At 54.2% G+C, this 129,206-nt stretch overlaps 1 protein-coding gene across 4 annotated transcripts; it reads right to left on the bottom strand.

Annotated features, from left to right (window-relative positions):
• Positions 1 to 7,800: 7,800 nt before the first annotated feature.
• Positions 7,801 to 124,365, bottom strand: PARVB (parvin beta). 4 transcript variants are annotated; one of them, XM_061418809.1, is made up of 13 exons: positions 124,160 to 124,365; positions 64,164 to 64,253; positions 60,622 to 60,692; positions 46,963 to 47,065; positions 40,275 to 40,415; positions 38,452 to 38,567; positions 35,370 to 35,428; positions 32,144 to 32,163; positions 24,498 to 24,559; positions 21,647 to 21,715; positions 17,651 to 17,752; positions 12,167 to 12,239; positions 7,801 to 10,944 (listed from the first exon to the last, which is right to left on the bottom strand). In XM_061418809.1, exons 1-13 carry the CDS (start codon positions 124,272 to 124,274, stop codon positions 10,868 to 10,870), a joined length of 1,098 nt encoding a protein of 365 aa, XP_061274793.1. In that variant the 5' UTR covers positions 124,275 to 124,365; the 3' UTR covers positions 7,801 to 10,867. The 4 variants fall into 4 exon arrangements, with proteins under 4 accessions (XP_061274793.1, XP_061274797.1, XP_061274794.1 ...); XM_061418813.1 differs by lacking the exon at positions 124,160 to 124,365 and adding an exon at positions 119,561 to 119,696; XM_061418810.1 differs by lacking the exon at positions 124,160 to 124,365 and adding an exon at positions 118,211 to 118,387.
• Positions 124,366 to 129,206: the final 4,841 nt, after the last annotated feature.

Genomic DNA, 129,206 nt, shown 5'->3' with positions numbered 1-129,206 from the left:
ATCCAGTCTTCCCGGCCCAGCCCAAGGTCCTCATGGGACCTGCCGGCTTCCTCTCCATTCTCATCTCCTGACCTCTCCTATCCTCACGCCCTCCCAGCCTCGACAACCCTTCTGTTGCCTGAAAGAGCCACCTACCTTCCTGCATTGGGGTGGTCACACTTACTGTGCCCTCTACCTAGCTTTTAAAATGGCTGAGTCTGCATCGTTTTCATCAGCTTAAGTGCCTCCTCCTTCAGGAAGCCTTCTGTAACTGCCTTATCTAAGAAGCAGATCCTCTCATGATCCCATACCACAGCCCCTTAAGGCTCCTGAGTCCTAGTGCCTAGAGCAATGCCTGGCACGAAGTGGGCTCATTGGATAAACATTGACGGCTGTCGTTGCCTAAGGGGATCAGGAAGTTTTTTCGAGGAGATGTGGGCTTTGATGGATGAATAAGAGTTTGCCAGTTGAAGAAAGATGGGTAAGAATGTTCCAGGTGGAGGGAATAGCCTGTGCAAAGGACTAGAGGAACACAAGAAGGCGAGGTCCCAGGACAGCGGGGCGGACTCAAGCTGGTCTCTTGAGCTTGAGTCTTTACGAGCCAGGCTGAAATTGAGAGTTTCCATAGCAACAGGTGACAGCGCTGGATGACCAGAGACTAACCAGCCTTTCTCTGCTGACAGATGCTGCAGAAAAGGGGGCAGAGCACGTGGGACGCAGGCGAGCAGGTAAGTGGGGCTGCTCATGAAAGGTCATGAAAATGACAAAAGGTATCACTGATGCTAGTATTTGCTGAGTGACTGATGATGAAGCAAGGATAATGGTCAGGGCTTTAATTTCACTAGGACCCAGCTTCGCAGGCAGATGCTCTTACATCCGTACATTACAGAAGAAGACACAGAGATGCATGGTCTAGTTTGCCGCTCTGTCCCACCTGTATGAGACTGGGGTTTGTCACAAAATGCAGTGAGAAAAAGGCTGTCACTCAATACGATTTTTAAAATTTGAATTTCATATAGAAAACTATATAATTATTTTATATAACTATATTAGAGTTATCTCTCATAGCTTGGACATCCCCGGTGTCTCAGCAGGTAAAGAATTCACTGCAGTGCAAAAGATACAGGTTCGATTCCTGTGTGGGGAAGATCCCCTGGAAGAGAGCATGGCAACCCACTCCAGTATTCTTGCCTGGAAAACCCCATGGACAGAGGAGCCTGGGGGGCTACAGTTCACGGGGTTGCAAAGAGTTGGATACAACTGAGTAACTCAGTATACATACACATCATAGCTTAATTTTCCTTAAATAATCCCATGGACAGAGGAGCCTGGCAGGCCACAGTCCACGGTGTCCTGAGAGTCGGACACGACTTAGCACTAAACGATGACCATGAACTATATAAAGGATGTAAATTACATTGCTGAATCTCAAGAAGGTTTGCTTGTTATTTTTTTTTTTTTTTGACATCTTACTACATTTGCTTTTTCTTTCACTTTTTTTCTGAACCATTTAAAAATAAATTCCAAGGAGGGATTGTGAAATGTCATCTCCAAATATTTCAGAATTTATCTCCTAGAAACAAACATATTCTTCCATAGGACACTCTAGAGAATTAACACTGAAATAGTAATATTTTCATTCACACTCAAATTTCCCCAAATGTTATTATGCTGTTTACAGGGGTTTTGTTTGTATGATTTTTACTCCAAGATCCACTCGGAATCATAGGTTTCTCTTGGTTGCACTCGGCCGTCATGTCTTGTCAGGCTTTTAATCTGGAACAGTCTTCTATAACATGAATATTTTTAAAGCACCCAGGTTGGTTGTCTTGTAGAATGCTAATTTCACCATCTCTGTCATTTCCTGGTCTGCTTCTACTGACTGATTCTTCTTCTGGTTAGGGTTCACATTTTTCTGCCCTGTATTTCTAGTCATTTTTTAAACTGAATGCTAGATATCAAGGATTTTACGTTATTGGGCAAGTTTTGTTGCGTTCCTTTGAAGAGTGTTGGCGTTCCTTTGAAGAGTCGCTCAGTCGTGTCCGACTCTTTGTGACCCCGTGGACTGCAGCACGCCGGACTTCCCTGTCCTTCACTATCTCCCAGAGCTTGCTCAAACTCATGCCTGTTGAGTCGGTAAGGCCATCCAACCATCTCATCCTCTGTCACCCCCTTCTCCTCCTGCCCTCTTCTTTCCCAGCATCAGGGTCTTTTTCAATGAATCAGTTCTTTGCATCAGGTGGCCAAAGTATTGAAGCTTCAGCTTCAGCATCAGTCCTTCCAACGAATATTCAGTGTTGATTTCCTTTAGGATGGACTGGTTTGATCTTGCTGTCCAAGGGACTCTCAAGAGTCTTCCCTGGCACCGTGGTTTGAAAGAAGTTTTCTGGCAGGCAGTTAATTGTGAATTACTCTGATACTTTTAAATTGCTTTTAACCTTGACCTCCTCAAACTCTGAGCTCTGTCTCCTCAACTCCGTGAGACCACTGAGCTCGCTTTAAGTTGCACCCCAGTCCAGGACTCACGTCCAGGCAGGGAGCATAGGTGATGGTAGGGTTCACCTCATTTGTGTCCCTTTTATTAAGGTTCACAGACCTGCTTTGCCTCTATTCTAATGTTGAAAATAGTGGTTTCCTACATTTTCCCCAGTTTTCCAGTTATTTCTGCTGGAAAGGTAACTCTAAACATAGAAATCCTTCTCCCATGAGATACTTAATTAGAAAGAAGAGGTACATTTTCAGTGGACAAACATGATCAACATCAGTTTAACTAAATAATTAAAATAAATTAATATACTGAGAAATGGGAGGGATCCAGGCATTATGTCTCCTGAGAAGATGCACTGAGAAGAACACCTGGCTTCTGCCAAAAATGCAGAACCCGAATCTCTTTTTTTTTTTCTTTTTTTTCTTTTTCTTTTTTTAAACTTTATACAATTGTATTAGTTTTGCCAAATATCAAAATGAATCCGCCACAGGTATACATGTCATGAGGGAAACATCAGACAAAGGCACGTTGAGAGACATTCCAGGCGATAACTGACCTGCATTCTTCTCCATCAACGTCACGAAGGGTAAAGAAAGACTGAAGAATTGCTCCAGATTAAAGGAGGCTGCAGAGATGTGACAAGATGTCAGTGCATTTCTTTGGGTAAAAGGACATTACTGGGACAGCTGGAGAAATAGAATTTAGGCCGGTGGGTTAGATAATGCTATTGTATCAATGTCATTTCCGGTAATGACACTTGTACTGAAATTACGGAAGAGAATGTTTTGGTTTTTAGAAAACATACCTCAACATACTTAGAAATAGAAGGGCATAATATATGCGACTTATTCTCAAGGATTCAGGAAAGAGATAATTATCTAGATAGATAGACAGATGCTTGATATCCACATGACCGACCAACATCTAAATATCTGCATTTATATCTATATTGAGAAGGTAGAAAGGATAAAGCAAATATGGTAAAACGTTCATGTTTATGGGGATCAGGATAAATATAGGAATTCCTTATACCACTGCAACAATTTATTCTAGGTCTGAAATTCAGTTCAGTTCAGTTCAGTCACTCAGTTGTGTCCGACCCTTTGCGACCCCATGGACTGCAGCACGCCAGGCCTCCCTCCCTGTCCATCACCAACTCCTGGAGTTTACTCAAACTCATGTCCATTGAGTCAGTGATGCCATGCAACCATCTCATCCTCTGTTGTCCCCTTCTCCTCCCACCTTCAATCTTTCCCAGCATCAGGGTCTTTCCAAATGAATCAGTTCTTCGCATCAGGTGGTCAAAGGATTGAAGTTTCAGCTTCAGCATCAGTCCTTCCAATGAATATTCAGGACTGATTTCCTTTAGGATGGACTGGTCAGATCTCCTTGAAGTCCAAGGGACTCTCTGAAATTATGTAAGCACAAAATGTTAAATGAGGGACTTCCCTGGTGGCCCAGTGGTTGACTCTGCTCTCCCTTTGCAGATAGCACAGGTTGCATCCCTTGTCAGAGAACTTAAGATCCCACATGCACACGGCAAGGCCACATGGCAAGATGGGGAAACAATGGAAACAGTGTCAGAGTTTATATTTTTGGGCTCCAAAATCACTGCAGATGGTGACTGCAGCCATAAAATTAAAAGACGCTTACTGCTTGGAAGAAAAGCTATGCCCAACCTAGACAGTATATTAAAAAGCAGAGACATGACTTTTCCAACAAAGGTCCGTCTAGACAATGCTATGGTTTTTCCAGTGGTCATGTATGGATGTGAGAGTTGGACTATAAAGAAAGCTGAGCGCCAAAGAATTGATGCTTTTGAATTGTGGTGTTGGAGAGGACTCTTGAGAGTCCCTTGGACTGCAAGGAGATCCAACCAGTCCATTCTAAAGGAGATCAGTCCTGAATATTCATTGGAAGGACTGATGCTGAAGCTGAAACTTCAATCCTTTGACCACCTGATGCGAAGAACTGATTCATCTGAAAAGACCCTGAGGCTGGGAAAGATTGGAGATGGGAGGAGAAGGGGACAACAGAGGATGAGATGGTTGGATGGCATCACCGACTCAATGGACATCAGTTTGAGTGAACTCCGGGAGTCAGTGATGGACAGGAGGCCTGGCGTGCTGTGGTTCATAGGGTTCCAAAGAGTTGGACACGACTGAGCGACTGAACTGAACTGATACGTTCTGATGGTCACCTGTCCACTGTGTGGACAGGCTATCAGGCAGCTCCTGGGCCCCGTGAAGCGTCCCATCGTTCTTTGCGTGCTCCTTCAGGCCGTCTGGCGCAATGCCGGTGCATTTAAACAACCTTAAAGTTAGTATTGATTGAGGGCCCACTGTGTGCCAAGCTGAGTCCTGAGGATGCAGCAGGGAGCAGGGTAGACACCAGCCCTGCCTCGGGAGCTGAAGTGTGGATTGATGTGCAGCTGTGGGAGGAAACGTGATGTGGGAGGAGATCCTGAACCGTATTCTACATATGCAGAAAATCAGCATCCTGCACACGTGTTAGGGAAGGCGCGCCTATGTCAGCAAGGGAGCTGTGGTCTTAAACGTACAATGTGACTTCAAAGTTTCACTTTACGAGACCCTATCTGGTTGTCCTCAGCCCATTGCTGGGCCGAGCCATGGGGCCCTCCCAGGTCCACAGGGATGGGGGACATGGGCCAAATCCCTCTGCCTCCAAAGTCTCCCACCCCTCCTGCATCTTTCTAGTACATCACGGCCTTATTTTCTGCCCAGAACTTGCCCTGTCTGCACTGACTTTGCCCACTCCACCCTAGCTGCACACCTTTCCACACTTCAGCTCCCGAGGCAGGGCTGGTGTCTACCCTGCTCCCTGCTGCATCCTCAGGACTGAGCTTGGCACACAGTAGGCCCTCAATAAGTACTGAGTAAATAAGGTTCTTTATCGGCTCTTCCCTGTAGCTCAGACGGTAAAGAATCTGCCTGCAATGAAGAAGACCCAGGTTCGATCCCTGGGTCGGAAAGATCCTCTGGAGAAGGGCATGGCAACTCACTCCAGTATTCTTGCCTGGAGAATCCCATGGACAGAGGAGCCTGGCGGGCCACAGTCTGTGGGGTTGCGGAGAGTCAGACACGACTGAGCGACTAACGCTGCTGCTACTAAATATGGTTCAGGCTTCCCAGGTGGGGCCAGTGGTAAAGAACCCACCTGCCAGGGCAGGAGACGCGGGCTCGATCCCTGGGTTGGGAGATCCCCTGGAGGGGTGTGGCAACCCACTCCAGTATTCTTGCCTGGAGAATCACGTGGACAGAGGTGCCTGGAGGGCTACAGTCTAGAGGGTCATAGAGTTGGACATGACAGGAGCAACAGCATGCACTCACACTCACGTGAACACAGTTGAAATCCCTATTGTGCTGAGCCTGTGGAGGGCCCCACATCCCACCCCAGGGCAAGGGCTAACCCTGGCCGCTAGTGAGGGAAACAAGGATTCATTGAATCAAATTATGCCCACAGGAGCAGATTTCCACTTGAAACGAAACCACACAGAATCTGAGCTTCCCAAGCATAAGATGCTGTCCTTGCAGAAGGAACCATCCCCGCCCCTGCAGTGTGCATGACCCGAGCTTGTCAGCCTGGGAAAGGCTTAAACCAGATGACCTCAGGAGGTCCCTTCCTGCTCTGAGTTCTCAGGGTACTACACATTCTGCTGAGGTCAGGTGGCCACGCAATGTCATGGTTCCCCAAAGACTGACCACAAGGCAGAGACCCTGATGGGAACAGAGGTCCTGCCCCCAACACCCAGCAACAGCCCCGTGGGGAAGGATGGCTGGATGTGGAGGCTTTCCACTGATGCCATGGGGCCAGCCGGAAAGAAGGGGGAGAGAACTCAGAAAAGACGCCAACCAGAGCGAGCCCACCCCTACTCCAGGCGGACCCGAGGAACTCCATCCTTTTCCAGGAGTGCTCACTGCCTCTCCCCAGACAGCGTTTCACCTCGCCCAGCCACACCCTAGGCCCCTCCGTCATTGTGCTTGCTTCTCCCTGGGAATGATCCACTCACTTGTCTCTCTCTCTCCATGGCTGTTGTCCCTGGCCACTCGGACAAGCCTTTGAGGAACGTCCCCGGAACAAGACCAACCAGAAGACCCCTCCTGGGAGATAGGGCACCGTTGCTGGCCTGAAGAACGGTTGCAGGACGAAGCTTTAGCCTCATCAGTATTAATAGATAATCCCATCCAAGAAAACCACCAGAAAGACAGGAGCTGGCGAGTCACAGCAGGTTTCTCACGCTCAGCACCGGTGGACCTTTTGAGCTGGGGGAGCCTTCCTGTGTGTCCTGGCTTGCTGACCAGCCCCCTGGGACCACAGCCACCACCTGCACCTCCCCACCTCCTTCCATTCCACAACCCAAACTGGGCGCTCTTGTTGCCAAGTGTGAGGGCTGGGGTGGCGGAGAGCCACCCTCATCAGTATTTTAAGGAACGGAGCAGTAAATATGGCGACAGTCGGGGGCTTGCTTCCGTGGCAGAGAATCCGCCTGCCAACGCAGAAGACGTGGGTTCGATCCCTGGGTTGGGAAGGTTGCCCTGCAGAAGGAAATGGCAGCCCATTCCAGGATTCTTTCTGGGAAAATCCCGTGGTCAGAGGAGCCTGGTGGGGTGCTGGTCCACGTGGTCACAAAGAGTTGGACACATCTGAGCGACTGAGCACACGTGCCCTCTGGAAGACTGTGGGTCCGTGACCTCGCCAGCAGTCGCGTGGGAACAAAGCCAAGCGTGAGCTCAGGGCTTTCTCCAAAGCCCCGGGTCTTTCCGGCAACTTTGTCCTTTTCAGCATGTTTAAATAGTGCTGTTGCCTCACCCCCAGGCTAGCCGCACGTTCACAGTCACCGTTTTAATTCTGACGTGGAGAAAAGTTTGATATACCTGAAGTGTCCCGCAACTTCTGCGGGGGAGGGTTGATGGCAAGGCCAGCGTGGAACCCCAAAGATCTGGCCCCGTCAGGGGTCACCTCAGGGTCCCTGGCCCCAAAGGGTAGGGAGGGGACCAGGGCCCTGTAGCAGCTCATGCCACTGGCCACTGGCATCTCTCGCTCGGGTTTGGAACCAGGCGCCTGGGCAGACTCGCCCGCTCTGTTCAGTAGTGTGACTTAGCCGCTGTGAGCCGCCAGCCTCTGCTCCCGCCCAGGAAATCCTCGGTGCAGCGCCCCCTCCCCGGGGACCCTTCCCCCCAGGATGCAAGCTGTCTCTTCCCTCGTCCATCAGCAGCCCCGCGGGAAGCAGGGCTGCCCTGGCATCATGGGGCCAGTGCCGAGCACAGGGTGGCCCAGGCATGGTGGCTAAAGGCATGAAAGAAAGCCTGGCATGCAGACAGCGGCAGCGGCCTTTATTGGGATAAACCACCGCACACTGTCCAGAAAGCCGGCTCCCGCCGTCCACCCGCGGGGCAGGTAACAACACAGCCAGGGTCGCAGTGGCTTTTATTTAATACCCAGAAATCCAAAGTAAACACTGCTTAAAACAAATCAAGGACACGAAGATACTGGCACACAAATTGGGCAAGAGAATTTGGCTGCTTTAAAACAACACAGCTCTTGTGTCACATCCAGTTAGGACCTCAGGGCACGTGGGGCTCTGGGCTCAGCACTTTGTGATGCCATGTTCGAGGGGGAACCAGAGCTGCAAGCAGGCGACCCAAAACCAGGGGAGGGGAGGGCGTTCAAAGACAGGCCACCCGAACAGTAAGAGGAGGCATGTCATGACCTATACCCATCACTGCATGGCTACCGATGACCTTGTCTTCACTTACTTCCTGTGGATGAAGGTCCCTCTTCGGGGCAAAGGTGGGGAGGTCATTCACTACAAATGGGAATCAGTGGAGGAGGACGGGTTCTAGAACTTTCCCGAGTTAAGGACTAAGAGGGAAGCTTTGCATTGCAAGGAGCTCCCAGCAAGTGTCAGAACAAAGTTGCTTCTGTTGCCACAGTTACCCAAGAAGATGCTGCAGCATGTGGACCTCCACAGCGGGGAGGTCCCCGGCCCCGACACTCGTGTCCTGACAGCTGTTGTCCCCGAGCCACCAGGGATGATGGGCGGATCCCGAGAGGAGGAATCTAGCCACTGCAGAGGTCACCCTGGCTTTGGCCTCAAAACTGCTTCCCAGCCCTCACCACACATGCGCTTTCAATTCTGGTTCCGTCCAGACAGCAAAGGGAGGAAAGTGATGCAGACGGCCCGAGGGGTCCTGCACAGGTGGGCAGAAGGCACACCCACGCCTTCGCGCCAGTTTGAGAAAAAGTAATTTGGAGACCAGGGCTTTAAAGAGTCAGCATTATGAGATAAAAGTGCCTGTCTATAGTTTTCCCATATATTTATCATTCCTGTTACTCTCCTGCTTGAAACACAAGTGGGCTTGAAGTGGGCTCACTGCCCTGGGAGCTGAACCCCACCACCACCTCCCTCCCTAGAAGAACCAATGCCCCTCACTCCGACCTTCAGGACGTGGAACAGGCCAGGGGAGCTGCCCACCTGGGCTGAAGACCCCAGGCTGCTTTCCAAACCCAGGCCTCCCCTCCTTCACCCCCACTCCCACCCCTACCCCCTCAGGTCCCCAGGAACTGGCAGCGCCCCACCAGGCCCATGAGTGCCCACAGTAGGTGGAGGGGCCTCGCCTCCCTGGCACCGTGGTTCCACGCGTGTAATGAAGGCAGCACAGAATGTTCCAGCCTCAGCAATTTTGTCAACGTGGATCTTTAATGTCACCGCCTCCCGCAGGAGATGCTGTAATGCCGTTTTAATTATTTCTTTCCCCTGCTGGGTAACCTCCTCCATCAAATTGGCTATTCTGAACCCAGCCCCAGGCTGGCAGCCGCCCGAGCCCAGGCAGAACAGGCAGCTGTTCTTTAAGTCCTGAGCACTGGTACGTGATGTAATATTAATGACGTGCTCAACAGCTCTGACCTACAGCGGGAAGGTGAATATCACAGAAGAGAAAGGCCCATGTTTCTGGGGTGCTGAGCAAACTCGGGGGTCCAGGTGTCATGAAAACCCCGACTCCGCAGGGAGGTGGGGGTGGGGGTGACCTAGTGGAAGACCCGCCTGAGACCCAGCCTAGGGGTGCCCCTTTCTCTCCCGAGATGAGTCGGGCGAGGGGTGAAGGGCACACAAATGAGGGATCACATTTCTTTCGACAGGGCGCCCCAAGGATGCCACAGGCTGCAGAAAGCTGGGACTCGCGGAGGACAGAGGTGAACACTTTGCCTTCCCTCTTTCGGCTGAGCTGTGCCCCACCCCCGACCCCACGTATTGAAGTCCTAACCCCCAGGACCTCAGCAGGTGACGGTATTTAGGGACAGGGGTCTTCACAGAGGTAATTAAGGTACTGTGAGGTCATTAGGGTCCACCCCAATCTGTTCTGCCTGGTGTCCTTATAAGAGATGAGACACAGACTCACAGACGGGGGAGAAGCATAGGAAGCGAGGGAAGACGGTGCCCGTCTACAAGCCCAGGAGGCTCCGAAGGCACCAGCTCCGCTGATACCACCGTCTCGACTTCCAGCCTCTGGAACTGAGACAATAAACGTCTGTGCTCTAACTCACCCCCCAACCCGTGGCACTCTGTTACGGCAGCCCCTGCAAACTGAAACACCCTGCTTTCCAAAGGTTTTTGGAAAGGCATCCATCCTCAAACAGGGCCTCTGGGATTGGAGACTTCCCAGCAGAGCTGTCTCCAGCTGCCTTTTAGAGCCAGCTCCAACACAGCCCACTCAGCCGCAGCAAGAGATGAAGAAACACCTCAGAAACCCTTCCTCCCACGGACCGTGGCCGCTGGGTCCACTGGGTCCCAGATGTCTGCGCAAAAGCGAAATGCAAGCCACACGGAGCAGACAAGGAGTGAGGATGCGAGTGGACACTCCGGTCACAGCTGAGGCTTCCAAGAGCTCAGAGGGAATTTTTTTTTCAAACTGAAAAATGCTTTTTTTTGGTAAAAAGGCCTGGCTGCCCAGGAGAGTCCTGCCCAGGAGATGCCACCAGGGGAGCCGAGCCATCGCCCTGCTGCAAGGCTGCAGCGTGTTTCTGATGACTTGTGATCACTGACAGCTGTCAGCTGGAAGGCCAGGCACCCCACCCCCGCCTCCCAGGGGCTGAGGGTCGGGGTTCCGGTTTTTTTTTTTCTTTTCCATCTTTTGATCAACAATTGACTTGGCCCCTGTGGCACCCCAGGTGAGGCGAGGCTGCAAACTCGCAAAGCATTGGTGTGGGGAACCTGCATTTCTAAGGATGCCGCCCGCTGTGGAATTACAAGGAAAGGAGGTGAAGAGAATCTACCAGAAAAAAAAAGTGGGGTGGGGTGGGGAGCAACCACGGGCTGGGAGGGGAGGCCAGGGCACCTCCCGAAGCACGGTCCCCGCTGAGGTCACTGGCTCCACGCTGTCACTCCAGGTGCTTGTACTTGGTGAACAGGTTGTAAAGAACCCGCAGGGTGGATTTGAGATCCAGGTTTACCACATCTGCAGAAGGAAAACAGAGAAACCACTGCGGGTGAGAGGAGCTGCCCCAAGTCCTGGTGCCAGCACCTGGGAGACGCGGGGACACCCTCTACGTCCCCCGCAGAGCACTCTTGCTGTCCCCGCCACTCGCAGGCCACTTCCCGAGCCCCCAGGCCGCCACCCCGTGGGATGAGCACTGGAATGGCGAGGATTCTCCTTCATCCCTTCCAGGACGGGCCCAGACAAGTCTGCGTGGTACGGGGTCTAGGACAGCCAAGGACACGTACTGGGGACGGCGGGCCATCCTGCGGGCCTCCTGGGGCAGGGCAGGCGGGAGCCATGGTCCTACCCCCTCGAGGTCAGGACCAAGGGGTGGCCCAGGAAGTCCAAGCACCTAGTTTGGTGGGAAGGGGCCCTGTCCCCCTGGGGGTTGAGGCACCTGGTTCTGCTCCTCCCTTGCTCTCTGAGCTCCGACAAGGGCTTGGGGAGGGCTGTGGTCATGGGTCACGGGACAGAGTTCCTGTCCTCGGATGGGTGTTCGGCAGTGACCGCTGAGCCTCCCAGGGGGCGTGGGTGGCGGGTAATGAGAACACCCCACCCAGGATTCACGCTGTTACTGTCGGGCGGGGATCCAGGAGCACTGGCGTCACCTGCAAACCTGTTATAATCGGGACCTGGAGGGCCCGTTCCACAGCCCCTGAGTTGGAAGATGCTTTGAGAAGCACGCCCTCCACCCCACTCACCCACCCCAGGGCTTCAGTTGTCCGCTCAAGTTAAGAGACTCCTGGTAGAGGTCATTTAACACAGGAGGCGGGTGCGGCAGCGAGGAGGCCTCTAGCTGGGGATCTGCTGGCCTCCACTGCCACTCAGACCTCACAGGCCAAGATCGAGCCACGGCCCTGCTCACAGGCACCACTGGGCCATCAGGACAGTGACCCGACAGGCATCAAACTGCAGCCAACCTTAAATATCGTCTCAAGACATGAAGCAGCGTCTCAGTCTGAGCAAGGGCACCTGGTGGGCAATCGAACCCTGAGCCTGTGGGGCAGAGGCCGCGTCCTCCAAGTCAAGTGGTTGCTGAAGAACTGGCCTTGGTGGCTTCACCAGCACAGGACTCTAGGTCCCCGAAGCCCCGAGGGCAACAGGGAGCTGGGGTCGGCAGAGCCTGGCCTTTGAGCCACACACTCGGGGCCTGATGGGAGAGACACGGCCGGTCACCCAGCCCCTCAAAGACCTGGATTACCTTCGGGGCGAGCCTTGGGCTTCTTAAGGCCTCCGTCCAGCATCAGCTCAAAGGCAAACGACACGTTGTGGACCTGCCAAGGAAGCCAGAGTTAGCGTCGGGGCTGCAACTGGTCCCAAGCCTGCCCACTGCCCCCCATCTCCACCAATTTTCTTCTAAGGGGATGGAAGCAAGCATGGACAGGGGAACCTTTGGAATAACTCGGCCCACAAGGACCAGGGGTGCCCAGGGCAGGACAGAGGGTGGGGAGAGGGAGGAGGAGGGAGTCTGCGGAGCGCAACACACACCCGCCAGGTGGGCCTCACTCCCCTTCCCAGGGGGGTTGGGAGACGTGGGAAGGAGTGGGGGTCCCCAGGCTCCGACACGCCCTCATGAAGACAAGTGACGGCAGCTTCTTTTCACAACTGAGGAACTGAGGCTCAGAAAGGGCGAGTCACCTCCCGAAGGTGCCCAGCCCTGGGCCCTGTCCCCAGCACACAGCAGTCACCTGCTGTCTGTCAGAAGGGCCTCAAGCCAGCTGAGCACGATGGCGTGCCCTCGGCAGGGGTATATCGGTAGCCCTGACCCAGAGCAGGTGCCGTGGACCCTGCTGGACCTGAAGTCAGGCCCCTGGTGGATGCTGCACAGCCTGGTCCTGACCCTCGACCTGCTCGATGCCCTGGAAACGTAGGCACATCTGCATTCAGCCCCCAAGGATGCTCGCAGTTTGCTCACTTCTGTTAATGGCTGCTGCAGAGGTTAGACACAGAGCCACCTCCGCTGAGTTTCAAGTCCACCTGAACCACGGAGATACTGGTGAGCAACCAAATCACAGCCAGCCAGATGTCTGCATCGAGTGAAGGCTGGCGGGGGCTGGGGGAAGGAGGAGGGCAGGGAAACCAAAAAGTAAAATAAATCACAGATGTCAGAGCTGGAAAGGACTTTAGGGCTCTCCTGTCATCAAACACCCTTTAAACAGCAACAGTTTCATGATTTCCCTGCCAATGAATCAGAAACACCACAAGTTTGCCTGCAAAGTGGTTTAATGATTAACCAGGAAAAAGACACTTGGCAAAATACTCCTCCGTTAGTCAAGACCACGAGAGCTCGGGGCACAGCAGAGAAGCTTCCAGGCCACGGAGGCACTGGGTGGGCAGCACTCAGAGACGCAGAGAAGGCCACCGTCCGCTGAGTATCAAACAGGAGCCCGGCCCTGGCATGGGGGACACGCCCCAGAGTGGGTGCAGGACACACACCCAGACCTGGGTGAGCTGCAAATGACCTGAGGCTCGCGGGCCACGCCGAGGGGAGACAGGACGCAGGCTGTCAGAGTTCCACCTGCAGGGCCCGGAGCCAGCCCGGAGAGAGGGCTGAACCCAGCTGGGCCTTGGAGCAGGGACACGCAAGGGAGATGACCAGAGGGTCTTAATCTCCCACTTCCCAAAGGAGGTCCTGGGTGAGATGGGTGAGACCATCTATCATCTGTGCTGAGAAAGTCCCTAAGCTCCGAGAGGCGGGGCCGGGCTTCAGCCCACACAAGTCTGGATCGGAACCTGTGCCCTGCCTCTGGGAGCATCCTGCCTCTTCCACCATCCTCTGAGATCCGGATCCCTGAGTCATACACACAACAGGTTTGGAGTCGAGACAGAGCCAGGACAGCCAAGAGGGAGAAACAGGGTAACGGTCGGGTTAGACCATCAGCCCAACGTGGGAAGAGACGTCTTCCGTAGCCCCCAGGCTGGCAGGATGCGCCCCCATCACGGGTGTGGAGCATGGTCAAGTCCACGAGGCCCCTCCCTGCCCCAGGGAAAGACTGGCTGGCAGGGGGATGGGGGTGTGGGAGGCGGGGAGGGGCAGGGGTCGGGCGAGCATCCTTTCAAGGCCCACCTCTCTGCAGCTGCTCGGCCTGACCAGTGATAGGTTTTGAGCAAGACTTTCCTCTGCTTTCTTCTCCGTCCGAGGAAACCAGCAGACAGGAAGCTGCCCCTTCCCCTTCCGTTCTCTTGCAGACCCAAGCCTCAACCCCACAACCTCGCTGCCCCTGCAGAGAAGCACCCTCGGAGCCCGGCTCCACGGACCTGGCACAAAGAACAGCAGACACCTCCCGACAGGACGTGGGGCCAGTACCTTGACCGTGATCCCCAAGAGTGAGACCCCACCCCAGGCCACACTCTGAACCCCAAAGCCCCCCACTGCTCCCAGGAGGCAGTCCACGGCCGGACCCCCAAAGTGCTTTCTCTCTGTGCTGCAAAGGAATTTCAAAAAACCAGGTGGGGAGAGAGAAGGGCAGAGGGTCCCAGAAAGGAATAGGGTCTCTTGGTTCCGCCCCTGCTGATGATCCATCTGCACCCCGAGGACCACTTTCCTCCCTGGGGACAGGGACTCCGATGAGGAAGCAAATGGGAAAGCACCCTGAAACTGCAAAGCCCTTTCTGGGATTTGTTTCCAGGAATAACCTTCAAGTCTCCAGAACACAGGCCACCCCCCCAGAGAGATAGGGACACTGTGGAATCTTCCAGAAGATGACCACAGGCCCAAGGTACCCAGCAAAGTGACCAGCACAGAGCAAGGCTCAATGGTGGGGCTCAAACAAGAAGCGTGGGTGGCACCCACACCTCTGAGATAGCTCGATGGGGCTGCTCAGTTGTTTGCAGGAACCTCAGGGTCGGAGACGTCCCATCTCATCTTTCTAAACTCCAGTGTGATCGTTTAAAAGCACGTGCCCATGATGCATCTCGGATTTTGCTCACTGATCTGTCTCCCATCACTGCTACAAGGACTCTCAGTGCCTGGCAGAGTCTGGGGTCCCGAGGATGCTTCGAGAGGGTCTCTCAGCGTGTGTCACCACTGCCCAGCCACACTGGGGACGAGGTGCCCGGCCCCAGCCAGAAGCGGGTTCAGGTCGGTGTAGCAGGGAAAGGCCATCATCTGCGAGGTGGTTGGAGGACCTGGAGGTTAGGAAGCCCCATGGCTAACGAGGAACCTCCCAGTGGTACCATGAGGCCATCACTCGTGGGGAGGAAGGCAGAGAATCCAGGGGTGGGGCTGGGGGCTAACACGGCTGGAGAAAGACCCTCCAGAACAACGGCTTCCAGCCAGGAGAGCTCTGGAGGCCACCAGGCCACCACTGGACTCTACAAGCATTGATGGTCTCACACCGTGCGGGATGCTGTCCCCTACAGCAGCTACCCGCCTCCCGCTCAGAGGTGAAGGTGGACCGAATAGGCCTTGAGCCTCCCAGGCCAGAGGGTGATGGACAGAGACTCGTCTCATCTCAGAGAGAAGGAGGCCGGGGCTGGGAGGCGCCACCCCTGCTACTGCGCAGAGCCTGTCCCGGAAAGAAGCCCAGCTCCAGTCGGCCTGGCTGACTTCACCCTTCTCACCAGCCTTCGTGCTCGTTTTTGTTCAGCTCTTTGTTCAGCCTCATGAACAAAGAAAAGATCTCTCCGGAACAATGCTTCTGGAAACTTCCCTGGTGGTTCAGTGGCTGAGACTTCTGGGAACCTCCCTGGCGGTTCAATGGTTAAGACTTTGCCTACCAGCGCAGGGGACATGGGTTCAAAAGATCCCATATGCTTTGCAGCCAAAAAAATCAACACATCAAACAGAAGCAATATTGTAACACATTCCATAAGGACTTTAGAAATGGTTCAGGTCAAAAAACAAACAGAAATCCTTCTGCAGCCGGCCACATGGGCAGGAAATGCAAGATGAACTCCGTGACCAAGCTGTCTGTCTTCCTGCCTCCTGACCTGCCCCATGAAGCCCCGAGCACCCCCTCACCCACTCTGTGCACCGAGGAGGGGAATGTGCCAGAACCTCGCTGATCTGCTCTGATCCATCTCAGCAGGCCAGACGGCAGCGACATTTGGCCGCGAGCAAGCCGCCCTCGCGATGCCAGAAGCAGGCTGATTGGTAAACACTGGCCCGGCTTCCGGATGCATCTCTGGCTGCCGCGCCCGCTTGCCTCGTCTGCCTCCCTGACTCACGGGTCTAGCACTTTGGGAAAATAAAATGACAGATGCTCTCGAGTTCAAGCCATACGGTGAGTCCACAAGCCAGGTTTCTAAAGGTGAGGACTAAACACTGCTGGGATGGCTGGGCCTGCGGAAGCCCTTGGCAGGAGGCAAACACCCGGTCACAAGAGTGTCCCAAATGTGAAGGCCATGCCCTTTGACCCAAACAATCCTCTTTGAGGATTTTCCTAGAAAACAATCCACAGGAATGGAAACATATATTTACATTTACATATTCATGATCGTGGCATCCAGTCCCATCACTTCATGGCAAATAGATGGGGAAAAAGTAGAAACAATAAGAGATTTTATTTTCTTGGGTTCCAAAATCGCTGTGGATGGTGACTGCACAGCCATGAAATTAAAAGGCACTTGCTCCTTGGAAAGAAAGCTATGACCAACCTAGACAGCATATTAGAAAGCAGAGACATCATTGTGCCAACAAAGGTCCATATAGTCAAAGCTATGGTTTTTCCACGTATGGATGTGAGAGTTGGACCATAAGGAAGGCAGCTGCTGCTAAGTCGCTTCAGTTGTGTCTGACCCAGTGCAACCCCATAGACGGCAGCCCATCAGGCTCCTCCGTCCCTGGGATTCTCCAGGCAAGAACACTGGAGTGGGTTGTCATTTCCTTCTCCAAGGAAGGCTGAATGCCAAAGAATTGATGTTTTTTTCTCCAACTGAGGTGTTGGAGAAGACTCTTCAGAGTCCTTTGGACAGCAAGGAGATCAAACCAGTCAATTCTAAAGGAAATCAATCCTGAATATTCATTGGAAGGACTAATGCTTATGCTGAAGCTGAAGCTCCAATACTTTGGTCACCTGATGTGAAGAGCCGACTCATTTGAAAAGACCCTGATGCTGGGAAAGATTGAGGGCAGGAGGAGAAGTGGGCAGCAGAGGATGAGATGGTTGGATGGCATCACCGACTCAATGAATATGAGCTTGGGCAAGCTCTGGGAGTTAGTGAAGGACAGGGAAGCCTGGCATGTTGCAGTCCATGGGGGTCAAACATTCGGACATGACTTAGCGACCGGACAACAATATATTCACAAGGATACCTTATTGTTTTAATAGCCAAAAAGAAACAAATGAACTGCCCTAGAGTGGAAAACAGGGAGACTGGCATCAGAGCTGCTCCATGGACATTGTGCAGCCACTGAAGATGGCGTCTAGGAAGCTCATGAAGCAGCAGGCAGACCACGCGGCACAAACAGGGGAAGGATTTGCAACTCTACTGACATTCGGCCACAATTATGAAGACCAGCATCGTCCCAGGGAAAGAGTCCAACGAGAACGTGGCACACGTCCCCTGGATTCGTTAGGCACTGCCCACAGGGCTCCTTCCTTTCCTGAGGGTCACATGTCATCACCACACCATTTTCTAGGCAGGCTGGACTTCACAAAGAGCGGCCCAGGGATTCTACACTGCTCACTGGGATGCGCGTGTCCCGGGCCACTCCCAGGATGGAGACCGCGCACACACGTACCTTCTGATCGAAGCTGTCGGGGGTCAGGTAGAAGTTGTGCAGGGGTACGAAGTAATCTTCCAGGAGCCCCATTAGCAGCACCAGGTACACGCCATCTGCAAACTACAGAGGAGCACACGTCACGTTCTGGGCCGTGCACGGAGTCAGCAAAGGCTCTGCAGCCCCTCAAACGGGGGAAAAGTGCTTAGAGTTAAAAAAAAAATCCATCTCTTGTTGAGGAACTCGGGCCTGCAGTCAGGTGAAGGGCCAGGGTGCAAAGCGGGCACTTGAGACTGTATGTGATCACACGAAGTGTGGCCAAGTGGGGAGGACCAGACCACTGACCTTGGGGATAACGCTGGGTCCCACATCTCTGGGTTGTCGTGGGGACCCTGTGAGGAGGGGGGCAGGGAGCACCGGACACGCAGGGAGTGCTCCACCTGTGCCAGCAGTGGGCACAGTTAATCCACAGCCTGCAGGGTGCCCTAGGCTTTGGTTTGGGGTTTGCTGCCCTGTTCTGCTTGCTCACTTGGTAAGCTGCCTGGGTGCCTTCTTCTAGAGGCATTCACAGCGGGACAAGACTTTCCCATGCCCTGTGATGGAGGGCTTTTGTGTGCACCCAGCACGCAGGTCCATCCGAGCTGGGTCCTAATTGGTAGGCTACAGTCTCTCCCCAAATCCCAGCCTCTTGACCTGCTACATGGCCCAGCAGTACCTCCCATGCACAGGAAGCGGCCAGGAATCTAGATCCAAAGACTTTGTTCTTTGCCTGGGCTCCCCCGCTCCCAATAAGCCAGGACAGGGGGCAACTGCTCCTTTTACAGTAAACCAGTGGAGACCAATGAAGGCAGAGCAACTTGCCCAGGGGGAGGAGAGGACCAAGGTGCAGGAGGCGGGGCCTGATCTCTGGGACATGGACCAGCACGCGGGGCGGGGAGGGGGCAGGACCTGCCCGCCCACCCTCCCAGAGGGCATCTGCTGCAGATCAAGGACTCGTGACGAACCCAGCCTCCAGATTCTAAAGCTGTGTGGTCCAATTCAGTTTCCACTGGCCACATGTGCCCGCTGAAAATTTCCACAGGCTTTTGAATGATACTGACTTATTTTAAGTTTAAACATGTGGGGAGAAGCTCAGAGAGGTTGAGGAAGTGGCTCAGTGTCACAGAGCTAGGAAGCTGCCCTACAATCTAAAGTGGTTTTAAAAAGAAAGGAAAACACACACATACACACACCCAGAGCAAGAACCGGAGCCGTTTGCTTTGACTTCCAGGACATCAGAAGTTTAACAACGAACATATTTATGAAAATACTCAGAGCCCTTTGCAACAACAAAATCTGTATTTTGGGGGCCGGGTATCTCTTTTGGTGGATCACTGGCTCAAAATATTTTTAAGATATTACCTCATGTGTGTTTGCTAAGTCACTCCAGTCGTGTCCAATTCTTTGTGACCCTATGGACTGTAGCCCAGCAGGCTCCTCTGTCCATGGGATTCTCTAGGCAAGAATACTGGAGTGGGTTGCCATACCCTCCTCCAGGGGATCTTCCCCGCCCAGGGATCGAGCCCAGGGCTCTCATGTCTCCTGCACTGGCGGGCGCGTTCTTTACCTCTAGCACCATTTGGGAAGCCCCATTACTTCCTACTGTGCAGTGACAGAAAAAAATAATGGACACACAGAGCAGACAGAGATCAATGCAAATTTAAGCTTAGAATCAGCCTAAGATGCGTGGCTGTTGATACCAGCAGGCAGAGCCATCTGGGCAGTGACCATCAGGGACAGCTGGCGAGGATGTGGGTTCTCACCACCGCCGATGAGAGTTTCAGGCGGGCAAAGCTTCCGGGCCCTCCATGTAACTACCCACCTCTGCTCTAACAGCCCCATTTGTAGGAGTTTATCCTGAGGAAGCAGATAAAGGTATAAACAGCTGTGTCCAAAGATACTGGACACGGTATGTATCTACCAGATCAGGAAACGTCCTGTCACAAGGACTGGATTTAATGACACGCAGAATAGGAGGCAGGTACTAAAGCGATGAACACACACAGGCCAGACAACACGAAAGGCATGCGACGAAACCCACTCACTCACACAAAAAGAGGCCCACACTATTAAGTAACACTTTACAAAACAGCTGTTTTGCAAAAAAAAAAAAAAAAACACCTGACCCACAGCCATTTCAAAAAACACACTCATGCATACAAACCATCTAGCAAAAGGCACACCCAACCGTTAACTGCAGTTGGTTACCTCTGGAGAGAATGGTGAGGGAGCTGGGGCAGGGGCAGACTAAAAGGATGGATCCTTTTCAAATGAGTACACTTCTGGACTGTTAATACATCAGGCCGCAAATAATCAGGCTAAACGCGTGATATTAGTAAACTGCTAAAAAAAGAAAAAAGTGTTCTTGCAAATAACACACAAATAAATATATACGTTAGAAAATGGGCCATTCAAACATAGAGCAAGCTGCCCACGAGGAGCCATCCGTGTGGAGAAATGATCTGGAGTAAACCCCCAGCGCCGTTATCTCTGGGTGAGGGGATTACGGGGGATTTTTATTTGTTTTGCTTATCTGCATTTTCAGACGTTTCTACAATGAACCTGAATTACTTTTTTAATTAGAAAAGCAAATGAGAAAAGTTAAAGAAAGAGAAAGGAATGAATGCAATCACCCAGGGGTTTAAGAAGGATCAGCTGCACATTAGAGAAACGGGCACCGAGAACGCGAAAGACGTCAAACTCAAGCACCCAGCTAATCCCGGGGAAATTATATTTTGTCTTTAATGCTTGCCAAGTGCTCAAAACATATTTTCACGCCGCAGCTTTCGCTCTGAGTCAGGGTGGGGAGGTATACTTTCTATACTTGCGGCGGGAGAAATATGTGGTGTGTATTCACTAGAGGGACGCCAGCCAGCAGTTGCTGGCTAAGCACTAAGGGTAGGACGGCCACGGACAGCAGAAGCAGAGGCGGCCAGGGATATCCCTGGTGATCCAGAGGTTAAGACTCCTCGCTGTCACTGCAGGGGGCTGGGGTTCGATCCCTGGTCGGGGAAATAGATTCCACATGCTGTGCAGGCAAAACAATTTTAGAAAAATTAAAAAAAAAAAAGAAGCAGAGGCAGAGGCAGCCACATATTCTAGTCTGAGGGACACGCACACGCAGAGGCTCCTTGGTGGGGGTGCCGGCACCTTGGAGGGCGCAGTGGTTGAATTGCATCCCTGCACCAAAAAAGACACCGATGCTGGGAAGGATTGAGGGCAGGAGGAGAAGTGGGCAGCAGAGGACCAGAAGGTTGGAGGGCATCACCGACCCAGTGACACGAGTGTGACCAACCTCCGGGAGTCGGTGATGGACAGGGAGGCCTGGCGTGCTGCAGTCTATGGGGTCATAAAGAGTCTGACACAACTGAGCGACTGAACAATAACAACAACCAAAAAAGATGTGTTGGAATCCTGACCCCCCTCTCGAACCTGTGAGTGTAAATTTACTTGGAAATAGGGTCTTGGCAGAGGTAAGCGCGTTAGGGTGGGCTTTAATCCAACACGATTGTGTTTTTACCAAAAAAGGGGGGAAATTTGAATACAGATCCATGTGAAAGCCAAGATGGAGACAATACATCTGATGACTCAAGAAAGGCCCAAAGTTGCCAGCAAGCCACCAGAAGCTGGGGGAGGGGCCTGGCACTGACCACCTCCCTGCCCCCCACCCCACCCCCTCCCAGAGCCTCGGAAGGAACAGCCCTGTAGACACCCTGATCTGGGATTTCTGGCTTCCAGAACTGTGAGGTTATATGTGTTGTTTAATGGGCTTTGTTCCAGGAGCCCCAGGAATTAAAACAGAGGGTGTGGGAGAAGGTCCAGGAGGCTGGGGCTGGGACTATTTCAACTGCGTGATGGACATTCTCTGTATGACGAACACAACGCTGTCTGATTTTGTTCACGCAGCCCACCGAAGATCAGAGAGCTGGCTGGAAACCACACCAGACAAAGGATGCTTCAACCCCGAACGCGGCTCACCTGGGTCTCCAGTTCCGTCACCTCCAGATTCAGCTTGTTGAGGTGCTTGTTCACAAACGTGATGAGAGACTGCAAGGCAAAGAGACACGGGAAACGTGAGCACGAGATTCGGCTCCCACGTCATGGGAAGGTCGAGACAGGTGCCATCTCTGGCTCTGTGAGACGCTTCCGTAACCTCCCCTGTTGGCTGGAATGAAAGGCTCGAGTCAAAAATGAAATGTTCTTACAATCACCCTTGGTTTTAATGAGATAAAACCTAAATCTACCCCAGCTGGTAAAGAAACGCACAACTCTGTCCACCAGCCCACGTGCACACGTACCATACTTAACAACCCTGCAGAAGAGTGATCTGCGCCCCCAAGATGGATGTGCCGACTCCCACTCAGGGGGAGATACTTAATTGCTTCAACGTAGGCTAGCTGTAGCCTTGAACTACAAAAGACTGAGACAGAAAGGCTGCCCGGGGCCACCTCCGTCAGAGTTTCAGTAAACGAAGAGACCTCAGAGACTTGCTGAGTCCTGGTGTGTATCTACACAGGGCCACTGGCTTCTCCTCTTTGGTGAAAGTTTAAAACTTGTCGCCTGCAACTTGTCTCAGTAATCAAACCCAACTTTCATGGAATCTCAGTGTCAACCCCATCTCTCCCTGCCCTGGACATGATGTCATTTCCTATTCATTTAACCCAGATATACTATGTGCCCAGCACTCTGATTGGTGCTGGGGATGCAAGGCAGTAAGACAGAGCCCCATCCTGACATCTGGGGCACGATTCTCCATACATACACCCAGTGGAGGCAATGGGGAATCCAGAGACGCAGCAAAGCAGATGAAACTCAAATGTCAGGGTGGTGGTGGGGTGTCGACGAGAAGCACGTGGATCCCTGGAAGATGAGGGCACAGGGGAGCATCTCAGCTGGGGGGTGGAGTGGGCGGAGCAGCCACCCAGGCCGTGTATACCTGTGGGAGCCCTCCAGCACCTTCCAGCGGGGGGCTGGAGGTGGGTGGGATGGGAGAGAGGAGTCGGGCGTGATCTTGGAGGGACCTGGAGAGCTGGACAGGGTCCCCCTGCTTTTATTCTGGGATTCAGGAGACACTAACACGACACCCAGTGTGGGGGTGGGGAAGGGCCAGGCTGGAAGCAGGAAGGTGTCAGGGAAACAAAAGGATTCTTCCTTGGTCATTGCTGGGATCCCCACAATACGCCTTCTCAAAGAATGAATCAGATCTTCTGCAAGCCAGGGCTTCCCTGGTGGCTCAGCGGTCGATAATCCACCCGCCAATGCAGGAGAGGGTGGGTTTGATCCCTGGGTAGGGAAGATCCCCTGGAGAAGGAAGTGGCAACCCAGTCCAGTATTCTTGCCTGGAAAGTCTCATGGACAGGGAGGTCTGGCATGCTGCAGGCCGTGGGGTCGCAGAGCCGGACATGACTGAGCTAGGGAACAACAAGTTGTGCGTGCACTGGACGGAGTCCAGGGGCCGGGTGTGGCCGGGGTTGGGCTGGGGGCACTGCTCCGAGGGCCCAGAGTACGCTGCTTGTTATCCAAGCACGTTCAGTAGGCTTCGCCCCGAAGGCCCACTTCCGCAAAGTGCTTCAAGAACTAACAGTCTCATCATCCCAGCCTGGACCAACACGCTCCAAACGCGAGTTCCATGGGAATGTAATGTGTTCTGTCTATCCCGATACATTTAAGTCAACAGATCTCACTGCAGACAAACACGCCTGGGGAAATGCACCCCACCAAGCCCCCTCTTAGTGAAGTGAAAGTCGCTCAGTCGTGTCCGACTCTTTGCGACCCCATGGACCATCCAGTCCATGGAATTCTCCAGGCCAGAATACTGGAGTGGGTAGTCTTTCCCTTCTCCAAGGGATCTTCCCAACCCAGGGATCAAACCCAGGTCTCCTGCATTGCAGGTGGATTCTTTACCATCTGAGCCACAAGGGAAGTCCAAGAATACTGGAGTGGGTAGCCTATCTCTTCTCCAGGGGATCTTTCCCACCCAGGAATCAAAACGGGGTCTCCTGCATTGCAGGCAGATTTGTTGCCAGCTGAGCTACCAGGGAAGCCCAAGCCCCCTCTTGGAGAACTGCAAAGCATGTCAGCATATTACAGACTCTGAGAAGTCCTGCATGAAGCAACCTGTGTGGGAAAACTATTCAAGATCGAGAGCCGTCTGCGCAGAGTTGAGGGCTTAGATTTTACAAGCGGAGATCCGTCCCACCATTGCCTTCCTGAGCATTCTGCAGGCACTCAAATAACTTGATGTGTACTGAGTCTTGATTCCTCCGGGGGGAGAGAAAGCCATCCGCCTGGAAGCTCGCCATTCCCCAGCCCCTGACTCCAAAGCCTTGTTCACACGGTTTCTTCCATCAGAGGCTGACCAGCAGGCTGCGTCCCCTTTGCGCTCCCAGCTGGGGAGACAGGCCAAATGGAGCTCAGAACAGCTCTGCCAACAGCGCCTGCTTGTTTACCAGGCACGTGGTGGCTGCAGCTTCGCGGTAACGAGGCCAGCACAAGCCAGCAGGCTGACATGCTGAAAAACATTTACACACTGAAAAAAAGCCTTGATTCGGAATGAACTGCCCCCCAGCACTGGCAGGGTAATTCACTCCACAGCAGTGGCGGGGAGGGTGGCCAGGAAGATACCCAGGAGCAGAGATGCTGAGTTAAAAAGGTGCTAATTTTATGCACCGCAGTTACGCTTTTGACTATAATTACACTTCAATCCATGTGGCAAACATTTCAGAGATTTCAAACATTTTCCCACCTCCTTCCCAGCACGGAGTTCATGCTGTTAAAAAAAAAAAAAAGCACCCAGAGATGGAGGGAAACACCCTGACTAAGAACTCACCTTCTTCACAACACTGAGCTTGTCGGGGGCGTGGTCGAAGAGCGTGTCGAAGGCGTCCCGCTCTGCAGAGACACGAGAAGGGTTTAAGGAGACGCGGGCGCTGCTCTGATCATCTCTGCATATCCCCGGAACCAAGCAGTGTCTAATCCCCCGGCATGTTCCACCTGCCTGGAAGCCTTTGCACTCCTGCCAGAGCCAAGAGGCAGGTGCTGACAAGGAGCAAAATCAAGGGAAAGACGCTTTGAAGGGTCCCTTTAACTCAGTTTCTGCCTCTGAACACAGAATACAGGGGAAGCACTCAGACATCACATCCTAGTCTCTCTCCATTTTCCCCACACACCTTGTTGATACATCTCGTGGATAAATCTGACCACCTCCCCAGGTAATCGTGGCTGCCACCCCCAAACAAGCCCTCACCTAGGGATGGTGGCTACAACTTCCTGCTGAATGGGTTCTACTCCTGCACTCCCAACTCCTCTGATCCATTCTCCCCTGAAGGCCCAGTAAGTCCTTTAAAGTTTTGCTGTTCAGTCGCTAAGCTGTGTCCGATTCTTTGGGACCCCGTGGGCTGCAGTATGCCAGGCTTCCCACTTTAAAGTGTTAATTGGATCATTTCTTTCCCCCTCCCCACCCCTGCTTTCTTTCTATGAAGAAAGCTGAGCGCCGAAGAATTGATGCTTTTGAACTGTGGTGTTGGAGAAGACTCTTGAGAGTCCCTTGGACTGCAAGGAGATCCAACCAGTCCATTCTAAAGGAGATCAGTCCTGGGTGTTCATTGGAAGGACAGATGCTGAAGCTGAAACTCCAATACTTTGGCCACCTCATTCGAAGAGTTGACTCATTGGAAAAGACCTTAATGTTGGGAAAGATTAAAGGCAGAAGGAGAAGGGAATGATAGAGGATGAGATGGTTGGATGGCATCACCAACTCAATGGACATGAGTTTGGGTAAACTCTGGGAGTCAGTGATGGACAGGGATGGATGGCGTGCTGCAGTCCATGGGGTCGCCAAGAGTTGGACATGACTGAGTGACTGAACTGAACTGGACCCCATCCCTGTGGGGACTAAAACTCTCCATCACTCTCTCATCACTCTTATAATAAAATTCTCTCTCTCTCCCATGGGCCCACAGGGTCCACAAGTTCAGCATCACCTCCCAACACCCACCCACCCCCAACCTCATTCCACCCACTGGTACCTCCCTCTGTCGCATGCCCACCAGCGGGCCTCTGCACCTGTTCCTCACCAGCCTCACCTCCCTGAGGTCGTCTGGGGGGACTTCTACAACCACCTGTCTCTAAAAGAGCACCGCACTTCCACTCTCTGTCCTCTCACCCTGGTGCAACTTTCCTAGCGATTACTCACGGCTGTCAGTAAAGAATCTGCCTGCAAGGCAAGAGACCCAGGTTTAATCCTTGGGTTGGGAAGATCCCCCAAAGGAGGAGATGGCAACCCACTCCAGTATTCTTTCCTGGAGAATCTCATGGACGGAGGAGCCTGGTGGGCTATGGGGTCTATGGGGTCGCAAGACTCGGACACCTCCACCATCACTCTGTGCGAGCACGTTCTGTTTTTCCTTCTTTGCTGGACTGTCTGCTCCTTGCAGCCCGGGACCACTGTCTCACTTCTTCACTGCACCATCACTGGCTCCAGAACCGTGAAGGGCCTGCAGCCAGTGCTCAGAACAAAGGAAAAGGGCCAGGAAATCCTGCTCAGAACCCCTCGCCAGCTGCTCTTCCCCAGGGTATCTGCCTCCATGGGAAGACCCCCGGGGCCGGAAGGGACCTATCCTGCCACGTCCCAGGGACCCCGACCCATTCTACCTGCCTGCCACTCATGGGCCCAGCCATGCCTTCCAAATTAACACAGAATCAACCCTTCTCTTTCAGTTGCAAGGCAACCAGAGGCTGGGGCGACGTGGCCGTCAGTGGACCAGACTGTCTGGGCCAGGGGCCTGCTTCCAGCCTGACACTGCCATGGCCGGTCACACGGAGGCAGACAGAGCCCACTGCCGCCTGGAGCCCAGGCAGGGGGGCGGAGGTCTCAGGGTGGGACCCAGGGCTGCAGGGGAGTCGCTGCCAGGACAGAAGGGGTGGGGATGAGGGAATCTGGAGGCCTGGGGGCCCCCCTTCGGTCCTCAAGGATACCCGGTCCCCCAAGGTGTCTGGGGGTGGTCAATGCTCAGAGAACCTCAACCAGCAGAGAGGCCCTCTATCCAAGCTGGGGCTGGGACTCAAACCCCCTGCATGGAGTCTGGGGGAGGGCTGGGGTAGGAAGAGCCCTGAACCTGTCTGGAGGGGGCTGGAACCTGGAGCTAGAGATGACCCAGGGCCTGCTTCAGGATCGCATCAACTGAGAGAGGGGAGAAATGAGAAAAAGGCAGGTCATGACCGAGGGAGCCAGAGCCTGCGCCTCTCCTGGAGGAAGCATCCCAGCTACTCCCCCGAGGCCACCCCAACGGCAGGCACTCAGCACCCACAGGCCAGGGCCCCCGAAGGCAGCTGGCCCAGCCCAGGTAGCCTCCGCCTTGGCCTTGGGGGCAGGCAGCAGGAAGGAAGGTGACAGGCAAAGAGGAAGGTGCGTATGCATGGTGTGTGTTTGTGTGTGGTGTGTACACACACGTGTGCACAGGGCTGGGGAGTGTGTCTGCGGAGGGGCACCCCGCTTTTTTCACCTAAAGGCCAACAGTGACCCAAAGGCCTGACCCTGCAGGTTTTCCTCCCCCCAGCTTTTCTACTGCGGCAGCTGTAAATTATTTTTATAATCATTTAAGTCCGATTATACTCAACAAGACAGTCTGCTAAGAGGGAGGGAAAAGAAAGAAAAAAAAGCTAAATCTTCACAAAGCAAAACACAAACTTTAAATGCAGCTTAAGAAAACCCCCAGGAGCAGAACAGCCTTGACGTCAGCCGGATATATTTAGCCGAGCCACCGCTGGGCCAGCAGAGGCAGGGCGGCAGGGGGGCCATCGCGGGGCCTGGAGGCCGGGGCCCCCAGGCCCGCTCGCCTGCCCCTGGGGGGCGGATGGCGTCACGGCCGAGGCCTGGGGAATGACAACTAATCTGGCAGAGAGCCTGGGGCCCGTGACTTAGGCAAAGCGTCTCCCTCCAGGAGGTGGGGGTGAAAACAGACCCCAGCTCACCACCGGTGTTAAGGATTAAGCGAGGTAATGAATCAAGGGCTTCCCAAGTGGCGCTAGTGGTAAAGAACCGGAATGCCGAAGCAGGAGACATAAGAGACGTGGGTTCGATCCCTGGGTTGGGAAGAGCCCCTGGAGCAGGGCATGGCAAACCACTCCAGTGTTCTTGCTTGGAAAATCCCATGGACAGAGGACCCTGGGGGGGGGGGCTACAGTCCATAGAATCGCAAAGAGACAGACACGAATGAAGCGACTTAGCACCCAGCACGCACAGAGAAACGGACTTCCCTGGTGGCTCAGACGGTAAAGCATCTGCCTACAGTGAGGGAGACCCGGGTTCAATCCCTGGGTCGGGAAGATCTGGAGAAGGAAATGGCAACCCACTCCAGGATTCTTGCTGGAAGATCCCATGGGTGGAGGAGCCTGATAGGCAACGGTCCTTAGGGTCGCAAAGAGTCGGACATGACTGAGCAACTTCACTTTCACTTTCACGCACAGGGTATAAAGGGAGAAGCAAGCGTGTCACTGATGTCCTCTCGTCCTGCCCCCACCCTGACCTCTCCGTAGGCTCTGGGGACAGTCACAGGGATGAACGAACAGGGGGCAGCCCTGCCCCCAGGAAGGGCACAGGCAGTCCACAGATGGGTACCAATAAAGCCAGAAAGATGCAGGAAGCAGCTGCATCAGCCAGAGCCTCAGTGTCCACCAAAGTTCAACTTCCAAAGATGCTCGGCTTACTCCAGAAGAAGTGGGCCCTGTCTGAGTCTACGTTTTTGAAATCAGAAGGGTGTCCAAAAGTCCTGAATTTCTGGCTTCTCTTGAAGAAATGGGAGCCGAGGCAAGAGTGAACTTCCATTCGCCCTCCCCTACTCCCAGCATTGATGAGCCCCCCGTGGAAGTGGGGGCACAGACTCCCCTGTTCGCCCCCAGGCACCAGCACTCCCCGCCACACACAGCACAGAGGTGGCAGGGGTGGGGGCAGCCCTTCATCATTCAGTGTTCTCACCACTTCCCTCTTTCATGAGACCCGTCTGGTCCCTGGGGCCCCGGAGCCTGGGGACGTGGACACAGGCCCGGGGTCAGAGGAGCCCTGATGTTCGAGTCCAGGCTCGCTAGGGCAAGAAGAGGAGGGTGTTCTGGGCAGAGGGAACAGAGAGCCAAGAGTGGGTTCCTGATGGTGTGGCCTGGGCAGGCGGTGGGGTGGTGGGGGAGGGTGTTGGCTAAGAGGGCTGGGTCCCTTGAGGGTAAAAGGAGTGGTGGAGGGCGGAGACCAGGAATGGTGTGATCCAGCTGCAGTGTCGGAAGCAATGGGGAGATGTGAAGGGGAGAGACCAGGGGCTGCAAGGAGTCCTGGAAGAAAAGGAAGAAAGCTTCTCCATCCTTCTCTCCAACTTCCTGAAGCCCGGGATGGGGAGGGGCGCCTGCGGAGAAGAGGCAGCCAGCAAGCCCGTTACCATGGAGACCGGGCTGCAGCTCCCCAGCTCCCCCGGGGAGAGAAGGGCCTCCCATCCACCCCAGCTGGGACAGCGGAGCCCACAGAAAGCGGGTGGGGGGGGTGTCCCAGGGCAGGTGCAGCGCGCCCTCCCACCCCCTACCTCGCTCAGAGTGCTAAGGTGAGAAACTGAGGCCAAGAACTGGGCTCCCTGTGAAGCCTGCGCCACCCCACGCACTGCCCCAGGGCAGACACGAGCCAAGGAGGGCCTGCCTGGTGTTCCTGGAACATGTGTGGTCAGCGCTGGCGATGCACGCAGGGGACACATGCCCCAGCCTGCAGGAGGCTCACAGCTCAAGGCACGTGTGCATGCTCAGTTGCATCCCACTCTGACCCCCATGGACCGGAGCCCGCCAGGCTCCTCTGTCCGTGGGATTCTCCAGGCCAGAATCCTGGAGGGGGTTGCCATTTTCTCTTCCAGGGGAGCCTCCCGACCCAGGGATCAAACCCGAGTCTCTGATATCGGCAGGTGGATCCTTTACCACTGGGCCAACCAGGAAGTCCATGACTCAAGGAGCCACGTGCCAAGGGAAAGAGGGCAGGGCCAAGCGGGGGTCCTTGACCGTCCAGGCGCCCCCATGCCTGTCAGGCATGGAGCAAAAGCGTTCCCAGCGGGCAGAGGTGAGTAAAGAGATAATGGGGGGGAGAAAGGTCAGAGGATGGGCAGGGGTTCGGGCAGCGGCATCAAGGAGGGCCTCCCTGGAGGAGGTGAGACACACGGGAATCTAGAGGGGGAGCATTTCAGGCCAGGGTACTGCGTGTACAAGAGCCAGAAGGGGAGTGCTGGGGTGAGGGGCTGCTGAGGGTGCAAAGTAGGGGGCCAGGAGGCCAGAGCAGAGAATAGGGGTGTCCAGAGGGTGGTCTAAGGGGGCCTTGGAAGCCCCTGCGAGGGCTGCAAGGCTTTAGCTTTCGGCAAGCTGGGGGTGAGCGGAGGGAGGGGTTAAGGAGTGCAGAGGAGCCAACTCAAGGGGCCAGTGGCGGGAGGTGATGGGGTCTTGGGGCCGCAGGGCCCGAGGGCTCCCGCGGGACACGGGCTGGTGGAAGCTGCTGCATCTCGGGGTAACCAGGAGACCCGGGGACCTGCATCAGCAGGAGCCGGAGCTGGGGGTGGGAGAGTTGCCTGTCACCCACTAATGGTCTGTTTTGCATTTCAGGAGCACAGGCAGCCCTGGACGTGACGAGGGCGACGACTCCAGGCTCCTCGGCCTCTCGAGTGCCACGGCGCACCCCCCACCACACTCAGCCATCCCCGGGGACTCTCAGCCACCATCCAGTCCACCAGACCCCCGAGCGCCCCTTCTCAGGGCTGCCAGGGCCTTCCTGACTGAGCGTCTAGCCCCTTCTAGCATGGGAGGCTGCACACAGACCCCAGCGGAAACGATCCCCCCTGAAGCCCCCCGACTAGTCCAGGCCCCCTGGTCCTGTCCCCCACACTGAAGTGAAAACACAGGAAACCAAGGCAACCCTTGAAGATGCTCGGAGGCCCCACTTGAATCCCCTCTGCCCTCGACAAGCCCGAAGGCTCAGGGAGGGGACAGCAGGGTGCCCTGCGCCCACCCCCTGCGCACCCAGGGCAGGGCCAGGCGCCCCCACACCTGGAGCTGCACTCCCCACCCTATTCTGCAGCCTCAGCAACTGAACACAGGAGGATTCCTTTTCACTCCCTTTTTCTTTTAACGTTTTTTAATAATATAGACATAAAAAAGACCTCCAGTGCTACTTAAAAAAAAAAAAAAGTGAAGACTGAATTTCCCCAGCACAGCTCAAGGACTACTTAAGGACACTTAAGGACATATAATTGCTGCATTTTCTCTGGTTCAAGACCTCTGGGAACTGAAGAGCCGCTTGTCCTATTTGCACCCGAGTGGCAGGGGTACCTCTGGTCCCCATAATCACCGTGAGGCCGCAGAGGCCAAGCCCGGGGGTGCCCCCGAGGCGCACCCCTCACCCCGAGGCCCCCAGCCACAGCTAGGGACAAGCTCCCGTGGCCGGCTCACAAGGCACGCAGAAAACTTCTATTTGGTCTCTATTTTCCTCCTAACGTCTGTACTCCCCTCTCTGCTCGCTGGAGAACACGGCATTTGGGGAGTGCTGAGGGCTTCTCGATTTGAAATATCACCAAAGCGGGGAGCCTGGCTCCAGCTGCCTCTGGCTGTGACTAAGAGCTGGGGGCTCCCCTCCCGGAGGGCTGAGACGCTGCCATGAGCTGCCCTTGCATCTGCCACCCCTCCCCGAGATGAAGATGGGATGGTGGGGCTTTCATGGGGCAGGGGACAGCTCTATGGGAACAGCCACTGAAAACCAATAGAGAAAGAGTCGGGCCCTGGGCCAAGCAGACTGAACGTCTGTTATCTCACAAAATCCACCAACAACTCCGAGGACCCATTTTACAGATGGGGAAGAGTGAGGTGAAGGAGGAGGCCAAAGGTCACCCAGCCGTGACTACAGTCAGTGCTGCCTGACTCTAAGGTCTGTTAAGCCGGAGATTTTAAGGCGGAAAGCTATCTACGAAAGTACATCCCAGGACGTCCCTGGTGGTCCAGTGGCTAAGACTCTGCGCTCCCAACGCAGAGGGCTCCGATTCCACCCCTGGTCAGAGATCTAGGTCCTTCCTGCATGACGCAACTAAGAGCTCGAACGCCGCAACTAAAGGTTCCACGGGCCGCAACTGAGACCCAGCACAGCCCAATAAATTAAATAAATGATCCATTTGGTAAAAAGTACATCCCATAAGGAACCTCTGAACCTCTGGCTAGCTAATGACGCTCTGTATTCACAGGGACATCCGCCCTCCCCCTTCTCCTGGTTCACTCCCGCCCACCTCACTTTTCTAATCCCCCCGCCCAGCCTCCCAACAGCTGTGAGAAGCAAACCACACTCCAAAACCCACCCTGGGCCCTGCGGCCTCTGAGTGACCGTGTGAACCCTGGGGGCTTCCTGGGGCAGCCCCACAGTGCCCAGTGACCTCAGACGCCCCATGCCCTCCCCACCCGCTCCCCCACCCAGTTACTTACCAAAGCGCCCCATCATCATCCTGCAAAGAAGAGCAGAGAGAAGCATCAGACGGTCCACAGAGCTGAGTGAGCCGCAGGGCAGAGGGTGGTAGGGATGCCCCACGGGCCCCCAGCTGGCCAGTCAGAGACGGAGTTATAAAAATGTGAGTCCCACTTGGATAAGTTCTCTCCCACTCTAATTACAAACAGGAGGTGCTTCTGTGGATTCTAAATGTTTGCACAAGACCGGCAGCAAATAGACATCTCTAAACCATCCTTTTAATGCCATTTGTTGTGAGGGGGAAGCGGGCATTTAATCGAGGGCGTAGTTAACACGGATAACATTTCAGCAGAAAACGGGTCTTTTGGCACCTTGAGCTTAAACTTTATTTATTTTTTTTTTGAGCTTAAACTTTAAAATAAAATGACTGTAATCCATCACATGCTCAGTCATGTCCGACTCTTGTGACGCCATGGACTGCAGCCCACCAGGCTCCTCTGTCCGTGGGATTCTCCAGGCAAGAATACTGGAGTGGGTTGCCATTTCCTCCTCCAGGGGAACTTCCCGACCCAGGGATGGAACCCGGGTCTCCTGAATTACAGGCGGATTCTTTACCACTTGAGCCATCGAGGAAGCCGCAAGTTTAACCTTTAAAATACAAGGGTGCAGACTACCCAGAGGTCACGTTCTGGAGAGTGAGGACAACGCACTTCCGGGGAAGCGGGAGACTAAAGGGTCCTGGAGAAACACAGGCTGGGCCCTGACTCGAGGCCAGAGCTGAAGCCACGAAGGATGGGCGGCTGGTTCCTCCCGGAGGATCTGAGAGCACAAACGCACAGGTGTTTCTGTGCACCAGCTTCCTGAGAGGCAAAGAGACCTCAGCCTCACCCCCAAACCCCTCTAGACTCAAGTCCTTGCCTCCACCTTATTTAACAAGTAGTCTCTGCAGCGCCTACTATGCACAGGCCATAGAGATATGGAAATAAACACCCCATGGCCCTGCCGCAGGACACCTGATGGTGAGCGAGACTCCTAAGCCCACATTTCTACGCAGCCCACATGCACCAGAAATGAGACATACAGGAGATGCTACAGAAAGTAAAAGGAGCCAGCCACTCCTGCTTGGCAAACAGGGAGGGCTTCCAGGAGGAGGCGACCCATAGCACAGAGAAAACCTGGAGTCTGGGAGACCACGCAGGAGGCTGGGCAGCCTCTGCTGGAAACCTCTCTCTACCTTGACTTCGGGGCACCCCTACACCCCCGCCCCGCCCCACTGCCTGAAATTCTTTGAGAGCCACACTGTACATCTCACAAGGCCCCTGGGCTAGATTTCATATTTCTATGGACACGATCTTTCTTGCCAGCTAGACCGCCATCCTGGGAAGAGTAGAACCGCATCCTCTCAGCCTCTGGGCACCCAACACGGTGCCCAGCGCACCGCAGGCCCTGTGGGTGCTGGTGACTGGTGTGAATCGTTGGGGCCACTCTCCCAGGGGCTGGCTCTGGAGACAAAGCTCCCACTGCCCCCTGCTGCCCTCTCAGGGATCCCTCATCCACTGCGAGACCAGGGAAGACAGACACAGCGTCTTCCCATCACTGCAGGCAAGTAAAAGTTAAGGATGTTGAAAGAGGAAATGGGGGAGAGGTGTTTAGACTGATCGGGAGGACCCGTGGTCCTCACTGATTCATCCGTCTATCTTAGCTCCATCAGAGGGAGGGAGCCCCCCACCATAAATAGGCCTGGCTGTTCCCACCCCCTTCAATGGGCCATCTGCCTCCTGCTCTCCCATCCAGGGGGACCCAGGACACGCTGTGACCCACAGAAGACAGGAACACAGCACACAGGGGGCCAGAGGCCTGCAGTTGCCCTGTCATTCTCTGGGGACCCTGAGGACACCGGAAAGAAGCCTCCTCCATGAGAGTGAAAGACACGGGGAGCGACAGAGGCCCCCACTGGCCAGTGCCAACCACCAGACTGTCAGCAAATAAAGTGACTGTTGATTTAAGCCCCTAGGTTTGGGGTGGTTATTTACACAACGATGGATAACCAAGACGCTAGCCCACTCCAGACTCCCCCCGCAAGCTGCCCTTCTCCTGCTCCCAAAGGGGTCGAGCTGCCTGCTTGAGACCCCTCCCCAGGCCAGGCTCAGCACCCCGTCCCCATCTCCCCTCCCCTCCTGTGGGCCACAAACAGCTGTGCACACACATCAGGAAACACCCGTCTCTTCCGTCCACCTGACGGCTCCCACACCGGGGGTGGCTTCCTGTGTCGGCCTGATTTCTGAAAGACCATCCATGAATTCATGACACAGTAATTAATCACTCCCTGAACTGAGCAGGTGGGTGAGCTGAGACAATCAATTTTTAATGTCCTGTTTCATCTGAAACAGCTTTAATAGGGAGGCGCAGAGGCAGTGCATTTTAAAGGTTCTTTGTAGGGAGTCCTAAGGCCTCTTACAAACCACACGCAAAATAGATCCAATTGATTTGCTATTTTCAATAGATTTGAAGCTTTTCAGACTTCTTAAAAATCGCCCTCTGGGCTTCTCGAAAAGGCGAGATGGCTCAGGACTTTCTCAAAGGAAGTTCTAGCTTAGATGCGTGACTCTCTCCCTCTGATGGAACTAAGCTAGATGGGTGAATCCATCAAGACCACGGGTCCCCGGGACCAGTCTAAACACCTCTGCCCCGTTCCCTCTCTCAACATTCTTAAAGTTCACCTTCCAAAGTAAGGAATGACAGTCCACATCTTTGGAGAATAACTTACTTCAAAACATTAAAAATGTGGACGTTGTTAGCATGCCTACTACAAGGAGTTCACTGTTATAAATTTCCCCTCATTCTTACAAGAGATTTTGAATGTGATCAATTATATTTTTCTTTATTATTCCCTGTCTCACTCCAGAAAAGACTTCCAGCAGCGTAAAGAAGTTTTAATTCATATGCCACAGGTATTGACTCATTTTTCTATTTAGGGAGAAAATAAAAGATAGGGAATTTCTCATTTAAACACCAAAACAAACTGCTATCTTGCCCTTCTTCAGCAAGACAAACAAACAAAAAAGAAAACAAAGAACAAAAATCAAAACCAAAAACACTTTGAGGAAAGTGCGCGGAAGACAGAAAGCTAGGGTGGACGCTTGGAGAAAATTCCATCCCAGGGTCAAGGGTCACGCAGAGGAAAACGGCTCCCACATGTCTGAGGGTCTCTGGCTGGAGCAGGGCCTGGGGGCGGGGTCCACTTACTCGGTGGTCGTCGTCAGCTCCTCGGTGACGTGGCTGGAGTGCAGCAGGCCTTCCCGTTTCTGAAAACCCCAAAATGAACAAGCAAATCAACCCCCGGGCAGGCAGGCAGAGCAGGAGAACATCACTGGTGGGGCAGCCACTCCTGGGGGTGGGCTGCAGGTGACCACAGGGGTGGCCCTTTAGTGGCTGGAACCTCCCCCCCCACTACCCCCCAGACCCTCTGCTCTCCACACTGCTCTTAGAGCACGCAGCTGTGGGGGTCTCAGGAGAGTCAGCCCAGCTCCCAGAGGACGCCCTGCAGCCGGGGAGGCAAGGAGCATAAAGGAATATGCATGACACGAGGGAGGCACCAGATTAAAGAACACCCGTGCACCGGGCTGAACAGGGTCTCCCAGGAGCTGTGTCCATTCAGAGCCTCAGAGTGTTACCTCATCTGGAAAGAGGGTCGCCACAGATGTAATGAGTTAAGATGAGACCGTAATGGACTAGGGTGAGTCCTGGACGAAGACTGGAGTCCTTACGAGAAGAGAAGAGAGAGACACAGAGGGAAGAGGCCACGTGAGGCGGAGGCAGAGACCGGAGGCACGTGTCCACAAGCTGAGGAAAGCCAAGCGTGCCGGCAGGCGCTGGAAAAGGGAAGGAAGAACCCTGGCCTAGAGCCTTCAGAGGGACCCAGTCAGCACCCCGATCTGGACTTCAGGCCTCTGTTATGTGAGAGGACAAACGTCTGCTTTTTTTAGCCACCGCTTTGTGGGATTTTCTTCCAGCAGCCCCAAGACACTAACACGGTGTGTGACACACCTGTTCTGGAGCCTGGCAGGTGTGGAGAGGCGATGATGGTGGTGGAGGGGAAGCCCGTGCATCCCAGGGCGGAGCTCGGCAGTCTAACCCAACCCCACTGTGAGCCCCTACTTGAACCCCTCCACGGATGGGGAGCTCACTTCCTGCTGGATACCTCTCCAGATCCAAGCTCCCCAGGCTCTCCTGAGCTCAGCCTCCAGGGAACTCTCACCACTGGATCTAGTGAATGGAGATAACCAGCATCAGGTGGCCGTCATCTTTCCCATGGCTTCACCCTGGCTGATTCTCAGGAGCGCCCGCGGAGGGCTGGGGGTGGGGGTGTGGCCCAGAGACATGTTATCCACTTGCTCAGACATCAAAGGTGTATCAGGCTCCCACCGTGCTCTGGATCCAGAGCTGGGTATGAGTCAGACAGACTGAATATTTTGAAGTCCATAGTAGAGACTCTTGAGAATCCCTTGGACTGCAAGGAGATCAAACCAGTCAATCCTAAAGGAAATCAGTCCTGACTATTCATTGGAAGGACAGATGCTGAAGCTCCAATACTTTGGTCACCTGATGCGAAGAGCTGACTCATTGGAAAAGACCCTGATGTTGGGAAAGATTGAAGGAAGGAGGAGAAGGGGACGACAGAGGATGAGATGGTTGGATGGCATCACCGACTCGATGGATGAAAGTTCGTGCAACCTCCAGGATATAGTGAAGGGAAGCATGGCGTGCCGCAGTCCACGGGGTTGCAAAGAGTCGGACAGGACTCAGCAACTGAGCAACGACAGCACAGCAGAATCTCAGTTTTATGGGGAAAGCGCTGGAGCTCAGGAAAACCAAGTGGCCTTCCAAGGCCATGTTTCCAGGTGCAAACGCAGCCTTCCCTCACTCCTTCCCTCCATGAACTGCCACGCTTCTCCCATCTCCCCATCTCGACTGGATAACCGGGCGTGGAGGGACAGGCCAGGGGCAGCTCTAAGGCCTGAGGCGGGCCAGTCCCCGGGGCCTCCCCACCCGCTTCATTTCTCTCTGGCCATGGCCCAGAGAATCCTCCCGTGACCTTGGTCAAGGAAGAAAGTGCCAGCAAGTGCCTGCCTGGGCCAGTAACACATTCTGCAAACCCCAAAGATTTTCTTGGACAAAAGTGCGGGCCTGAAAGGAAATATCCTGGTTACTGAGCGCAGAGAGTTCGTGGAGCCCGGAGTCTGACGTACGTGGGTTTGGGAACCACGTTCTCATGTGTCCTCGGGAAGCCTTTCCCGGCCGAGTGCCCCGGGTGAGCATCCAAGATGAGGGGACAGGCATGGGCCCCTGCCCATCACCACCTCTGACCGCAAACGCTTCCCTTGGGGAAGCAGACACGGCAGAGCAGCAGGTAAGCCTCGCCTGGGGCCCCAAGGGGCATTCCTGCCCATCAGGTCTGGGCCAGGCTGCGGGGGTGATGGAGGGGTCAGACGGCTTCGAAAAACACAGGATCAGCCAGAGCCTTGCAGACCGCAGAGACCATGAGACTGATAAGTTTAAAAACCAGAAGGGAGTGTGGCGCTGGACATCTCCACGAGAGACATCAGGTTCCAAGCGTAACCTCAGTGCTCTGGCAGAAGCAGCTGACCCTTGAAGACCCCAGCCTGCTCTCCTCCAGCGTCCCCCACACCAGGGCGACGGCCCAGGACACAGTAGGTGCTTAATACATGTTTGCTGGACGAGACTGCACACACAAAGCCAAGGCAGGGTCTATGCCCTTAAATTCAGAGGAAATCGACACGGAAGGTCCAACTCCAATCAGGCACACCCTGATGCCCCATTACATTTTTCCAAATGAAGCAAGCGAAATGACCCTCAAAAAGAGATGATGGGGGATGATGGATGTAATTGGCAGCGAACACAGAGAGGCTTTGATTGGGGTACCAGAGTATCTATTTCATTCCTCTGGTCTCAGCCCTCTCCACTGAGTAATAAGCTCATTCAAGAGGCCTGAATTCCAGCTACTTGGCTTTGCACAGAAATGAATGCTCTTTTCAAAAACGTGGAAATTAAACCTCCACGCACTCAAGCCTTTGAATCTGCCTCTCTTGAAATCAATGCCATTGTTCCTGCTCCATCATTTACCTTGAAGCCAGGGCAAGGCATGCATTTTGTCAAGAGGAAAAAAAAAGACAAAAAATAGAAGGTAGCCTCTTAGGGGAAAAAGAACAAAAAGCAGGCGAACCAGAAGAGGAATGAGGAGGAGTGCGTCTCGGACCCTCTGGGGAGGAGCCGTGGGCAAGCGGGCTGCCAGGCTGACGATACTCACCCGCACGACCACCACTTGCACGGAGACGTGTTCCGGGAGGTGAATCGGGGCCCGGAAGTGCATGGCCAGGGCCACGAGGAGGTGCAGGATAGCCACTAGATTCTTCCCGTGGATCGCTGGCAGGGGAGGCAAGAAGGGGACCGTTTAGATCACAAGACAGGAACCCCAGGCCCACGTCCCAAAGCCAGTGAAACCAACCCCAAAGGGCCCGCTGCAAAGCACAGGGAACTATACTCAATATTTTGCAAGAGCCTGTAAGGAGAAAAGGGGGCTTCCCAGACGGCTCAGTGGGTAAGGAATCCGCTTGCAGTGCAGGAGAGTCAAGAGACGAGAGTCCGATTCCTGGGTCGGGAAGATCCCCTGGAGGAGCGTATGGCAACCCACTCCACCATTCTTGCCTGGAGAATCCCATGGAGAGAAGAGCCCGGGGAGGGGGGGCTATAGTTCATGGGGAGGCAAAGAGTCACACACGACTGAAGTAACCGAGCCCGCATAAGGAAACAGAATCTGAAAAGATGTGTATGGGTAACTGCATCCCTCTGCCAAACACCTGAAACTAAGCCAACACTGGGAATCAACTATCCTTCGATTTTTAAAAAGGAAAAGGGGAGAGAAGGCAATGGAGATGCTGAATGCAAATGAGAGCTCAGGAAAACCACAGGCGGAACCACAGGCCGCGGAACCGTGGAGCGAGCTGAGAAGCAGCCTGTGCGAATTTGCTTCATTCAGTTCTGGCTTCTCATTGTTTTCTTTCCTGTTGGCCTCAGGTGACTTATGCAACCGCGTTCAAAGGCACGCTGTTCGTAGAAGGAGGGAACCGGGTGGTGGGGAAAGAGAGCGCGTGGGCAGGAACGTACAATGGGCACAGGAGGAGACAGAGGTTCAGGAGAAACAGGTCACCTGGCCGCTAACCCGCCCCAGCCACGCGCATTCTTATCTGGGTGCTTAACAGTCCTTCCTCTATGCCACCAACCGTCTCCAACAGGGGACGCCAAGCAGGGCAAACGGAGCTTGGGGGTGTCGGACGTTGACTCCAGCCCTGCCTGGGGCCCTGGCTGCCAACCCAGCCCCACCAGTTCTTCTGCAGGATGTGGGCCAAGGCGTGGTTATCACTCGCCCTGTGCCAGGCTTCACTGATTTCCTCCCCCAGCCTCACAACCCAGGAGGCGGGTCTGTCCTGGGTCTCCATGCGGAGAAGCTGGGAGAACCGGACTGCAGTCTTGGTCTCACCCAAGCGCAGGGACCCCACACGGCAGGGAGAGTGTCTAAGCCGCGCCCTGGCAGCCCCGCCCTGGGGGTAAGGCTGGGCGGTGTGCAGCTGGGTCAAGCCCTTTTCCAGCCTCTCATGGTCAATGCTCCACTCCTCCGGGTTTATGTTCCGGCCAGAAATACTACGATGCACGTATTCTTAAAGCAGCATGCTCGGTGACGTATTCTAGGGACCAGACTGAACCCCTCCCAAGGTCCTGCCTCGGCGAGTCACCAGTAGTACAGCTCACTGGGTGTTGGCGCCACGGATATGTGGGGTGGAAGAACCCCTCAAGCTTCTGTCTTATAACCCAAACCCCCGCCCTGGCTCTGGAAGTCTCCCTTGACCAACCAGAAACAACCCCTCTCCACTCTAAAGCCCAGGGACATCAGAGCATTGCAGGTGTGACTTCGCCCCTTATGGATGGGCCCCCGGGACCATTGCCTTCCTCCACTCCTGGCTGCCTCTCTCAGACCCAGAAGGTGACCCGGGTGGACCCGCAGATGAATGACTAGGCGGGTAGCTCAACGGCCAGGCCCCCCAGCTCCCTGTCCCCGACCCGCCGGCCGCTTACAGTCCACGGTCCACTGGAGCGGCCGGCTGTGGGGCCGCAGCAGCTCCTGCACCGCCTCTAGCACCGTCTGCAGCTTCTGCTTCTGTCCGATTTCCGACTGGGTCACCTCGGCCACGTTCAGCTTGCAGTCTGCCAGCTTTTCTGCAACGAGAAGGACAAGGACAGAGTGTCAGGAAAAGCTGGAGGGACTCAGGGCCGCCTAGTCAACCGGCTGCCATGAGGTCTCCCCACCCCCAGCATGGCAGAGTGGATCGGATCACCCCCGGCCGTGAGGCCCACCAGGATGCTGAGCCATGGAACTCTCAACTTGCAAGTCACCGCTGTTTCTTAGAAAACTGTGCCAGCAGGAAAAGGAGGGGCGGGGAGGTCAAGGATTCAAGCGTGGGTGTCCCACCTGGGAACATCCTATGCACAGAGAATGGACAGGATGATTCAAGGTGCAGCTGGGGAGGCGAGGAGGTGACCTGCAGGGTCCGGCCCGGAGGTGAGGAGGCTGGGCCAGCGGGCTCCGGGGGGAGGAGGACTTTGATGAGAACACAGGAAGGCCTCAGATGTGGCCCCTGCCTCCTTGCACCTTGCATGCCCGCCATTGTTCTTTTTCTAGTGCTCGGACACCACGGCGAGAAGGATTATGAGATATTCAGGTCCCTGCGACTCTTTTCTCACCAAGAGGGAGCAGTCAGGAGGAGCTGACAAACACGGTCATGTCTGCTCCAGATTCGTTTACGGAGAGTAAGACTCGGACTTCCCTGGTGGCTCAGCTGGTAAAGAATCTGCCTGCAATGCGGGAGACCCGGGTCTCTTGTCTGCGTTGGGAAGATCCCCTGGAGAAGGGAAACGCTCCCCACTCCAGTATTCTGGCCTGGAGAATTCCATGGAATGTATAGTCCATGGGGTCACAAAGAGTCGGACACGACTGAGCGACTTTCACTTTCACTAAGCCTCGGGCTTCGAGCCTTCATTCCCCTCCTGGGTGGGGCCAGAGGGACCCCTCACTGCACTCCTGTTGAGGGGCAGGCGAGAAGGGCTCCTCATTCACTCATTCCCAGACTCGGGGGTTCCCCGATAGGTCGCCTATGCAAAGCAACAGACAGGACATCACAGGACATAATGAGATCAGGAACCCGGACGGTGATGAGAAAGTGCTGGGCACAGAGCCTGACGTGCTACGAGCCTCGGGCACGGAGGTGCCTAGGGCGGTGGCACTGCTGTGAGGGAGGTGCAAAGGCCGTCACGTCCAGGCCAGGCACAGGCAGGGCTTCTGTTTGGCGAGTGGTCCCCAGCAAGGTTCTGTTTAAGGTGTCTTCTCTGGAGGCCCCTACTACTTCAACACAGTCTCCCCACATCCTCCCCTCCCTCAACCGGCGCAAGAAGAAGCAGTTTAATAGCCCCCTTCAGGATCCTGTGATGACACGGCAATACCTGCTGGGCTCAGGACACGCCTTCACTTATTCATTCATTCATTTATAGAACAGTTACTGAGCACCTGCCATGTCCAGGTGCTGTCCTAGAGCCGGAGGCAGCACAGACCAGAGAGGGCTCTAATGGGGGGGTCATGGGGGGGTCAGCCACAGCTGAAGGGCATCGGCTTGTGTAGGGCAGGCTGTGCCGGAGGCAAGACAAAGCAGCTCAACAGAGGACGGAAGTGACTCTCGTTTACGCATTTTCATCTCCCCCCATCTGTATCTAATAGGTCTGAGCTGAACAACCCACCGCTGTCTGTCTACATGCGTGCTCACTTGCTCTGTCAGTCTGACTCTCTGTGACCCCCATGGACTCTGCCAGGCTGTAGCCCGCCAGGGTCCTCTGTCCACGGGATTTTCCCAGCAAGAATACTGGAGTGGGTTGCTGTTTTCTCCTCCAGGTTGTCCATATGACCCTCCAAGGTCCCCAGGCGCTCAACAGCCAGGGACAGGAGGGAGCAGAGGCCCCTGGGGAAGGAAGCAGGGCTGCAGAGAGCCTCGCCCACCGGGGAGAGACGGGGAGCCGGGCACGTCTCTGCGGTCCCTTCCAGCCAAACCTGCAGACGGAACGTCCCAGGGGAGGAGAGGTCGTCGATGGAGAAGGGAAGGAAAGGGCAGGAGCCCGCTAGAGCTGCCATCACAAAGCACCACGGGATGGGTGACTTAAATGTAGAGATTGCTTCCACACTGTCCCGGAGGCTAGAAGTCCAAGATCAAGGTGTCAACAAAGTCAGTCTCCTCTGAGGCTTCTCAAGGATGTCGGCTTGCAGACATCCTCACCTGGCCTTCCCTCTGTGTGTATATGCATCCTCATCTCCTCTTCTTAAAAGGACACCAGTCTGAAGGGTTTAGGGCCCACCCCAGTGACCTCACTTTAACTACAAAGATGCTGTCTCCAAATACAGTCCCATTCTGAGGTCTTATGACTTCAGGAGGGACACAGCTCAGTTGATAACAGAAAACAAGGCAGTTGGTTGAGGCTGATGCTGCCTGAAGCCACGTCTCAGGAAACTCCCCCTTGTGGGACAGAAGAGGTCCTTGGCGGCCCGTATCACCCGCATCCATCTGCCCACTGATGGGGCTTGCAGGAGCGGCTCAGGGCTTTGGCGTGGCCAGGACCCCTCTCTCCAGAGCCTGGGAAGAGCCAGAGGAAGATGGGGTGGGCTCTTGAGGGGGCAGAAAAACATGGGCGAATACGGGGCTCTGGATACTTATTACAGGAGGAGGCTCCTGCCTTTCCTCCAGGAGAGGAGAGAGCCTGAGTCCGAGCAGGACGGCAGCCAGCCCGGGGGCCCCTCACCGCCCATGGGTGGTCCCCCCGGACAACACTGCCCATGCAGGAGTGTCACCCCCTGGAACCTGCCCTGGCAGAGGGTCTGGCAGCTGCTCCCAGAATCCACTCTTAGGGAGAGGGATGCATTCGGGGGCCTAGTGGTGACCCACAGCTGGGTCTGCTGTCTGTCCTCATCTCCCTCCCCCTGGCTCCTCCCCACTCCTGGCTGGACCTTTCAGAATCCTGTCCTGGTGCTTCCTCTGACCACAGACACCCCACCCCGCCCCAGGGCTCTGTCCCCAGACCTCTTCTCTCTACAGAGTGAATGAAAGTCGCTCAGTCTTGTCCCACTCTTTGTGATTTCACGGGTTATACAGTCCATGAAATTCTCCAGGTCAGAACACTGCAGTGGGTAGCCTTTCCCTTCTCCAGGGGATCTTCCCAACCCAGGGATAGAACCCAGGTGTCCCTCATTGCAGGCGGATTCTTTACCAGCTGAGCCACAAGGGAAGCCCAAGAATCCTGGAGTGGGTAGCCTATCCCTTCTCCAGGAGATCTTCCTGACCCAGGGATGGACCCCACGTCTCTCACATTGCAGGCGGATTCTTTACCAAGCCCAGAAATCAGGTTTTGGCCTTGACATTCAGCCAAGGTCAAGTTTTAGCTTTCTGTCTTTGGAAAGCAAAGACCTCAGTGCCTCCATCAGTGTCACTGCTGGCAGCCCTGGGCCCCAGGGTCAGTGATCCCGTTGGTTACTGCCGCACCTCATCAGCACAACAGCATCATTAACATGACCCGGCAAGACCTTGTGAAGTTCCGTTAATATCTGGATAGTCTCCTCCATTGTTCTCTTCTTCAAACAAAGTGGTGTGTCAAACCACTTGACACACAGGAGATTTCAGAACTGCCTTATCAAGGAGCACTTATGCAAGATAGTGAAACAGGATGGAGCTGCAGCTCCTCGGGAATAAAAAGGCTGCCTGAGCCAATGCCGACCTCTTGTTATACATTACAGATAACAAAACGGATGCAGCAGGACTCACGGACATCACAGCCCCTTTGGAGCAAGTCTCGCATTTGCTGAGACCAACAGAAGAGGGGACCCAAAGGGTGTGCCTGAAGCAGACAAGGACTTCCTACGAGTTACCTCCTCAGATGCGGCTGTGGCCCTACTCCAGAGAGGGTGCTGGCATCCTTTCCCGGCATCTACGGCTGAGATGCGGAGGCACCTTGAGAGCCAGACTCCCAGGATCATATCGTTAGATCTAAGGCTTAGGGACACAATTTTGTCAAGTGGCTGGGTGATGCATGCAAGAGGAATCAGAAACAGAAGAGTGAGTGAGCACCACACTTTTATGTTTGCTTCTGAAAATATTAGAAAGTATCTTCTTTGGGCGGTGAATAAAGCAGAGGTTCAAAGGACTATTTCAATAAAGCAGCATCATCACCAACAGCTAAGTCTTCAAGTCCAGGAGTCGGGGGAAGCTAGGTCTTTACATAGAGAAGGAAGGAAGGAGGCTGATGACCCTGGGCAGCTTCACCACCAGCTGTGGTGGACAGGGTCAGCCCAAGACCCACGCCCTCCTCTGTCCTCTGCTGAAAGTAAGCGTCTATCATCACAGATGTCCATTTCAATGGCCTCGAGAGCAATCAAGCACGCGACGCACTGAGAACTGCTGTACCGACGATCAGCTTGAAGCAACAAAGCTCCAACCACCATTTTTAATAATCAAATGGTGACAGTGACTAAACAATCTTGACAATGATTCAGATTTGCTCATACATCAAAGAAGTTCATTCTAAGAGGTGCGCTCTCTGCTTAGCCAAACAGAGGCTTAATCCTTGGTCCAGGGCGTTCAGCCAAACACTGAATCTGGACACTCCCTGCGAGTGGGGGCACCTGGTCCCATGGTATTAACCATCTCAGCCGTGCCCGCCTCCACTCTCTCCCTGCGGTTGGCCTGGGTAGGATGGGCATCTCAGCCCTGGCAGATGGCACACCGGTCTCCCCATCCCCACCCCCCTCGCTACTCCTGAGGGCTGTCTCATTCACCGGTTGCTCAGGCCACAATCCTGGCCATCAGTGTTCATGTCTCTGGCAGCTTTAACCTCCAAAATATCCTCTACTTCCACCCCACACCGAACCACCCCAACCAATGCCCGGGGCACCGTGACAGTGCTCTGACTGACTCCCCCATCTTCCCCTCCTGACCCCTCCCTGCCGTTCTGCATTCAGAAGCCTAAGCGACCTTTTAAAGCACAAACTGCGATCTCAGCACGGCCCTGCCCACATCCTCAGGGGGCTTCCTGCCGTGTGTAATAAAAGCCTCTGTCCACCAGGGCACGTGGTCTGTCCAGTGCCGCCTCCTGCAGCCTCCTTCCGCTGCTCTTTAAACACTACAGACTCCTCCTCTCTTCAGAGTCCGGGTCTGGAAGGTTCTTTCCATGCCAACTGGTGCAGAAGTCGGCTGGGAGGTCAGCTCCCCTGGGGGCTGCCCCAGACCGCCCAGCCTTTGCAGCCCACCCAGCTCCGCCCCTTGGAAACCTCTCTGATTCTCTCCATAGTGCTTGGCACTCTCTCTCTGTTGTGGCCACACCATGCGGCTGGTGGGATCTTAGTTCCCAGACCAGGGATGGAACCCACACAGCCTGCAGTGGAAACACGGAGCCCTAATGAGTGGACTTCCAGGGACGTCACAGGCATTGTCTTAGACCGTCAATTTGTGTCTTAGAGCATCAATTTGTGTTCACAACAGTTCTCTCTCTCCCCTCTGGCAGAACAGGCATCGGTGGTGGGGGCATGGGGACCTTCCTCTCTTATCACCACTGAGTCTCCACACCCACCACCCTGCGGGTGAAAAGGTGTTCATTCAGCAAATGGAGGAACAACCAGAAGAGACACACCTTCTCCTTCCTCACACGCTTTCCAAGGACTGACCGAACAAGGACATCACGTCTTCAGAGCCGGGTACGTGACACGGTCCCCACGGCCTCTCAGGCCTCCCCCCCCCACCGCAAATCACATTGTCTGTAAGCACTGCTGTGCAGAGTGTGCAAACCAGCCCGCAGGGGCCGGGCTTGAGGAAGGACACAGAGGCTGAGCCGAGTCCACGACCCGGGCAGCTGCAGAGGTCATCCCGGGCATCCTGCAGGTCCAGGGGCAGTCCCCTCCCCATCAGTCTTCTTTCCCTCAGGATCTCCCACACCAAAAGCACCCCCTAAATCCCAGGTCCCTGATTCAGACCCCCCTGCCCCCAGCACATCCCTGCGGAGCAAAACGTGACCCCACCCCAGTGCTGGTCCCGCCTGGAAGGAGTGACCCTTCAGGTGGTTTGTGGGGAGACCCCTGCACAGGACAGCACATGTCTGTGGGGTCATTAAGGGGCAAGGAGAGTGAGCAGGTCTGCACCCCACCAGGGCTGGGGTGGACCATTAGGAGGTGAGTCCCAGTGGACACCAGGGCTGGGATGGACCATTAGGAGGTGAGTCCCAGTGGACACCAGGGCTGCGATGGACCATTAGGAGGTGAGTCCCAGTGGACACCAGGGCTGGGATGGACCATTAGGAGGTGAGTCCCAGTGGACACCAGGGCTGCGATGGACCATTAGGAGGTGAGTCCCAGTGGACACCAGGGCTGGGGTGGACCATTAGGAGGTGAGTCCCAGTGGACACCAGGGCTGGGGTGGACCATTAGGAGGTGAGTCCCAGTGGACACCAGGGCTGCGATGGACCACTAGGAGGCGAATCCCAATGGACAAGAGAACACTGAGTCTTCCAGGCCACCCTCACTGGGACCCAAGAGAGGGGACCTGGAGCCCAATCGAAGCTGAAGGCCCAGGGACGCCACCTGGGAGCTGAGGGCTCAGGCCCACAGCTTATGGACAAGTGACCGATGTCACCACATAGAGCATGGCGTGGTCCAGCTCCGGGGCCGCCCCTCCCGGGGACTCACCCAGCAGCTTCTGCAGCACCTGCCCGTCGTACAGGTCCTCCTCCAGCTGCTTCACGATGATCCTCTCCTCCACCAGCACGTCGTTGATCCAGTCGATGAGGACCTGCGGGGGGACAGGCGTTACGGCCTCGCTGGTGCCTGGAGGGCCAGGCAGTGACTAGACCGCGTGCAGAGGGGGAGACGCCCCCAGGTCAGGCGCCGGGCGAGTCCAAGGGGAGAGGCCAGCTGCTCGCTGCACCCCCCACCCCCACCAGGCTGCCGGGGGTCCCGCGGGATTCACAGGAGGCCAGGCGGAAGGTGGCACTGGAGGGAAACTGGCTGCCTCCCAGAGGGGGACTTGGGTGTGTGCGAAAACTCAGCCGAAGGAGATGATGGTATTCACCACAGCATGGGAGGCGAGGGGAGCAAATGAGGAACCATCAGTAACACACACGGCCCGAGGCAGGCCAGCGAGCCATAAAACGTCCACACCAGTCCTGCCCTTAATATCCACGTCAAAACCACACGGACCTAAAGCTACAAAGAGCAGGGGATCCCGAGTGGCCGCTGCTCACGGCTCTGAGAACCGCCTCCCGGGGCACACTACTTTTCTAAGGCTTTCCTGAGATAGAAGCCACATTCCACACAACGCACCCTGTTAAAATGTGCGACTCGGCGGTTGTCAGTAGACTCACAAAGTTGTACAACGGGCACATCGCCCTCTGAAGGACAGTTCCATCCAAAGGAAACCCCGTACCGTCAGCAGTCACTCCTCCTTCCACATACCCCCGACCAGCTCCTCGCAACCACAAAACTGCTCTCTCGAGGGTTCTGCCTGTTCTGGATCCTTCATATGAATGGGAACTGCATCGCACGTGATCTTTCGTGTCGGGCTTCTTTCCCTTGCTGCTGCTGCTGCTAAGTCGCTTCAGTTGTGTCTGACTCTGTATGACCCCATGGACAGCAGCCCACCAGGCTCCTCTGTCCACGGGATTCTCCAGGCAAGAACACGGGGGTGGGCTGCCATTTCCTTCTTCTCTCCCTTAGCATGATGTTTTCAAGGTTCACCCACGTTGTGGCACATGCCGGGGCCTCGCTCCTTCTTACGGCCGAGTCACAGTCCGTTGCTCAGAGAGACACACTTTACAGATTCATTCACCAGGTGATGGGCTTGTCACCCCTTTGGGCCTGGTGTCAGCCGAGCTACAACGAACACGGGCGTGCAGGCTTTACGTGAACACACGTGTTGATTTCTCTAGACCAGCCTTTTCTCAACAAGCTTGCCTTCAATTCACAGAGTTTATATCATAAAAGAAGACAGTTTCAACTGTGAAGATATCTATGGAGACACAGGTTTCCCACTGAACAGAATCTCATTTGGCTTACGCTGCTTAAGGCGCTTCTCCTCAAAATGAAAGCGATGCCCTGAACAGACTTGATCAAAAATGTATGTAGTCCACGGCTTCCCTGTGGAGCAAAACCATAAAACTGTCTAATTGGTCCCAGTGACCTCCTGGAGATGGGCACTGATTGGTCCTCTCGGAGAGAAACGGAAAGAACACAAATCCAGCCTAAAGTGTCCTCTGTCACCCTCTGATACCACGCCATCTGCAAAACCGGCCACGAAGCAAATTTCTGTGGAGTATGTTCTATTTTCCCTCTAACTCAGAAATATTAAATCAGACACACAATCCCATGAAGAATAGAAGTAAAAGTAAATTAAAGGGAGGATGGGAGGAAGAAAGAGGTGCGCAGCCCTGTGGCATCCTGGTTCTGCCAAAGCCACCCCAGCAGGGGGGGTGGGAGGGAGGTGGCTCCACGCTGCAGCCCTCCTCCGTCCGCCTTCTTCAGGGAGGGAGCACCGGCCTGGGAGGCTGGGAGCCGGACGTTCCCGCCCAGCGGCCTTCTCTCCCCGCCTCCAGCATCCTTCTCCCATCACCCAGCTCCCGCCTCCTCTCTGACCACCTTCTCAGTGTGCTTGTGTGTGTGTGTGTGTGTGTGTGTGTGTGTGTGTTTGGGGGGTCCCCATGACACCTTCCCATCGTCCGGATCTTCAAAGGAAATAGCCCTGGACAGCTCCTCTCCACTCTCTTCCAAGGCCAGCTCATGCCATCCCATGACATCCAGTGCTTCCCTCCCGGTCCCAGTAACCCCCTAAAGGTCCAGCCCCATCTCTGCCCCATCCTCCTGCTACTGTGTTTCATGAGCATCTCTGACTCAACGTGCTGCTTCCCCCCACCGACTCCCAAATCTCCTCCTTATCTGAGAAGCAAACAGGATACTGTGCTCCAACTTCAGGAGCCTGGATGCCACCCCTTCATTCCTTCATCCCACTTCCTGACTGCATCCACTCCTCACCATCTCCTCTCCCACCGCCTTCGTCCCAACCCCCTCCCTAGGCCATTGCCACAGCCCCGCCGACCAAGCATGCTGCCTCCTCGCTGGTGCTCTTCAGATCCCCAAGCTCCTCTCGCCCCGGGCTTTTGCACACGCTAATCCTTGCAGCCTGAATGCACCTCCTCCTGCCTCCCTCACTGGCTGGCCAGCTCTCACTCATCCATCAGGTCTCAAGCTCCGTGATCATCCTCTGAGCACTCCCCACACACCCCACCCAGGCCACATTCCCCAACACGGCTCTCACTGCACTCAAGGGCCTTTCCCCAAACCTGTTCATGTTTGCAGTGAGAACACAACTTCATTTGTAACTATCTCCCTGCTGGACTTGAAGCTCCATGAGGGCAGAAACTATGACCTCTTGTCTGTGGCTCTGTCTCCAGCACCCAGTGCTCACCGCCTGGCACTGAGTCCATCAGTCAACCTGCTGAGCACCCACTGTGTGCTGGTCAGTCAACCTGCTGAGCACCCACTGTGTGCTGGTCAGTCAACCTGCTGAGCACCCACTGTGTGCCGAGCCGAGCCCATCAGTCAACCTGCTGAGCACCCACTGTGTGCCGGGCTGAGCCCGTCAGTCAACCTGCTGAGCACCCACTGTGTGCCAGTCAGTCAATCTGCTGAGCACCCACTGTGTGCCAGGCCGAGCCCGTCAGTCAACCTGCTGAGCACCCACTGTGTGCCGGGCCAAGCCCGTCAGTTAACTTACTGAGCATCTTCTATGTGCCAGGCTCTGGGAATAAATCAGGTGAGGACTCTATCCTTGAGGATCTTACCTTTCAATCAGACATTACAAGACAAACAAATGCACACACTGTCGGGTTGTGATCGATGTTACGGAGAAAAATAAGTCAGAACAGTGTGTTAGTCATTCGGTCGTGTCCAAATCTTTGCAACCCCACAGACTGTAGCCTGCCCGGCTCCTCTGTCCATGGAATTCTCCAGGCAAGAGTCCTGGAGTGGGTTGCTATTTCCTTCTTCAGAGGATCTTTCCGACCCAGGGATCAAACCCAGATCTCCCATACTGCGGGCAAATTCTTTGCCATCTCAGCCACCAGGGAAGCATGGGTGGCACAGAGGTAAAGAGCCCACCTGCCAATGTAGGAGACACAAGAGACGCGAGTTCAATCCCTGGGTCAGGAAATGGCAACCCACTCCAATATTCTTGCCTGGAGAATTCCATGGACAGAGGAGCCGGGCAGGCTACAGCCCATGGGGTCGCAAAGGGTTGGAGGTGACTGAGCAATCACACACACACGTCAGAATACAGTGGAGAAGCCTGACAGGCACAGCTCGGCCAGGTGACCAGGTCAACATTACAGGGTCAGTCATGTTGTCACATGTACCCTGGTGGGATGAGATGAGGGACCTTCACCTCTGTGGTCTCCCGCCCCAAACCCATGACTCTGAGAAAAACATCAGACTAAACCTAATAGGAAGATACCCTACAAAACCCCTGCCCGGCCCTCCTCAAAACCAACATGGTCATCAAAAACAAGGCAAGCCTGAGAAACTGTCACTCCCAGAGGAGCTCAGGAGGCAGGATGACTAACGTCACGTGGGTTCCTAGACGGGACCAGAAAAGTATATCCGCTACACACTAAGGAAACTGGAATAAATGGTGCGCGTTAGTCAACAGTGATGTATTCATGCTGGTTCATTAACACAACAAATGTACCATGTTGATCTAAGATGTTAATAACAGGCGTAAATTGGGTGTGGAGATACGGGAACTCTTACACTATCTTTGCTATTTTTCTGTAAATTGAAAATGGTTCTAAAAAATAGTCTCTGAAAAAAATTAGGCAGAGTTTGGGGCTAGAGAGGGCAGAGGGTGGCATCGTCAACTCAGTGGACGTGAGTCTAGCAAACACTCAGAGATGGTGAAGGACAGGGGAGCCTGGCGTGCTGCGGTCCACGGGCTCGCAAAGAGTCGGACACAACTGAGCGACTGAACGACAGCAGCACCAGAGCCAAGCAGTCACGTTGGACCAGCTCAAGGGCCGGCACTGAGGACGTTTCTTGTGCCAGGCCGTGGGCCAAAGGAGGCTCAACTTGCCCCCTCCTCGCTCCAGGAGTGCAGGTCCAGCCGGGGGACAGAGATGAAGGGTGAGCACCAGGCATCATGAAGAAGGCTGACCTGAGGGGTCACAGGGCCCCGGGATCAGAGGAAGCAGCAGTGTTCAAGGGTGGGATAGGAAACGGCTGAACAGAAAGTGGGTGCCTGTGGGGGCGGGAGCAGGCAGGCCTGGTATCCAGGGTGGTGAGATCCCGGCCACGGAGGAGCGATCTGCTGTCACAGCGTGGACCCAGCAGGGAGGTCAGGAGGGGCCGGAGCCCATGGAGAGGCCACCAAACAGCCTCCACGCTGGGCTGGAGTCCCAGACAACCACAGCTTGGCCACGCTGCCACCGGACCAGGGGCACAATTCCAAACACCACGCTTTTCCCCCTAAGACCCGAGACCCGGCAGGTCACCGGTGGTGGCTCTCGGAGGTTGACCCAGCACCTTCTCCCCCAACCCAAGACCCCAAGACCCGGCAGGTCACAAGTGGTGGCTCTCAGAGGCTGAATACCCAGCGTCCAGACCCCCGAACCCAAGACTCTTGTGTCTATGAGTCCATGGGGCCTTTTCCGGACACTTAATGAGATTTCATTGGTTTGTAATTTTTTGCAAAGTATATGATTTAAATTTAAGGCATAAAAGTGCAGGCTTTGGGATCCTAACCCCCTTTTTGGTCTCCGAAGCCCCCCTTCCGGCTTCACTCCGGTCAGAGGGATTCCCTCCCAGTTCTCCCTGCTTCTCACCTGCCGACCCCCTGCCTGGGCAGCTTTCCCTTCCTCCCGAACACCTTGCCCTTCCTTGGGCCCTCACAGCTGCCACAGAGAGACTGGGAGCCTCCTGGGGCCAGGGACCCCCGTCTGCTGTCTCAAACTGCCCCCCCACAGTACCCAGCAAAGCCCGACAGATGCTATAAATACCAGGTGTGCGTGCCTGCTCAGTCACTCAGCCGTGTCCAACTCTTTTGCGACCCTGTGGACTGTAGCCCATCAGGCTACAGTCCATGGCGTTTCCCAGGCAGGAATACTGGAGTGGGTTGCCATTTCCTCCTCCAGGGGATCTTCCCAACCCAGGGATCGAACCCACGTCTCTTGGGTCTCCTGCAATAGCAGGTGGATTCTTTACCACTGGGAAGCCCAGGTAAACAGGGACGGCTAATGAGGCTCCCAAGGTGGTTGATCACTTTTGGCTAACAATTCAAAAGATTTCGTAGGCAGAAGTTTAAAGTGCCCCCTAAGACCTCAACGGTCAGGCCCATAGGATCCCTCGGACAGCGCAATGATGGGGCTGTACCCTGTGATCAGGCTGTTATGGGACATCTGACCTCAAGAAACAGAGATTGTCCAAGGGCCTGACCTCATCAGGGGAGCCCTCTGACTTTGGTTCCAGAGGTCAGAGATCCAGAAGCCATAGAGGGATCCAGGAAGGGGAATGCCGGCTGTGACAGTGGAGAGTGAGGTGGGTGTCTGCAGGAGCAGAGTCAACTTCCGCCACCCCAGAGCCTCCAGTAAAGCACTCAGTGCGACTGGCACCCTGATTTCAGCCTCAGGAGGCCCTGAGCAGAGGACCCGGCCAACAACACTGATCCCTGGACCTCAGAACTATGAACTAACTAATAGATGTTGCTTTGGGCCACTGAATTGGTAAAAATTAATTTACACAGCAATAGAAAACGAATACAACCAGCAATCCACTATCACAACGCCAAGCACGAGCCTCACCGACCAGGAACGGTATTGCCTATAAAAACAGTGCGCTGCTGACGTCTGGGGTCTGCGCTCGAGACCCAGCTCCACTGGGGTGTTTGCTGTGTGACCTGGGGCCAGCCACTTCACCTCTCTGGGGCTTCAGAGTCTTCACTGAAAAGAAGACAGATCAGTTCCCACCCCCTGTGCGCTGTGTGACCTGGCAATTTCCTTCCCAGAAGTTTCTCCCAAGGTGCCAGTCCAAACATGCTCCTAGACATTTTCTAGCTCAGAAGCGATTCCAAATTTTGTGTGGAAAAAGCCGAATGCACAAGAGAAAAAAGCCTGGAGGGATGCAAATTAAACAATTGCCACTGCCTTCTGTTTGATTTTTACATCTTCCAGGTTTTCAGCAGTGTATATTATTCGGTAATTAGAAAGAATAATAATAGATGCCATTTATAAAAATTAATCACTATCCAGATGGCTTCTCTGCCAAAACTGACAAGCAAATCCTAAAATGCAAATGGAAAGTCAAGAGACCCCACAAAGCCAAAACAATCTTGAGAAAGAAGAAGAAAATTGGAGAACTCACACTTCCTGATTTCAAATCTTCCTACAAAGCTAGAATACCAAAACGTGACACAGAGGTCAGTGAAACAGAAATGGGAGCCAGAAATAAACCTCACATTACATTCAACTGATAATCCGTGAGTGGGCTGAGACAATTCAATGGGGAGAGAACGGTCTTTTTAACAAATGGTGCCGGGACAACGGGATATCCACATGTGAAAGAATGAAACTGAACCCTTCCTTTATACCACATGCAGAAATCAACCCAGAAAGGATGTCCAACTCTTTGCAACTCTATGGACCCACCCGGTTCCTCTGTCCATGGGATTGTCCAGGCAAGAATACTGGAGTGGGTCGCCATGCCCTTCTCCAGGGGATCTTCCCTACAAAGGGATTGAAACCAGGTCTCCTGCATTGCATGCAGATTCTTTACCATCTGAGCCTCTAGGGAAGCCCATGATATATCCATATGATGGAATATTATTCAGCCATAAAAAAGGAATGGAGTTCGGACACATGCTGCAACACAGATGCATCTTTAAAAACACGATGCCAAATCAAAGAGGCCACACACAAAAGCCACATATTGTATGATTCCCCCTAAATGAAATACCCAGAATATGAAAATTACAGAGACGGAAGAATTCTACAGAGACAAAGTGGTTGCCAGTGGCCAGGAAGGGGGATTCAGGACTGAGTGCTGATGGATATGGGGTTTCTTTCTGGGGGTGATGAAAAGTCCTCGCTTGATAGAGGTGATGGTTGAACAACTCTGGGAGGACACCAACAACCACTGAATTGTGCAGTACGGGAATTCTACCTCAGTACACCTGTTATTAAGAAGCTAATGTCTAGAATGCAGGTGTTAGCATCTGCCTCTGCAGGGGTCATAAACCTCGGTGATCTCACCAGTGTTACTGTCACCAGCCCTGGAGCTCTCTGCGTGTCGGAAGCCCCTTTCTGATTTACTCAGCACAACCAGCAGCACCTAGCACATAGGTGTTCAGCACTTAGACACCGTCCTAGGTGTTTAAGCTACAAACATGACTTCTGTCTCATGTGGGTCACAGATGCTTGCTGGTCCTCTCACAGCCACCAGAGGGCGCTGGTTCCTGCCCCACCACACCTCCACCCACTGAGAGTCAAACCCAGATTCACCTTCTGCCACCTCTCTGATCCCACCTCTGATCACCCTCGTCCTTGCTGTCGAAGCTCCATTCTGCCTCCCTCGTTCGCCCTCATACCTGCCCGCACGTGCTTCCAATGGGGTCTCTGCACTTGCTGCCACCCTAGGTACCAAACAGCAGGTCTCCGCCCAAACGCCCACCCTCAACCACCCCACCGAAAACAGAAGGGAGAGGAAACCACCCCGCTTCTTGCTTTAGGTTCCTCCCAAGTGCTCACACCACCAGGTCACATATTCACTCGTCCCTGGACACGTCCGTCTCCGCAGCTGGACCACCAGCCTGCTCAAAGCCATCGCCCCCGGGGGGGAGATTAGGAACAGAACCTCGAAGGTTCTCAAACCAACCGCAGAGCCACCTCCAGACCAAAAGGCCTCTCGGGCACGCAGACCTTCGCCTCACCCAGGACACAGACCTGTTGGAAAACACACAGAGATGTCTCTGCTATGAGGAGACTAAAACTTCAAAAATTCCCATTTGGATCTCTGACCTGGTCAAAGTGCAAATACAAAACCGAGACAGAAAAGGGATAAAAGTCAAATTTCACCCAACAAGCCACAGAGGTCAGCTCTGAGAAGCAAAAGCAAACCGGCCGCCCCACTTCACTGCCGCCCCAGCAGAGGTGCAGTGACCCCGGCCACCACCAGTCACGTTATCCTTGTACCGTCCAGGTCACCCGTCTCAATCCTCTGTCCCACAAAAGACTTTTTAAAGATGGCAGCTGTCCTTATGTTTTCGAGATGTACTCATTTGCAAACCCCAACTCCCGCAGGCACGTGTCTAGGACGTGATATTAATGGTGCCCTTGGCACAGGGCTCTTTGCACGGACCTTCCACAAGCTTGCTTAAACTAGAATAAAAAATTACTTCCCTGAGTTCTGTCTGAATGATAATCAGGACCTGCAGCCTGTCTCCTCCAAAGCTATGACAGTTATGTTTTAATCACTTCCAAATACGCTTGTCATGGCTTAACTCACTGAGGATGCAGGCTCATTACAACCTGCAGACACATCACCAGGCATCTCTGCCCAGCGAGGACGGCATCGTCTTCTGCCCGGAAGACCATCCTTGTGCAGCTGACTTTCTTCTTAGGGGCGAAAGGAGGGAGCAAACAGAACTTAATAACCCAGAAGAGTCTCGTCCAATAAACTGGGAGATGAGACGGGAGATCTGCTCCTGGGGAGAAATGCCAACCCAGGGACGACACCGCCTGCCAGCCTTGGACCAACGCAGCCAGCAGGGTGGAGGCCCCTCTCTGGCGATTTACTCTGGAAAGCACAAGAACTGCCATTCCTTCTTCCGAGGATCATTAAAAATACAAAGGATCTCATCTGTAAACTGCTATCCTGCCCGGGCAGCACCAGCTATTCACCCTGTAAGAGAGTCAGGGCGCTCCTGGAGGATGCCAGCTCAAAGGACCGCAGGACGAAACCCATGCAGAGAGGAGACAGGAGAAGTCTTTCTTGAACCCGCAGGACACTCACTTCTAAATTCGAACCACAGACCTGCCGGTGTGCCTCCCTCCCGGCTCCGCCCTGTTCACACCCACGTTTCAGTGCCCAACACAGCACCCTCCAGACAGCAAGCACGTAGCATCCGATGTCACCCCCATGCATGTGGATGGGCACAACGGTTCTCCTACTGCAATCTGAGCCGGGATTTGAATCCAGGAAGCTGACTCCAGAGCCCACCACGCCCACCCCTTCACACTGCGTCATACACAGTAGGTGCTCAAAGACGGTGCTTCAATGAACCGCCTCGCTCCTAACGCCCGGCTTAGCCAGAGCCCGGTGTGCCTGTTGGTTGGTTTGTTTTACGGGAAGCAGAGAGCAGCTCACCATGTTTTAAACGGTGACAGCCCGGAGGAGGGAGGTTCAGAGAGGCTAAGTCGACAGAGAGAGACAGGACAGCGGCCCAGACGAGAGGTTAAAAAGTGCAGGCGATGGAAAACAGAGAAAAAGCAAGGAGTCTGTGCTTCCTCTGAAAGGTCCCGCTGGTCCCAAGGCTGGGGTGTGGCCAGCTGTCAGGAGGTCAGCCGGACCTCACCCTGACCTGCTCAAGCCTGCACGTGGTCCAAGCCCAGCACCGAAAACAACCGCTTCCGGGCCGAATCCCAGCAGAGGTCCCTAGGAGGCAGCCTGCGCTGGGACCTACTCAGATTTCATCAACCAGAAGCCTGGATAATCAGAGTCTAGGGCTTCCCAGGTGGCGCTAGTGGTAAAGAACCTGCCTGCCAATGCAGGAGATGTAAGAGAGGTGGGTTGGATCCCTGGGTCAGGAAGATCCCCTGGAGGCAGGGATGGCAACCCACTCTAGTGTTCTTGCCTGGAAAATCCCACGGATAGAGGAGCCTGGCGGGCTACAGTCAATGGGGTCGCAGAGTCAGACACGACTGAAGCGACTTAGTACCCACACACAGTGCAAGGTGGGCATTCTGAAAAGCAGCAAGGATCACACAGGCAAAGTGGACGGAGGTCTGTCTGAACCACCAGGCCTGGCCATCCGCCCCCTCACCCGGCTCCCCAGGGCTCCTGGCAAACCACCTGCACCAGTATCCATAGGTCCCCCCAGCCCTTGCCCCTCATCCCAGAGCTTGCCTTCTCAAGATTCGGATCCTGGAGGTCTGAACTGAGGCAAAAGGCCTGTCCTGCCCATGGGCTGGGCTGCACCCTCCCCCACGTGGTTCTGATGCAGAGTCTCACAACCAGCCACCAGCCCAGCTCCCCAGGCAGCACCACGGTGCGCGGTGACCTCAGGGCACTGGGATTCAGCAGGGAGCAAAACACGGACAGTCCCTGATGGCTGGGGGCACGTTCTAGAGGGAGGAGAAAGAACAAAACCAAACAAATAAACAGGCAAGTATTCCAGGCAGCAGAAATTTGAGGCAAAGAGGGCAAGAACGTGGAGGGTGGGGCGGCACAGGCAGAGAGGGAGCCAGAGAACCCATCCCTGCGGAGGAAAATTCAAGAGAAAACCAAAGGCTGAAAAACAGCGCTCCAGGCAAGAGGCTGCGGGCGCAGAGGCCAGGCACGTGGTGGGGTCCCGAGAGCCGCCCTGGGGGGTGATCTCCAAGCCCCTGGCACGTCCTGCCCAACAAAGCATCCTGGTTTACATGGGGACCTTGGCGGGCAGGAGAGGACCAGTGTCTGGGAGGAGTGGGCTCTCAGAACTGCCCACCGGGTAAGAGAGGGAGAAGAGGATATTCCCCACCCTTTCCGTCTTTAGTCCTCCTTTGCCCCCCAAGGTATTAATGCCCCACACCCCCAGCCCCTCCAGTTGGCACACTCTACACCCCAGACGTGGGCCTGTACCTGAACTGGGAATCTGGGGGACGTGGAGCTGCCAAAGCCTCCTCGGGACCCCGTCGGGCTGGCCCCGGATGCAGAGATGCTGTGGTCACTCCGTGTAGGCTGACCAAGGACGCGCAGCTGCCCAGCACTCACCCCAAAGAGGCCAAAACTGCCTGCGGTCTTAGGAGGCAAAGCAGAGGCTGATGGGGCTGAGCGAACCTGGAAGGGGCAGGAAGCGGCTCTGGATCCCATACAGCAGGGAGGTGGCTTGTTTGTCTTGCATCCCTGGGGTCCAGCGCAGCTCCCCGACCCCCAGCCAGGGCTCAGGAGATGAGGCCTCAAATGGACAGACTCATTCAAGATCGGACACTTCACACTGGTTCACAGGATCACCTGGGGCAGAGGTGGGGAGTTACTTCTCTCTGAGTCCCCGTGTGGATGTAAGGATGATACCCAGCTCCCTGGGACTTGTTTCAAGGAGTTGATGCTCACGGGCTGTCAAGCTTTGCTCAAATGTCGAAGAAGGAAAAAATCAGAGCAGGCACGTGATGGTTCATTTTAAGTATCAGCTTGGCCGGGATGGACGCCAAGGCAGCTGGTGGAACATTTGTTCTGGGTGTGTCTGTGCTGGGGTCTCCGGGAAGAGATCGGCATTTGACTCGGTGGCCTGAGTAAAGCAGGGGGGCCCTCCCCAGCATGGGGGGTGGCACGCAATCCAGGGAGGGCCTGAACTGGACAAAAAGGTGAAGGAAGGCTACATTCTGCCCTCTTTGTGCCTGGGGCATCCGTAGCCTGACCTCTCGGACCCACTTTCCTGGGCCCCCACTGGCAGAGGGCATATTAAGGGACTTCTCAGTCTCCAGCATCACGTGAGCTGATCCTTATAATAAATCTCTATAGAGAGACAGAGATATAGATAGAAACACATGCAGACAGAGAGATAAGACAGGTAGAAGGAGACAGAGAGAGGTAGAGAGACAGGGCCACCTCCCACGGGTTCGGTTCCTCTGGGGAACCTGACAAGCACAGACATCCCCTTCTCCTACTTAAACGCCGCCCATGCCAGCCAGTGGTTGAGAATCCGCCTTCCCGTGCAGGAGACGGGGCTCCATCCCTGGTTGGGGAACTGAAATCCCACATGCCGTGAAGCAACTAAGCCCGCACACCACAACCACTGAGCCCGCGTACCGCAACCAGAGAAGCCCACGTGCCGTAACTGAGACCCGACACAGCCAGATAAACAAATAACTAACGTTTTACACACATCGCCCGAGGAGAACACCGTGGTGGCTGAAATGCAGGGTCATTTTTCCTCACCAACATTCTTCAGTTCAGGAAAAAACCAAAGTGGTATTTGGCGGGGGGGTGGGATCTAAACCAGGCAAATCTAAACGAGACGATTTAAGTCGTTCAGCACCAACATGCTGGGATGGGCCCTAAAACAGGCTGGAGAAGGAAACGGCAACCCACTCCAGTGTTCCCGCCTGGAAAAATCCCATGGACCGAGGAGCCTGGTGGGCTACATTCCACAGGGTCGCAAAGAGTGGGACACGACTTAGCGACTGAGCACACGACGCACGCACTGAAACAGACATTCTCTGTCTCGACGTTTTAAACAGCCACAACTTGCAAGGCTTCTGTTTATCCTGAAGAAGCCCTCGTGAAAAGGCAGTTGTGTCCCAACCGCAGCGGTTAAGGGGGAGAAACTTTTGAAGAGCCCCCTTTGATGGGATGTGTGAGTGGCACTGTCCTAACTGCGTCTGCCCAGCCCGAGTCTGCTGGGTCAGGGCTCACAGGGTGAGGATGCGGACAGAGCCCTTGCCAGCTGGGGGATTACCTCTGAAGCCCTGCTGAGGTTGAGATCAGAGTGGTCAAAGTTCAATCTGCGCTTGGAGCCTGACTAACGCTACCAATGAACCCTCACCGCGAGGCGGGGCTCGAGAGACCCCTGGGGAGAGACGCGTGGCTGCAGCGGCCCCGAGAGAGCCCAGAGCCAGCACCCGTCCCCCACCCCTGCTTCCCTGACTTTCAGGAACTATGTGGCTGTCCTCCGGCCTCGCCTGTCCCCGAGCGTCCAGACATGGCTGAATCTGCCCACTGCCCAGAGCAGGGGTGTCACCATCCGATGAGGACCCGCAGGAGCATCCAGAAGACCACGGGCCCGCTTTTCAGAGCCTCCTCTGAGCTCCCCTCTTGCTCCAGAGTCTGATGGCTTGATCTCGTCTGCAAGGTGCTATGAGAGTTCACTGCGGCTGCTCGTTCCCAATCTTAAGAAAAGGGTCCCCGCGTCCTTGGGTACAGCACAGGAGGGTGAGGGAGCCATCTGAGAGCCCCTGGGGCCGGGCACCCCTGGGAGACGCTCCAAGCCGTCCCGTCCACCGAACGCAGCATCGAGGCCCCTTGACCAGCCCCCCGGCTTCACTCCTTTGACCCAGAAGAGCCTGAACCCAAAGTCTTGCCCTCACAGGACACCCCAACCAGGAGGCTCACCCTCACCTTGACCAGCTCCTTGAATCTGGGGTCGTCCCTGGAGGTGGGGTCGATTACCGTGCGTTCCTCGTTCTCCTCTGTGGGGACAAAGGACAGACGGGTTAGCGTTGGTGGGGGCAGCTGGCTTCCCTCGCACAGATGGGGGGATCGAGAGCAGAGACACCCCCAAGGTCTTCTCACGGAGCAGCCCTGCAGCCAGGCACACGGCCGAGGTGGGTGGGCCTATCTTCCAGGAAGCCATGGGGCACCTACCCTGGTATTTTGGGAGAAGCGATGGGGTGCTGGGGGAGCGCTGATTCAGATCTGGAGAAAAGTCACTATAAATAAACCTGAGGAAGAGTTGTTCTTCACCAAGAAAGCTTGCTGCTACGTATGATGGTATGGACAAAAACATTTGGCGGGAAGGGTACTAAAAAAAAGGGCATTTCACAGCAAAGCGTGTTTATCCATATTCTGTTTCTGTTTTGTTTTTCCCCCCATGGTTTGGCCTTGACCATGGACGATGGGCACCAGCGAGCTTGGACAGAGAGGTGACACGGGGTAATACGTGGACACGCATGCACGCTCTGTTGCTCAGTCGTGTCCGACTCTTTGTGACCCCATGGACTGTAGCCCGGCGGCTCCTCTGTCCACGGGATTTCCCAGGCAAGGATACTGGAGCAGGTGGCCGTGCCCTCCTCCAGGGGACCTTTCTGACCCAGGGATCAAACTTGCATCTCCTGCATCGCAGGCCACTGAGCCAGCAGGGAAGCCCAGTAAGTGGACAGCCAAGGGGAAAGACTGGCAGACACCAGACACAGAACAAAACTGACCCTGAGCATTAGAAGGAAAGAGAAGAGGCACGGCCTCTGGCCCTTGGGACGTGCAGGTAGAGAGGACCAGGGTCCCGGGGCCCACACAGGCCCCACGCCTGGGACTGTCCACGTCGGTAGGGATGACTGGCTTTGAGGGACAGAGACTTCACAGCAGCAAAGTTTAAAACCTGACAGAGGGCAAGCACTATTTTTGGTCGTGCAGACTTGGTGCTTGAGAAGGAGGCTCCAAGTAAGCTGCAGGGGCCCACACAGGGCCCTGATGAGGCCCTAGCAGCCTCCCACCGCTCCCCGGGTCAAGGCCAGCATCCTCCACGCGGCCCCCCAGGCCCTCTGCAGCCTCTGTCCCCAGCTCTCCCCGGCGCCCTCAACCCAGTCCCTCCAGACTTCACTCGCCCTTCAGCAAGCCTCTCGCCACCGTCGACCACAGGGCCTAGGCACTTCCTACTCCATGTCCAACACCTTCTCCCCCCACTCCACTCCCCAGTCGCTCAGCTCTCAGCTCCCAGTGCTGACTAGGCTGGTTCTTAACAAAGTCACAAGAGCTTCAGGGGCCAGCAGGACCTCAGAGAGGGAACTGAAGAGCACTGACTCCCAGCCAGGAGCAGCAGTTTAGGCAAACGGTAAGACAGGAGAGTTCGGGCCCAGGGAAAGGCAGGGTCAAGGCATCACGACAAACAGCAACCTTCCCCTCGTTTCCTAAGCATTTCCTAAGTCTGTTTCCTAAGCGCTTCTGTTGGTCTAAAGCAGGTCCTCAGCCAGGAGCAATTGTGTCCCCAGGCCCCCAAGGGGCCGCAGCGATGTTTGGAGACATTTTCATCATCCTCACTGGTGGTGCGGGGTGGCGGGGTAAAAGCTACAGGACTCTAGTGGGTGGATACCAGGGATGCTGAGCAAAACCCTGCAACACGAGGGACAGCCCTCCATTAAAGAACTGTGTGTTTAGTCACTCAGTCGTGTCCAGCTCTTTTGTGACCCCACAGACTGTAGCCCATCAGGCTCCTCTGCCCAAGGGATTCCCCAGCAAGAAAATTGGAGTGGGTTGCCATTTCCTTCTCCAAGGGATCTTCCCAACCCAGGGATCGAACCCGCATCTCCAGCACTGGCAGGTGGATTCTTTACCACTGAGCCGCATAAGGAGTCTTCACGACATCAAAGAATTATGCTGTGCCAAATGTCCATAGTACCCAGGGTCGGGGGAGGTGATTTCCAGACAGTGCTCGTCGGTTTCCCCCGGGAGAGAGTCACCTGCCTGGGCAGCAGCTGCAGCCAGCCTGAGGACACAGCACGAGAGGGTCTTCAGAGGGCTGAGGGGAAGCCCCGGAGGACCCACGCGTCTCCGAGCCCGCCCAGCACTTGGCCGCAGGTCGGCCGTCTGGACGGCCTTTGCGTTTCTTTCTCACCAGCTCCCGCTGGCCTGGCCTTGTGCTGGGAACCACAACAGAGGCATCCACCAGGACTTCCCTTTGAACCAGGGACTGGAAAGGAGCAGAATGTTCCAAGACAGCCTTCCAGATCCGTCAGATCCCAAAGCACGCGCTAAGGAAAAACGTGTCCAGGCCGTCACCTCATCAGTGTTGGCGGGGACGTGGTCCCAGGGAGGTGGGCGCAGGGCCAGGACCACTCGGCAGGCCCCACCCAGCAAGCCCCTGGTGTTGGGAGGCCCCTCCAGCTTGCATAGAGATGGGGCAGCTATCAATACTTTTTCTGATTTTCTGTATTTTTTAAAATTTTTTTGGACATGTATGCACTGCTTTCTTAATCTTTCTTTTTCGCTGCATGGGGTCTCATTGCTGCGTGGGGGCTACTCAAGTTGTGGTGCGTGGGCTTCTCATTGCGATGGCTCCTCTTGCTTCCCTTGTTCTCTTGTAATTCCCCTGTTACAGGCTCTAGGGCATGCAGGCTTCCGCACTTGCAGCACAAAGTCTCAGCAGTTGCAGCTCTTGGGCTTAGCTGCTCCACAGCAAGTGGAATCCTCCCAGACCAGAGATCGAACCCATGTGCCCTGCATTGGCAGGTGGATTCTTATCCACCGGACCACCAGGGAAGTCCCTGTTCTGTATTTTCAGATGCTTTGACATCCCGGGGCCTTAGGGACTTACGGGGACTCCCCGCTCAGAGCCAGCTGCCTCCCAAGACAGCAAATGTGTCCCCTCTGAGTGCCTTTCAATGGAAACAACCAACCCAGAGCCCACCCCCCGCACCAGCCAGCTCTCTAACTGAGCTCCCATGGGGCTCTTACACACCCAGCCAACAGCCCCTGCCCTAATCACCTGAGACCAGGTACAGACTCCTCAGGGCAGTTCCTGTGTCCCAGAGGTCCCTGAAACTACCCGAACCAGCAGATCAAACCTGCTCATGAACTCTGCTCACCCACTCTGTCCTGTGAAAACCACAATAAAGGTGTCTGCTCATCCTTCCCTGACACTGCTGCCCTCCCCTGGCACCCGGGGAACCGTGAGTGCAACAAACCATCTTTTCAAGGACAGTTGGCTCCCCGATCTCTTGGCCTGTCATACTTAAATACTAATAAAGCTGACATTTGCAACCAGAGAGGCCGAAACCTACAAGGGAAAGCTCGCTTTGTTCCTGCAGACTTTTTTCTAAACACGACCTTGAGCTGAGAGCCCGGCGTGAGGTCTGATCACAAGGCTCCTCGTCAGCCCTCCCAGACCGACCGCACACCCAGGGAAGTGCAGCTTGCCCAGGACAAGGAGCTGGCGGAAGCGACAGTACCGAGCAGGGAGTCTTCGGGGTGGACCTCCACTGGGGCGGGGCACATGGGCGAGTTGATGGCATTCTTCCCTTCTTCCTGGAGGTCACTCACTGTCAAGAGAGAGAGAAAGGGCAAAACCAGTGAGTATAAATGAACTAGCACGTCTTCACACGTTGGCAGTGGAAACAAAGAGAAATCAACTCGTGTTTTTAAGGCATTTAACAAACATTCCTAAGTGGCTGGTTGCCCAGAAAGAGTCCGAGGAAAAATGCCCCGAACCAAGAATACATTCTACAACTCCTCGCCCACGCCGGAGAGTGCCCAGTTCCGGCCAAGCCCTGCCAGGCTGTTCTCACCGCTCTTCGGAACACATGACTAAGACATGGAAGCTTCTGGATGCTTCCAGATCTTGCCCAGGGCTGCTGGGGTGGACACAGCTTGGATCGCGGTGACAGGGTCTGAGAAGGCAGGGTCCCTCCCCCGACTCGGACAGTTGTGGACTCCGGGTGTGAAGACCCTCCCTGCAGGCACACAGGCAAGCCCAGAGTCAGAGGCGGTGCTGCTGCCCGTGGCCAAGTTCACGGGACAGAGTCCTGCTGGCCTGACGCCCGGGGATGCCCAGGGTCAGGAGCAGTTGGAACACACGGCAGAGTCTAACAAACTGGACCCAGAGACCTGGAGTCTCCTGAAGCTTCGCAGGGACCGCAGGGCTGGCTGCGCAGTGAGTGGGGCGGCCTCCATCCATAGAGCAGAGAAGGTCCCTGCCGCCCCCCCCACCCCACCCCTGTGCTAGAGACCCTCCAGGAAAGTAGCTCGAGTCTCACTGGCCAGGACGTCACCCCGACACCGGGGGGCTCACAGCCTCAGCCTTCAACACCACGTTCCTTCCACTGGCCCCAACTGCGTCAGACCCGAGGCTCCAGCCCCCAGCCCCCATTGCATGGGTGCAGGGGGCCCTGGGATCTGCCCCCTTTCCAGCCCTTGGCTGAGAACCGCTGGGCAACAGTCCGCCACCACGGACCACACAACCAGCCTCTCCCTCGGTGATCTCCCAGGACAAGGGCCCCAGCTTTCTCCTCCCTTTTGTGTATTTATTTTTAATAGTCATTGATCTACAATGTTGCATTAGTTTCCAGGCCTTCTCCTCTGTAATGAAAAGGCCTCAGAGGTGGAGACCTATTTCCCCGTTCAAATCGAGGTCACCTTGAACACCTCCAATTCTGGGACCTGGAGGGGCAGGGGCACAGAGAAGCCAGGCGACAGGCACGATGGCCTCGAGCAGGCAGGCACGTCTGGGAACCTCTCTGCCTGTCTTCTCAAACATCAGGACCCCCGCAAGGACTGAATGCAGTGATGAACGTGAGACCCTGAGGTCGGAGCCGGGCACGCCCTGGGCTCCCTGGACTCAGCCACAGACCCAGCTCTGGGGCCAAGGCCGCCTCTGCCCTGCATGAGGATGACGGCAGTAGGGCCCAGGATGCCGGCTTCCAACGTCAGGAAGACCCTGATACAAAACTAAAAAGCCAGGGGGTGGGCCGAGGCTCTCCGGCACACACACAGTCTACAGCAGCAATGCTTTACACAAGAATTCACAGCAAAAGGTGGAAACGGCCCACGTGTCCCCCGACAGATGAACAGGCGCACCAGTGTGGTCCAAACACACAACCGAACGTGATCCACCCACAGAAAGGAAAGGCATTCAGGCACACGCAGCCACGGAGCCATGAGGACACTGTACTGAGGAAAATAACCCAGACACGAGACGGCAAGCCCTGCGTGGTTCCACAGACACGAGGTCCTGAGAGCCAGATCCAGAGCTACCGAAAGTAGAATGCTGGGTGTCCGGGGCTGGGCACAGAGGCCAATTATGGGCAGTCAGGGGGAAAGGGGGGCAGAGCTTCACTTTGGGCAGACGGAAGAGGTCTGGAGGTGGATGGGGGTGACGGCTACACAGCATTGCGAATGTACCCACTGAACTCTGTGCTTAAAAAGGATTAAAAGGGTAAATTGTACGTTGTGTGTACGTTACCACAATTTAAAAGGAGAAGAAAAAGTGGGCCCCTGCCAACAACAGTCTGGAAGGCCGACGCCCTGCAGCTGGAGGCGTCACAGTCTCTCCCCCGCCCCCGCCCCACATCCTAGGAGCAGAAAGCCACCTTTTTATCCCCGCATCCCTGGCCGAACTCTGTGCAAGAAGCAGACACGTGGGAAACACCTTCACGAGCAAATGGGTTTGAGACGCACACACGCCCACCCGGCTCCCCAATCCAAAGATCCCCAACCGGTCACTCAGACCCCCGAGAAAACAGACCGAGCTTCAGCAATTACTTTTCCTGCAGAACCAAGTTACAGAGTCTTTGAACCAGCGAAGAGCTTTCCAAGGCAGAAAAGGGAAGCGGGGAAAGGAGGTTTTTCACAAAAGTCCTTGAAAGGGGACGTGGATAGTGGCCGGGGCCCCTTACTCCTGCCTCCTGGGCCGATGTCACCAATGGAGAACAGAGAGGCCAGGGAGGTCCCTCCCGGTCAAGTCCGTCTGCGGTGGTTCTGTTCTCCGAGGAAAAAGAACAGAAGACCTGGGTGTCACACAAGCAGAGGGCTGCATAGGTGGGCTTCAAGTCCCAGGTGAGCCAGGCAGCTGAGTCCTTATAATGAGCCCGCAGCTCCTCCCAGAAGCCCCAGACCTGCCTCTCAGGTCATCCACTCTCCTGGACACCGGGCCTGGGCCAGAGCGACCAGTGGTGGGTGGGGGTGCGGGGGTGAGGAAATAAAGAGATGCTTCCAGAAGTCCTGCCGCCTGATCTCAGCAATAAGGAGGCGTGGAGGGGGGAGGGCGCGGGAACGGCATTTTCAAAGCAGAGAAACTGGGTCACATGAAAACAGAAATTTTCACACCGCCCTTGAACATCAAAGATAACACTAAACAGGGCTCGGGATCTGGCGGCTTTAATGGATGAGAAATGCTCGCACAAACCTGCCCAGAACTCAGGGCCAACAGCACATTCCTCAGGCCTGTGAAGCATAAAGCCCCAAGGAACAGAAGTACGGTCTGTGACCACCGAGCCCCGGGTCAGATCTCACCGTACCCTCTGCGGACGTGTGGCCTCCAACAAGACCCTTCACCTTGCCCAGCCTCAGTTTCCCTGTCTGGAACATGGGGAGGCAGCAGCACCTACCTCATAGGGGCTTCTGAGGAATGAGTTCATCCCAGGGAGAACCAGGGAAGGCTTCCTGGAGGAAGCAGTATCTGAACTTGGCCTTGAAAGATGGCAAGAACCCGGAAAAGGGACTTTGGGCATCCATGCAAAGCCCATGAACGACAGATCAGAGAAGGGATTCTGGAAGCCCTACGTGGCGGCCGCATCCATGCTGAAACCCAGCAGGGTTCTTCTGGACTCTGCTACTATGCACGGCCTGGGAACCCTGGGGGACACAGCCCCTTCACCGAGGAGCCTTCAGTCCGAGTCTAATGATGGTTTTATGAGGGTCAGTCTGGAGTCTGGAAGGAGGGTGCCCCTTGAACTACGGCTTTTCCCCGAGGCCCCCACTCCGCCAGGTCAGTTCAGTTCAGTCGCTCAGTCATGTCCGACTCTGCGGCCCCATGGACTGCAGCACGCCAGGCCTCCCTGTCCACCACCAACTCCCAGAATTTACTCAAATTCACGTCCATTGAGTCAGTGATGCTATTACACCATTTCATCCTCTGTCGTCCCCTTCTCCTCCCGCCTTCAATCTTTCCCAGCATCAGGGTCTTTTCAAGAGTCAGTTCTTCGCATCAGGGGGCCAAAGTATTGGAGTTTCAGCTTCAGCATCGGTCCTTCCAATGAATATTCAGGACTGATTTCCTCTAGGATGGACTGGTTGGGTCTCCTTGCAGTCCAAGGGGCTCTCAAGAGTCTGCTCCAACACCACAGTTTAAAGGCATCAATGCCAGGTCAGTGGCTTTCCGCTAATCCCAGGAACATCTTGGCTTTGAAAGCACTGGTCCATTTGCCAGAAAGTCAGACACTTCAAAGACCAGAAATGCCAATGATCTTGCGTCTCAGGGATAGATCCACCAGCGTGTGGTGTGCACGTTGGGTGTGGGCGTTCAAAGGGCCTGGGGTCCAAAGTCCCAGGGCCAGGGACTCACTGTTGTGCTAAGGGTCTGCCCGTATCCACACTGAACCCAGCAAGCAGTGCGTTCCCAACCAAGGTTCACCTTCCCGCAGTGATACTCGGCGCTGTGGGCTACATGGGCAACACAGGGCTGCGGAGGAGCCAGGAGGGCCGGAGGCTGGGAGAGGCTCAGAAGGCAATCCGGGAGAGGCCCTGATCACTCCGGTGCCCCTGTGGGGACAGCCACACCTCACCCAGCCCCGGGGTGCAGAGCGGGCTACGCAGACCACCGTCGCCAAAACCCAGGAGCTTTCAGAATAAAGCTGGAAATTTAGGGTTTGGGGCAGAATCTCCCAATTTATAAACGCAAGCAAGTAATTCAAACTCTGTGGCCCAGACAGGGGCCTCCAATTTGCAATCCCAGGTCACAGTAAATGTCCAGCCCACACTCCTGCCTGTCGGTGGGAGAGGGCCAGCGTTTCCTGAGCACCTACTGAGTACCAGGCACCTTCCATGCCTTCCACTCATCTAATCTCCCAACGCGTCTGTGAGGGAGTGGCTGGCCCTGGCTTGGTCCTTGCTGGGCCAGTGTCTATGAAGGCATTTGATATATACCAACCATGAGCCCTGCAGGCAGGACTGAATCATTTCTACCTGGTCTTCACTCACTCTGCCCAGCTATGTCCTATCCACCTTCAAGCCTCAGCTTGCTGGCCGCCTCTTCCAGAAAGCCCTCCTGGGTGCTCCTCGCCCATTCCAGGCTCCCTTCTGCCCAGCTCGCATCCCACTGCTGCTGCTGCTGCTGTTGCTTCAGTCATGTCCTATACCCACCTCTTTCCTGGACCATCTGCCCACACCAGTGATGGCTCGGCTCCTGCACATAGTAGGTGTTTACATTTGAGAAGCTGCACAGTGAGGGGCTTGGAACCTGGGAGCCAGTCTGTTGTTTAACTGCTCCATGCCTCGGTTTCCATCTGTGAAATGGGCCTGATTCACCCCCAGAGACGGAGAAGGTAATGACCACGCAGAACAATGTCTGTCACGCAGCAAGCTCTCGGTAAGCACTAGCTTCCAGCTTCTGCCAAACAGAAGGAGGCCTATGTGTTTCCAAATCCCATCTTCCTTCCATCACCCCACCCAGAGACCAGGCAAGGTTTAAAACACACACCACCTCTCCTGATTGGAATGACAAATGCATGAAAAGGAGAAAAGAGAATCAAAAACTAAAACCTCAAACGTCTCACAAAGGGCCTGCCATTTACACCCCAGGCTGAGCGCAAAGGTTCCATCCTTGATTTTTTTTTTTTAATCTTTTTCTTCCTACGGGTTCCACTTATTTATTTATTTATGCCCAGGCTCTTTCCCCTCCAAAAAAGGCTTTTAGGCAGCTTTTTCTTTTTTTTCCTTTCCCCTTTTGACATTATTAAGAAAACACAACTTTGAAAGCAGGCTGCTTTTTAAAGAGCAAGGTTACCCTCAAGGGAAAACACAGATCTGAAGACAAAAAGGTTCCTTGCTCCATGAGGGGCACTGGGGCGGGAATGGGGAGCACAACTCACCCCCTGTAAAGACGGGGTGCAGGACTCTCCCCGGGGGCTGACCTGCTGGGGGTTCAGCGAAGATGCGAAGACCCCACGGTAGGCGAGCCACAGCCCTTGGAGACCGAAGTGCTGACACTCCATTCTGGAAGCCTTTCCAAGTGCGTCCTTTCAACACGGCAGACACGTCTGCCACCGATGAGGGCTTTTACACCATATATACCCACATCCTGGTTTTCCCAGAGAACAAAAGGACGGGGGGAGAGTTTCCAGCGGGCCGTCTGAACCAAGATCAAAGAGAAACCCCAACAAAAGCGGCCGCATGCCCACCCCCGGCTCCCCAGCTAAAAGAAGAACTTGGAAATGGCAGGAAAGCTGTCTCAATTTGGGGCACTTAACCAGCCCGTTTCAAGACGTGCCCACTTGCAGTTATGACAGATCCTACTCGAGGAAACGGAGTGGTCCTCAGAGCTGCCAGGAAAGACAAAGAAGGATAAAGGAGGGGGTGTTCCACGTGACTCCATGGACCCCAGATCTCTGCCCCTGCCACCCCTCCCCTCCCCAGACCCCTGCCCCTCCCACCCCACCCCTCCCCAACCCCTGTCCCTCCCACCCCAACCCCCCCAGACCCCTGTCCCCCCATCCCACCCCCCAGACCCCTGTCCCTGCCTCCCCAGCCCCCAGACCCCTGTCCCTCCCACCCCACCCCCGGACCCCTGTCCCTCCCACCCCACCCCCCAGACCCCTGTCCCTCCCACCCCACCCCCGGACCCCTGTCCCTCCCACCCCACCCCCCAGACCCCTGTCCCTCCCACCCCACCCCCAGACCCCTGTCCCTCCCACCCCACCCCCCAGACCCCTGCCCTTGCCACCCCACCCCCCTAGGCTGGGGAGGGAGAGTCAGGGTTAACTCCGTGTGTGTTAGAAGGACCCAACAAAATCTCTGTTAAATAAAGCTCTCCGTCCACGGGACACAAAAGCATCAGGCACAACTGACGTGTGTGACTTCGCACCCACACATGCTTCCCCGGGGAAGGGAGAGCTTTCTACGATTCTCCACCAACTCTCAGCGCTCAGAGGGATTGCTTCTTCACAGAAGTTACACAGTTTATCAGAATAACTAAGTTCATCAGCCATGAAGGTCTTCCTAACAGAGCAGCTCTTCTAAAAATAAATGAAGTTGTATTTCATGTGGGGAGCTCACAGCTCAGTGGAGAGACCATAGGGCCCAAATAAGACCTTAACAAGCACGATGACACCCACAGACTCGACAGCTGGTTGGGGGGATCCGGACTCGACAGCCCTGCCTGACAGCCAAAGACCAGGTGATCAAATGACCGGATGGTCATAACTCAAGAGGATGAGCTACTTCCGCCGTATCGTCCTCGTAAAGGCCTTGATACAGGAGGCCCAACCCTTCCCGGGAAGTCAAGGCTCCAGCTCCAGGATTCTCGGGATTGCGACAGATGGATGCCTGCATGCTGTCCAGGGTAAAAGGCGGGGAGTGCTAACAGTCCCAGAGACAGCCGCTGCCCTTCCCGACCCAGACATAGGGAAAGAGACTTTCAGCCATCCACACGGCAAAACGTAAAAGGAAGAGCCTCTTAACCTTTCCAGTGGCGGATCTGGTTTGTTTTTACTGAGGAAGACAAGCTGGCCCCGTCTCGGGGATGCCAGCCCAACGTAACGAGCTCGGAGTATTTATGTACGTTTAACCCGCCGCAGTTTCTCAGGGCAGGATGCGTGTCTGACAAGACCCTGGGAATAAGGAAGCACCGTGACTGCTGCCCGCACCATGGGGATTACTCAGCCGGAACAGTCTGATCGATGGGGTTTGCTCTGCTGCAGTACAAGGTTCCATGTCATTTCTCGAGACGAAATAAGTTGAGAGGCAAAAAGAAATATGTGAGCATTTCAATAAGGCAAAGCCTGGCGGAGGTCAACAGGCATGTTGACCCCACAGCAAGAGCCCGCAGCTGAAGAGCGGTCTTGCTCAGCCAGCCTCTGGTTTTACAGCAGCCGAGCTAAGGACCGCTGGTGGCCCATGAGGCCGGCCCTGGTCCTGGGGGGAGGCTGGTGTGGGCGGAACACGTGGGAGGGTGTGTCCTGGCCCTTCCGCCCAACCGCCTGGCTCAGCCCCGGGCACGGAGGAGACTCTCGAGGAACAAATGGACAATTACTTAAGTGCAATGCATGTGATGGTGTTGAGTTTGGCTTTTTTTTTTTAAGAATTTTTTTTTTTCAATGAGGACCATTTTTTAAAGTCTTCATCAAATTTGCTGCAATACTGCTTCAGTTTTAAGTTTTGGTTTTTTGGCCACAAGGCACATGGGATCTTCACTCCCTGATCAGGGATTGAACCCACGCCCGCCCCTCCCTGCAGTGGAAAGTGAAGTCTTAACCCACTGGACCACGAGGGAAGTAATGTGATGGTGCTGACTTTTAAAAAGCAGGTTCCAAAATACAACAGCATGATATTTATGCAAAATACAGAATCAGAAAACTCAAAACTGAGAATTCCCTGGTGGTCCAGTGGTTAGGATTCTGGGCTTCCACTCCAGAGGGGCACAGGTTCCATTCTTGGTTGGCGAAACCAAGATCCTGCATGCTCCATGGCACAGCTAAAAAAAAAAAAAAAAACTCAAAAATTTATTTGTAAAAAAGAAAATGCAAAGCTATGTATTTCTATTGTACACAATGAATTCATAGAAAAAGGAACGGAAGGATGTGCACCAACATGACCAGAACAGCATCCCCTGTGAGAGGGCCGAGACGTAAGGACAGGAGGAGGCCAGGGAGGCTCTGCCATGACGGCGTTCACATGGTACTCGCAAAAATTAGAGCTAAAAGAAGGGACAGCAAACAGATGCTCTATAGCAGGGACTCAAAGGAGACAACAGTTCTACAGGGAAAGAGATCAGAGGCCTACCAGAGGAGGCGAGGCTGCCCGTGGAGCTGATTCTAGGGCCAAGACTGCAGGCGAAAGGCCCCAGTGTGTGGGCGAGAGCAAAGAAGAAAGAAGCAGCCACCAAGACGTGGGACTTAGAACCAGCCTCTGCAGCGGCGGCATCTCGGGTCCTGCCCTTGGGGCGACCGTGGACCGCGCCTCACCAGGATGGCCAGCCAGCTTCCCACAGACCCTCTCTTAGCCTCTTCCCACCCCAAGTCAGCCTCTCCCCTTCTGCAGGTGACCATCTGCACTCCACTTCTTCTCCTCTCCAGCATCCATGTGCCTGTCTTCTGGTGAAGCAGGGCTCAGGTATTCTAGATCTCAGCCAGCGGGTACACTGACTCCCCAGAACACAGTCAGGGAGGGGACTGGCCCAGTGAGAACTAACAGCTGCAAGGAGACTTCCCTAGGAATGCAAAATGATGGGCACTCTTTCGCCTTGGCCTTGACCTAGAGAGGATGTAGGTGGAAGCCGCCCCCATCATCTTACCACCACTCAGAAACTGGCAATGAAGGCACTGGGTCCGCAGAGCTGAGGGAACAGAGTTGAGCCGTGCCATCTGTCTGCTGGATCAAGCCTTACCTGAGGCTGGTGACCTCAAGGCCTTTCTATCAAATGCACCAGTGAGTTCCATTTATTCTTAATCCCCTTTCAGTTGGATTCTCTGTCATTTGCAGACTGTCTGGCTGTCACTCCCTGATAAAGGGAAGCCCAGAACTCCCACTGGCTCCAGGATAACCAAACCCCTGAGAGTGGTACCCAAAGACTCCTGGTGAATGAACCCCACCCCCCGTTGAAGGGCAGATACAGTTTCCATGCTTTTTCATCTCCCAGTGAGGTCACTCCTTTGCCCCAGCTGTTTCACCACCAGAAATGCCCAGCAACTCCACCCGGGACCCCAGATTCTTCAGGGAAGCATTCTCTGCACCCTCCACCCTGTGGGCAGAGTTAGGGTGCCTCCTCCGGGTTCCCTCAGCTCCTAGCGCGCACGACAGCTTCCATCCCTCACCCCCCGAAAGGAAATCGTGCTGTGCCCACTGCCCTGTCCCACTGGCCAGGCACTGTTCAAAAGCTGGCACACGACAAGCATCTGATAAACATTCATAGAATAAATAAGTGACTGTAAATGCATTTACGCAGGTAAAATGGAGCCGGATAGAGAATGTAGGTAAGAGACGCAAAGTCAGAAGAACTGGAAACAGGCTGTTCTTGCGAAACATTCCACCTCCAGCCACTTAATTGGGTGGAAAAAGAGCGTTTCCATTAAGGCTTACATTAGCCCGGCAGTCGTGGGTCACCAAGAACCCAATTACTGCGATGCGGCCGCACGGAGAGTGAGGACCCAAGAGGAAGGAATTTGCTCTGCAATTAGGGACTTACTGGGACAGGCTGCCCCTGGGGCAACACTCCCAGACCTCGCCCGCTAGAACACGCTTCCACCAGCCACCTGCTTTCACATCCCCAGTGGGGCCCCCAGGAAGGAAGCGCTCCCCCAGCTCCAGGACCCCAGGTCTTCCCAACACTGAAGCCTGCTTAGGTGCAAACACAGAAAAGGCTGGAGCTCTCACAGATCACTCCCTCTGCCCAGAAGCAGTCCTTTTCCTCCCCTGAGCCCTGCGTGATCAGAAAACTGTGAGAACCACAGAAAAAAATGAATTGTCTGTGAGAAGGAGAGCAGGAAGAAAGACTTCTAGGTGAGCCTTCAACATCAGGTGTACCGTACGAACCACCCGGCGAGCAGAAACCAGGACACCGGAGGAGACCCGGGCTTCTTGCTCATAAAAGGATGGCTGATCCTTTAGGGACCAATGATGACTTGATCGTTTTTTCAGACCGAAAGCAAGAGGGTCAACTGATTCAAGTCACCTCTCCCAAGTATCAGGAAGAAAGAATCCCCCAGGGGCCTGAGACGGGGGATGGGTCTGAGGGTGTCTGCTCCTGGTTTCTCCCCACTCCAGTCCACCCCATCACCCCCGCCCGTGTCTCCAGATGTTGTTCTCAAATGCAGGCCCATGGAGTCACTCCTCTGCCCACAGACTGCCCTGGTCCTCCACTTCTCCCAACACAAAACCCAAACCCCTCCCCATGCCATCCCACCCCCAACCACTGCAGAGCTCGGGGCCAGGTGTGGTCACCCCTCCCAGTCTTTGCCACCAGTGCCCCGCCGCCCCCAGGAGCACCGTGTCCAGTGGCTGAGCCCGGCTGCAAAGCCCACTGCAAACACCCCTTCTTTCCTGGCCCTGCTCAGAGGCGCCCAGGCCCAGGGTCGGTGCTGGTGCAGACAGAATAGCAGAGAGAGGGGAGAATTTGGAGACTCATCACAGAACATCCCGTGACCTTGGGCTTTAAGTCCTCCTGCCTTTCACCGTCTCACCTCTGCAGAGGGGTTAGAACCAGATCTGTCGTGGTGACCACTCCTTTAACGAGGCGGTGCGTCCAGCAGCAGCCACGTGTAAATGTGGGTCTCTCCCGTCCCCTTACCTGCACCTGCGCTGGGCAGCCAGGAGCACTGAGCATCCTACAGAGTCACCCGCTCAACAAGTCTGAGGGCGCACCAGGCACACGCCAGCTCAAGGTCGCACAGCCCAGAGCTCCCAAGTTTACCCATCGAGTGGACGTGCAGATGTCCTCCTGGTCGATTATGAGCTCCCAGAGGCAGAGGTCAGGTCCATTCACCTCTGTGTCCCCAGAGGTGGGCCCTGCACACAGAGGAGCCCCCTAAAGGAGCAGAATCAAAGCAGACCTCGTAAAGCCCGAGTTATCTGCCTGCGTCGAGGTGTGAAACAGTCTCACTAATTAGCATTCAGGATGACAAGGGGCCACACCCCCCCGGGGTCACCAGTTCTTGAAGAACCCAACGTCGCTCCATCCCCCTCACCACACGCCAGGCACGTCTCACCTCGAAGATCCTGCACACCCTGCTCAGGCATCACCACCACCATCTCTCAGGTCGCTGAGCACTTCAAGCAGACACTAATTAGGCTGCATTGGAACAAAACTGCAACTCTACAGAGAACATCAAGGTGGCAGGTGGACGGGGCCAGCCACTCAGCCTGACCTGAGCCCCCCACGCCTGTTCTGAGAGGTGCAAAGTGTGAAGGGCCTCCCGAAGTCAGCCAGTACAGAGCCGGGGCCAGACGCCACCCAGAGGACCCGTGCCCAGTGATCAACACGTGACATGGAGCGGGAAGCTCGGAGCCCCCAGGAGGCTCAAAAGCATTGCTCATCTAACTCAGAGTGACTTTAAAACACAGTCGCGTGCCAGAGGCGGGGGCATCAAGCGGGCCCAGTCAGGTGACTTGCCTTTCTGGGGATGTGGAGGGCGCCGGTCTACCCGGGAACCCCGAGGGCCACCATCATGTAGCAGGCTCTCCTGGAGCCCCTGGGGAATCGTGTGCATCACCCCACCCCTCTGATGAACACATGGACCACACTCCTGAAGCCAGCCTGCCCCGACCCTCAGGGGGCCATCCCGCTTTGCCTCCTGTTTTCTCAGCCCCCTTGACTCAAGTCCCTGATAGTCACAGCACCCTGGTCACATTCGTCCTAACCTGATGGCAAATCCTGTGATGTGCACGCTCTGTTCTCTTAATCTGGGGACGGTCCATCTGTCACATTTCCACCAATCAGCCGCGCTGGTTCTGAGTAGTTGAAAGCGTTATCAATCACCGGTCATGAAAATCCATCATTAATTAACGATAAAGGAGAGAGAGTCTAGAAAAAGTGGAAGGAGGAAGCAAAGGGGTGAAACCCCAGAAAAACATAGAATTACCAAAAACAAGGGCTGCTGCTGCTGCTAAGTCGCTTCAGTCGTGTCTGACTCTGTGCAACCCCACAGACGGCAGCCCACCAGGCTCCCCCGTCCCTGGGATTCTCCAGGCAAGAATACTGGAGTGGGTTGCCATTTCCTTCTCCAATGCATGAAAGTGAAAAGTGAAAGTGAAAAGTGAAAGTGAAGTCGCTTAGTCGTGTCCCACTCTTTGAGACCCCATGGACTGTAGCCTACCAGGCTTCTCAGTCCATGGGATTTTCCAGGCAAGAGTACTGGAGTGGGGTGCTATTTCCTTCTCCAATATATAGTGGTGCTGCTGCTGCTGCTAAGTCGCTTCAGTCGTGTCCGACTCTGTGCGACCCCACAGACGGCAGCCCACCAGGCTCCCCCGTCCCTGGGATTCTCCAGGCAAGAACACTGGGGTGGGTTGCCATTTCCTTCTTACTCAGCGCTAAAGGCCCAACTCCCGCATTTCCTCTGCAGACCCTTCCTACATGCATGCTAAGTCGCTTCAGTCGTGTCCGACTCTGTGCGACCCCATAGACTGCAGCCCACCAGGCTCCCCCGTCCCTGGGATTCTCCAGGCAAGAACACTGGAGTGGGTGCCATTTCCATAGTGGCACATATCTGCTAATCCCAAACTCCGAGTCTATCCCTCCCCACCCGCTTTGGTAACCATGAGTTTGTTTTCCATGTCTGTGAGTTTGTTTGTAAATAAGCTCATTTGTATCATGGCTTTGGATTTCACAAAGAAGTGATATCATATGATATTCGTCTCCGTCTGACTTTCTTCACTTAGTATGATAATCTCTAATCCACCCATGTTGCTGCAAATGGCCTGAAACTAACATAATATTGTAAATCAGCTATGTGCAGACATGCTGAGTTGCTTCAGTCATGTCTGACTCTTTGCAACCCCATGGACTGTAGCCTACCAGGATCCTCTGTCCATGGGATGCTCCAGGCAAGAATACTGGAGTGGGTTGCCATGCCCTCCTCCAGGAGATCTTCCCAACCCAGGGATCAAACCCGAGTCTCTTACGTCTCCGGCATTGGCAGGCAGGTTCTTTACTACCAACGCCACCTGGGACGCCCAAATCAACTATATTTCAATTACAAAAAGAAAAAAAACCACGTCTCAAGGCCATCTCCCCTTGCGTGTGTCAGCCATGGTCTCGGCCCCTTGGAGATGTGTCCCACCCACTCGGAGATGCCACGAAACCTCAGCGGGACCAGCCCGATGAGGTTAACACACTCAGAGAGAAATGTGCTTCGCAGGAGAAAACAAGAGCGGTGGGGAAGATAATACCGGTGAAGCCAGTTGGGCCAGTCCCCGAGCCTCGGAGCTCATATTAATTAGCCAGATCGTTAATGTCCCATCGTACCCAGGCAAGACCAAAGTGTGCTCTGCTGAGGAAATAAGAAGATTAAACCATTAAGTCATTTTAAGAAAAAGAACGGATTCTCTGTGCACCTGCCGCCGGAACAAACGCTCCTGGGGGAAGAGCGCTTGGGATCCGCGGGCGGGAAACAGGAAGCACGGCGCCCTCTGGCGGCTCGCGTCCGCCTGCAGCCTGGAGCCCGGCCCCGCTGAGAACCCGCCGCTGGGCAGAGGCGCGCCTTCCAAAGACGGCCAGTTCTCGGGGTGCTGGAAGCCATGCCCCTCTGGGGCTGGCGGCTCCACCCGGAATGGATGCCACTCTGAGGGCGACAAAGTACAAGGGCCTTGAGGACCCACTGTGGTTCCCGGGGTCAGGCCTTTGGAGAGAAAGCCCCAGAGGAGCAAAGCAGGCGGCTACAGGCATGTGGAGATGCCCGCCTTGCTATCCCGGACCAAGCCAGGTCCCTACCCCCGACCCCACCACCCTGATCTGTTCCCTTCCTTTCCTTTCCAGTGTTAACACACTTGACGCACATGTGCTTCTGTGCTTCTGAATCCGTGACCATAGCGCCTTCAGGGCAGACGGAAGGCCTGAGGCTCTCCCAGCTCCCTGCACAGGGCCCAGCCCAGAGGAAGCATCAGTAACACTCGGTGCGTGAATGGTGAATTCATGAATGAATGAAGGTTTCAGGACTCCAGCCTCCCTTTCCGGTTTCTTTTTGGAACTCGTAGGAGCTATTTTCTGGGAAAGACTGAGGGCAGGAGGAGAAGGGCGTGACAGCTAGCATCACCCATTCACTGTAACAGGAGTCTGAGCAAACTCTGGGAGACAGGGAGGGATGAGGAAGCCTGGCGTGCTGCAGTCCATGGGGCTGCAAGGAGTCGGACACGACCTAGAGACTGAACAACAACATGTAGGCTGCATAATGTCCCCTCCCCGCCAAGGAGGTCCCTGGCCTAATCCCTGGAAACGGCGACCTTATGAACAAAAGCAACTCTGTCCGTGTTATCAAGTGAAAGATCTTGCGATGGGAGATGACCCCCGATTATCGGGGTGAGCCCAGTGTCATCACAAAGGTCCTTGTGAGAGAAACACAGGTGGATCCGAGTGAGAAAAAGGCAACGTGACAACGCAAACAGAGACAGCCTGGAAGCTGCAGGGCCGCTGGCTTTGGAGATGAGGAAGGGACCGTGAGCCAAGGGCCGTGAGCGCCTCTGGAAGCGGGAAAAGGGTTCTCCCCTGGAGCCTCCGGAAGGGACTCAGCCGAGCAGGCACCCTGACTTTAGGACTTACGACCCCCAGAGCTCTCAGATGTTAAGTGTGCTGCCTTAAGCCGCCCGATCCATGGTGATTCATCCCACCAACCAGGAGACACTCATACAGACCTGAGGAGCCCCAGCCACTCCACGCCATTGCAGAAGGGCCCAGGACACCCTCCGGCCGCACCTGCCTTACCGAGCGCCCGCTCTGTGCGAGGCACCTGGCCAAGCTCCAAGGGCACAATGGTCACTGAAATAGGTCACAGCCTCGGCCACCGGAACAGAACCAACAAGCACGAAGAAGGCATCGGGCCAACGCCGCGGACGAAACCACAGCTGTCCGCCACGTGTGGCTCACGTGACAGTGAGGCGGAGGAGGCCGGCTGCTTGATGGCCAACGCACTAGCCCGTACTCAGGTGCAAGAAGAGCAGAACTGACTCATCACCAGTGAGAGCCGAAGTCGCTTCCCCACCAGCGCCTTCTCAGCCCAGCAGCCGCGGGCGAAGGCCGAGTGGTGGGGGGAGGGGGCGGGTCAGACGGCCCACTGCTCTCCTCCCGCCTGGAACAGCCAGGGATGTGCTAACTGCTTGACCTTTTCGGCCACAGCGGTGCCCCAGAACCCCTCCCGGCCCTGGACCTTTGTGTATCCTCTCTGTCCCCCCAGGGCACCCGGCTTCTCCCTCCTGCCTCCATCCTTCCAGGAATCGGGTCCACCAGGCCCTCGGGCCATTTTCAGACACTGGCAGAGTGCGCGAGCTCTTTCCCCAGGTCATCTTTCAAGTCACTGAAAATAGCAAATACCAGCCCAGATGTCAGAGTCGTCGCCAGGCCTCTGGACCCAGGCCCAGGGGATCTTCCCAACCCAGGGATCAAACCCGAGTCTCTTAGGTCTCCTGTACCGTCTACAATACAGCTGCATCCAGAGCACATTCAGAAGCCGATGGAGGAAAGGATGCCCATCGCAGGAAGTCAACTGCCTTCTGCTGCATCCGAGTACCTCCCTTGCTTCTCCCAGCATGAGAACACTGGCCAGAGAAAGAGGCGGCGGGGTGGGGATGGGTAGGGAGGAAGAGGACAAGGACTCAGTCGGGTGTGAGGATCCAGGTGAACTACCCATCTGGGTTCGTGGCCTTGAGCAAGTTAACTTCTCCCGGTGTCAGTTTTCCCGTCAGGAGAAATGGGGACACGACCTTAAGTGAGGGCTTCTCTGGAAGGAGGGAGAGCCCCCCGGCCAAGTTTCTCTGACATAGTGTCGCCCCTAAAGTGAGGACGCAGACAAGGCTTGTAGGGTGTGGGGCCAGGACCCAGAGCTGGAGCCTGGGACTCCAATCCAGTGCTCCCGCCGCGCGGCTCTGCACGACAGCCCCGGCTTTCAAGCACCCTACCTGGACACACTCTAGGCTGTGACACGTGGAGACAGGAGGTCATGTTGGCATCTGGTGCGTAGGGGCCAGGGATGCTGCTGGACACCTGCCGTGTCTGGGACACCCCCATCCCCATGGGGGGGGGCGTCATCCAGGGCAAAACGTCTGGGGTGCTGAGGTGGGGAAATCCTGCTGGAGCCGACTTGGGAACCGCAGAGGGTGGACAGGTGAGGGGTCCGGACACTGCATGGCTGTGCAGCACCCACAGGGAGTCAGCATCTAAGGACAAGCATGGGCATCCTTCAGCCTCAGGACCAAGGCTGGGCAGGGTCCCAGACCCCAGACCCTCCCCTCAGGGAGCCCCCAAACATCCTCAGCAACCTGGCCGGGGGTCAGAGCAGACAGCTGGGAGGCAGGGGGACTGGGCAGTGAGGGATGCTCCCCATCCCACACCCCCTTCCTTCCTAAGGGGTGAGCAGCTAGTGGGGGTCCTGGCCATTCTGTGCCACAGGCTGGGATCTGCCTGCCCTGGTTCTTACTCCCCAGGACTGCAGGCAGCTCAGCTGGCTACTTGCCCGAGGCCCTGGCCTCCCACCTCTGGTTGCCCTGGCAACTGGGCACCCTTCCTCCCCAAGGAAGCCATGGGCTCTGGCAGGGTGGGCGCGCTGGACTCTGCTGACAGCTGGGGGCAGGCAAGGACAGGCGGACTGGCCAAGTGTGAGCCAACATCCTGAACGGGCTGGACAGCTGCTGCCCGGAGGCTCCGCTGGCCCAAGCCCAGAATCACAGTGCTAAGGGACCTTCTTCTGCTGGCCTGGCTCACCCAGGTCCACAGAACGGACCGTGGAGCTCCAAACTAGAGCCTACCTAAGGCGGCCAGGCTTCCTTCAGCCCATCTGCCGGAAGCCTGGCCCCAGCTTTAGATGACCAGCCCCTCCTTAGACTTCCGGGAGCCCTCCCTGGAAGCCCACCCCAGAGTCCCCGGGGTGACTGGCACAGCAGCCCACTTCACTCCTGACCCGAAGTCATCACACTGTTGTTATTTTCTGTTTTGGTAAACAGTCTGTCTCAGAAACTCTCCTACACTGTTGGTGGGAATGTAAACTGGAGCCACTGTGAAGAACAGTGTAGAGATTCCTCAAAAAACCAGAAACAGAGCTTCCCTATGATCCAGTCTCCTGGGCAAATATATCCAGACAAAACTGTAATTCAAAAGGATACCTGCACCCCAAAGTTCACAGTAGCCAAGACATGGAATCGACCTAACTGTCCACCCACAGATGAACAGACAAAGGCACAGCACGTGCATACGATGGGACACTACTCAGCCATGAAAATGAATGAGACGACGCCATCGACAGCAACGCGGCGGGCCTGGAGAGTGTCACACCAAGTGAAGCAAGTCAGAAAGAGAAGACAAATACCACACGATGTCACTCATATGTGGAATCTAAAACAAGACAAACGAACCCATCTACAAAAGAGAAACAGGCTCACAAATACGAGAACAGACTTACGGCTGCAAAGGAGGAGGGGAGGGTGGGGAGGGGGGATTGTGATTTCTGCATGGTAGATGCAAACTATTATGTGTACCTGTAACTGAATCGCTTTGCTGTCCGGCAGAAATTAACACGTCGTAAATCAATTATACTTCAATAAAATATATTTTTAAAAATAAAGAACAAATTCTCTATCTCCAGTTTGAACAGACATTCCCGAGTCCAGGGTCCTCTGTCTGCACTCTGGAAGCCCAGTTCGGGGTCTGGCACACAGTAGGCCTTCAACAGAAGCCCTCTGAATCCTGAGTAAAATACGTATCCTAACCACGCCTCCTCTCCCTCAGGGTTGCGGACTCACGAGAAAACGTGTAAAACCCTCAGCTGATGCTCAGCGAGTGTGTTGCGAGGGGACTTTCCGGGTGGCTCAGCGGTTAAGAATCCGCCTGCCAGTGCAGGCGTCACGGGTTCGATCCATGGTCCAAGAAGAACGTGTCGTGGGGCAACCAAGCCTGTGGGTCACGTCTCTTGAGCCTGCCCTCCAGAGTCTGCGAGCCGCAACGACTGAACCCATGAGCCCTAGAGTCCACACTCCCCAGCAAAGAATAGCCCCTGCTCACCACAGAGAAAACCCATGCGCACCCACAAACAGCCAAAAATAAATCAATAAATAAAAATGGTTAAGATGGTAAATTAAAAAAGAAAGTACGCTGGGAGAGTTCTGACGACCTAGTACATGGAGGACAGTCATGGGCATGTCTGCAGGAAAGGGAAGTGAGCCCCGAGCCTGTCCCAGGACACAGCTTGCTAGGGTCTGCCGGCTTCCTGCCTTTCGGAAGGGTGTTCCTCCCCTCCCAGGCCTTCTAGGCGGATGAACACTTCTGTTCCCAAGAGTACCCCAAGTTTAAAGGCGTGTCCCACTTCCCCAGCTGCACACGAACTTCTGTTGGGAGGGACACACGTCATCTCTTGTTCCCCTTTATGTGTCGTTATGTGTGTCTGGGACCTTAGATGGTCAGGGGCTGGGGAAAGGAGGGGTGGTTAGATGAATTCACTTTTCTTGTAGTGCTTGATTCCATTAAAAAGGAGTTCTAAAACAGGTAATAGAAAATAATCGATGCTGACAACAACAATATTAACTTGCCTTTAAATGCAGATTTCCTCCCCTTAATAAAAGAAGTCTGGATTTTTATGCACATTTGCCAGTGTGATCATGATGGAATTGGGCTCTGTCTGCACCTGCTCATTCACTCATCCGACAACCACTTCGTGGACGTGCCCTGAAGTCAGGCCTGGCACCAGGAGGGCCGGGCTAGGACTCAAACACAGGCCCTGCCCAGAGGCAGAGGGTCTCAGCATCCAGGACACAGATAATAGATGCTGGGGATCCAAGAGGGAACAAGTGGCAGGCAGTCCAGGCAGGCTTCCTGGAGGAGGCAGCCTTGGAGACTAATCTTAAAGGAGCCCGGCCCACGAGGCAGAGAGAGAGGGTGCCAGTCTCCATCCCCACGTTCCCAGGAGGCACGGGAAGTGTGTTCTTTTGCCCTGGGTTGTCCTGTAGCAGGAGGCTAACAAGCCAGGAAGAGAGGTGATGCTTCTGACGTCCTGCTCAGCAAACTGCCAGCTCTTCACCCTCAAGTTCCCTTCTCTTGTCCCATCCCATGCCCACCTTGAAGTCTCCCCAACCCAGAAAGGCCTGCAGGGTGGGGATGGAGACTATGGCCCGCGCCAGGGAGGAAGGAAGTCTGACTCTATCGAGGAGGGCCTGCCCGCCCCACACCCTCATATATGAGCTCACACAGGCTTCTGGGGAGACAGCCAGCTGGGGGAACGGGGCGGGGGGCCACTACAGACCAGGGAACGGAAGCCCAGCAAGCAGGTGACCTGGCCAAGGAAGAAGCTAAATTCCTAGTGGAACCCAGCTACCCAGCCACGACATCTTCAGCACAAAGTAACAGCCGTGGGGAAGTGGCAGACACATCTTAGAAAGGTCTTAACAGTCTTGGATCCCGCAGGCAGGCACTTAGCTGGGAGGAGAGGCGGGAGGCCGAGCAGAGGTCGGCAGTGATACAGAAGAGCCAGCAGTCGCCTGGCTTCCCCGGGTCTCGCTCTGGGCGGGCGGGGTGGCCGCAGGGCTCCTCGACGGAGCAAGCGGGCTGCCTCGGTCACTGTCACTTTGCCGACGGGGAAGATTAAAGCCGAGGTCCTACAGGTAGTAGGAAACGGAGCTGGGATCTGGCTTGCCAGTCCCACCAGCTGAGCAGCCAGACAGATACGCATTCGCTGACTTGAGCCCCAGCATAACCTCTGTGTCCCCGTAGTCAGCCTCATCCGCAGAAAGGACAGGACCAAGCACACCGGTGACGAGTGCTATTCCATAAAAGTCCTCCGAGTGCAAAGACAGAGCGGGGTTCTGATCAGCAGGCTGTGCGGGGGGTGGGGGGCACGTGGCCGCGGAGCCACAACAAAGGGGGGCTCTCAGCTGAGGTCCCCAAGCTTTCAGAGCCTGGGGACCCCTTTTCTAACAGAAAACTTAACAGACCACCTCCTCCTCTTTGCATCAGTCACTGTTACTTTTTCAGACAGAACATTCCAGCACGGCTTTCAGCTTTTTGAAGTCCAACAGAACCCGAAAAAACCGGAAACCAGCAGTATTTACTGAGCAAGATCGCTATTTATTTGATCCCCATCATTATTTCCCCAAGTGAGTTGCACAGACAAGGATGCTCACAGGTGTGATGTGAATTTAGGGTCAAGGAAGTGGAGGAAGTGGGTGAAGCAGAGCTAACCAGGACGTTCTTCTTTCTTCTGCAGGACTTCTCAGAGCCTTGACTGTGCCTGGGGAGGGTGGAGAACTCAGTAATCCACCTCCTCGGGAAGAAAAGGCAAGAGGCACAAGCCCATCACAGCCCGGGGAGGGTGGACGGGGTCTGACCCCCTCTCCGCAACCATCCCCTCCCAGCACCCCCTGGGAAGGGCCGCCTGGCCTGGCTGAGTCACTCTCCGCCTTTTATCATCAAGTCTAAGTAAAATGAGGGCTTCCTTGGTGGCTCAGCTGGTAAAGAATCTGCCTGCAATGCAGGAGACCTGGGTTCAATCCCTGGATTGGGAAGATCCCCTGGAGAAGGGAAAGGCTCCCCACTCCAGTATTCTGGCCTGGAGAATCCCATGGACTGTATAGTCCTACAGTCCATGGGGTCGCAAAGAGTTGGACACGACTGAGTGACTTTCACTATTGTCCCAGAAGAACGGGTTCAGAGAGTAAATTAGGATCCTCCCTGCATTCAGCATCCTTAAACCCCTCCCTCAATGGCTGGTTTTCCCCCCTAGAGTCATCCTAACACACCTATGTGAATGGTCGAGGCAAAAATCGGTCTGTGGACTTCTCTCATGGTCCAGTGAGGCGGTAGTTATTCAAATGCTCCTGGGCCTCTGACCCCAGGACAGCTGTCAACACAAGGGACACGGGTTGGATCCCTGATCTGAGAAGGTCCTCCACGCTGTGGGGCAACCAAACCCGTGCACCACAACTGCTGAGCCTGAGCTCTAGAACCCAGGAGCCACAACCCCTGGCCGTGCTCCACAGCAAGAGAAGCCACCGCAATGAGAAGCCCGCGCTCCGGGACTAGAGAGCAGGCCCTGCTCGCTGTAACTAGAGAAAGCTCGCACGCAGCAATGAAGACCCAGGAGAGCCAAAAATAAATGAATTAATGTTAAAATCGATCTGAGACCTCCTTGAGGGAAGGGGTATCTTGGTCACCTGCAGACCTGGACACCGCTGACCTTTTCTTTAAGGATCCTCCAAGCAGAGGCCAGGGAAGACGTGAGTTCTTTATTCCATCAGCGGGGAAGGAGCAGGTGCGGGAAGCATCTTGGTGTCTGTGGCCCAGGAGTATTTGAACAACCATCATCTCACTCTGTCCCCCAAAAGGTCCCGGGGAGACGGCCTTCAAGCCTCAAGCTGAGGTTAAGAGCTCCCACCAAACTTCAGACTCCTGTTCCCATTTGCTGTGTGACCTTGGGTGGGTTAGTCAGCCTTTCTGTGCTTCAGTTGCGCTGTAAAATAAAACTGCTATGCAGATTGCATGAGACGAAGCACATTAAGAGACAGGGATAGCTCCTAGGCCCCAAAGATCTTGGCACATATCAGCTGTACCGACGTCCCCCATTTCAACTGTGGCGATTGGTGCTAATCAGGGCAGAGCTGGGCTCACCCCCAGACCGCCCCTTCCACTGATGCTGCCTCTGAAGAAAAGGCAGGCCAAATCTCCCATCCAGTGGCAACAAGAGGAGCCAGATACTGGCCCCAAACCGCCAGTTTAAAGAAAAGACAGAATCAAAAGAGAAAGAGAAAATCCATTGTATCATTAAAGAGAAATTCATCACCTTCAAGAGCCCTAAAAATTCTTAATTGCTACTTGTCCCCGACAATGCTCCCAACACCACCCCTCTATCAAGAGCCAAAGACCCACATGGCCCCCTGGAGCTATGAAAACTGCCCAACAGGCTTCATTCCGCACATCAGGCGCCGGTCCATCTGGGCCGAGGGGGCTACAAGAGGCCCCTGTTCCCACCGACCTCACACCACGTCCTCACCACCTTCCTGGGGAAGGTCGAAGAACCAACCCAGGGTCCATTCTGGGATGAATGACCCTCCACCATAAAGCAGAGAAGGAATGAAGGTTGGCCTGGGCATGGCTTCTGCTGAAAATGACGAGAAAGAAAACAGAGAGCAGGACTTCCCTGGGGGGCCCAGGGGCTAAGACTCCATGCTCCCAATGCAGGGGGCCTGGGATCGATCCCTGGTCGGGGAACTAGATCCCACAAGGAAGGTCAAGGATCCCACGTACAGGAACAAAGAGCTGGTGCAGCCAAATAAGTGAATAAAAAATATTTAAAGGAAAAAAAAGAAACAGGGAGGACTCACTGGCGAAGCAGGCGCGATCGGAGGAGGAATGAGACGCGCAGGCGAGAGTGAGGCCAGTGGGGACTCGGCAGGGAGACGGGCGAGACACACACCGCGGTCACGCAGGGGCCCCATCAAGGATGCTGACATGACTTGCAATTCCAGGGAAAGGCCCCTTTCAGGCGACTCTGAGGAAGGCCACAGGGGATCAAGCTGCCGGGAGGATGGGGTCGTTTTCACACGATAGGGCTCTGCTAACCACAAAGTCTTATTTCTATCTCTGCTGCCAACGGCTTCATGGGCAGGCAAACTACTCCCCAGGAAAAAAAAAAAAACCCACAAGAAGAAGGAAGGAAGGGAGTATCCATTCCTGTGTGTGACTTAAGATGTGTTTGGCTCAGCAAAAAGCTCAACAATAGACTTTGGCCTCCAGTACGCCTGCGATCACAGCCTGGCTGCTGGGCAGGTGGACAGGAGGGTCCACGAGGGGGCTCATCCCGGGTGCCTGTCCCAACGCCAAGCAGAACGCAGCACGCAGGCCCACGTGCCCCACGGCGCCTCTCCTGGACTCTGACTGCCTCAGGAGGGCCGGCACTAATGAGAACACTTGTCACCCTGTTTCCACGACAACAGAAATCAAATACCAGAAACAAAGCCGGAGCAGGAGCTGAGGCCGCTCAAACTGGCAGACTGCTTCCTGTGGCATGGGCTTCTCAGGGTGGGGGACCGGGGAAGGTGCTAGTGTTCGGGGGCAGGGCCAGGGTGCAGAAGCAGAACCATGCCCACCTTTGCCCCAGACTCCTCCTTGATTTAGCCACGGGACACACTGCCCGGCCTCAAGCCTGGACCAGTCACCTACCAGCTGGGTGACCATGGCAGGTCACCTGTCTGTGCCTGGTTCCCTCATCCATAAAGTGGGACTGACAACAGGGTTGGCAGAATAAATAAATTTATATATTTTCTGGTAAGAAGTGCTACTCACTCTTTTTCATTTATTCTATTAAAAAAAATTTTTTTTTGGTCGCACGAGATGTGGGATCTTAGTTCCCCAATCAGGGATTGAACCTACATCCCCTACATTGGAAATGCAGAGTCTCGACCCCTGAGCCACCAGGCGAGTCCCGCTGTTCATCGAGTATATGAGGTGCATCAAGGCTGTATATTGTCACTCTGCTTATTTAACTTCTATGCAGAGAACATCATGCCAATGCCAGACTGGACAAGTCAAAGCTGGAATCAAGATTGCCGGGAGAAATACCAACAATCTCAGATATGCAGATGATACCACTCTAATGGCAGAAAGTGAAGGGGAACTAAAGAGCCTCTCGATCAGGGTGAAAGAGAAGTGTGAAAAAGATGGCTTAAAACTCAACATTCAAAGAACTAAGATCATGGCATCCAGTTGAATCACCTCATGGCAAACAGGTGAGGAAACAGTGACAGATTTTATTTTCTTGGGCTCCAAAATCACTGCAGACAGTGACTGCAGCCATGAAATTAAAAGACACTTGCTCCTTGGAAAAACAGCTATGACAAACCTAGGCAGCGTATTAAAAAGCAGAGATACCACTTTGCCGACAAAGCTCCATCCAGTCAAAGCTATGGTTTTTCCGTCTAGTCAAAGTAGTCATGTACGGATGTGAGAGTTGGACCGTAAAGAAGGCTGAGCACCGAAGAATTGATGCTTTAAAACCGTAATGTTGGAGAAGACTCTTGAGAGTTCCTTGGACTGCAAGGAGATCAAACCAGTCAGTCTTAAAGGAAATCAACCCTGAATATTCATTGGAAGTACTGATACTGAAGCTGATGCTCCAGTACTTTGGCCACCTGATGGGAAGAGCTGACTCACTGGAAAAGACTCTGATGCTGGGAAAGATTGAAGGCAGGAAGAGAAGGGGGCGAGAGAGGATGAGATGGTTAGATAGTATCACCGACTCAATGGACATGAGTTTGAGCAAGCTCCGGCAGTTGGTGATGGACAGGGAAGCCTGGCATGCTGCAGTCCATGGGGTCACAAAGAGTTGGACACAACTGAGCGACTGAACAAGAAAGCAATTCCGGAAGGAAACACATGCTTGCTGTACATGCGGCCTGACTGACCCACCAATTCCCAAGTTTGCTCAAGTGGGGAGTGTGTGAGCCCAACAGGGACACTGGTGCCTGGGGCGGGCCCTCTGCGGGCAGGGGCTTTGGGGCTGTGGGCGATCACGGGACAGGGCTGCCTGGGGGACCCAGCCCAGCCCAGGCTAGGCCAGCAGCAGCACAGGATCCTCCAGACTTGGTGCAAACCAAGGGTCATCCAGAGTCAAGACCTGGGTTCCCAGACAGCCAGGAACCCAAGGCTGATACAGTTCCAAAGCTGGTCGTGGTCTAATGGGTCTACTTGGGGTCCAGATGAAGGAGCCTTTCAGGGATGAATTGCGTTTCCCCCAAAATCCATTTGTTGGAGTCCTAACCCCCAGGACCTCAGAAGATGACTGAATTTGGAGAGAGAGCCTTTAAGGTCACGTGGGTGGGCCCTAAAGCCCTACAACTGGTGGCCTGGGAAGGAGAGGCGACGGGGACACAGGCACACACAGGGCTGACCAAGGGAGGACACAGGGTGGACCCCAGCCCGAAGCCAAGGAGAGAAAGCGGTCCTGCCAGCACAGCCAGCCCCCAGGGCTGCGAGCCGACAGGCGTCCGCTGTTGGAGCTGCCTAGGCGTCCGCTGTTGCGGGTGCCCAAGGGCACACCTCTTCAGCTCGAGTAGGGCCCGGGCCTCCTGTGGGCGCTCAGAAAGGAAGGCCCTGGCCCACCCTGAACAGAAGGGCCACGTCCGAGGGCACCAGCGCCCCACGGAGGCCTGCACCCAGAGGACCTCCAGGTCTGCCAGCTCTGCCACGCAGATGCCCGGAGCTGGTGCTCAGCTCCTGGAGGCAAGGATAACAGAGCATCAGTCATGAAAGGAGAACAGTCCAGGCTGTAACAGCAAACAGCTGTGTGTGTGAAAGATTACAGAAGAGTCAGGAGCCCCACGGTGTCATCTCAAAGGGGCAGGTTTAGACAATTCGAATTGAAGGGCAGCTCGCCTTTCACTTGCTCACCGTCTGTGCATCCAGGGCCTCCTGCCTGCCAGGCGCTGGGGGTCCCTGACACTGGGCCAGGCCGGTGAAGCCCGCTCCCCATGTGCCGATTTTGGAATAAAATAGGGGCTACATCCATTCTTTCATCTGACCCTCATCACACTCCCTAAGGCAGCCAGAAAGAGTTCTCATCACCATCCCCACTTAACGGAGCACAAAACTGAGGCAGGGGTGGTGCTCTGGGCTGCTGGAGTCGGCGCCCCACCCCAGACATGCGCTATGCACCTACTGTGTGCCCGTGTCCCTGAAGCCTGAGCACAGCAGTGACAGCACAAGGGCCTCGGCTTCAAGTGGGAGGAAGCCGATCAACAAGAAAATACGGTATTTCAGAGGATGCACCGAGCGATGGAGACAGGCAAGGAAGCGGGTGGAAGCCACACCTTACTAAGATAACTCACACTAAACCAACTGCAGCTTAACTGTTTGGGTTTTGTTTTTTTAATTAGGGTGTGGTTAATTACAACGTTGTGTTAGTTTCAAAGTAGAAAGAGTGAAAGTCGCTCAGTCGTGTCCGACTCTTTGTGACGCCATGGACTATACAGTCTATGGAATTCTCCAGGCCAGAATCCTGGAGTGGGTAGCCTTTCCTTCTCCAGGGGATCTTCCCAACCCAGGGACAGAACTCAGGTCTCCCACCTTGCAGGCAGATTCCTTACCACCTGAGCCACCAGGAAAGCCCATGGATAGGTAGCCAATCCCTTCTCCAAGGGATCTTCCTGACCTAGGAATCAAACGAGGGTCTCCTGCATTGCAGGTGGATTCTTTACCAGCTGAGCTACCAGGAAAGGTGTACAGCAGAATGAATCAAGTATGCAAATACATATAGCCACTCTCCAGGCTGTTTTTCCATGTTGGTCATTACAGAGCACGGAGTGGTGTGGCCTGGGCTGCACTGTAGGTCCTGATTATTTGCCCATTAGTGTGCCTATGTGTCAATCCTAGTCTCCCGGCTCACCCCCACCCCTTACCCACTGGAAACCATAAGTTTATTTGCAACACAGGTTAACTGTTTCTTCCTGTTTACGGGCTGGTTACATGCATTTCAATTGGGGCTTCCCTGGTAGCTCGATTGGTGGTAAAGAATCCACCTGCAATGCAGGAGACTCTAGTTCAATTCCCAGGTCTGGAAAATCTGCTGCAGAAGGGATAGGTTACCTATTCAGGGGCTTTCCTGGTGGCTCAGATGGTAAAAAATCTGCTTGCAACACGGGAGACCTGGGTTCAGTCCCTGGGTTGGGAAGATCCCCTGGAGAAGGAAAAGGCTACCCACTCCAGTATTCTCGCCTGGAGAATTCCCATGGACAGAGGGGCCTTGTGGGCTACAGTCCATGGGGTCTCAAAGAATAGGACACAACTGAGCGACTAAGCGTGCGCGCACACACACACACACACACACACACGGATGTCCAATACAGCTGTGTCACCAGATGATATTCACCCAGAAGTCCCACTGGGTGAAACTCAAGGCCACACCCGAAACCCCGAGAATGGACCCCGAAACTCCTGCCTCCACCCACCTTTCTCACCACCGGTTTCTTTCACCTCTGGCTCAGCCCAAGCTGCTCCTGCTCCAAATGTTTACAAGGTCCTTACTGAAGGCGGTTCCTGTGGCCCAGACACTGCAGCCAAAGATGCTCCCGCGACAACCAGCCACGGAATTCTCACGCGAAAAGCTACCTGCCATTTCTGGATGTCCTTTCCACCTTCTCAGAACATAAGCAAGAAGGTCTCTGCCCATGACAAGCAGAGAAGGCGTCACAGGGGAACAACACGACCTGGGACAGCATCCCCCTCCCTTGCCACTGTGCTCGGCCACACGCCCCAAGAAGCGTGACGAGTGCTATTTAAATCCAAATGACAGCAGCCTGAGCATCTGCTGAATCCTCCTTACCTGTCAAACGAGCGAAGCGAGAGTCTTAGAAGGAAGAGCCCTACAGCATCTCGTTTTCAGCCAACACAAACTACGCCGAGGGCGGGGTACCCTGGGTTTACGCCCAGCACCTAGATCGTGTGGCGATGGCCGTCTCCCCTCCCCTAAGGACGGGGATGGGACCCGATGTCGGATCACTGAAGGTCCTGAGGCGTCAGTGGGTGGAGTGTGTGTCCGAGAAAATGGCTGTTTGTCTGATGGCTGGAAAAGCATGCAGAATGAAATGATAAAGGCGAAGTTACTCTAAAAACGCTTGTCAGTTTGTGAGCTGTGGGCACCGCGGAAACGCAAGCCTCACAGTCTTTTTCAAAGGAAAACAGAGACACGAATCCTTCTGCTCTTTCTAAACCAAGAACACTTTTCCAGAAGGACCTCGGAGTGGGCAGAGTCAAGACGAAACACAACCCACTGTCTGTGTACAATCTACCCCCACGGCTCTCTCTTCCAAGAAGACAATGGTAATAATAATAATAACCAGGTTTTAGACACAACGTGCAGGGGCCTGTGGGGAGAATTTGTTGTTTGTTGTTCTTGAGTTGCTAAGTCGTGTCTGACTCTGCGACCCCATGGATTCTAGCCCACCAGGCTCCTCTATCCATGGGACTACCCAGGCAAGCATACTGGAGTGGGTTGCCATTTCCTCCCCTAGGGGATTTTCCCAACCCAGGGATCCAACCCCTGTCCCCTGCTTGGCAGGTGGATTCTTTACCTCTAAGCCACTTGGGAAGCCCAGAATCGGTGGAATAGGGTCCCCCAAAGTTTCGCATCCACCTGGAACCCATGAATGTGACCTTATCTGGAGACGAGGCCTCTGCCAAGGTACTCAAAGTCAGATGGGGCCTACAGGACTGGGGTGGGCCCTACAAGCGGGATTGGTGGTGTCCTCACAAGCAGGAAATCTGAACACACACAGAGGGAAGAAGGCCACGTGACGACAGAGGCAGAGGTTGGAGTGATGTGCCTATAAGCCAAGGACACAGACAACTTCCAGAGCCACCAGGAACTAGGAAAAGGCAAGGAGGGGCCCCCCCACCCCCAGGACGCCACCCCCAGGGCCCCAGCTGAACTTGAGACACACAGGAACTACAAAGTGGGCTCCCTGGTTGTGTCCGCTGGCTCCTGAGCGTGGCTAAGGCAAGCGCGGCCCCCGGGCAGGCCTGCTCAGAGTGCTGAAAAGCCCAGGCTTCGGGCCCCGGTCACAGACGCCCCCTGCACGCCTCTGTGCCTGGCTCCGGGCTGAGACCCAGCACGAGCCTCTTGACGGCTCTCTGGACGTCCTAAGAGCACACAGATTATTTTTAGCAGCCGTTACTGCTCTCCTGTCACTTCATTAATTTTAGAGCCAAATAACCCCGTTATATATGACTTGACTGGCTTGTAAAATTACCCTTCGTTCCAACAAATATTTATTGAGCATGCCACCGTGTGCTATATTCGGCTTGGTACATTACATTTTTCCAAAAATAATTAACTTAGCTAACGATCACAAATCCCCTAATTAAATTTGCTCTTAAATGTGTTTAATTTTCCCACAAATGGAACGAGGATATTACAAGTCGACCATTTTTCCCAGGTTGAGACAAGAAGCAAAAAAGGGAGAAGAGAGGATTTCTCTGGTGGTCTGAAGGTTATCACTCGGCGCTTCCGCTGCAGGGGGTGTGGGTTCAATCCCTGGTCGGGGAACTAAGGTTCTGCATGCCTTGTGGAGTGACTGAAAAAAAGGAGAAGCTGCTAGCATCAGGGCCCATCCAATAAGAATTCCACCACTTGCATTCAGCCCGCTGCCTCTCTGGGCGTCTTAGGTGGTCATCCTCACACCCTGACGCTGCCTTATCACCTGCTTTGGGAAACTGGCGATGGCACAGAGAGATGGAGTAGCTCCCAGGAGGAGAGCCAGGAGCCAGGCATCCATAGCGTCAGAGTCAGCTCCTGCCCCCAGCTGCCCTCCTGCCATGGATCAGAACTGGGCCACAGGAAACTCACATGCAGCTACGTCACCCTCTCCTGAGCTCCAGGGTGACAGTGGTCCCGGCGAGTGATGTGGCACCGGGGGCCAAGGTGGGCGGCCTGGCTGCCTGGCGGGCGGGGCTGGGCAGAGCCGTGGGCGACCTCGAGAGTCACAGGGACGCGCACACGTGGCTCCAGACAAATCAAGTTCAAAGTCAGGCAAAGCCCAAGAACGTGTGTGGCCGCGCCACAGGGACACAAAACCTGCTAAGGGGCACATTCGAGGGGCGGTGGGTCCCATCCGCTGGGAGGGAGAGGCCCCAACAGGGAGGGGTGCAGACAGCATAATCTAAGCCAGGTGGTAGGATGCCAGGGACTTCTCTATTATTCTTTACACTGTACACATGTACACTTTTTTTGCAAGTGCAATACGTCTCACAATAGTTTTTTTACTTTTAAAAAAATTGTGGTAGGGACTTCCCAGGTGGTCCAGTGGTTAGGACTCAGCACGTCCACTGTAGGGGATATGGGTCCGATCGCTGGTCAGGGAGCTAAGATCCTGAAAACTGCTCAGCACGGTCAAGAAAATAAATATAAATAAAATCTAAAAAATAAAGCAGGGACTTCCCCAGCGGTCCAGTGGAAGGTGGGGACGACCCCCCTTCTAGTGCAGGAGGCACATGTTCAATTCCCCGGTCAGGGAACTGAGATTCCACATGCCGTGGGCAGCAGTCAAAAATTTAAAAACAAAACAAAACTTAAAATTGTGGTAAAATATAGGTAACATGACATTTACCGTTTTCAGCATTTTTAAGTGGACAGTTGAGTGGCATCAAGTGTATTTACTCTGTTGTCCGGCCATCGCCACCCACAGAACACTGCCTCTGCCCAGCTCTGTCCCCATTAAACAATAACGTCCCCCTTCCCCTCCCCAGCCACTGGCAACCACCACTCCACTGTCCGTCACTGTGGACTTGACTCTTCTCAGTGCCTCGTGGAGTGGAATCACGCAATACTTATCCTTTTGTGACTGGCTCGTTTCACTGAGCATAGCGTCCTCGAGGTTCATCAGTGGTGTGGCCTGGTGTCAGGGTTTCCTTTTTTAAGGCTGAGTCATATTCCCTTGTATGGATAAGCCACATCTGCTTAATTTCTTCCATCCGTGGACTCACAAGCTATTTTCACTTTGGGGCTGTTGCTAGTCAAGTTTGTGTCATGATCTATTTTTAAATACCAGCTTCCCAAGAAGGAGAGGGTTTGGCGGAAGACACACCAAGTGCTTCCTGGTCCCAGGCCCTGTGTCCACTCACACGGAAAGCACCCGGGGTTGCTGGCCCACAGTGCCCACGGTATGCTCTGATGGCCACTTCAGAGGCTCCAGGAAAAGGCAGAGGTAGCGATGATGCAATACCTTAAATGATCATCTAAGAACATTCTAGAAAGTAGAACAGGTCATGCAAACGGGGCTTTTTTCATCATTGGTTTAAACCAGGGATTGGCAAAGTGCGGCCAGGGGGCCAAATCCAGCCCACCACCCACTTTTTTCTCTAATGTAGCTCTTTTATTATATATATTTTTAAGTGCATTTATTTTTGGCAGTGCTGGGTCTTTGATGCACAGGCTTTGCACAGGCTTTCTCCAGTTGCGGCAAGTGGGGCTACTCTTCACTGCAGGGCACGGGCTTCTCACTGCGGGGGCCTCTCTTGTTGGGGAGCCTGGGCTCGAGGCACTCGGACTTCAGTGCTGGCAGCGTGTGGGCTCAGCAGTCGTGGCTCACGGGCCTAGCTGCTCCACGGCATGTGGCATCCTCCCGCATCAGGGATTGAACCCATGTCCCCTGCACTGGCAGGTGGACTCTCATCCAGCGGACCGCCAGGCAGGCCCCTCCACCTGTCTTTACCGGCACACACCCACATCTGTATGTCTATGGGTCATCTACGGCGGCTTTCACACTATCAAGGGCGGGGCGGGGTGGTTTCAATAGAAACCAGAGGGCTCACAAAGTCTCAAGCACTGGTTCTTTGGACCTTTACAGACGAAGCTTGCCGGCTTTTCAATGATTAACAGAAATCATAACACCATCTTTTAATATTGCCATGGCGTGGAGGGTCTAGGGCTGGGGTGACAGCAGGAATGGGAATTATCTCCTCAGTTCTTAGAACCAGGGGAGGAGAGTAGGCTGAAGACCTCCCTCCGCCCACGTCTAGCCAGTAGCATCTGAGCAAGTCCAGCGTGGCCTGCCTGTCCCCATCCACACCACCTCTTGGCCAAGGCCTCCAGTTTAACCTGACTTCTCCCTGCGACCTTCAGATTTCACTCACGACCTCAACTGGCTGGAGAACCAGGCAACCGGCAGGTCGGAGGCCAGCTGAGGCTGTACGCGTGTCCTAGGGCGGCTGCGACCAACGCCCACAGACTGCGTGGCTGAAAGCAACAGACGTTCATTCACTCACAGTCTAGAGGCCAGAAGTCTGGGGACCAGGGTGCAGGCGGGACGGCACCCCCCACACACACCCAGAGGCCCCGAGAGGACACTTCCTGCCTCCTCCTGGTGTCTGGCTGTGGCCCTCAGTCCTTGGCTCATGGCCGCATCCCTGGGCCCCCTGCTCTGTCCTCACACAGCCCCCCCACCTCACGTGACAGTGTCTTTCTCCCCCTCCTCTTCTAAGGACCCAGTCACACTGGAGAGAGCCCATCCCACCCCAGCACGACCTCATCTTTACTTACATCTTTTGGGTGAGGGGCAGGGAAGGGGCATGCCACATGTACAGCTTCTAGGATCTTAGTTCCCGGACTAGGGATTGAACCTATATCCTTTGCAGCAACGCCACAGAGTCCTAACCATTGGACCACCATGGAATTCCCTTTACTTACATCTTAATCACATCCTCAAAGACCCTATTACCCTAAACAGCCACATTCACAGGTCCTGGGACTAGGATTTGAGCAGCTCTTCAGAGGCCACAATTCCGCCCCATAACAGAGATCTTCACCTTGTTTCTCTCCAGCCCTTCTTGGTCTGCTGATGACATTCACAGAAGCAAAGCGTTTCTGCCCTGAGCTTCATTTACTAATTACTGACCAGGGGATTTTTGTAGCAACTAACGCCTGCGACCAGTGATTTTTATTTTGGCCAGCTAAAAATCATCTCTGTCACTTCGCTAACACTTTGAGGGTTATTACATTCAACAGTTACACCAACACAGCCGTAAAGTCTTCTAGTTTTCGGGAAACGTTATCTTCAACCCACTCTTCTATAGAAAGAAGCAAAGGCATATTCTCCAGCACCATGAGTTTCATTTTCACTCTCCGTATCAGAATCAATCACTAGGCTTTTGGTCTTTTTCTTGGTTTTAATACTCACATCATCTAAATCAGAACTATATGCTGAAGAACTACCATCTTCTGAGACACTGGGATATAAATCACTTGAGCAATCAGATACAGGTGCTGCATAAAATTCACCGAAAAATTCTTCTTCGATCAAAATTTTGCAATGTGTCATTTTCGAAAATTTTTACCTTTATAACATACACAAGGTCGAAACAAAAACTTAAGGAAGCAAAAATGTGAATGATAACGGCAATCATAAGTTGTCTGATGAACCCTTGATCAATTTTAAGCTCTGACAACTTCGCCCAGAGATGTTAACTGTAACATCCTCTAAAAACACATTAAGACATCTCCGGTCAATAATGTGTTAAGTGCAGAGTCAATTATCCACAGACTCCTGCCACTGAGAGGGGAGAGGGGACACGGGCCTGTCTCCCGTCCCCACTGGGGCCACCCCCACTTGTTATGAGCCCCTGCTCACGGGCTCACTGACCCGGCACAGGTCAAGCCCATGGCCATACGCCCAGGGACAGAGTCACAGGCTATATCCGGCTCCAGCCAGGCCAACAGAACACTGTCCTCTTTGTCATAATCCCCCTGGTGCCTATAAACAGCCCGAGCAGTGGAGCAGCTCTTCCGGGCCCTCTCTCTTGCTTCAGAAGAATTATGTCTATTTTGCAGCACAGAATTTGCGGCTACAAAGCCCATGTCTTTGATTACACAGCACCTGTCAGAGGAGACCTTTTCCACTCACCGGCAGGAGAACTTTTATGGTTTGAAGTGTCACAGGAGATCTATGCCTCTCCCTTCGTGGCTGTGACTCAGCCCAGATGGAGCCTGGCAGCCGGCTGCTCCAGGGACAGCCACAGGCCGCCAGGGACTCGATCCCGCAGATTAGACAGCTAAAGCCAGCCACCAGGGGCGCGAGCGTGGCACAGGCAGAAATAAATCCCCCCTTCCCTGGTCTCAGCTTCTGGTTTCAGTCTTCTGCCCAATGCACTCCTCCACGAGTACTTAGTGACAAATGTGTGCACACTCAGATGACCTGTGACGCTTCACAAGGTCCTTCCTCACACATTATCAAGTGTGATTCTTAAAGCAATCCTGGAGATTGATGAGGGAGACACTGCCATCCCTTGTTCAGAGAAGGGAACAGGGCTGAGCCCGGCTCAAGGTCACCAAGCTAAGGGGGGACAGATGACCCAGGTCTCACCACCAATCTGCACACGGAGTCTTAAAGGGTGCCGAACATCACTGTAGGGGAGAGGGGGCGGGGGATTTCTCTTTAAATAAATTTAAGAAGTCAGAAAGGACTAAAAACATACTCCAAATCCAGAGAGTAGAATCTATGTCATAGATCAGGAATCGGGCTTCCCAGGTGGCTCAGAGGGTAAAGAATCCACTTGCGATACAGGAGATGTAGGAGACACAGGTTCAATCCCTGGGTCAGAAAGACCCCTTGGAGGAGGGCATGGCAACCCACTTCAGTATTCTTGCCTGGAGGACTTCACAGACAGAAGAACCTGGTGGGCTACAGTCCATAGGATCGCAAAGAGTCGGACATGACTGAAGTGATGGGGCACACACACACACACACATAGACACACACATCAGGAGTCAGTCAACTATGACCCGGGGCCCAATTTTGGTCCCTGGCTGAATTCAGTAAATAAGCTTTATTGGAACACAGGCGCATCAGTTGTGTATTTTCTATGGCTGCTTGCTGGCTACAAGGGCAGAGTTGAGTAGCTGCCACAAGACTGAAATATTTGCTGTCTGGCCCTTTACAGTAATGGTTTGCAGACCCCTCTCTAGATGATGGCTGGGAGGCAGAGGAAGAAATTTGGGCAAGTCCAGCCCCAGGCGCACACCCAGGACCTTGCATGCCCATGATAGCAAATCTGCAGCTCTGTGCCAGGCTCGTTCACAGTGGGAGCATCCAGATCCAATCCCCAACAGAGACAAGCAAGGTCTGAGTCAGGCGCCAGCTGCTTGGGCACCAAACTCCACTGGCTCTGTGTTCCGGATGGCTGAGCCTGTGTTCTGGGCGGAAATCGGCTGCCTTTAATAGGAATAAAGCATCAATTTGAGTTTGATTTCCAGCCTGAACCTCCAGGGCTACCGCAGTCCCTAAAGTTCCTTGCAACACGCTCAGAAATCGTGCTCCAAATTGGATCACTCCAACAGTGAGAACAATAAAAGCCGTCGGTGGAGCCACTCCAGCCGTGGGGACGCAGCCTCACAGGGCCTTTTACCGCTGGAGAAATCAAATCAACCTCTGCCTTTGGAGGGTCCCCCTGCTCACATTTTCACCAGGTGGATATTTTTAAGCCGGTTCAAAGTGTGGAACAACATCCAAATTGAATCAGACCGGGCTAACCTGGAGATAATGGATCTTCCATTCTCAGGCAGGGCCGGAAAAGAGGACAAGGCCGGGCAGAAAAGGAGTCCCTTTGACGCCGCTTGCCAATCACAGTCATGGTCGGCGCCCTTCATTACGACACTCGAAAACTCTGAGTTCATGCAGGACCTACACTGAGAAGATAACCCAACCAGAGCCCTGGATCCCTACTCCATCTTGGGGCCTCTGCTTCCTCATCTGCAAATGAGACTCAATCCTCATTTGATGTGTTTTGGAAGGAGGCTCACCTTGGAGCCAGAGAGCTGGACTTGCAGCTGGAGACCTAGGGGCTAGAATCAGATAATCTGACGAGGAGCCCACCGGCCACCCCAGAGACAGGATGGGACACACAGGATACAGGACAGGATGGGCTGAGGATGCTCAGGTGACCTGACTGGAGGGAGGGGGAGGGGAGGCAGGGCAAGTGATGCAGGCGGGGCAGGGTCTCACTGAAAGTGGGATCCGGCTGCTCTCATCACTCAAAAGCCAATACAGAGGCAAGGCTGGTGGAAAGGAAAGTTTGCTTTATTTCAGATGTTGGCAACCAGGGGCTTCCCAGGTGGCTCAGGGGTAAAGAATCTGCCTGCCAATGGAGGAGACATTGGAGACTCGGGTTCGATCTCTGGTTTGGGAGGATCCCATGGAGGAGGGCATGGCACCCCACTCCAGGATTCTTGCCTGAAGAATCCCATGGACAGAGGAGCCTGGCGGGCTACAGTCCATGGGGTAGCACAGAGCCGGACACGACTGAGCTTGCACGCTCAGCATGGACAACCAGGGGGGTAGGAGTAGGGATTGGACGTCTGTCCGAAGGCAGACTCCCCACGCACAGCCACCTCAGTGAGCTAGAGATTTTACTGGCGGAGGGAGGAAGCTCCATGCAGAAATAGCAGTCAGCTCTAACAGTCGTCTTGAAATTGGTCATCAGTGGTCTGACCGGCCTTATCTTGATTGTTTTAAGTGCAGTTAATCTTCTGTACCAGGGTCGGCTCGTTCCCCTTTCCTTGAGGCCAGTTCTCGGAACTGCAGCCACTTACGTCATGGCTAGAGTCCGGTCCTCAGGTAGTTAACTTCGCCACCCGGTGAGGGCTTCAGTGTCTATAAGACAGCTCCCAGGATACGGCTCAGAATATCATCTACAGCCCTTGAGAAGGAACTAAGGGTCCTCGCCCATGCTTAATGACTAAACTCTTATTATTTGCTTTCCTTTGTTTCTGCATTTTCTCACTTCTGTGACTAAACTCATTCTTTGGCGAAAGTTTTTCCACAGACAAGAGTCAGGAAGAGGGCATGGGGGACAGGGACCACAGGGCCTGTTCCGTTTCAGCACCAGCTCTAATCTCTGGGCCGGTCCTCCCAGACCAGCCCCTCTGTCTCTTCTCAGGCTCGTTTATCTAAGCCAAACCTTTCTGCTTGAAACAAGGCAGCCGCATCTCCCTCACCTACCACCTAAAGGATCATGACCAGCGCTTCTCTGGCTCAAAGCTGACTCTCCCTCCATAAGGAAGTAAAGAGGATTTAAGTCTCACCCCATTTAAATGCAAGGCCCTCAGCTGGGTTTCTCTTGGGTTGGGGTGTTTTGTTTCTCTCTGTTGGGTTTCCGGCAATGGTTGCTCTCATCAGTCACTGGGCTGGAAAGGCCCCTGAGTGTCCGTGGGAAGACGGATGACCATGCCCAGGGCCTGCCTCTAAGTTCACACCCCCAAGTTAACAGCCCTGCCTCCCTCCTGTCTCACGGCAGCAAAGCTCCATGGCTTGGCATCTTTGCCAGTCCTCTTCTCTAAAAATAAACACACCTTGAAAGAGGCGGCCCAGGAAGGAGCAGGCTTCCCCACAGTGTGTGACTGGCTTGGCGCTGGTCCTCAACCTGCGTGGACAGTGCTGCTTCTGCCAGTGATGGTCAAGGCCAGAAACTGGCCTCCGAGTGGTCCTCAGTGTGGTTCATGCCTCACCGGTCACAATCCCCGCCCCACTCCGTGATCCAACCAGACGCTGTCTTCCTGTCCAGGGGCTGCCCCGAGGAAGCACACAGACGGGGGCAGCTTAAACAATGGAAGTCCTGTCTCACTTAAACAATGGAAGTCCTGGAGGCTGGAGGCCCGCCAGCCAGCGTGGTTTCTCCTGAGGGCTCCTTGCTGGGCGTGTGGACGGCAGCCTGCTCCCGCGTCTTCACCGCTTCCCTTTGTGAGTCTGTGTCCTGTGCGTGTTCAGCCGCTTCAGTCGTGTCCAACTCTGCGACCCGGTAGACTCTAGCCTGCCAGGCTCCACCAGTCCATGGGACTCTCCAGGCAAGGATACTGGAGTGGGCTGCCATTTCCTCCTCCAGGGGATCTTCCCCACCCAGGGATCGAAGCTGCTTCCCTTACATCTCCTGCATTAGCAAGCGCGTCCTTTACCACTAGCACCACCAAGGAAGCCCTGCGTCCCGAGTTCCCCTAAAATAAGGACGCAATTCACATGGGATGAGAGCCCACACTCCACCCTAACTCTGACTTAATTAGCTCTGTCAAAACCCTCCCTCCGAAGCAAGGTCACACCGCAGGACGAGGAGTTAGGACTTTAACACCCGAAGTGGGAAGGATACAACCTTCCCCTCACGACCTTCTTTATCCCTGCCCACCCACCACCCCAACACCCACCTCTCGGCCTTCCCACATGCTATTCCCCCTGTCTGTCCTCACTTCCTGCTAAATCCAACACATTCCCCAGCTCAGAGCTCAAGTACGCCTTTGCAGGAGTGCCTGCCTCCCTGACCCCAGGCCAGGGCTGGGCCAACGTACGTGCTAAGGCCCCCTGGTCCCTGGGAAGCATTAGGGTCTGGTCTGTCTGTTCTGGGGCCACCTGGGGACTGCACCAGCATTGTATAGGCTCTGTTCCCAAGGCTGCTCCATGAAAGCACGAATGAATGAGTCACTGCCTCACTGCGTTTTCCCTCAAGAAGGCAGCAGAGGAACCTTTGCCGACAAAGGTCCATATAGTCAAAGCTATGGTTTTTCCAGGGGTCATGGACCCATGTGAAAGTTGACAGTAAAGAAGGCTGGGCACCGAAGAATTGATGCTTTTGAACTGTGGTGTCAGAGAAGACGCTTGAGAGTCCCTTGGACTGCAAAGACATCAAACCAAACAATCCTAAAAGAAATCAACCTTGAATATTGATTGCAAGGACTGATGCTGAAGCTGAAGCTCCAGTACTTTGGCCACCTGATGCAAAGAGCCGAGTCGTTGGAAAAGACCCTGATGCCAGTAAAGATTGAGGGCAGGAGGAGAAGGGGGCGACAGAGGACGAGATGGTTGGATGGCATCACTGACTCAATGGGCATGAGTTTGAGCAAACTCCGGGAGACAGTGACAGACAGGGAGCCTGGCGTGCTACAGTCCATGGGTCACAAGGAGTCAGACACAACTGAGCGACTGAACGACAGAGGAACCACAAGTCTGCCCCATCCTCTGGCAGCCACTCTCCCAGTGTCATTAAAACCACGTCCTGGAGTGACCGGGTGTGGTCTCTGAGCTTCCAGAGTGTGGTCCAGCTGAGGCGTGGGCAGAGCTTCTCCGTGCAGCCCGGGTCCTCTCGCACAAGCCCTGGGGGCCTCTCCGTCCTCGCTCCCCATCTGTGAAATGGGATCATAATATGCCCTGGGGCTGCTGCAAGGACAGAGGAGCAGATAGTATGCAGGGCTGGGGAGGGTGCTGGCTCAGAGGAGGCATCAAAAACAAGAAGGAAGGCAAACCACAGCTCCCACCAGCCTTCCGTGCAGGCCCTCGCTTATCCTCAAGGCCAGTGGAGACCAGGCTGCCGCTCCCCTGTTGTCGCTATCAGTGAGGGCCCTGAGGCTCGGTCAGCAGACTCTGGCACGGAAACCCTGATGCTCATCAAGGAAGCTTCTAGGGCCCTTTTCATCCTGCCTCAGGTGGTTTCTTGGGGGCACCTCCCTCGATTAGCAACTGTTAGAATCTGCCCTTTGGAACTCAGGGAAGGTCATGGAACCTAGAGTCTTGCCTACAAGAAATGGCGGGGTGGGGGAGGGGGGAGGCGGGGAACGGTGTTCCAAAAAGGCTTCTGTGCCCAGGAGCTGCCCAGGGCCGTGCTCGGTTTCAGCCTCAGCCTCCAAGTCCCCAGCCACGCCTTCTACTCTGTCCTGAACCAGTGGAGGAAATGAGCCTGTGAGAGCACCCTGCGGTCTCACCCAGGATTCTGCAGAACCATCCTTGTCTAGCTCCCACTCTGGCTGACCCTACTGGGATCTTGGGCTCCAAAATCACGGTGGATGAGGACTGCAGCCATGAAATGAAGACACTTGCTCCTTGGAAGAAAAGCTATGACCAACATAGACAGCATATTAAAAGCAGAGACATCACTTTGTCGACAAAGTCCCTATAGTCAAAGCTATGGTTTTTCTGGTAGTCATGTACGGGTGTGAGTTGGACCATAAAGAAGGCTGAGCACCAAAGAATTGATGCTTTCGAACTGTGGTGCTGGAGAAGACTCTTGAGAGTCCCTTGGACAGAAAGGAGATCAAACAAGTCAATCTTAAAGGAAATCAACCTTGAATATTCATTGGAAGGACTGATGCTAAAGCTGATACTTTGGCCACCTGATGTGAAGAGCTGACTCACTGGAAAAAAAGACCCTGATGCTGGGAAAGATTGAAGGCAAAAGAAGAAGAGGGCAGCAGAGGATGAGATGGCTGGATGGCATCACTGACTCTATGGACATGAGTTTGAGCAACCAGCAGGAGATGAGGGACAGGGAAGCTAGGTGTGCTGCAGCCCATGGGGTGGCAAAGAGCTGGATATATCTTAACAACTGAACAACAACAATCCCTGGCTAGCACCCAGTCTGGCTGATGCAGTAAGTGCCCCTCTTTTAATCAGGTGCATCCAGGGGCTGCATAAGGAGATAAGGTGTCACCAAGACAGCCTGCCTTGGCTTCATGACTGTCAGCTGCACCATCCTCTGTGCCCCGACCCCAGCCTCTATCAGACTTGCCATATGGCCACTTGAGAGCTGACTTGGTCCACCTCCAGGGCGATGGGCTTATCCCCTCCTGCAGTCAGCCCCCTGGCCGGCCCCCGACCCCCATCGGCCAAGCCCTGCCAGCTGAACGACCTCCCCTGGTTGTCAGGGATACCCATCCACAAAGGCAAGACCCCAGCAAATGGTAAGAACCAGGCAAGCGGGCAAGCGAGGGGGGCCCTGAAGTGCAAGAACCAGTTAACACCTGACACGCGAAACCGTTCCACTTACAACAGCACCAGAGACAGCCCACCAGGGACAAATCTAACCAAGCAGGCAGACCTGCATGCTGAGAACCACGTATCCCTGCAGAAGGACACGAAGGAAGAAAGACCTAAATAAACAGAAAGACATGCCGTGTTCCTGGATTGGAAGACCTAGTACTGTTAAGATGACAATCCTACCCAATTCTGAAACTCAATGCAATCCCTACCGAAATCCCAACAGCAATTCTTACAGAAATATAACATCCACCCTAAAATTCATATGGACCCTCAAAGGACCCTGAAGAGCCAAAACAATCTTGAAAAAGCAAGAACAAAGCGGAAGAAATTTACTACGAAGCTACAGCTACAGCATACAGTGTGATGCCGGCACACAGCCTTGACACACAGAGCCCAAAACACACCCTCAGCCAACAGTGAACCGGTGTTCATTCAATGGGGAGTAGAGAGTGGGCCTCCCTGCTGACTCAGGCGGTAAAGCGTCTGCTTGCAACATGGGAGACCCAGGTTCGAGCCCTGGGGCAAGAAGATCCTCTGACGAAGGATATGGCCACCCACTCCAGTATTCTTGCCTGGAGAATTCCAAGGACAGAGGAGCCTGGCGGGCTACAGTCCAGGGGGTCTCAAAGAGTCGGACACGACTGAATGACTTTCACTTTCCCTTTTTCAAAAAGTGGACAGTAAGAGCGAAGGGAGAATCAACACCACAAGAGCTCAAGGTCACTCCACTGGTCACCGATCCCACCGTGGTAGCTGGTCTCGAGGGAGCTCAGTGAATGCGCTGAGGAATGACGGTGAGCCTGGAAGGCTCAAAGATTAACGAATCACAATGAACAAACGAGAGATGAGAAGCGGGGCACTGGACAGCAGTGAAACTGAAACTGTTAGTCCTTCATCCTGTCTGACTCTCTGCAACCCCATGGAAAGCAGCCCGCCAGGCTCCTCTGTCCATGGGGATTCTCCAAGCAAGAATACTGGAGGGGGTTGCCATGCCCTCCTCCAGGGGATCTTCCCAACCCAGGGATGGAACCCGCATCTCTTATGTCTCCTCTGTGGGCAGGCAGGCTCCTTAGCAGCCTGGGAAGCCCCACCAGACACCTGTGCCAACAATAAGACCCCCCAGAAGTACTCAGGCCCCTAATACATATGGGGTCATTCCCCCTCTCTGAATCTCTCAGAGCATCATTTTAAAATCATCGTCTTGACCCTAGGGGTCATCAAACCAGTTCTGTAAGCTATGATCGGCACATTTCTCCAATGACATGAAGCAGAATCATATAGGAAAAGTCCATGTGCTTCATGGAGGATCCCATCCTCCCCTCCAGGCTAAGAATACTGGCTCGGAAACAGGCAGGGGTGCTGATCTACGAGGGAGGAAGTGGGACAAGCTCTGATATTCTGCTCTCAGCCACACACTTTTTTTTTTTTGACAGCTTGATTGAGATAGAATTCACATTCCATGCAATTCACCCTTTGACAGGGTGCAATTCAATGATTTGGGGTATATTCATAGAATTTTGGAAACATCACTGCAATCAATTGAATAACGTTCCCATCACCCCAGAAAGAAACCCTGGGCCCATTAGCGGTCACTCCTGTCTCTCCTGCCCACAGGCCCTGTCAATCACCACTCTAGTTCCTGTCTCTGTGGATTTGCCTCTTCTGGACACGCCATTCGAAAGGAATCGTACAACATGCGGCCTTTTGCGTCTGGCTTCTCGCACTGAGCATCAGGATTTCAAGGTTGACCCACAATGCGGCCTGTATCACTACATTGCTCCTTTTTGCTGCCAAATAGTATTCCACCGTATGGGGCTTCCCTGGTGGCTCAGCGGTAAAGAACCAGCTTGCGATGCAGGAGATTGGGGTTCGATCCCTGGGTCAGGAAGATCCCCTGGAGGAAGACATGACAATCCCCTCCAGTGTTCTTGCCTGGGGAATCCCATGGACAGAGGAGCCTGGCAGGCTGCAGTCCATAGGATCAGACACAGCTCAGCGACTACAAAACCATCACCACTTTCCACCATATGGGGAGGGCACAGCATTTGTTTCCATCAGCTACTAATGGACATCCAAGCTGTCTCACTTCGTGGCAATCTCGAACAAGGAGCAAAGGCCTGACACAACCTTTAAACAAACACCAGTCTCTCCAGGGGCAGCACTCACACGCCGCTTCTGATCAAGCCAGCTAAGTGTTTACAGAAAGGATATTCTTTTCTTCCAAGGGATTTTTCTAAACAAGAAAATTAAGAGCAGCCTACAAGCAGGGCTCTCAGAAAGAAAATCTAAATAATAATTGTAGAAATGTGTCCTTGTGACGGGGCCCGAGCAAAAAATAAAACCAAGCCCAGCTGCACACAATAAGATTGAAATGCTGTGTGCGTCTCCAACAAAATTTCAAATCATTAAAATCTCATTATACTAATAATATGTTTTCTGGATCGACTTGACTAAAACACTCTCTTCCCCTAACAAAGTGGAGACGTTCCCAGAAACGGTCGCAGCGCAGGGAGTTTGAGGAGGAAGTGCAATCCCCTGGGACCCCTGGTCTCCCGGCCCATCTCTGCATGTTGTTTGCTGTCTGGACCGGATCGGACGACTGGCAGAAGTTATTGTTCTGGCCAAAGAGTTCACTTAGGTTTTTCCATGAGATGTTATGGAAAAATCTGAATGAACTTTTTGGCCAGCCCAACACAACGACTGCGCTCTAGCTTCTGAGCTCTCCTCCCTTCACTTAGGTTCTTTTTTGAGTATTTATTTTATTTTTTTATTTATTTGGCTGCACCAGGTCTTAGTCTCGGCACGCAGCATCTTTGACCTTCCCTGCGGCACGAGGGATCTTTAATTGCAGCATGTGGAATCTAGTTCCCTGACCGGGGATGGAACCCGGCCCCCCTGTATTAGTAGCAAGGAGTCTCAGCCACTGGGCCACCAGGAAGTCCCTTCACTCGTGTTCTTCTCTCAAGTTTTCTTAAATAAATGCAAGCGACCATCCAAATATTAATAGGCCATGATATTTTATTCCTTCTGTTCCGTTACTGCCGCCCGCAGCCTTCACTTTCTGCACCTGTTCTGTATTTGACGGATACAGTGGGGAGTGGCCACAATGGTAATTTTGATGAGACCGATGGTTGACATCTAGGTAGAGCTCATGATGTGCGAGCCTAGGCATTCTCCTAAATTTTCACAATTATAATGTTCAAAGTGTGCAGAAACATATAAAGAAGTTGGCCGTGAACATCTGCACACCACTGCCTGGAGTCTGACATTTTTCTGTAATTATTTCACTGTGTATCCATCGATCCATCGCTCTAACTATCTAGCAATCTATCTGTATTAACAAATTACGACCAAAGCAGTGGCTTAAAACAATATATATTTATTAGAGTTCTGGGGGGTCAGAACTCCAATTGACTTGGGTACCAATTCCACTTCTGAGCACCAGCTGTGATTCTAACACTGGTTCCAATGTGTATGGGGTTTTTGTCCACATCAAGCGATTCTAAAGCACTGGCCTGCTGCCTAACAATTCAATTTCACTCTCTCTGTGTAAAATACATAACCAATAAGGACCTAAATTTCGCTGGCTAACCCCCTGGTGTCAGGAGGGCTGTGTTTCCTCTGGAGGGTGTAGGAGAATCTGTTTCTTGGTTTTTCCAGCTTCTACAGGTGCCCATGTTCCCTGGCTCGTAGTCCTGCAACACTCGAACTTTTGTTTCCACTGACACATCTCTTTCCCTTACACAGCCCTCCTGCCTTCCTCCTATAAGGACCGTGTGCCCACTGGGATAATCCAGGATCATCGCCCCACCCAAGCCCCTCAACTCAATCACATCTGCTAAGTCCTTTGACCATGTAAGGTGATGGAGTTAAGACTCTGGGTAACGGGATGTGGACATCTCTGGGCGCATCTCTGTGACCAGCCTGCCACACCATCATAACGTTCATGCATTTCAGACTAAACTCCAGACAGAGATACTCTGCCCCTAAACATACACATCTCTATCTAAAGTGCTGTATTTATTTATAATTCTTTTTTTCAAGTATAAAGTGCTGTATTTATTTATAATTATTTTTTTCGAGTTGAAATGCGCATACATTGAAATCCACATCAAGATAGAGACCATCCCCATCAAGATAGAGGGCATCCTCACAGCAACAGAGGATGCCATCTGCCCCTCCCCAGCCAGGTTCCAGCCCACCCCCGAGGCAACCAGCAGAGATTAGCTGCGTGCATTTAGACCTCCTCCTCCTGAGAAATGGGGCTACGGTGTGCACTCCTTGGGCCTGGCTTCTTCTGCTCGGCACCGCGGTTTGGAGAGTCGTGGCGCTGCGCACACTGGTCACGTGTTCCTTCTCACTCCCGGGAACCCTGCCCACCTCTCCATCCTCCTGTTGACGGGCGGCCGAGCTGTCTCCGGGGTTAGGTCACCGTGAATAAAGCTGCTATAAACATTTTGCTACAAGGCTTCATAAGGACACAGGTGTCTGTGTCTCTTGAGTATCTCATATTGGAACTGCTGGGTCACAGGGAGGAGGGAGGTTTAATTTTTTAAGAAACTACCAAACTGATGCCCTAAGTTTCGGCTCCACTGTAAACCCCACTTCCAGTGTGTATGAACCTTCCATCTGCTCCACTTTCTCCCTGAATTGCGGTGAGATTATTTCAGCCATGCTGGCAGGTGTGGAGTGTGTCTCTCTGCTTCTAATTTGTGGTTCGTTTCCCGGGTGACTAACGATGCTGAACTGAGGTCTTTTCCAGATGCATGTTGGTCATTTGTATATCATCTCAGATGGAACATCTATTCAAACCTTTATTCTTTTACTGGGTTGTCTTTCTATCATCAGTTGAAGGAGTTCTTTTTATATCCCAGACAGCAGTCCTTTATCAGACATGTGTTTTGGAAATTGTGATAATGGTGATTTGTAGTAAGAAATACATATATCTGATCTTCATCCAAATTCCTGGCCCTAGGTCCTAAACCCTAGGAATTTCCTAAGTGATGAGAGCAATAAAGGCATCTTATGTGAATGGGGCAAGTTGTGCAAAGCCCCTAGGTACTCTAAGGATGGGGGTGGAGGCCAGGGGACCCAACCATGTGGTCAGAGAGTTGGTACTTGCAGGCACTCCACCGAACTTCCGGGGAGGACAGAAGGGCTAGAGATGGACCTGCTCAGTCTCTAATGGTCAGGGAGTTCATCACCCGTGCCTACGTAATGAAGCCTTTATAAAAGCCCAGAAGGACTGGGTACAGAGAGGCTCCAGGTTGGAGAACAAAGTAGGTACTGGGGGGCACCCCTTCCCACATACCTCACCCTGCATCTCTTCCATCCGACTGTCCCTGAGTTACATATCTTTATGATAAACCAGCAACCTACTGACTACAATGTTCCTCTGAGTTCAGTGAGCTGCTTTAGCAAAGTAATCAAACCCAAGGAGGGGGTTGTTTTATACCCAGTCAGTCGGAAGCCAAGTGACAACTGGGACTCGTGATCAGCAGCCAAAGTCAGGGGCGGTCTCGCGGGACGGAGCCCTTGACTTGTGGTGTCTGGCGCCGTCTCTGGATGGCGTCTGAACTGAGTATTTCTCACTTGAGGTATTTACAATGTTGTGTTAGTTTTCGAGCATACAACACAGCGGGGCTTCCCTGGCCGCTCAGACGGCAGAGAATTCGCCTGCAAAGCAGGAGGCCTGGGTTCAACCCCTGGATCAAGAGGATCCCCTGGAGAAGGAATGGCCACCCACTCCAGTATTCCTGCCTGGAGAAGTCCACGGACAGAGAAGCCTAGTGGCTTACAGTCCATGGGGTCGCAAAAGGTCGGAGATGAATGAAGCAACACTTTGACTTCACTTCATACCGCAAAGTAATTCAGTTACACAAACACCTGTATCTATTTTTTTCAGATTCTTTTTCTTCTAAGTTATTACAAAGCATTGGGTAGAGTCCCCTGTGCTGCACTGTAGGTCCTGGTTCGTTACGTACTTTATGCAGAGAGAATGGCATTGAATTGTTGGGCAGCCGGCTAGCGCTGGAGAATTGCGTGATGTGGATTAAAAAAAAACCCACACACATCGGAATTGGCGTCAGAATCACAGCTGGTGCTCAGAAGTGGAATTGGTACCCAAGTCATAGGAATATTTCCTTCCACGCAATCGCTTGATCAGACCCAGCTGAACTTCTATCATTTCATTGAATAACCCAATTCCCCCAAATATCCTTTAAGTACTCTTTATAGAAGAGGAAACTGAGGCATGGGGTAGAGAAGTATCTTGCCCAGGTCCGGGCCCCCGAGAGCAGCAGAACGAGTTGTGACCCTCAAAGGTAGGTCCCCAGGTCAGCAGCCTTAACCACTATGCAGAGTGCCTCTTGCTCACGCAGCACATAAACAAGGACTGTGGTAAGTGGCGTTTCCTATCATCTCTGGAGAGGGGATGGTGACACGCCAGGCCAGGGGACCCAGATGAGCCGGGTGCTGGCCACAGAGCCCACAGCCTCTGGGAGGAAGACACGGGACATGGTGGGCAACTGGGCAGCACGGGGCTCCACCTTCAAGCCAACAGGGCAGGAGAAAGAGGGCATGTGAGGGCCCCGAGCCAAGGAAGATGGGGGATGGGCCAGGCGCCGGGCGGGCAGCGGAGGGCAGCAGCCTGGCCGGGGTCCCGGAGAAGCACAAAGCCGCTGGGGTTCTGCCTTCTTTCTGCAAATGCCAATGAGTCCATTCAGCACAAAGTGGATCTCGTTTGTCTCCAGAGCATCTCTCTACCATCGGGGCTGAGTGTACCTCATGCCAGGAATGATAATGACTTTGCTGCAGACCAGCTGGAAAGGTTACTGGCATCTGAATGGCTCTTCCAGTTGACAAGGTTGGTGGAGATTAAGAGCCAAGGCTGCCAAGGTTTTAATCTCACCGGACCAGCAGCGTAACCTCCTGCAGAGGACTTTACTTCTCTGGGACTCTGTTTGCTCATCTGAAAAATGGGAATAACTAAGAAGTATCCACTTATCAGCTGTGTGTGAGGATTAACTGAGTCATGGGTGGAGTGGTTAGTGCTGTGCCTAGAATATCCCAGGTGCCAACAAGCCTCAGCTGTGAGCCCTGACCTGAGGGGACTCTGTTCTGGGTAATTAAAAAAAAAAATCTTTCCCTCACTTCTTAGATGAATGCCTTTTAAGCTTGTATATATTAAGGTCTTACTTTAAAAGTAAGGTATGTCTTTCAAAGTTAAGACTTTACTTCGTTCAGGTCTCACTTTGAAAGATAATATTAATTTTCAAAACAAAAAACAGAGAGATGAAGACACTTTGAGGCTTTGGGAAAGTTGTCCTTCCAAGTCTATTTATACCAACAATGAATTCTGACCACCGCAAGCCTGGTGTCCTCTTCCTCAGCCTGCTCAAAGGACACTCTGCCCCCATACTTAAAGCAGCACCTGGATGCTTCCAGCAGATCCCATGGTGATAGGAGAAGCAGCAAACACCAAGGGTGGCCTTGGCTCCATCAAACCAGACAGCTGCTTCTGGGACTGCTGGATTCAAGCAAGCCCTGAGACTCAAGAAACCGTCAGTCCCTCTTCACCTTGTTAATAACTCAATATTAAACTAAAAGCTTAGTTTAAACTTTAGTTGAGAAGGTCCCCTGGAGTAGGAAATGGCAATCCACTCCAGTATTCTTGCCTGGAAAATCCCATGGACAGAGGAGCCTGGCGGGGTACAGTCCGTGGGGTCGCAGAGTCGGAGACAACTGAGCGACTAACACTTCCTTCACTTTTCAAAATAAAAGCTAGATCCTTTGGAACTAACTTTTCAGATGAAAGTATGAAAACAACAGGCATCAACTATTAAGGTGGTGTTACTTGGGGAAACCAACATCCCTGATGCTCTGCTTGACAAGCAAGTAAAGCTTCAAAGATGCAGACCAAGGACAATCATTTTGAAACACCCAAGCTTGACAAGCAAGCATTCTAACTACTAACCTGCAAACATAAGAATCTGCTCAGATGCTTCCTTAGGCTGCTGGCAAGGAAGCACCATCAGGGGGCCAGGGTGGGCGAGGATGGCTGCTGAGCCGGTCTCACCCCCAAGGACCACTGAGTCCCAGCTCAGAAACACCTGCTGCCTCGCAGACACAGGGATTCCCACTTCTCGGCAGCACACACCTCAAGGGAGCGTGCACGATGCTTCCTGGTCACACTTGGGCAGGACAAGAGGTAGGATCCCAACATTCCCCGAAAGGCAAACGACTTAAAGGGTTTGTGTCACTCTGACACCAACCGCCCACTAGCACCTGCATGGGACACGCCGTGAGAGAAGCAGCCCAGAGCTGCTGACATGATGCAGGACCAGAGTGAGAAGAGGCTTCTATTCCGGAGAAGACACTCACTCAGCAGTGAACCCCCCCATACCCACACCAGGCTTGACTAACTTGGTCCCAGCATCGTTTCCCCAGCCCAGATGCAGCCTCAGAATCCTTCATAACACACAGGCAGACAGTCATTACCACCTGAACTGTCAGGAGGAAAGGGCTGCCAGCCCGGCCCTACCAGGAACCAGCTCTGTGTCAATATCGTACCTGTCAACATTATCAGTAACACTTGCTTCCCTGGTGGCTCAGACAGTAAAGAATCTGCCTGCAATGTAGGAGACCCGGGTTCGATCCCTGGGTCAGGAAGATCCCCTGGAAGGGAATGGCAACCCAGTCCAGTACTCTTGCCTGAAAAATTCCAGAGACAGAGGAGCCTGGTGGGCACCGTGGGGTTGCAAAGAGCTGGACACGACTGAAGAGACTCAGCACACGCTTACGAGCACTCAGTTGCTGATAAGACCTTCATCACATTTTCTCCTCACATCACCTAAGGGCAAGAGTCATCATGATCCACGTGGGCTTGGTCGGGCAAATAGGCCAACAGACACGGAGGAACAGGCCCTCAGAGCAAGGATGTGAGTAGAGCTGGCTCCAGCCACCGGCAAGCCGCCTCCCCCAGAAACGCACCGCCTTTCTGGGAACCGAAGAGGCTTCGTGGCTCAGAAATGCAGAGCTGGTGTCTCCCCCACATTCTTCCAACTCACAAATGAGGAAGTGATGCCCCAAAGCTGTAACACAGAGATGGCAAACTGCACAGCGTCGTCACAGGGGACTCCACGACCCGGACGCTTGGAGAAAGAAGGCAGAAAATGAAAGCGCCCCTGGCCTCCAGGAGCCGGTCACGTGACGCCCCAGATGCTGTGAGTCCCAGAACCAGAAGGTGCTAGAGCCTGCCCCCATTCCATTTGCTCTTCCAACCGGGAAGCGGAACCTCCTTTAACGCTACTAACAAGGAGCATCTCCAGCCATTAAAAAAAAGAATGAAATAAGGCCATCGGCAGCAACGCAGATAAACCTGGAGATGATCATACTGAGTGGAGCGAGCCAAAGACAAATATCATATGATGCTGCTTACACGTGGGATCTAGAAAAAAACGATACAAATGAATTTTACTCACAAAACAGAAACAGATTCAGAGACACAGAAGTCATATTTATGGTTACTAAATGGGAAAGGGTGAAGATAAATTTGAAGTTTGAGATTAATATACACACATCGCTATATATAAAATAATCTAAAAAACCTACCGTATAGCATTGGGAACTATATTTAATATCTTATAATAACCTATAAAGGACAAGAATCCGAGAAAAGAATATAAGTATGTATATATATGTGAGCTTCCCAGGTGGTGCCAGCGCTGAGAACCCACCTGCCAGTGCCGGAGACATAAGAGACACGCGTTTGATTCCTGGGTCGGGAAGATCCCCTGGAGGAGGGCATGGCAACCCACTCCAGTATTCTTGCCCCTGGACAGAGGAGCCTGGCGGGCTACAGTCCACAGGGTCGGAAAGAGTTGGACACACTGAAGTGACTTAGCACGGACGCAGGCATATGTGTGTCGTTGTTCAGTCACTCAGTCATGCCCAGCTCTTTGCGACCCCACGGACTGCAGCACGCCAGGCCTCCCTGTTCTTCACTGTTTCCCGGAGGTTGTTCAAACTCATGCCCATCGAGTTGAGGATGCCATCCAACCATCTCACCCTCTGTCGTCCCCTTCTCCTCTTGTGTATGTATAACTGAATCACTTTGCTATACAACAAAAACTAGGATGACATTGTCAGTCAACTATACTTTAAAAAATAAAGCAACATTTCAATGAGTCAGAAGCGACTAAAAGCTCCTAGAATTGATTGCAGTTCACATTTATATTCTCTTCCCCCAATAGCACTGAGTTCCGGCCATCAGATTAACACCACTGCGTCAACAAATGTCTGTAAGGCGCTCCTGGACTTACTGATGGGCTTCCCTGGTAGCTCAGCTGGTAAAGAATCTGCCTGCAATGCAGAAGACCCTGGTTCAATTCCTGGCTTGGGAAGATCCCCTGGAGAAGGGATAGGCTACCCACTCCAGTATTCATCAGCTTCCCTGGTAGCTCAGCTGGTAAAGAAGCCACATGCAACGTGGGAAACCTGGATTCGATCCCTGGGTTGGGAAGATCCCCTGCAGGAGGGCATGGCAACCCACCCCAGTATTCTTGCCTGGAGAATCCCCATCGACAGAGGGGCCTGGCGGGCTACGGTCCATGGGGTTGCAAAGAGTCAGACACGACTGAGCAACTAAGCACTGCACAGACTTACTAAATGTCTCTTCAGTCACTACACAATCTAGTAAATTGTAAATATACTCATTAGGAAGTAAAGCCATTTTTCATCTGAAACCTAAAAGGTCAAGCGTATGGCTAATAGAAGGAGAAAACATGCTTTCTTCAGGTATATCTTTGCTGTGATGGAACCGCACATTTTAAAACAAGAAAATAGCTGGGTAAAAGTACCTGCCCTCTGCTGACCACAGCAGGGGGGAAATCCATCACACAGAGTACTTAAAATCCGCTCACAGCTGGCGCTCACCCACTTACATCCGCTAACCATCCTTTAATTATTCTGACGACTGGACAGGGAACGCGAGGGTAAGCAACTTCGGGATGTATGATAAATATTAATTCCATGGACTGCGGACAGGAATTCAAAGCTGAGCTCCTCTGATGAATGTGGGGTTGCCAAGGCGACCTGACTCTCCTGGGACCACTCAGGTATAACCAAGATGCTAGGAGGACCACAGAGAGTTCGCTGAAAGGTAATGAACACAAAGTCATCACTCCAGGCCCAGCATCTCTACCAAAGCAAAGTTTCCTAGAGATTTCAGCAGATGGCCAGGAAAAAATAAAAAGCCCAGCGTGGGACATGCTGACGTGCCTACATGCTTCTCTCTGAAATGCCCCGGGTGCATCTGGACAACAGTAGAACAAACAAAGAGAAATGTTGGATCTGAAGATTATAAACAGAACAAAAAGCAAAGGAAACTGACAAAGCCATACCAAGCCCCCCTGAAAGCCACTTCCTCTCAGCCACAGAGAGAGAGGAAGACAGAGAAGTGATTTCCAGTGACTCCCCAAGGAGCGTGTACATTACAGGGGCCGACAGACTGACCCCCTCTCGGACCAAGAGCAGCTCCCACGGGCAGGGGCAGCCCTGCTCAGAGAGGACGCATGAGGGTTCGGAGCGAGAGACATGGCAGGGTCTGTTGGGAAGCTCACAGCCCACTGGATTCAAACAGGACCCACACTGACTTCTCTTCCCACTGAACCTTCTAGAGCCCACTGGGTGCATAGCCCCAGTCCCTCAACCGCTCACCTCCCTCCCCTTCTTACCAGCCACCCTCTTTCTCTCCTGGTACATCAGGAGGTCCAACCCACGGTCACTGTGATCTGTAGCGATCACTTCCTAAGCGTCTTGTCCCTCATCAAGGTGATCATGTCAGTAAAAAGCCTCAGGTATGTCCCGCCTCCCTGGACAAAGGGGACCATACTCAGTACAAATCCCTTCCCTTCGTCTTGAGGCAAAGAAAGACACTATTCCATTCTTATTTTCAAAGGTACGTGGGACGGTGTGCTGAGATCTGCCTAAAAGAGGATGTGGAAATCACTGCAAAGTCACCATCTGCCCTCAATAAGCTCTTTATGCAAACACCCCGAAAAGCTGTGAACTCCACATCTCCCCAGGTGCCTCAGCCCCGGGAGTAACTGGGAGCAGGCTCAGGAGCCCTGGGCCTCATCTAACCTGTATCTATGCAAAGTTCCTTCCATCGCAGAGCAGCCTCTGGGTCGCTGCCTCTACATCAAGCCCTGCAGCTGCGGCTTCCTCACATCTCAGGAATTCTGCAGCTCCCAGCCCCGTACACTGCCTCCAGGAAGCCCACCCTGCCTGCTCCTACACTCCAGCTGTTTCCTTACCAGTCGCCCCAATCTAGTTCACTCCACACCAGACTCTCTAAAGTAGCAGGGATACCGATTGGACACTGGCGCCCACTATTCACCAAGGATGACAGGGTCCAGTGACCACTCCAGCCTGTCCTGAGGCTGACCTTGGCCCACAAACCACACCACAGTCTGGCCACTCTGAACGGCCTGCACTTCCCCAGCGGGACTAGCTGGGGCCTCCTTCACGGCCCCTCCGATTCAGACTGGGTGTCCTCCCAGGTATCCATCACCACACCTGCCCCCGGCCCCACAGTGCCCAGACTCCCGAGGACAGGCCTGGGTCAGGTCCCTGCAGGCCACCAGCTCCCAGCTGCCAGGTTAAGATTCTCCCCCGCTGTGTCCTTAGGTCCTGGGAGCTCCAGGAGCCTCTTTCCTCTGCTGTCCTGGGAAGGAGGCGAGTGGGCCTTCACCTCCCCACCCCGACCTCCCATCCATCTCCTACCCAGAGCAATTATGGAGGACTCAACTGCAATTTCCTCTGAACTTTCACGGAAGTCTTCCATGTCTCCTCACTCTCCATCCAGAGAGGAGGGGGTCTGCCGGGGACACCCCATCTCCCTCCAGAACCCCTACCCCCAGGTGACTCTGTGTTTGGGCCACACCTGCTTGTAACCAGCCGGCCCAGCACAGGTACCTGGCCCCCGTGGGCAGTCCAGATTCTCCCCCTTAGGAAACTGAGCTGAGAGTTTGAAAGAAAGTGAAGTTGCTCAGTTGTGTCCCACTCTTTGCAACCCCATGGACTGTAGCCTACCAGGCTCCTCCGTCCATGGGATTTTCCAGGCAAGAGTACTGGAGTGGATTGCCATTTCCTTCTCCAGGGGATCTTCCCGACCCAGGGATCGAACCCGGGTCTCCTGAATTCCAGGCAGACTCTTTACTGTCTGAGCCACCCAGGAAGTCCAAGCTGAGAACCACTGGTTTAAACTGCAGCTACCAGGTAAGGTTGTGTTTCCTCAACCATAAAGTGAGGGCAAAAGTCCCACCTTGCAGGTAACTTGTGGGCAGGTGAGAAGTCCTACCCTTGCCGGGCACCTCTGTCCAGGTGCTCTTCTTACGGAGAAGGGTTGACATGGGACGGTGTTTGGGGACAGCCCAGAGTCCACGCAGCCGGTCCCTCTGTAAAGAACAGGGCAAACCGAAGGGAACACACTGGGGTCGGCAGAGCTGGTTTCGACCGAGAGTGTCTCCTGGAAGTTATTTAAAACCCAGAAAAGCAACTCTATACTTTCAACACTCAGTGCAAAGTTGCAGCCACCTGGTGTCTCTTTAGATCTAGTTCCTGAGGTTTCAGTCAATATCTTGCTCATTTATCTCTATGTGCGCATCAAGGGCTCAGAAGACGACCAGGGTGAAGAAAATCAGAAGACAAGTCGTCGCAGGGCCGGAGAAAGTGTTTACCAAAGACGCATCTGATAAAGGATTTGTATGTAAAATACACCAAGAAGTCCTAAAACTCGACTACAAGAAATCAAACCACTTGATTTAAAGAATAAGGGACTTCCCTGGCAGGTCCAGTGGTTAAGACGCCGAGTTGCCAAGGCAGGGGCATGGTTCAATCCCAGGTCGGGGAACTAAGATCCCACATGCTGCAAGGTGTGGCCAAAACAAATAAAATAAAGGATACATTAAAAAAAAAATGGGCCAAAGATCTGAGAGGACACTTTGCCAAAGAAGCTGTACAGATGACACATGAGCCTAGAAAAAGAAGCTCCACATCATGTCATTAGAGAATGAGAACCTAAAACTGCTCTAAAAAATATAATTACAAAAAGAAAAGCAATCAGCGGACAGCAACTTCCTGAACACTTGCTTTCCCCGGAAAAGCAGGAGGGACAGCACCTGTGGCTTGGCCGTGGTGGGCTCAGCTCTCACAGGCTGGCGCTGGTCCCTGGGGTCTGGGCAGAGGGTGGAGGTCAAGGCAGGCGGGAACCTCTCAGGCAAACGGGTGGAGGCGAGCCCATCCCCACCTTCCATCCAGGGCCTCCTGGCCCCAGAGCTGGACCCCTGCCTCTAAGGACTTTACACAACTGCAAGGGCATCTGTCCTGGGGCACCCCCTCACCCCATCCTGGCCTGCGGGACTGCTGGGGACCGTGGGGAGTCTTCCTCTGCGCCTGCTCCGTCCAGCTCGTTAAACCGAACCACTTAAGCGATTGGTCCTTCAGAGTCCCCAGGCTTTCTACGGGGAGTTTTGGGGTTTTTTAACTGTTCCTCTCCACTTTTCCCAGCGCCCCACTGTTGATCACAGTTCCGTTTTCTAAGCCGGGCCACCACATGATGCGACTTGCTTCCCTCCCATAGACTATCACAGCCTTAATCATGCTATGAACTCACCCAGGGCACTTCCTGCAAGGGTTCCTCCAAGCCCCAGCACACATTTCTGAACATGACCTCCCCTGGCAGGTGACAGGACATTCACCCCCAATACGTGCCTCGGTGCTTGTCACAGCCCGAGCTCTGCAGGGTCAAATGCCCCACGCGCCGGAATCTCTAACTTCCCAGCAGTGCGGTCCTTGTCCCGGCGCCCTCCCCCTCACCTCCACCCACGCTACTGAACTCATCTTGGACTTTCTAACAAAAAGGAAATGAAACCCACCATGCAGCTGGCAGCACTCGAATCACCGTCTTCCCGGTCCCTGGCAGGCAAATGAGCGCCTTCCCATGGGGGGCCTGGGTGGGGCCAGGACCTGCTGCAAGTGAACCACATGAGTGGCAGGGAGGGCAGGTTGCCAAGGCAGGTTGCCAAGGCAACAGGCCCAGAGGGAGACCAGCAACTCTCCATCAATCATTCAGGACCTCATTCTCTAGCCTTCGCACCTCAGCCTCCCTCCCACTCCCCACTCCTTCTGCTCTTCCCACATGACAGACCGAAGCCGTGGAGCCCTTCCAAGGTCAGTCCTCTTGGAATTCCTGCATCCAAGCTTGATTAGCATTTGTGACCTTCTGTTTGCATGGGGGGGAACCACTGAGGGTGCCACGCACCCCAGTCTTGAGAAATGAGGCAGGGGACCCAGCTAACTCACACAGCAAAGCGAAAGCAGCTGGGAGTTCCTGGCAGTCCAGTGGTTAGGACTCAGCGTTTTCACTGTCCAAGGCCTGGGTTCAATCCCTGGTCAAGGAATTAAGATCCCACAGACCATGTGGTGTGGCCAAAACAAACAGAAAAAAAAAAAAAAAAAGCTATACTACAGAAGTATCTCTTTCCTTCTGCTGTTTCACGACTATTTTGTTCATCACACTGGATGATTCTGACTACGCTTGGTATATTCAAACTGAACCAGATTCGCCCTTGATTTTCTAGACACATGCTAGTTCACAAAGGCAGAGACAAACATTTTGCTTTGGAACTTGGGGCTAGTCCATGAGTTCAGGCATTTGCTCTTCATGTTTCAAGGGAGTAAATGTCACCTATAAAAAGCTGTCATCATCCAGAACATTCTGCTGACTTGCTACTCTGTGAGAGATGGCTTTCCTGGTTCCTTCGGGTCTCAAACATCACCTGCTCTGAGGCCTTCCCCAGGCACCTGTCTGATTGCATTTGTATACCTTCTGCCTAGCAGATATTATTATAAATCTGTTTTATTTATTATGGCTGAGTCCCTGGTCCACGAAAGAAGAGCCTTGTCCATCTTTTCTTCCTAGGGTCCCACGGCAGGCAATGAATGAATTGGAGAGTATATAACGTTTGTGTTTATAATTGCTGTAAGGCATAAAGAGGAACCGAAATGATTTTGGTGAGCGTGACAGATCATTCCCGCTGCCCCTCTGATCTGCAGATCAGAGACATAGTGGGAATGATCTAGGGTGGGGGAAGGCCATTTATCATCTCATTTAGGAGGTGTGACTTGATAGAAGTAACGCAGCCAGTCTGGATCCTAAATGTCAGGCTTCAGAGAGGAGTGACTCATCTGCTTTGTACAACTTGTCGACTGAAAAAAAATGCACAGCCTCAAAGTCAAGAGTTATGTTTTACTTGGTGGACAAAACTGAGGACATAAGCCCGGGACTAGGCTAGCTCTGAGAGAGGGCTCCGGAAGAGGCAAGGGAGGAGCCAGGATACGCAGGATCCTGTCTTTGCAACAAAGACCAGTGAATCCAAACATCAAAAGATCACTGTTAATTAAGGAAAACGAGATATTTCAAGTTAAAGCATTTAGTACTTTTCTCTGTACAGATGTGAGAGCTGGGCCATGAAGAAGGCTGAGTACCAAAGAATTGATGTTTATGAACTGTGGTGCTGGAGAAGACTCTTGAGAGTCTCTTGGACTGCAAGGAGATCAAACCAGGCAATCATAAAGGAAATCAATCCTGAATATTCATTGGAAGGACTGATGCCGAAGCTGAAGCTCCAATGCTTTGGCTGACTCATTGGAAGAGACCCTGATGCTGGGAAAGATTGAAGGCGGGAGGAGAGGGGGACAACAGAGAATGAGATGGTTGGATGGCATCACCGACTCGATGGACATGAGTTTGAGCAAACTCCGGGAGTTGGCGATGGACAGGGAGGCCTGGCGTGCTGAAGTCCATGGGGTCACAGAGAGTCGGACTCGACTGAGCGAATGACAGCAACAGTGCACGGGAAGCTGCCCAGGTCCAGGCTCGCTGAGATCGCCCCTCGGAGTCGCCCCGCAGCTCCTGCGGCCAGTGTCCCTCGCTTCCTGGGCTGAATCACGGGGAGGGGTGCAGGGGCTGCTCAGCAGGATTTGTCTCCATCCTGAATTTCCTCCTCCGGGCGCAATTCCACATCCTTTCACTTACTGATATGGCAGACAGCATTTTTTTCATTGATGAACTAAAGGCGAAAGGCCCTGCCCTCAGGGGGGAAACCATCTAATGTGGGAGGACTGTCCCCGGCCATGGACACACACACACGGACACACACGGACACACACGGACACACACACACACGGACACACACGGACACACACACACACACGGACACACACACACACACGGACACACACGGACACACACACAAGGACACACACGGACACACACACACGGACACACACACACACAGACACACACACACACGGACACCCACACGGACACCCACACAGACACACACACATGGACACACACACGGACATGGACACACACACACACGGACACACACGGACACACACACACACGGACACACACACACACGGACACACACACACACGGACACCCACACAGACACACACACGGACACACATACAGACACACACACACACGGACACACACACACGGACACCCACACAGACACACACACGGACACCCACACAGACACACACACATGGACACACACACGGACACCCACACAGACACACACACGGACACCCACACAGACACACACACATGGACACACACACGGACATGGACACACACACACACACGGACACCCACACAGACAGACAGACACACACACGGACACACACACACACGGACACCCACACAGACACACACACGGACACCCACATAGACACACACACATGGACACACACATGGACATGGACACACACACACACACACGGACACACACACACACGGACACACACATAGACACACACACATGGACACACACATGGACATGGACACACACACACACACACGGACACACACACACGGACACACACACACAGGCACACACCCTGGTGGGAAATGCATGGACACACACACACACGCGCGCACCCCCGAGCGGAAGGTGTGTCATGTCTGTACATGTGCTCAGCCCTCAAGGTAATAGGTCACAGACATCCCCAGGAATACACATTCAAAGAGAGAAATTAACATGGGACCACATGAGCCTGCAAGCCTGTCCTTGGGGTACACATGTTCCTGGGGGGCACATTCGCCTGGCAGGTACAGGAAGACTCTCTAAAGCACAGTCAGTCTCCCGGTGGTTTAAAGAACTCACTGGACACCCCTGACTCCGGATTCTCTCTCTCCCAAGGTCCAGACTGTGGCCAGCTCCCACCAGCCTGGTTCACAGCCACCGCAGCATTACCCACCCTCACCCACAGGAAATCTGGGCCAGGGGAAAGACTCCCCTGGCCAGAACAAAGGGAAAAATCAGGAATGCAGTCCAGGGAGAGGCCCAGGGAACAGCCGTGTTTAAAGAACACAAACAAGAGGCCCGAAGTCACATCCCCACAGCTCTTAAAAATTGTAAGAGGTGGCAGGAAGATTTTTAGGATAATTTTCGTGGACACGCGGAGGCAAACATGGAGGGGCCTCTGCAGTCCGTTTGGGCGGGCCTCGCGGCCTCGGCCATCCCCTTCTTCCTCCCCTCTCGCCCAGGCTGGGGGCGCAATCCGTGCAGTGCACCGCACCCCGAAAACCAGCGGGCTCCCGGCAGTAGGCTCATCCCTCAGTGGTGCCCAATAAATACTCATCGAGCGGCCCCCAGGCAGGGCTGAACGCGCGGGCCTGCGGCCGGGGGAGGAGGCTAAAGAAATGGCTGGTGACCCGGGCCGCGGTGGGCGCAGGGCTGTCTCCAGCGGGCCGGGGGGCTCGTCCCCACGGCTGCTCAGCGTCCTGTCCTCAGCAGGAGCCGGCGATGCGCGTTTCGATGACGCCAGGAGCCCAAAGTGGGCTCCATGAGCCGCCGGGAGAGGGGGCGCCGCCAGGTTGGCGGCTGGTTCCCGGTCTGGCGTTTAAAGGGGGTCAAGGGCTGTCCTGAAGGTCACGGCGGCGCGCTGCGCGGGCCCGGCGAGCTTGGGGAACCATGCGCGCGGGACCCGGAGCGGAGAGGCAGCGTGGTGCCCGGAGCCGCTCAATCGGGTCCGGCGGGGACTCGGGCCGCGTGGTCCCCGCTGCGCTCCATCCGGTCCAGGCGGGGCTCGGCGCTGTGCGCGCGCGGGCGCGCGGGGCGGGTCGGCCGCCCGCATGGGTCTCGCGGAGCGGAGAGCGGCGCGGGCGCGGCTGGAGGCCGGCGGCGGGCGCACTCACCCTCCTTGGCCTTCTTCTTCCTCGCCAGCGTGCCGCCCAGCTTGCCGAGGAACGATTCGTCCTTCTTCATCCTGTGGGGCCGCAGGGCGGGCGAGCGCAGCGGCGCGGAGGACATGGGGGCGCGCGGGGACCCCGGTGGCCCGGCCGGGAGCAGCGCGTCTGGGAGCCGCCCTGGTCGCCGCCGCCGCCGCCGCCGCCGCCCGCTCGCCCCGGGGAGTGGCCGGGAGGGCGCGGCCCCGGCGCCGGCCCCCGCCCCCCGCCCGCCCCTGGCCCCGGCGGCGTCCCGCCGCCCGAGGTCTGACTCTGGGTCACCACGTCCAGCCCGCGAGAGCCGTCGGCGGTTCCCACGCGCCGCGGCACACTCACTCTCCAAGCGCAGCGGTAGTTCCGCTCCTAAATGCCGCAAATCGGACAGACCACGGGCCCTCTGCCCCCCTTTTGTTCTGCTCGTTTAAGCCCTGGACTCTGGTGACCTTACCTGGGCGCCGGGGTGGGGGGTGAGGGGTCAGCGAGGCAGCCAGGGCCACCACCTTTGCACAGCCGTGCACATCAGATAAGCGCACAAATGGGTCGTTGCATTTGCTGAGCTTTTCCCCACAACCAGGCCAGGGGCTGGGGGGAGCCCTTGTGACCTGTGCCCACCCTTTAGAAGCTTGGCACGTGGTAGGCAATGACTACATGAGTACCCTCCTGCACACCTCGCCCTGTCCCAGGGGTGATTCCCGCAGAGGAATGAGCCCTAGTGTGGAATCAGGGGCGGGTGTTCCGGAGGAGAGCAGGGCAGGAAGACCAGAGGGGACAGTGTAGGGGGCTCCAAGGAGGAAAGAGAAGAGGAGGAGGAAGAGGTTTTCTGTGGAGGTGATGTGGTGGACTTGGGTTCTGCAGAGTTGACTCTGGGTGAGGTGGGTGGGGAAGGACTGAGCCTGGAGACCAGGTCCCAGGCTTCAACAGGAGAGACGAACAGGTTTGTGGAGAAGTTCACAGGTGGAAGGACTCCCAGGCTGGAAGGAGTGGGAAGAGTTAAGCCTGTTTCCTGCTGGGCCCAGGCCAGTGGGGCAGGGGACTTACCCAGCAGATAGAGACTATCAGAGGAGGCCTGACTGGGGAGGAGCAGGGGGTGGCCAGGTCCGGGTGTGGGTAACATTGTTTTTCTGTCTCCCCAGGGGCTGTGGAGGTTTCTTTTGGCCTGCTGATTGGTGCTAGGCCCTGCCCTCCCACGGAGAATGCGCTGACCTCAGGGGCAGAGCCTTGCCCTCCCGGAGCTGGTGATCCAGGGGGACACTCATGCCCCGCAGTTAGGAACCCAGCCAGGTGGGAGGACAGCCAGAGTGTTATGGACCAGGGTGCTTGCCCTGCTTAACCAACAGAAACTGATCAGAGGCCAGACAAGACTTCCAGGCAGGGCTTTACTGGGGGCTCTGCTGCAGCAAGGGGGAGCAAGAACAAACCACAGGCCCCCTTCCTCACTTCCTGGGGGTGGGAAAACTGGTTCTTTATATGGGGTGAGGGAGGGGGTGTGTCCAGGGTCAGGTGGGAGGGGTGGCTTAGGTGGTTTGTCACCCCTTAGGTGATCTGCAAGGACATCCAACCAGTCCATCCCAAAGGAAATCAGTCCTGAATATTCATTGGAAGGACTGATTGCTGACGCTGAAACTCCAATACTGTGACCACCTGATGTGAAGAACTGACTCATTGGAAAAGACTGTGATGCTGGGAAAGATTGAAGGCAGGAGGAGAAGGGGGCCACAGAGGATGAGATGGTTGGATGGCATCACCGACTTGATGGACGTGAGTTTGAGCAAGCTCTGGGGGGTTAGTGATGGACAGGGAGGCCTGGCGTGCTGCCATCCATGGGGTCGCAGAGAGTCAGACACAACTGAGCAACTGAACTGAACTGAACTGAGGTGCTGCTGGGTGCAGGGGGCAGGTGCAGCGCCTTTGCTCCTGGCTCTTCAAAAGTGGCAGTGGGGTCTTTGGGTCTCTCTGTGTCTTTTGTCCAGAACTTGCCCTGACTGCACATGCGCGCAGTTGTTTTTAGTCCTGCATTGTTTCTTGGTATTTTGTTGCTGAAGGAGAAATGTGTCCAGGTGCAGGCATTGCAGCACAGCGTCCCGGGGCCCAGGCCTATCTCAGGAAGAAGAGAAGGGATATGGATGCCTCATCTTCTCATTAGCAGCAGGCAGGATGGAGAGAACTCGAGGGAAGACCCAGGTACCCGGGAGAGGGGAGGCGAGCCAGGGATGCAGGCTGCCCGGTGTGACTGAGTGAGCGGATGAGGTAGGGGGATCAGGGATCCCGCACTAGGAACCCTGAGGATGGTTAAAGCAAAACCCGGAGCCAGAGACCAATTCAGAAGCTACTGTAAGGGGCGAGGCCAGAGTTGCCCGTGGCAGTGGCAGAAGGAAGGGATGGATAAGAATAAACTTTCAAGGCTGCAAACCACAACCCGAGGGGAATCCTTGGATGATTGATTTAGGGACAGGGAAGGGTCAGAGGGCTCTGAGGCTTCTTAGCTGCACGGCCTGATTTGGGGTGTCACTAACCACACGGCGGATAACACAGAAAGGCGGTGAATGTGGTCACTGAAATCCTGATGGCGTCACGGCACAGTCAGGGCTAGACTGCTCTGAATGCTGAGGGAGACTGACGTCTGGGGCAGGCATTTCTGGCCCCTTTGAGAATCTGGTGTGAGGTACAGACCGTCCCCTCTAAGGAGACACACACGCAAGGTGCTGGACACTGTTCACGGACGCCCACGGTCAGCCCACCCTCCCACCGCCCCAGGCATGGCCACAGAACCCAGGAGGAGAGTGTGCGATCAGGAGAGGGGGAGGAAAAAAACTCTTGGGAAATAAAATAGGAAAAGCTGAGCTCCCGGGCATGGTCCTGGACGCCTTGTAATTGCCCAGTCGATGATTAATTGGATATTTCATCAGTGGCTCCAGCTTCCCAGCGGACACACAGAATTTACAATTTTCCTTGCTGCTGCTACTGCTGCTAAGTCGCTTCAGTCGTGTCTGACTCTGTGCGACCCCATAGACGGCAGCCCACCAGGCTCCCCCGTCCCTGGGATTCTCCAGGCAAGAACACTGGAGTGGGTTGCCATTTCCTTCTCCAGTGCATGAAAGTGAAAAGTGAAAGTGAAGTCGCTCAGTCGTGTCCGACTCTTAGCGACCCCATGGACTGCAGCCCACCAGGCTCCTCCATCATTGGGATTTTCCAGGCAAGAGTACTGGAGTGGGGTGCCATTGCCTTCTCCGACAATTTTCCTTAGGTCACTGCTAACTTGAACACCACAAAGACAGATTGGAGCCTACTTTAAAAGATGCCGTTACCCCATGGAAGAATCTTTCTAGAAGATACTCAAGTCCTGCCAACCGCCCACCTATTTCAGAAAGGACTATTGGCTGCAGTCAAGTGATTCTCAGTTGGAAGAGGAACTGACTTGTGCCTCACATGACGATGGGGTTCTGGAGTTTTGTAGACATCATGTGTGTAGAAACATAATCATGTTTCCAGTGCCAGGTGGTACGTGCTGCTGAGAAATCCGTGCAAAGCAGAGACTCTTGGGTTCAGTTCATTGTCATTCCCTCCCCCGAGGTGAGGGATGGTCCTGGCAGCCTCAAAGACGCTGGACCATGGGCTCTGTTTCCCTTGCACCTCTTGGACTGGAGGATAGTCTGATTTTTTTTTAATGGTCTTGGACCTTTGACCTTTTTTTTTTTAAATTTTTGGCTGCTCTGAGTCTTCATTGCCTGGGGTGGGCTTTCTCTACTTGTGACAAGCAGGTGCAGTGCTTGGCCTCCTCATCGTGGTGGCTTCTCCTGTTTCCGACCGCACAGGCTCTAGGAGATGCTGGCTCAGAGCTTGTGGCTCCCGGACTTAGTTGCCCCTCAGAGCTTGTGGCTCCCGGACTTAGTTGCCCCTCGGTGTGTGGGATCTTCCCACATCAGGGATTGAACCCGTGTCCCCTGCATTGACAGGAGGATTCTTATCCACTGTGCCACCTGGGAAGTCCTGGTTTCTTATCAAATGCAGCTTACAAGCTTTTTTTACAATTATTGTGTTAGTTGTAACATATTTGTTGTTATTTTTGACTCTTGTATGCTACAGATAACAATCAAGAAGTGACTTAGTGGCTGTGGATGAATTTGGGTTCCTTTTGCAGGGTTAGAGGCTGGAGGGATTCAACTAAACCCCAGAAAGTTTCCCTCGCTCCAGGCCTGGCTCCTGGGGAATTTGCCCAGCATTCTCTCCGGAGCAGTCTAACTAAAACAACTTTCCAAACTGCTTTCAGAGCAGCAAACGTCTATATTCATTTGAAGGTTGGAAAGTGCTGGTTGTTAAGAGAGAGAATTTAATGAGAAGCAGAAAAATGATTTTAATTCCTGTCCCCACCTACTCGACATTCCACTTCTTCAGTTCAGTTCAGTTGAGCACTCAGTCATGTCTGACTCTTTGTGACCCCATGGACTGCAGCACGCCAGGCATCCCTGTCTATCACCAACTCCCAGAGTTTACTCAAACTCATGTCCATCAAGTTGGTGATGCCATCCAACCATCTCATCCTCTGCCGTCCCCTTCTCTTCCTGCCTTCAGTCTTTCCCAACATCAGGGTCTTTTCCAATGAGTCAGTTCTTTGCATCAGGAGGCCAAAGTATTGGAGTTTCAGCTTCAGCATCAATCCTTCCAATGAATATTCAGGACTGATCTCCTTTAGGATGGACTGGTTGGATCTCCTTGCAGTCCAAGGGACTCTCAAGAGCCTTCTCCAACACCACAGTTCAAAAGCATCAGTTCTTCGGCGCTCAGCTTTCTTTATGGCCCAACTCTCACATCCATACATGACCACTGCAAAAACCATAGCTTTGACTAGACAGATCTTTGTTGGCAAAGTAATGTCTCTGCTTTTTTTTTTTTTATTCCCCACCTAGCACTGTGGAGCTAACATGTCTCTGGGTTGTTCAAAACCCTCATGCAACAGTACTGCCATTGGCTGTGTACTCTTCCAGGGGAAACAAAGTGTTAATTGCTCAGCGGTGGCCAC

The sequence above is a fragment of the Bos javanicus genome, chromosome 5 (assembly GCF_032452875.1).
Source record: "Bos javanicus breed banteng chromosome 5, ARS-OSU_banteng_1.0, whole genome shotgun sequence".
Lineage (NCBI taxonomy): Eukaryota > Metazoa > Chordata > Mammalia > Artiodactyla > Bovidae > Bos > Bos javanicus.
Note: the sequence above shows the minus strand (reverse complement) of the source record. Positions and strands in the feature narration are given on the sequence as shown.

Bases quoted from the DNA above. Each gene is read 5' to 3' on its own strand.
- PARVB (XM_061418809.1), bottom strand. From the start codon at position 124,274: ATGTCCTCCGCGCCGCTGCGCTCGCCCGCCCTGCGGCCCCACAGGATG. The intron at 64,254-124,159 runs GTGAGTGCGCCC...CTCTCTTGACAG, and splicing joins GAAGAAGAAGGCCAAGGAGG to TGAGTGACCTCCAGGAAGAA. The intron at 35,429-38,451 runs GTGAGTATCGTC...TGGGGTTTTCAG, and splicing joins TGCAAGTGGTGGTCGTGCGG to AAACGGGAAGGCCTGCTGCA.